We start from the raw sequence: 125,816 nt of genomic DNA, 5'->3' as shown, positions 1-125,816 counted from the left end.
TCATTTTGTCTATCTACAAAAAAAAAATGATAAAAAAAAGAACATCTCCCAGTATTTAAATCTGTCACGATTTCATATAAGGTTATTTGTCATGATGCACGTTTACATTATGGAATGCAAACATTTACGAACTTGCATTCTATAATGTGAACCATATACATGAATCCTACCATTAAAAAAAAAAAAAAAGAATCCTGCCATTTTCTCCCTCATTCTATTAGTTTCTAAAACTCCTAAAAACTTCTTTAAAAAATCCAAAATTTCTAACCATCGTCTGATCCTATTTTTTCTTCAAATTTGTTGTTGAAGTCCCCTCACAAGTGAAGATTAAACTCAACAAACAAGAGGTTAATACAAATTTGCCTTTTTTTTTCTTCTTTTCTTTCTTATGTGCACTAGTTCAGCCACAATCTAGAGTGTGAACCATGTTATGATGTGTTTAAACTCTAGAGTGAGAACGTTGTTGATCCTCTACTTTTGAACATGATAGGAGAGAGCACCATGCTGAATCCTCTTCTCACAGGCTGAACCCTCCCAACGTCAGCCTCATCTTGAGGAGGCAGAGGAGCAACAAGATGTTGAGATGCACGAGGCCCGACCTGAGCCATAGGAGGAGGTTGAGTCATATGAATCTTCAGGAGGTTCGTATGATAAGTTCATATTGTCTCTGTATAGGGTTATATTGTCCGAAAAATCTACATGTGGAATGTATGTTACAAATATCTTTTTTTTTTATTTCGTTTTTTATTGTTTGATACTAAGATTTTTTTTTTTTTTTTTAATGGAGAGCATGGCATCATAGTAATTCATCGACATTCCAACTATGTTGGCACCTCAATGCACTACCACTCCTCTACCATCTCACCAAAAGTATTATTAGAATGAAAAAACAAAAGAAAGGGTGGGGGGCATAAACCAAACCCACCAAAACAAGATTAGCGAAAGCGATAATTAGACAAACCAACTCTATCTCTAAAGAAACTCTCTCTAGAGCAACTTGGTAATTGATCCCACCAGACTAACCCATCAACAAAAAAACCCGCATTAGCTAATCTGTCTGCACAAGTATTTCCTTCTCTATAAATATGAGAAAATCTAAAACGAAAATTTCTAACGATATGAAGACAATTTTTCCATTTAACCTTCAGCTTCCAAGGGACCACATTCACATTAGTGAAAGCTTGAACTAAGAGGATAGAGTCACTTTCAAGCCAAAGACGGGTCCATCCTAGCAGAAGCAAATTTCAGCATAAAGAGAGGTTGCAACACCAATGTTAGCCAAAAATGCACCTAAAAAAGTACCAAGATGGTCTCTAAAGATGCCACCACAAGAAGAAATACCTGGAGAACCTCTAGAGGCTCCATCAGTATTGCACTTCACCCAAAAACTAGGAGGCATGATCCAATTGACTTGTTTAATAGATGGCGGAGGGGGAGGATGACAATCAACACCAAAATGCTTGAGGATAGAAAATTCTTTTATAGATGAGTGCATGTGACCTTTGGAATAATGAGCTGCTTGATGAATAAGACTTTTCACATAGATCAGATCACGAGAAAAATAGGGATAAATATCATTAAATCTGACATTGTTCCTGCATTTCCAGACCTTCCACAAAATATTGACAATGGCTGCAATAATGAGATCATGTAATTGAGGACTCCAACCTTTGTTACATATGCCAAGAAGGGAATCAAAATTTGAGAGATCAAGAGGCATGCCTAGCAAAGAAGATAACCAGTTCCAATACTACATTATAAAGGGGCAGCACAAGAACAAATGAGTAACAGTTTCGTAACTACTTTCACAAAGACTGCAACAAGAAACAATCGTGAGACCTCTTTTGATCAAGTTATCATCAGTGGCAATAACATTATGCATAATTCTCCAAGCAACTAAAGATCTAGAAGGAGGAATAAAAAGTTTCCAGATGAACTTGGTCCAACCTAAACATTGAGGGGGCTGCATACCACAAGAATATGCAAGTTTAAAAGTCAATTCTCCAGAGATAGAATCTTCCCAAACTAATTCGTCTGGTTCTAAGTTGTTTGATACTAATTTCGTTTTTTTATTATTTTGTGTGTAATTTTAACTAAAAAGTCTTGCAAAATCCATCACATGACAAAATTCATCAAAATTTGTAGATTTTTGAATACTAATAAACATTTTAAAAATGATGAGAAATTTCAATTGAAGACCAACAGATTTTGTTGCCTTATTAAAAAAAAATTGATTGTCTTAATTGAATATTCCAATTTCCAAGATTTATTTGACTTTTATAAAAGTCTCAATTGAATACAACAAAACTTTTATATCATACAAAATTTTTTAAAATCCTTTGAAATCTCAATCCAATACTTCTATATGTTATGTTTTGAAAACTTAGTTTTTTCTTTAATAAATTATACTTTTAAATTTGGTCCCCCTAAGTTTAATTCCTGGCTTCTTCCCTGTTCACACTTATTAAGAAAAGTAAAGTATGATAATTTGAAATATGAACTTTTGTGTTTTCCTTGAAATAAGTTTCATGGAAAAATATAATTTTTTTTTATTGGTTATTGATTATGAAAAAAAGAAAAGAGATAGTAAATTAAATATATTTTTTTTTTTAATTTCAGAAAAATAAATAAAAATGAATTGTGAAAATGATAAAAGATAATTTTTATTCCTTATAAATTGAGACACAAAAAATTTACTTTTTTTATTACTCCCTCCTGTCCTTTTTATAATGAAAACTTTGAAAATATTACACAAATCAAGGAAACATATTTTATATAGTTATTTTTATTTAATACTTAACTTAAATGCATTTCATGTATATCCTTATTAAAACGGAGAGAATATTTAGTTTTTTTACTCTTTATAATTTAATTAAATCATTAATTTATACTACTTGTTTAACATGTGTAATATTGCATATGTTAAAGCAACTAAAAATAATAATAATTTTTTTATCACATGTTGAACAAAGACCAGGACTTTTTCTTATAAGTGATTGAAAACGACGAGTGGTACTTTAACTTTAAACTGTCATAGTTGTTGGTCTAGTCATATGCTTTGTTTGGGCCTTGTATAGTTTTTTTTTTATTTTATTTATTTATGGATTTTGTATTTTGACTCTTTTGTAACCTTTCATAGTCTATCTTGGCACGTCTTGTGTTGTTGAGGCTTCTTATTATATATATATATATATATATATATATGGGGTTTTCTAACTTAGACCCTAGTTAGGTCTAAGTTAGCAAGGTGCACCTTTTGAGTTGGACCAAAATACCCATTCTTTTAATTTTTGAAAGAATAGAGCAACAGGGGCATTTCTGTAATTTTACATAAAAAAAAAAAATAACAACACGCGCCCCACCTTCTTAAACAATTAATAGACATGGATCCAGTGTCGCGCGCGTACGGAAGGACCATGGTTACAGACCGTTGATTTCCATCAGACAGCCAAGATGTGATCTCATTAAGACTGTCTGATCAATCAGACAGCCCAGATCATCCTGATCTATCAGATCATCCTGTCTGCGCCACACTAGAATATAAGCTGGAGAGAGAAAATTTTGCTTTTGAAAAAGGCAGCCACGTGTCAGCATATGAATGGGTCTGCGTGATTTTTTTCATTTTATACTTTAAACTCGATTATTTCGTCGTAAATTAATTTTTTATTTTTTATTTTTTATACCAAAATTCATAATTTTTTTTTCTCTACAAATAGAGACTTGGTTCGTTTGATTTGGAAACCGAAAAAAAAAACGCAATTTTTCACTACTTTAAACTCGATTATTTCGTCGTAAATTAATTTTTTATTTTTTATTTTTTATACCAAAATTCATAATTTTTTTTTTCCTACAAATAGAGACTTGGTTCGTTTGATTTGGACACCGAAATCCTTCTGAAACCATTTATATGGTAGAATGGTTTCAGAGAGTTGTAATCTGAAACCATTTTGCTGGTAGAATGGTTTCAGTAAGTTGATTATTAGTTATTTGCTTCTGAAACCATTTAGCTTGTAGAATGGTTGCACATAGTTGTATTCTGAAACCATTTTACTGGTAGAATGGTTTCAGTGAGTAATTTATTAATTGTGTTTGCTTCTGAAACCATTTATCTGGTAGAATGGTTTCAGAGAGTTGTAATCTGAAACCATTTTGCTGGTAGAATGATTTCAGTAAGTTGATTATTAGTTATTTGCTTCTGAAACCATTTAGCTTGTAGAATGATTGCACATAGTTGTATTCTGAAACCATTTTACTGGTAGAATGGTTTCAGTGAGTAATTTATTAATTGTGTTTGCTTCTGAAACCATTTATCTGGTAGAATGGTTTCAGAGAGTTGTAATCTGAAACCATTTTGCTGGTAGAATGGTTTCAGTAAGTTGATTATTAGTTATTTGATGAGATTAAGGTAGTGAAAAATTGGGTTTTTTTTTTCTGTGTCCAAATCAAACGAACCAAGTCTCTATTTGTAGAGAAAAAAAAATTATGAATTTTGGTATAAAAAATAAAAAATAAAAAATTAATTTACGACGAAATAATCGAGTTTAAAGTAGTGAAAAATTGTGTTTTTTTTTCGGTGTCCAAATCAAACGAACCAAGTCTCTATTTGTAGAGAAAAAAAAATTATGAATTTTGGTATAAAAATTAAAAAATAAAAAATTAATTTACGACGAAATAATCGAGTTTAAAGTATAAAATGAAAAAAAATTAACGCAGCCAATCATATGCTGACACGTGGCCTGCCTTTTAAAAAGGCTTTCTCTCTCCGCGTCATCCTCTCCACCACGCGCGCCTGTCGGCGCGTGTGCTGCACGCGCGCGTTTTTTGTCAAATGAGAAGCTGCCACGTGTCTGGGGGGGGAAAAAGAAGTGGGGGGCCCGTGTAAAATTGCAGAAAATTACAGAAATGCCCCTGTTGCTCTATTCTTCCAAAAAATTAAAAAATGGGTATTTTTGTCCAACTCAAAAGGTGCACCTTGCTAATTTAGACCCAACTGGGTCTAAATTAGCAGCCCCCTATATATATATATATATAACCAGAGGAAGTAATATAGATATAGATAACTTTTTTATTGATCCCCGAAAAAAATTCATAGTTCCGCTACTGAGCATATCATTTTTTTATTTTATTTTATATTCTTTCTAAAATTTTTTATTATTTTTTTAGTGAAGAAAATAAAACTTACATCATGATTAAAAATAATAAGAATAAATTATTAACTTTAGTGATAAACGATTTTAATATATTAATGGTAGATTATAGGATTAATCAACACGGCAACACTATTTACCATTTGGCATTGTAGCTGCCAGCGTGGGTCCTCAATTATTCTTGTTAATGAAATTCCGACAAAGATGAGTGGGTGAATTAAAGTTTAAAATACTCTTTTTTATTTTTTTGACATAAAAGTTTAAAATACTTTATCAATATCAATATCAATATCATGGATGTCTTTTTCAAATGTGTACTGAAGACTAATCATGAATGAATTCTTTCAAAAAATAAAATAAAATAAAATCATGATTGAATGAAAATTTCTATCCAAAACATGCGCTGTCAAGTAACTAGAAGAATATCTTTTCAATGATGTCCAGTTTAAAGGGTAATTGTTATTATAATCTAAAAAATTTATGTAGAATTAAATATTTAAAAAATTATTATGTACATATATAGTTAAAATATAAGTGAAATAATTGTATTTTTTATTGTAAATTTATTTATTCAATTTTTTATGTTTCAGTGATAAATAATGGTCCAGTATATATTTTTAATAAAAAAATATAAATTTTATTAGAAATATTTAGGGTAATTTAATAAGTTTGATACTAATTATAACTTTATTATTATTAGTAGTCGGTAGTAAACTTGATAGTAATATTTTTTTTGACTTAACTTGATAGTAATATATATTGTTTATGTTTCTTTTCTTTTTTTTGATGAAAAATAATGTTTATGTTTCTTTTTTTTTTAAGAAAAATATTATTTATGTTTTTTTTTTTAATTTATAAAGTATTGTTTTTTATTAATTATTTCTATATTCTTATTTTTATGCGGATTCTTCTTGTTTTTTCTATATTCTCTCTAAATTTTTTTTATTGACTAAACTTTCTATAATATTTTTATTGTTTTTTTTTTTCTATTTTTATGTGTATAGATTGTTTTGTTTTTAATTTCTATGTATAATTTGTTTTGTTCATATTTTTAAGCATATCTTTTTTTTTTTTGTATTTATCTTATATTTTTTCTATATATTTTTTTAGTGAAATTACAATGAAGGATATAAAACATGCAACGCGATTAAAAGCAATAAGAATAATTTAGGAACTTTGGTGGTAATCGATTTTAATATATTAGTAATAGTAATAGATTAGTACATGATTTTTATACCATTTGTATATTAATAATTATCAACAAATTCTTCGTCAAAAGAATTTATAAATAAATTCTTAATAATATATTTATATATAATTTAAACTTATAAATATTCTTTTTGGGTTAGATCAATCATAAAAATTGAGAAATTATTGTAGATATATAATTTAATTTGCACCGAATAGGTATTAAATTATGAGGCTACATGAAAATTATAAGGATAAAAAGTAAATTAGATTTTAAAATTTCTCTCCTCTCTCTGTGAACCAAACATATATACGATTAAAATCCCTAACCCCATCCCCTTCTCTCTTTTGATTCAAATATATTTGTAATAAAAAATTCCCTCCCCTCCCACTCTATTGAAGAGAAATTAAAAATGAAAGTTGATATATTTAAAAACAATAGAGTTAAATATATTTTTGGTCCCTATAGTTTTTTAGAATTTCATTTTTAGTCTCTGAAGATTTTTTTCGCACTTTTTAGACCCTGAAGTTTTTTCTGTCAGTGTTTTTAGGTCTCTACTTTTCATTCAACTTCAAATTTTGGAAAATTATAAGAACTAAAAACATATTTAATCCAAAATAATATTACTATTATACTTTCTCTAATCCATTATATAAGAAAACTTTTACTTTTTAGATTCATAGAATGATGAATACCAAATAAATCAATCATTCCATTCCATTTTCATGAATCTATAAAAATAGTAAAATTTTACTTATATCAAGTAGTATTACATTATTGTCATTGTCCGTACATCAACTAAATTTATTTATAAATGGGTTACTTGATTTGTATTCCATGTTGGATCTCAAGTTCAGGTTGATATCAGTGAGGCAATAAAATGAAAGACACAAGTGTTGCTTCCGTCGGAATAGTTCCTGAAGTACTGACCTTCGACAACTATGACAGATGGAGTGTTTTTATGAAAAATTATCTGATTGGGAAAGATCTATGGGACGTTGTGACGAGTGGTGATGATGCTGAGCACTTGAACAACACCCCAGATGTCGAGAAAGGTTCGTATATCTCATAATAATCTTAAAGTAGTTATTTCCAAAAATTTAGAGCATTTAATATATGAGAAAAGCTTTTTCTTAAAGAAAATCTAAAGATGTTAGAAGTTCCATGTTTACCAAAAATGACATAAATAACTTTTATAAGGCTAGTATAAATCTCAACTCTCAAGCTAGATTTTGTAGTTGAGCATGAATAAACCTTTTAAATTCTAATAAAAGAGAAAAATTGTAAGAATAAATTTTCATCTTTGTTTATATTCACTACTCCTCATGATTTCGACTAAAAAATAAGATGAAAATGACATCATTGTTTATGATATTTATTCTTTTAAATTATTCGTAACAAATAGTATCTCTCATAATATAGGGTAGTAATTAATGTTTTTAGTTTTTATAAGAGTAAAAATGATAAAATATCATTAATTATAAATTGGTTTTGTAAAAAAACTAAAATTTTAAGACGACTAACAAAAAATATTAGAATGAACACGACATGCTCTTTTATTCCACCAATATATCTCAGCATACGTATGAAAAATATTTGAAAGGTCTCGGCGACTCTTCTGAAGTAAATCAAAGAGCTGAGGTTTCATTGAAGAAGAAGAATGCAAAAGCTTTGCACATTATTCAACTATCATGTGGACGGCAGATTCAGAATGAGCTTTTTGATTTTGAATTAGCCAGAGATGCATGGAATCACTTGTCAACAAGATACGACAAAATTTTAAAAATCATAGTGGATAAAGTGCAGCAAGGTACGTATTGAAATAATATGATGTAATAATGTAATATACTGCTAATTGCTATAATTGCATAGAGAACATAAGGCTGTGAGTTGTTTGAATTTTTCTCCAAAAATATATTTAGAGTTGAATAAGTTTCGCCAAAAATATTTTATAGTAATGTTTTCGTCTTTATTTTTTATTTTTATTCTTTATATTCTAAAATAATGATAACATTGTTATCTTTTTTTACCGAGCAAAATTTAAAAACCCAGAAATGCATTAAAAAAAACCCAAATTTTCAAACCTATAGAAAACCATCTTCTTTTGTTTTTATCAAGTAACCGCACAAAAGTGTAAAGATCACTAAAAGATATCTATTACTTAATATATTAAAATTGATTAATACCAAAGTTACTAACCTATTTTTAACTACGTTGCAAGTTTTATATCATTCATCGTAATTTTACTATAAAAAAATAGAAAGAATATAAGATAAATACAAAAGAAAAAGATGATATACTTAAAAATAGAAACAAAACAGATTATAGATTGGAACAAAATAGAATAGTCTATACTCATAAAAATAGCAACAAAACAGATGAATACAATCAACCCAATAATCTATTAAAAGAAAAAAGAGAATAAAATAATCAATAAAAAAATTATAGAAAAAATAAGATGAATATGCATGAAATTAAAAATATAGAAATAGAAACATAAACAATAATTTTCATAAAAAATATAAACAATATATATACTATTAATAGCTTATGGCGAGCTCGTAATAATATAACGTTTAGAGATGTCATTAACTTGCAATCCTTAGTGGATCAAATTATTTATATCTCCTGGTTTTGGTTTGTTGGTAGAATAACTTCTAAGTCTTCTCTTGTATTTTCAGATTGGTGTAACGATCCATTATCTTGCATTTTTAGCATATAATGGCTTCTTTTATAATTGTAAGGATTGGGTACCCCTTGTACTCCTTATAATTCATTTTTTGCTTATTAAAAAAATTAACTATTATTAATAATAATATAATAATACAATAAAATTAATTACTATCGAATTTACTAAATTATCCTAAAAATTCATAATCAAATTTCTAATTTTTATTAAAAAATATAGGGTTAAATATGTTTTTTGTCCCTATAGTTTCCTAGAATTTTCATTTTAGTCCCTGAAGATTTTTTTCACACTTTTTAGTCCCTGAAAATTTTTCTGTCAATGATTTTAGTCACTACTTTTCACTCAACTCGTGCATACCTTTTTAATTTTTAATTTTTTTTTTCTGCGGATGTTTAGTAAATTATATGAATTTTTTTAACAAAAGTTTAAATTTTTTTAACAAAAGATAAATTAAATATGATTTTTTTTTTTTTGTTTTTTACACATAAAAATTCGTAAATAATTAATCTTATGTTAAAAAATTCTAAATTTTTATCGGAGATGTACTTATAACATTATAAACATGAATACAAAAAATCATTCAAAAATATGAAAGTATACACGAGTTGAATGAAAAATAGGGACTAAAAACATTGACGGAAAAAATATCACGGACTAAAATTAATTTCCTCTTTATTATTCCATAATTTCCATCTAATTTTTTTTCTCTTCTTCCACCATGAAAATTGAAAATACAAAATTAAAGGAATGTGAAAAATTTATAGAAATTAAAAGTAAAATACGATACTATATGTTTAGGGTATTTATGTAAGTTTAAATGTAAATGGCAGATGATGATGGTCTTTGTGTGGAACAAAAAAAGCTATTCAAGATGGTGAAGAGAGGTGATTCTATTGAAGGGATGGAAGTAGATCCGAATGTATATGATGTTACAACCTCTAATTCAGAGAGGACACTGCTCCACATTGCAGTAAATGCTGGAAACCCAAAAAATGTGGAAATATTGGTGACAAAAGGGGGGGACGAGTTTGTAAAAAAGAAAGATAAGCATGGTGATACAGCTCTTGCTCTTGCAGCTTGTTATAATGCAAAAATGAAAATAGTGAAGACCCTCGTAAATAGCAAAATAGGGAAGATGTTGCTGATGGAGCCGAACGAAAAAGGAGAAATCCCCATTCATTTGGCTGCCGGTAAAGGATACAGAAAAATGACTTGTTATCTTTACGAAGAAACTCCCGTTGAAGTGTTCAACAAAGATTCACGAAATCGAGTTTTACTTCTTGACCGATGTATAGAGGCTTATATATTTGGTAAGCATTTATGAGTTTCTCTCAAATTATTATTTGTATTTGTATATGGAGTAATTCTTAGAAATAAAATAATAACTGAAACTGTACCATAAAATAATAATAATAATAATAATAATAATAATAATAATAATAATAATAATAATAGAAACACCACAAACAAACTGTCACGCAGCAAGAAGAAAGTACAGAGGAAGAGAATTTGTTAAACACTATATTCATTTTACAAACTTATGATCCTATAGAAAGTATTAGAGAAATTAAGGATTAAGAGATTTTATTTATTCTCTAATTAATACTGTATCAATTAGTACTAGCTGTCTAATAGATGTTGACTCATGTATAGCTAATTTCTCCTAATTCTTAGGCTAGACTTTATCCTTTGTAACAATAATCTCCTCTATATATTGAGGTTGTAATCTGCACATGAATATATGACAATGATAAATCTTTTAACTCTATTTTTCTACATGGTATCAATAGCAATCGTTCCATTTGCTTAATCTGTTTTTTTTTTTTTTGGTCTTGGTATTGTTCCTTTTGTGCCAAACTATGGAAGAACATCAATCTTCTCCCGGGTCTGTTTCAACCTCTGTAGGGTCCAAAAATTCTACTTTGTCTTCTTCTACAGGGATGGATTTTGAATCCAATCCAAATCAACGTTTGAGCTCTGTTACGTTAAATGAGTTCAATTACCATCCTTGGTCAAGAGCCATAACTCTTGCTCTAGGTGGAAGATCTAAACTCAGTTTTATTGACGAAAATACCTCTTCTCCAGATAAGAGGTCTCCAGATTATGCATCTTGGCTATCTAAAGACCAATTAGTGCGATCATGGATTCTAAATTCCATGGATCAACCTCTTGCTGAGATCTTCAGTTATTCAGATTCCGCTGCACAGCTATGGACCTCGGTTCGTGATATGTATGGTCAACAAAATAATTCCGCTCGCATTTTCGAACTCCAACGAGACATCGTGAACCTGCAACAATCTGGTAAGCCATTTGTTCAATTACTTGGAAATTTGAAAAGGATGTGGAATGAACTTGAGGTGTATCGTCCACACACCATAGATGCCGCCACACTTCGTAAACGAGTTGAAGAGGACAAAGTTTTCCAATTGTTAGCAAGTCTAGGACCTGAATATGAAGATCTTCGCAGTCATATTTTGATGTCCTCAGAACTGCCAACCTTATCCGCTGTTTGTTCCACGATTCAAAGAGAAGAAGTGAGAAAGAAAGTAATGAATGCAGAAAATAAGTCTCCATTATCTGAAGTTGTCTACTCTGCCAAATCTGACTCTCATGCTTTTACTGTCAATCGCCAACCCAAGGCAGAAGGCTCCTATAAAGGCAAAAGACCAGATTTAAAGTGTCAACATTGTCATTACCCCGGGCATGTAATTGAACGATGTTGGGTTCTTCATCCAGGAAACCAAAGTTTACTAAGGACAAGGGACCTTCAAAGCACAAAGCACATGTTGCTGAGACTTTGCAAGGAGACATGGTAAATAATTCTAATCAAATTTCACTCATCAATGAGTTTGCTACATTTCTTAAGCTGAGGGAAGAAAAAGGAGCATCAAGTTCTGCTAATTCTACTGCACTTTTTGGAAATTTTGCTGGCCTCGCGGATAGGTCAGAAAATCCCTTTTATGGAAAAACTGAAGGTATGTCAAATGCACTCTCTACTGCCTTGAATTTAAATACTGTGCATGATTTTTAGATTGTTGATTCTGGTGCCACTGATCACATGACAAATAAATTGACTAATCTAGTAGATTTTGAAAAATTGTCTAGTCCTTCTCATGTGTCTGTTGCCAATGGATATGGTGTTCCTGTTATTGGTAAGGGAAAACTCAAGTTATTCCCTAATAATGAAAATTCTTTAGCCTTGTATGTTCCTTCTTTTCCTGTTCAATTGCTTTCGGTTAGCAAACTCACTCAGGCACTTAATTGTCGTGCTATTTTTCTTCCTCATGTGGTGCTTTTTCAGGACCTTGTCACCAAGAAGACGATTGGTGAAGGATTCTTCTTACAAGGACTCTACTACATCTCAGGAAATTTTTTAAGCACCAAAAATCCAAAAGTTGCTACCCTCTCTTCCTCCTTGACGGACCATATTCTATGGCATCAACGTCTAGCACATCCATCAAATAATGTCCTTACTAGATTACTTCCTCATTTGGACAATAAAATTATTTCTTGTGATACTTGTCATTGTTCTAAGTCTACTAAACTACCTTTTGTTTCTTCTTTATCTAAGAGTAATAAAATGTTTGAGCTTGTACACTCCGATATTTGGGGCCCTACCATTGAATCTTTTGATGGTTTTAAATATTTTATTACATTTATTGATGATTTTTCTCGTGTTACTTGGGTGTACTTTTTGAAATCTAAAAGTGAAGTTATGAATGTTTTTAAGGATTTTCACATGCTTGTCCTTAATCAATTTTCTACCAAAATTCAAACTCTTCGGTCTGATAATGGCACAGAATACATGTCTAAAAACATGACACAATATTTAAATTCTAATGGTATTGTGCACCAAACGAGTTGTGTCGGTACTCCTCAACAAAATGGAGTAGCTGAACGTAAAAATAGAGACTTATTGGAAAAGACTCGTTCTTTGGTGATACAAATGCATGTTCCAAAATTATTTTGGTCTCAAGGGGTATTGGCATCAGTTTATATTATTAATCGGTTACCAAGCCGAGTATTATCTTTTAAATCTCCTCTTGAAGTTTTGCAGGGAAAATCTTTTGATTTGTCTCATTTGAAGGTATTTGGGTGCACATGTTTTGTGCACATACAAAATACTTTTCGTGATAAGTTTGATCCAAGAGCTGTTAAGTGTGTCTTCTTGGGTTACTCATCAACAAAGAAAGGATATAAATGTTATCACCCTGATTCCCAAAAAATGTTTGTTACGAGAGATGTTAAATTTGTAGAAACAACTCCTTTCTATACTAACTCTCAAGACTCTTTGGAGGATATTTTTCCTTTGCCTTGTGCAGGTTATGAATTACCTAGTAACTCAAATTCATCTCCTACTTCAGCTGAAGCTAGTAATGACAGCTCTTCTCCTGTTTCAATAGCAGAAGAAAAAAATACAGTCCATGCTGATTCTCAACCTCCATTAATTGAGTTCTCACAAGAAGAACCATTACAAGTTGAGCCTTTGTCTCCTATATGTGAAGATGTTTCACAACCCCGTCGCTACCCTGTCCGAAATCGTGCTCCACCAACAAAGCACCGAGACTTTGTTACTTATTCAGTTTGTCATCCAATATCCAAGTATGTTACATATCACCGATTTTCCTCAAGGCATGCAGCGTTTCTCTCTGCCATTTCTAGTGTACATGAGCCAAAAAACTTTTATGAAGCAAACAATCAAGAAGTTTGGAAAAAGGCTATGCATGAAGAGCTTCAAGCTCTAGCTGAAAATCAAACTTGGACTATTGTTAAGCTTCCGAATGGAAAAAGACCTGTTGGAAGTCGTTGGGTGTATAAAATAAAGTTTAATTCAGATGGCACGGTCGATAGACATAAAGCTCGGCTTGTAGCCCAAGGGTTTACTCAAACACTTGGTGTGGACTATAAGGAGACTTTTGCTCATGTTGCTAAAATGAACACAGTTCGTGCCTTACTCTCTGTTGCTGTAAACTGTGGGTGGTCAATGAGCCAGATGGATGTAAAGAATGCATTTTTACATGGTGATCTTGAAGAAGAAGTATACATGAAATTACCTCCAGGACATCCACAAAGTTCAGATTCTTCAATGGCCTGCAAACTTCACAAATCTATCTATGGTTTAAAACAATCTCCACGTGCTTGGCATGCAAAATTGAGTTATTCTCTTCAAGAATTGGGTTTCTTAAGAAGTGCAACAGATTCTTCATTATTTGTTCGACATGTCTCAGATGAAACTTTGGTTGTTCTTGTCTATGTCGATGATCTTATTATTGCCGGAAATAGTGATCATGCTATTTCTCAACTCAAGAGCACATTGCAGTCTCGTTTTCCTATCAAAGATCTCGGCCACTTAAACTACTTTCTTGGGATTGAAATGGCAGGTTCTAGTAAAGGTCTATTTCTTAACCAACGAAAGTACATTCTTGACTTACTTGAAGATGTTGAGATGACGAATTGTAAGCCGGCCCTTACTCCATTGGATAGTAAGTTGAATCTTGACACTGCAAGTGCACCTTTAGATGATATTAATGACTATCAGCGATTGGTGGGTAAGCTTATTTATCTTACCATTACTAGACCTGACATAACTTATGCAGTAAGTCTTGTTAGCCAGTTTATGCATTCTCCTACAATCTTTCATTTGGGCATCGTCAAGCGCATCTTGCGTTATCTTAAAGGGTCAATTGGACGTGGGATTGTCCTAGCTAAGAACGGCCACACACAAATAACCGGTTATAGTGATTCTGATTGGGCTGGAAATGCACTTGATCGAAAATCAACTACTGGTTATTGTATGTTTGTTGGTGGTAATGTTGTTTCTTGGCGTAGCAAAAAACAACATGTTGTTGCCCGTTCTAGTGCTGAAGCTGAATATCGTGCCATGGCATCTGCTGCTTGCGAAATGATATGGCTCAAGGGTCTTCTTGCTGATCTTGGTTTTCCAACTAGTCTTCCTATGACTCTTTTCTGTGACAACCAGGCAGCTATGCATATCGCAACGAATCCCGTGTTTCATGAACGAACGAAACATATTGAGGTTGACTGTCACTTTATTCGTCACCAAGTTCAGAATCATGTTATTCAAACTGCCTATACACGAAGTCATGATCAACTTGCTGATGTATTCACTAAGATGTTGCCAAGCACACAGTTCCATCGTCTGCTGTCCAAGCTTGGATCACTCAATCCTCTTGATCCAGCTTGAGGGGGAGTATAGAAAGTATTAGAGAAATTAAGGATTAAGAGATTTTATTTATTCTCTAATTAATACTGTATCAATTAGTACTAGCTGTCTAATAGATGTTGACTCATATATAGCTAATTTCTCATAATTCTTAGGCTAGACTTTATCCTTTGTAACAATAATCTCCTCTATATATTGAGGTTGTAATCTGCACATGAATATATGACAATGATAAATCTTTTAACTCTATTTTTCTACAATCCCAACATAACATACAACCAGGGGCGGAAGTAGGTATGTTTCAAATGGGGCGGTCGCCACCCTTGAACACCAATGATATTATTGTATATCCCTTATATACCTTGTGTTAGCCCCTATCCATATACTGACGAAAATACGTGTTAGTCCTTGCAATAAATTAAGACCATCTCCAATAATGATTCTTATTTTTTTTAAGTACTAGCACCTAATAGGTACTCCCATTGGATTAGTGTAAGTAGTCAATTTTAGTTTGCTTAACCTAAAAGACAAACCACTTGCTCACTTTATTTTGAATTAAAAGATAAAATACATATTTTAGTCCGGTAAAGTTAGTTTAGTTAGTAGAAACATCGTATTATGTAAAAGTTGTGATTTAAAGTTTAAACTCTAAACATCCTAAACACTCAGTTTATTCACCTTAAAAATATGAAATTTTAGCGATTAGATTACTTAACAAAAAAATTAGAGATTAATTTTTATATGCTAGATTGGTATTTTAATTTTTTTTTTAAAAAAAACTTATTTAAAATTATTAATAGTACAAATAAGTGACTGATGATATAATTTATAATGTGTTATATTTCGCCACTCTCGATGAATTTTTCTGGTTCGGTCCCTGCATACAACATGCTTTTACGATAAAGATAAAGATAAGGTGATTAAGAAAGTTGATTGTGATATTAAATTTGTTGATAATTAGTACTCCTTCCGTCCCAAACAATTGTCCCTGTTGACTGTTGACAATTATTTTGACCATATTTTTTTATTAATGTAAAAACAAATATTAGCAACTAAGATCTTGTTTGATTTGTCTCAATGAATATTTTCATAATATTAAATTTTTATAATTTTTCCTAATAAAATCTAAAGATATTAATGATTCAAATTATACATTAGTATGCGTAAGGACAATTATTTTTGGACGGAGGTAGTATTTCTTTTACAATTTTATTATGGGTCAGGATCAAATGACATTTTATTATTTAAGAGAGAATAAATTACTGCTTTTTAGTGTATTTATTAGAGATTATAAAACAAAATATACAAAATAATTAGAAATATGCATTATAGTTATTAGTTTGGATAAATCATAAAACAATTTTGAAAAAATAACAAATAGAATTAATAATAAATATTAAATTGATTAAGTTCCATTTTGACTTTTCAAATGTGTGATTTGATATGCTAGATGTGGCTTTGAGGTTACTCCAACTTTATCCGGATAATCTATTTAATGAAGCCGCATACGGTGAAAGCAACAACGAAGATCTACTTGAAGAATTCAGCAAATTCTCCGCCTTACTTTCATTGGCTAAATTGAACCGTGCCCTCTATCGTCCCACCGTATTTCCATCATTTTTCACCAAATTCATTTATAATAGTAAGTTTCCAAGATTTGCCTTTTATGCATATACTCTATCTGATCCTTTTCCTAAGAAAATAAATGAAATTCTTTTTTGTCTTTTTAATAAGAAATTTTGACCAATTTTTAAATATTTTAAATGTTTAATTTTATTTATGCTTTTATTTAATATGAGATAATATTAAAAATAAGTAGGCTCAGTTGCACTTTTGACCCCCTATTTTAAAATCATACATTCTTACCCCCTATTTTGATTTGTTTTGCACTTTTGGTCCTCCACTATATTTTTTAACTAGTTGGCATGTAAATTACAGATGTGGCAATACCATGAGACAAATTAGGATTACACATCAGCAAATGTAATTTTTCCAATAACAATAATAATTTAAAACAATTAATTAATTAAAAAACAAATAGACTTAAATGCAGTTTTGGCCCCCCAGATTTCATAATTGCTTGATTTTGGTCCCCCACATTTTAATTGCTTGATTTTAACCCCCTAAGTTTCACAATTGCTTGATTTTAGCCCTCCAAGTTTCAATTGCTTGATTTTGGCCCCCCAAGTTTACCCCCTTTTGCATTTGTTAGCCCCCCGTTGGATATTTTGATTAAAAATTGGTTATGTGGCATTTTAAAATTAAATAAGTATTTAAAAATAAATAAATAAATTACAAATTGTTTTTTAAAAACTAAATTATAATTTTTTTTATTATATGTAGTTTGTAAAATAATTTTGTTATATAAAAAAGTAAAAAAAACATTTTATGAATTATTTTTTAAAAACTTTGTAAACTTTTTTTTAAATAAAAAATAATTATTAAACTTTTTATTAAAACAACAATTTTTAATACATTTTTATAAAAGCAAATATTATTATTTTTTAATTAAAACATATTTTTAAATTTTTTTAAAATGTCACATAAATAATTTATAGTCAAAAAAGTCAACGGGGGGCTAACAAATGCAAAATGGGGTAAACTTGGGGGGCCAAAATCGAGCAATTGAAACTTGGAGGACTAAAATCAAGCAATTGTGAAACTTAGAAGGTTAAAATCAAGCAATTGAAATGTGGGGGGTCAAAATCAAGCAATTGTGAAACTTGAGGGGCCAAAACTGCATTTAAGCCAAACAAATAAAATAAACATTTAAATAATTATAAAATCAGATCGGGGATAAATTTGAACATTGAGAAATCGTCATCGTTGTTCCTAATCTTCTCATCACCATCATTCAATTCATCTTCTTCATATAGCCATTGTTCATCATCTTGATCGTTCACCATTGTTGCCATAGTAACATAGAGAAAAGAAGGTACAGAGGAGTAAGTAGGGATGACAATTTGACTCATATTCATTGGCTATCCGCAAAAAAATACTCATAACGGGTGGAATAAAAACCCGCATTTTGGGTATAAACACGGATATGGGTAATTACCCGTAAAAGTGAGCGGGTATGGATGCGAGTACGGGTAACTAAGTACCCACCCTGCCCCATACCCACATAATATATATTTATTTATTTTATTTATATTATTATATAATAATATATGTATATCAATTTAAATAAAATACAACAATATTAAACTATTACACATTTTTAATAAAAAATGTTTATTTATAACATAATGCAAATAAAATGAGAATATGTTATAAAAAAATATGAACTTTACCATGAGGTTAGTAATAATTTTGTTTATAATTTTCATGAGTCAACATTAAAATTTTAATTTTTTTTAATTTCATTAAAATTATATGATATTTTATAATTGATCTACTTACTTTTAGCAAAAGTGCGGGTAACTGGTACGTGTATGAGTACTTAGGTACTCATAGGATATGGGGACGGATATAAAGATTGTTATCGATATCCATGCGGGTGTGGGAATGAGTACAAGTATTTTTTCAAACTGCGAATATGAGGATGAGTACTATAGTACCCTACCTATACCCTATCCATTGCCATCCCTAGGAGGGAGATAGAGACCATGGAAAAAATAGGTAGTAGAAATTCGAGATCCACACATAACAGCAAGAGTGTGGCTTGGTACAACCATGTTTTTGAAGCCTTCACTTCTTCTTTTGAATTTCATTCCAACCTAGATTTAATTGCTATATATGAACCTACAAACCCAAATTTGAGTGTCATGCTCCAACGTAGTCACTTTATTCTTAGCTCATTTCTCATTAAGAGTTATATATTCATTTTGCGTCATGACTTTCACAAACTCTTTAGCCTCATTTGCAACCTTGTTATTCATGGAACCACCCGCAGATACATCAAGTAACATCAGGCACGGATCTACTCAAGTTGAATTGAGGGCAATTGACCCCACGGATCTACTCAAGTTGAATTGAGGGCAATTGACCCCACTCATCTATTTTTTTTTTAACCAATATATGCACATTTTTATGTATTGCCCCCACTTCAAATCTTTCCTTGTCTCCACACAGCTCACTAATATAGTATTTATTGTTAAATTAGTGTGTTGTTTCGTAGTAAAGTGACAACGTGAATATTTAAAATTTTAACAAAAACATACTTAATTGTTTAAAAGTATAAGTTAATAGTTATTTTCATTTTTATGAGTGAAATAATAATTTAATTGATACCGTTTCAATTAAAACAATAAAATATAAATATGTAACTCATTTTTAAGTTAGAAACAAAGATGCAAAATTAATTATACTACATAACAATCAAACATGTCATATAAGGGATGAATTTTAAATAATTGTCTTATCAGATACATAGAAACCAATATATTTGTTAGTGTTAAAAATAAAAAATCTTACGGCACTCAAAATATTAATACACGAGAAATTATGTTTTTTAGATGTTAAATTGTCTTATATTTTTAGATATATGATTCCATAAATTTTGTATTCGATCTTAAAAAATATTTGGTTAAATAAAACAATATCATAATTTTATCGATGTATTTATATATAAAAGATTTTGACCCCACTAGTTAAAATTCGTGGATCCGTCCTTGAGTAACATGCGAGTTTGTGCTCTTAAACCTTGAGTAAAATATTGCATTTGAGCTAAATTATCCACACCATGATCGGGACACTTCTTCAAGAGGAGTTTGAACCTTTCCCATGCGTCATAAAGAGACTCGTAATCTCCTTGTTCGAAGTTTGTGATCTCGACTTTTTTTTCTAGGAACTTGTAAATTGGGAAAAAGCGCTCCGAAAATTTGACTCTTAATTCGTTCCATGTGTTGATAGTCCCATTAGGCAAGGTATCCAGCCAATCTCTAGCTCTTCCGGTAAGAGAAAATTTGAATAGTCTCAACCTTTTTGCACATTCCGAGACACCCGGAGGATCGGTGTAATCACACACGTCTAGGAAGTTACTCAAATGCTGATTTGGACACTCTGAGTCGGCCCCAGAAAATTTGTTTTCCTTTAAAGCTTTTATGACGGAACTTCTGATATCAAAAGCTACCGGGTTTGCCGGTTGAAACCCTCTAAGCTCTTGATCTCCATTTGCTCCTCTACCATAATCTCCCAAGGTTCTCCTTGGTGGTGGCGGTGGTTGCACCTCCGCCATTTCAATTGTACCTAAGCAAACACAAACAAACAAATACCCAAGTAGCAAAACAATATAAAAGAAAAACTAACAAAGCTAATTAATAGAAAGAAAAAAAATTATGTACTAAATTCCTAAGTAAAGCTAATTGCCTTGTTGAAATTAATCAACAATCCCCAGCAACGGCGCCAAAAACTTGATAGAAATTTAGCAAGTGTACTAAATCGCCGTCAAGTAGTATAATAAATCGTTCTTTCCGCAGGGATTGTTGTAATTCAAATGCAAATTGAAGGCATACTTAAGAAAATTGACATAATCGTAACAAAAGGGGGGAGTTTGCTTGGTTCAAAGTTTTGATCATAAACTTAAATAATGACTTAAAATTCAAATTGATAAAGAAAAGCGATTGATCGTTTTGGTTCATCTAATTACCATTTCTCTTGGTAATTTCATGTATGATAACAAATTACTCAAATTAGTTTCATGATTAGATTAAACATGATTGATTATGCCCAATATCTTCGTAACATAATCCTCTCCCTTGATCATTAATCCCTAATTTCTTAGGATGATCGATGTAATAATTAATAATTTAAAGATCGATATATTATATGAAATTAGAACACACTTACTTGGTAATCATAATCACAAACCATCCTTACCGGAAGCGCACCAATATCGAAAATATCGATATATTAGACAAGGTCTTCCTCTGCCTAATCACATGCTCCAATCTTTGAGGTCTGAAAGACAACAAATGAGCGTTCAGCTTATTGCTAGCTTGACAACGTGACAGCAAAGGGGACCTAGCCAATCTTATATAAGATCACAACCCTAGTACCACCCATCATGGACTCTAGAGTTGGGCCTACACTTTGTTTCTACACAAATCAGAATTAGTGTTCAAGCCCATTATTACTGATCACTATTATCGGGCTTAAGCATCATCAAATGGATCACAACAACATCAACCCGTTTTTATTAAAATCTAATGCCACAATTGATTGCAGCCCACAAAATATTAGAAAATATTCTAACATTCTCCCACTTGGGCAAAATCAATTGTGTATATTTAAGTTAAAGAAAACACTTTGAAAACGACTCTCGGGTTGATAACATATTTATTAACGTGGCCACAATGATCCCAAGATGCAACATCTAATTAAGACTCCGTCCAACAAAAGTTAAATGATATTGAATCATAGCGGTAATTATATCATTATCGATACAACACCTTCCATGGTTACAAATACCACCAAACCCCGTCGACTAGTCATCTGTGTAGAGTGTAGCAAGAAAATGATATGTCTGTGATCTCAACCATGCTATCATTTTCTTCGTCAGTCCTCAATTTCTCTCAAATGCATTAAAGCCAGAGAAATTCAATGGTCCATAAGATACCACAAGTCCAAGCTCCCAAATGATGTTGACTACTGCAGTATTTAATGATTTAATCAACATCGAGCTCCAATATTTTAGACATAATTTCTCTCAAATGCATCAAAGCCAGAGAAATTACATGGTTCTTAAGATACCATAATGCCTCAGCTCCAAAATAGTGTTAATCACCGGCTAAGTGATCCCGACAACACTGAGCTTATTTATTTATGTTTTCACATAATGCCTCAGCTCCAAAATAGTGTTGATCACCGGCATAGTGATCCCAACAACACTGAGCTATAATATTTATTTATATAATGCCTCAGCTCCAAAATAGTGTTGATTACCGGCATAGTGATCCCAATAACACTGAGCTCAAATATTTTTATATTTCAAATAATTTCAAATTTATAAAAGGAGTTAATATAAAATTCAAACTCCCACTAATCAAGCATATCAAAAGAATATAAGTTATCTCCCACTAATCAAGTGGTATATTAAAACTCCCACTTATCCAAATGTTCCTTCACAATTTTTTTAAAGAAAACTCCAATACTTGCTTCCATTTCTTATAATTTTTAAGATGTTCAACATTTCAATGGAAACATAACTGTGTGGAGAAATAGTTGATATGATTCAGTAAAAGTTCCTTAAATTGTGAAGAATCACTTGAAAAAATGATCATTGCTTATAGTGAAAATGCAATTTAAAATAACTAGGACAGTGATGGAATAATAGTCAAGTGCCAAGATCCATAGAGAACCAAACACGAAATTGACGATCATCACACACCACAATATGGCTTGCTCCCAAAATCAATAGTGAATCATCACAACATATTTTAACATATCCTTCTACAGGATAACTCCAGCCATGCAATCTGGCAAGAGAATGATCAGCCCTGCTCGAATTTAAAATCTGAAAAGCAGTATTAGCATGCCAATAGATAATTCATTGAATCAATCAAAATCAAATTGAATTAGTATTATCATAACGAGGTCAATATAATAGTACAATCACCTTTGGGCAGAATGCACTCACTAGGGATAAAAACCCTAGTCAAAAACCTCATATGAGTTAATCAATAAGTATACATTGAACTTTGAAATTTGTCACCTTTAGGCAGGCAAATTCCTCCGATCAATACATCCTCCAATAACTTCATCTAAAATTAATTTTTAACTACAACATATAATTATCACCTTTAGGCAGAAAATCACATGTCACAATTAAAAACATTCCTCAAACTACAAAGAAAATCTCATCGATCGATATAAGCAGTCTCACTTTGGTGGTGACGGTTTATACCAACGCACAAAATTTTCTTGCATAGGAATCATTTGCTTTTTTTCAAAATAGGAACAGTAAAAATATGCACTATATAAATGCATCTAGACTGATCATTCATTATTTTAATTCGCATTCCCAACATTTTTTTTTAATGCGAAAATTTGTATTTTAGGGGAGAGATCGTTACTATTAAACAGTCAACTATCATTACTGTGAAACAATCAACTTAATATAATAAATTCATAATTTATGCAGCGGAATAACATGAGACTTCATTTGAAATATTATTGAGGATATATATAAAGCAAATAGTCCCGAACTTTTATAAATAACACAGGACTCCTCAATATAAGTCTCTATAAACATTTATAAATAGTTGACATGTAAAACTCTCCCACTTGATAGAGATTTATAGTTGAATTACCAATCCAAAAATGTTAAAATATTTAAACAAATATTCAACTATTTTCTCTATCACACAATGAACATATCAAACAATGTCACACTAAATTTATATTTTTCCAGAATAGAACTCTAAAAATATTAAACTTGAAATACTCCCACTCAATAGAGTAAAACTTTAAAAATTGGAGTATATAACATGAAATCAATTAATCAGAGTTTCTAATTTTAGAATATTCTGAAAAACAACAAAACTTTAATATATAATTGCACATTTATTATTTCAAAAGGAGTAGACGATATTGAAAACAATTTTCTCCGTATATGCAATTATATAACAAGTCACAAGAGGATAAATAATTACACCACTAACCTCCAAGAGTGTGACTTTTTCATCCTTGTAAATAGAATCAATGAGAATCGAAGACTTCGCGATAAGATATTTGACGGTGTCATCTCAAATAGTCACAAATCAAATGCAAACCGTTATATCATAATAAAATGACTTCAATAATAATAATCGATCCAACTTATATAAATAATAAGTTACAAGGATATTAGTTTTCAATTGTCTTAAATAATTGCTCAAAAACTTTTCTCAGCATGTTTATAGAAATAAGGCAATACATATTTGGTGTCATAATTAACAAAATTGAGGCTAAAGTAACTTCCCAACTTTAACAAAAATGTTTCATATTAGTGTTACCACTTCAAAAGAGATTTTGTTAAATAATATTTTAGGCTCCAATCTCATATGATTCTCACGTTAATCACCAAATATATAGAGATCTTTCAAAATTATCTCATTCCCCAAATCAAGAATGTGATATTAATATCAAATATCAAACAAATATTTCACTGTGTCCAAAAAATTCAAAATTCCAACCAAACCGATTCATGGAATGGAAAGGAAAAATTCATGCTAACTTCGTTGCATGTCCAAATAATAATAAATATCCAAAAGAAGCCATCAAAATAAAAATTGGCTCACATGATTATCATATTAATCATGATGCCATACACATAGTGTGGTGCAAAAAGAAAATAATAATAACCACCGATCCAAAGAATAAAATGAAATATGGATCCTTTGTTATTTGTTAAGGAAACAATTACTCAAGTGAAAGAATTAGCATAATAATAACCACGGATCCAAAATCATGGACACAAACGAACCACTAATGTCAAAATCAAATAATACTATAATAGTAATTGAACGATGTTATCTGGACGTGCCAAATTGAATCCGTAAGTTTAGAGAATAAATAAACTGGCAAACGTATTTGGAGTATCATTTTAATCCCGCAAGAATCATCATGGTAATTGTCAATTTATTGCAAATTTCTTTCATAAAAGATAACTGAGTACATGGATATTTCTCTTGAAAACACAATATTGGAGAGTAATCCCAAATCCCAAATTAACTTAACAATTAGTATACAGGGTTACTTGCTAAAACCCCAAACAAAAGTATCACTATACACTATAGAAGTCGGAATCATATCATATGAACTGAAAGGTTAAAGTAATAATAACATATAACATATTATATAATTCAGTTCAAAAGTGTGGAATGCGATACTATCATTTAAAGAGAACAATCTCAAATAAAATTTATGATTTTGGAGGGGTCGATCGCATCTTAAGGGTTAAATAAAATCCCTAAATGACCTCTTAAGAAATATGGCAGAACGTAGGATCTTGATTTTCAAAGAGAAAATAAGTAAACAAATTTTCAAGTTCCTAACCAAGTTCCACCTTCTAAATAAATTTTTGAGATTATAATAAGACAACACAATCATGGCCATAATTCTCGTATCTTAAACAATTGTTTACAGAACCTACGAAAATTTCATTCATTTGATTCCAGCAAACAAACAAAAAATAACACTACCAACAAAATCGCTGGAAAATTGTTAACATACACGGCAGTTCGATTGCATAAAAGCAACAAACCAAAGTTTGTGAATAGCTAAAATTCGAATAACGTACACAGATCAATTTGAATCCAAAATATACAAAGGTGTCAATCTCGATTTACAAGACCACAAACAAAATCAATGATTTATTTGTACAATCTTGTATAAACAGAAGATAAAGGTGTACAATAGCCAATTTATATACGCATCACACATTTGATTTCAAACTCTTTATACATATATTAGTCAAATTAATCAAATGTCCCATATTATTGATTAGTGAAAAATTCGTGGAGCGAAATCATATATTGTGCGAAATCAGACAATCCCTTCAATTTATCGAATAATAAACAAATACAGCTTACAAACATTCTCAAAAATCAAATATAAATTGGCTATAGCGATTCACGATTAAAAAAATTAGGTTAGGGTTCTAAATCATATAATAACAAGCTCTGATACCACATGTAATAATTAATAATTTAAAGATCGATATATTATATGAAATTAGAACACACTTACTTGGTAATCATAATCACAAACCATCCTTACCGGAAGCGCACCAATATCGAAAATATCGATATATTAGACAAGGTCTTCCTCTGCCTAATCACATGCTCCAATCTTTGAGGTCTGAAAGACAACAAATGAGCGTTCAGCTTATTGCTAGCTTGACAACGTGACAGCAAAGGGGACCTAGCCAATCTTATATAAGATCACAACCCTAGTACCACCCATCATGGACTCTAGAGTTGGGCCTACACTTTGTTTCTACACAAATCAGAATTAGTGTTCAAGCCCATTATTACTGATCACTATTATCGGGCTTAAGCATCATCAAAGGGATCACAACAACATCAACCCGTTTTTATTAAAATCTAATGCCACAATTGATTGCAGCCCACAAAATATTAGAAAATATTCTAACACGATGATCAATTGAGGAATATAAACTTTAATTCTTTAAATCTCAATTAACAATCCAAAATGTTTTAAGTGAAATTCAATTGATCAATTATTCATAGATCGATGATTCATTCCTATTTTCATAGTAAAACAAATAATTGAAATCATCATACAATTGGCCAAATCATATAAAGCATTAAGCATAAGGAATAATCGATAGAAACTAACTTCGTAATTCATTCGTCATATCAAATGACAATCACATTGTTCAAGATCAAAAGTAATTAGAATCCCCTAAGGATCAATCATAAAGATTTAGCCAAACATGTTCAAATAAGAAATTACATTAACATGAGTGAAATAAATTATCATTACAAGAAGGGATTAGATGTGTTTCCACCCTTGAATCGTTGCTTGAATGCCTCTTTGATCCTCTGAAATTGCCGTCAAAAAGCAGTTCTTGATCCAGAATTTCGTAACCCTAAAATGAGAAACTGTTTCCAATTTATAGTGTAGAATTTGTGCCAAGCCAAGCTTGGCTCTGCCCAAGCTGGGCGCATATTGCAAAGAGTGATTCTTTAGTTTTCCAAGCTGGGCTCAGCTGCCCCTAAGTTGGGCACAGGAGGCAACGATTAGGCTATATTTTCATCTTTTCTTGTGATCATGCTATCTCATATTTCATGCAATTTCTTCTTATTTAAGTGTTAAAAACATGATAAAAACCTACTTGTTTGCTTGAATTTGCTTAAAAGAAATAGTAATGACGTAAAGTCATCGAACACCATTGAAGAATGTTCTAACATAGTCCTTTTACAACTACATGACAACTATATGATGAAAGACTGTTGTTACATTCTTATTGGCCTAAGATACATCTCCAGTTGTTCATTGGTAGAGGCTTTGAAACTTTAGGCAACATTCTTTCACGATAAGTTCATGTTGTAACACCCAACTCATTCTACCCTTATTTATCCATTGCTAATATATTAAAATCAATTACCACCAAAGTTTCTAATTTATTCTTATTACTTTTAACCACATTGCATTCATTGTAATTTTACTAAAAAAATATTTAAAATAATATAGAAAGATGATATATGCTTAAAAATAGGAACAAAACATTATAGATAGCAACAAAACAGAACGATCAATAGATAAAAATAGGGGGAAAAACAATAATGGTTTGATTTCTACTAACCAAGACACCGATGAGTTTTCCAATCAAATCCGAATTGAAAAAATCAGACACGTTGGTGAGTTTTGAGGGGTGAAAAGATGGTAATAATGGTTTTATTAATTGAAACAAATTGGGTGTAAAATCTGAATGCAATTTTGAGATACTAAGCGGTGACGGTGATTGTTTTTTGCATCAAAGAAAAGGTATAAGTTTATGACGGTGGCTCTTGGAGTAGAATTGGAAAAAGAGAAATTGGGTGAGGTTAACGGGGAAGAAAGAGTGCTTACAGGAAATTGGGTCCGACCTGGATTAAATATCCCACTTATGATATGTTTATTGGAGAACAGTCTGAACAGCACGTAGAAAACAGTGTCTAAGTTTTCTCCTTTTCATAAAAGAGACGTAAATAATTTTTTTTATAAACGAAAGATAACCAATATTACTACAAAGTTTACTAGTAACCATTAATAATAATATAATAATGTTAATTAATATCAAATTTGTTAAATTACCATAAATATTCCTAATAAAAATTTTAATTTTTGATTAAAAATATACACGAGACCATTATTTATCACTGAAACATCAAAAATTGAATAAACAAGTTTACAAGAAATACTAATTAACACAATAATTCCCGTTATATTTTAATAATATTATATAATGAATTTTTAAATATTTAATTTTAAATAAACAAGTTATCTCTTAAAAACAAATAACAAGTGATCGTGTTGACCAGAATGATGCGACTTCGCCGGCGTTTGCGGTGGTTGAGAGCGTTGAGACCCCTGTTGAAACGGAGGAGGGTTGTGTACCTGCAGACACTCCGACGCTCAAGTCAGTTTGTGTTTTTTGAAGGTTTTCTTAGCTAAATAATGCCTACCTTGCAAATGAAGTGGAGATGCATATATATAGCCCCCAGCGCTGGGCTAAGGCCCTTGATGGCATTAATGGCCATCAAGTGGCTGCCGGAAAACGGCTTGGAGGCCTTGATGCGCAGTAAATGCTCATCATTCCGGTTTACGGCCGTTACAATACGCAAGGGTATTAGACCGTTGGAGTCTTGCTCGGATCGTGTATGTTCGACACCTTCTGATGCTCGAGCTCGATGCTCGGCCCAGAACAACAAGTGAATAGATAGAACATTACGTTAAAATTCTTCCAAAACTAATCATGTGGCATCCACATAATTAAGCATGTAATTATCAAATTGTTAACATCGGAAAATAGAACACAATTATTATCACTTAATTATGCAATACGACTTACAAAACCATATTGTAATTAGTATTATCAACATAAGGCTCACATCATAAGTTTCCCAAGAGATGAGAACAAACATGTTATCAAAATACGGCACAAGGTCCCCGTGTTACAAATATCAGAGCTCTAGACCAGCTCCCTACCACAACAAAGCGAGATTAGCAACTCGTACTCTTCCGCGGCACTAAGATCCACCTGATGATCTGGACCCCCAAAAGTCCAGCATGTGACACAAAATAAAAAGTTAGAAAACATAATCAATAAAATTACAAGTGCAAAAACGTACTTAGCACTCAAGATATTACTACCAACAATCTAACTCATAATCATGCATCATCATCTTAAACCAATTATAAGGTCACATAGTATTTAGCACTCAAGATATTACTACCAACAATCTAACTCATAATCATGCATCATCATCTTAAACCAATTATAAGGTACTTAGCACTCAAGATATTACTACCAATAATCTAACTCATAATCATGCATCATCATCTTAAACCAATTATAAGGTCACATATTATTTAGCACATTGAAGCAACATTTAGAAACAATGTACATCTCAACACTTCAATCAAGTCTTAAAACAAGTATACAATACCTCAAGCAAGTTCCATTAATGTCACATAACATTTATCACATAATATGCACATATCCCTAATACATCTAATGCCACATTCATGCCATATCACCCTATACACAAGTAAATGCATGTGGCACTTTGCCGGCTCTATATTATGGATACATAATCCAATCGTCGACTCTACATTATGGATCATAGTCCAATCTTCATCTCTGCGCTATGGATCATAGTCCAATCTTTGGCTCTAGACTCATTCATGAATGCATAAAGTACATAAATGCTGAACATATAATGTGTACTCATCTCTACTCTTCGGCTCTAAGTAATATATCACACATAAGATTCATTACCATCATCATTCTTCGGCTCTTTTCAATTACATATAGTATATGAAAACAACAACATCATCATCACATTCATTTATACACATAAGATTCCATTTAACTCATGTTATAAACATTCATCATCAGACAAGCATTGAATCAAACCAAAAATAATTCATGCCCTGATACCTCTCGCCTGGCGAGACCCAGCGAGAGTTGGAGATACAAGTCAGAATCAAAACTGAATTTCAGCGAGAGTTGGCGAGGGTCAGCGAGCTCGTCTTGCTAGATGTCGCCATATCTCGCCTAGCGAGATTACCCAGAAAAGGGTACTCTGCCCGCGGTTCACACGAAGAACCATCAAAATTCCATTTTTCCAACTCAAAAACATACAAGTTAGTAGCTTTAAGCATTTGGCATACAACATCAAAGTATGCAAAATCTCAAGATTCTTCACCATCTCATACAACTTTTCAAAAACTCATGAAATCTAACAAACATCTGCACATTCCCATCTTTTAACCCATTAATTCATTCTTTCAACTGAAATAGAGTTTAGTAAGTGATAGGGCTTTTCTGCTATAAACGCTACCATGTAATAAAGTGATAAGTTATCGTCTCCACAAGGATTGTGCAAAATTTACTAGTTTCGCTTAGGAATTTAGAAAGTAAAGGTACTTTGCATTCACTTTGTTGGTTTGAGAGAGTTTGACTGATAAAAGTAAATAACAATTACAGTAAAAGACAGAAAAGTAAAAGACAATTAAATAAAAGGGTGTGTGTGTAGCCACACAGGGTGGTTAAGTGTTTCGAATCCATCCATTATTCCTGCTTGGTAACCGACGTTATACTTTTCTTCATTACTAGTTATAATCTACCGGATTAATATTCATTAAAATAAGCATAGTATTACTATTCTTATTTTTATTGCAATCTGACTTAGGTCTAATTAGTGTTTCGATAGGTTTACCCTTGGTTTTATAGTATCATCACCTTTAACGGGTTCAGCCTCAAAAGAGTGCGTCCTAACCTTTAGAAGTTCAATGTTTGACAAGTTCTCTACTTCCGATTGATTTACCTAATCATTGCAGAATTTAACTATGTGTGATTCTTAATCCTGCCCCCTTCCTCAGATATTGAATTTCATGGTCTCATGTTTGGTAGGATGAATTTTCTTTAGTTTCGGGCATGTAGTCTGTTGTCACGGGATCATCTAGGTCCTATGGGTTTGTTCTATAACGATCAAGATTACGAACAAAGCATTAAATCAAGACAATTGTAGAAAATAACTTAATAACAATTGAATATAAACTTTTTCAAACCATAATTACATGTCTCAAGCATTCATAAGGGAGTTCATCTACTCGACTTAACCTAGGAAAAATAAATTACAAAGACAATAAAAGAAAGGAACCTTATTGCCTCGGAGTTCCTTGGCCCTCCTTTTCCTCCTCCTTAGAGTTCTCCTAACTCTTGAGTATCGCTATTGTTGAGTGATTTCCGAATGAATAATTGTGGAGGAGAGCTCTATTTATAGTTTTTCAGTTGGATTTGGGCTTTTTCCTGCGCTCCACCGTATGCATCGTGGCCACAACGACGTTCAAATTCGCCTCATCGTGGCCACGATGGGTCATATCGTGGTATGATGAAAGATTTAATGCAAATTTTCTAAATTGGTTAACCACCTACATCGTACTACGATCGATCTCATCGTGGGTACGATGGCTTGCACGTTTTCTTCCGTTTTTGCCCTTTTTGATGTTTTTTCCACTTTTCTTGCTTCTTGGCCAAGTAACTTCATTTCTCTCTAGGTATTTGCTTGCTTTTGGTCTTTAATTGCTACTAATACTAATAAAAACTACTCTAAACTAATACTATAAACATCATATAATTGACTATCATTAGGATGATTGGAGAGAGAGAGAGAGAGAGAGAGAGAGAGAGAGAGAGAGATTGGTTGAGGGAGAGAGATTTAATAGCGAGCTCACTAGCGGTCGAGAGAGACAAAGTGATCATGAATTAGTGAAGAGAGAAAAAAAATGAAGAAAAAAAAACAGAAAGAAATCTATAAATAATCGTATATTATCTGTATTGTGTATGAAAAGTTGTTGTAATCATTTATTGAGAACAATTTTGTTCTCAAAATTTTACCCTAGGGAATAGTAATTTTTTAGCACTAGTACATTTATATACTTAAATGCTCTGCTGTTAACAAATCACAAAGTTACACGCAGTTTTAGATCTTATCCGTCCATTTTAGATCGGTCGGTTCATATTGCTTCTTAATTAAATCAGTACAAATCAATCTCAACCATTAATATTAGATCGGACGGTCCTGATTAAAAACAGCGTGAAACCGCGTGAAAAATTGACAGCAGGAAATCTTGTTCCCTTAAATATAATATGACTTTAAGGATTTATATAACATTGCTGTTAATTATGGAAAAGTTAACAGCACGACTTCTCTAAAAAAAATGAATTTGAGATTTGTATGTAAATTATTTATAATATAGATGCATGCTTTATTTAATAAATCTATATTTTTTTTTGTTTAATTCAAAATCGGAGGGAGTGTTAAGTAAAATGTTAATATGTGTCCAAGGATGTAAATGTGGAAGTAATATTTTGGAGGTTTAAATGATTAATTCGTCTTTGTAAGTTCGTGAATTTTTGGTTTTCATTCTTGTATTTTTTTTTTGTTTTAAAATAGTCTCTGAATGTTCAAATCCATTTGGTTTTAGTCCCTGACGTTAAGTGTCGTTACAAAAATGGTGACGTGACAAACATAGGCTGACATGACAATGTGTGACGTGGCAAACAAGGATGATGTGTGAATAATGATGCCCAGTCATTCAATTAGAGGGATCAAATCCAAAAAAAAAATTGCAGTGAGGGACCAAAACCAAAAAAAATAAAATTAAACCCAAAAACATATTTTTCTTCTTTTTTCTCTAAACCAAAAAATGGACTCATATTTCTCTAAATCAAAAAATTTGTATTGAATATACTAAAATGATATTTTCTTCTTCTTTCTTCTTCCCAACCTAAAATTCCATAAAACTTTTTAACCAACAAAAAATTGAGTTTCCTGATATACCATTTATTTTGATTTAATCAAAAGACCATATTAATTTACTAATCACCATCTTCAAAATTTGACATGAATTTTTAATCAAATAATTTTATATATAGTAAAATTTGAGTTCCATTATATCCTCAAATGTCAACCAAAAAATTCACAATCTTATAAGATAAAATGACTCGTTTTTATTCCTTTTTTTCTTTTGAATCTCACAAATCGCATCAATTAAAACATGTTTTGCAATTTATGGGTTCAAAGAAATATGAGTCAATTTCTGAGTTTAGAGAAAAAAGAAGAAAAATATGTTTTTGGGTTTAATTTCGATTTTTTGGTTTTGGTCCCTCTCTGCAATTTTATTTTTGGATTTGGTCCCTCTGATGACTGAGCATCATCATTGACACATCATCCTCGTTTTCCACGTCACACGTTGCCACATCAACCTTCGTTTGCCACACCATCATTTTTGAAACGACACTTAAGGTTAGAGACTAAAACCAAAAAGATTTACACATTCAGGGACTATTTTAAAACAAAAAAAAAAAATACATGAACGAAAACCAAAAATTTGCGAACTTACAGGGACAAATTGATCATTTAAGCCTATTTTGGAACTTATATATTCAACTTTTTAAATATTAAGTTTTTTATATTTAAATAGCTTAACATGTACCCTTATATTATTACGAAAATTTACTTTTACAGGTTTAAGCGTAAAACAGTTTGAAGACAAGTATGGGATTCCCGAAGTCGACATTGTGAAGTTTACGCGGTCGGTTACACTTAGACGTGTTCCCAATAGAAGTCTACGTACGACTTCTTCTGTGAAATGTTGGTCACCACGTCACTTCCTCATGCTACCGGGTATAAGACTCTTTTGCAAAATTTTATCGTCTTTTTTATAAGAGTATCTTAAAAAATTTAAGGTACATTAATAAACTTTTCACAAAAATACATCTAATTAAATGAAGCGGACTAAAAGATCAACTATTTATTTTTCTTAATAATTGTTCTGGACTGGGCCAAGAGCTGGTCCAATTATCCTCATACCCGGAATTTGAGGCACATCCCAATAAGAGGGAACTTCCCCGACACGTCAGCCCATGGCTTGTCTTCCTCGACGTAACGGCTTCGCGACACGATAAACACGTGCTTATCCATCCAACCACGACTCAGCCAAGGAGCTTATCCGTTATCCACTAATAGCGGAACAACTCCAACCAAGATAGGGGCGCATAACCGCCTCCCCTACGATACAGGGACTATCTTGGCAGTTGAGTCTATTAGGCCGGTTCATTCCAGCCCATTAGACCAACCTTTGGCACAACACCGGGGGCAATTATATAAGCTCTCATATACATGAGAGCCAGATATTCAATTCTTTACTCTCTCTCTCTCTCTCTCTCTCTCTCTCTCTTCTCTCTAGTATCTCTTGTACTCTTTGCTGACTTAAGCATCAGAGCACCTGCAGGTACAATCCCCCCTCCGGTGGACGAATTGCTCAACGGATTAGCCATCACTTATTCTGATCAACAGGTTAGATCAATAATTAGAGGATAATTTTGGAAAAAATATTCATTATTGATATATTTTTAGTCCATACATTTTTTCCTATAGTTAAGAATAGTCCCTACAGTTATTTTATGCTAAAAAAAATCCTACAATTTTTTTCATCTTCAAATTTAGTCATCGCCGTCTATTTATTAACCTAACGATGATGTGGCAAAGTGTGGTCCCCATTAGCTTAATGAATTGGAAAATTTCATATTTGTTAATATTTTTTTTAAGCAAACAAACTTAATTCATATCATTAACTAATAAATGTTCAATACATAAAGGAATAATATCAAATCTATGAAAACTAGCCCAGACTTTGGCCGCCAGCAAGAGTATGAGCAACCAAATTCGCCAGTCTCCTAACAAACTTAACCTCAAAGTTTACATTAGAAGATGACATAAGAAGAATAATGTCATTAATATTAAACTCTGAATTGTCTGGTCTTCTCGAATGGATAGCGTCAACCAACAACTTTGAATCGCTTTCAAATTGAACTTGCTCAAATCCACGATGAATAGCCTCTTTCATTGCAGGTAATAGAGTTCATGCTTCACCTTCCACTACCGAGTAAATAGACTGCTGCCATTGAGTCAAACCAGCCACAAATTGCCCGTTGGTATTGCGAAAACAAAGGCCCATAGAAGTCACACTGGATCCACCTACAAATGCTGCATCAACATTACATTTTATCCATCCCACTCCTGGTTTCTCCCACCGAACGGGCATAAGATCCCTAACAGGAACACTATGACACTTCAACTGGTGGACGGTCAACCACTCGTTCCAAACGGCGAACGTCATTCTTCCAACTTGGCTCGGTGTCTGAATATTGTCATTGCAGATCCTGTTGTTTAGATTATGCCAGAAATAAACTATAGATGACCAACCCAACCTTAGCACAACTAGTAACCTTAGCACAATCCCTGTGGAGAACGATAAACTTATCACTTTGGTAGAGATTCTGTGCACTTGCAGAACCACCGTCAATAAGTCCTTCATTTAAAATATTGCTTAAGTAGATTTTCGGACATGATAGATCATGGATGGTTGATTGGTCTGTTGGTCAGCGTATGAGTCCCAAGGTTTCAGTGTTGAGTGGTGGTGAGTTCAAATTTCACCTGTGACAATTTATTATTTTATTTTAAGAGATTAATTCATAATAAATATAGTTAATTTTAATTTAACATTATTTATAGTTTGGCAAATGCTAACATGTGCCCCAAGGGCACATTTTAAGGTGCATTTAATTAATTAACTAGAACTTTGACCCATGCGGTGCATGGGTCTAATTAGGTGTAATATGTAACAATAAAAAATAAAATACAAAAATTTTAAGAGCATTTTCAATAAGAGTAGTATAGAGAATTTCATGGACTAATTATTCTATATTTGTTTATGTGCTTATTTTATATTTTATATATTTTTTAAATAATTTTTGAACCCCATCGTTTTGTTTACTTATTAAAAAAAATTGCTGATAACTAAAGGTTAAAAAATTGATGATAATTAAAGGTTAAAAAAAAAAAATTAAAGACGTAATCAAGAACATAAACTTAAGTAGACATCCATAAATAAATAAAAATTGTGATTAATTCCGCCGTTCAAATTTATTGAAAACAGGGTTAACATATTAGGATTCATAAATTCTTTCATAATTGAAGCACATGTTTTAGCGGTTGAAAGGTTTTATTATAAGTAAGAGATGCAGGTTCGATGACAAATCTGTATATTTTTAATATAAAGCTGCAATAAAAAGAAAGAGAAAATGAGGTGAAAAAAATTTGGTTTAGGGTTAGCTTATGTTAGCAAGCTTATAATATAAGAGATTATCGGTTTTTAATTGTTTAAATTGTGCAATGAAAATTGATGGTGCTTAATTGTCGTATGAAATCTTTCCTATGAAAGTTGATGGAGCTTAACACTTTGTGGACATAATTTAAATCACAATTGGTCTGCTAGTGCATATTATATCAATTATCATCGGTTAATATTAAATCTGCAATATTAAAAACAAAATAATGAATGTGATTAGTGACATGACTATGGTTGTGTTTGGTTGTATTGCAAAAAAAATTGATTTAGTAGAATTGAGTTTGATAATAACTTTTCAAATTACACGTGATAATAACTTTCCAAATCTCACATGATAATTATTCTCTAAATTTATGATCCGGTAGAAAAAAAATCATTGATCAGGAAAGACATAAAAATATTTCGTGATGAATAATATAGTCAACAATAATTTTGATATGATATACTTTTAAAATTGATGGTGCTTATCAATTATTGCACATAATTTTAATCACAATTGGTATACTTGTCATAATGGTTGGAGATATTGCCTTGCATTGAATGGTTGCGGGTTCAAATCCTAGTCAAGACAAAATTGTATTATTTTTTAATAAAAATTGCAAGATAAAATGGAGGGAAAACAGGAAAAACAAATTAGGGTTTAGAGTTTGCTTGTGTATACAAGCTTATAATATAAAAGATATTTCATTTAATTTACTTCAAAAATAGTAATAATCAACTTTATTAATTAAAAGATATGGTCCACTATATTTATTACCTATTTAAAAGAATTGGAAAGACAAAAATATTATATGCTGCTAAATTTGATTTATGAAGACGCGCCTGATTATACGACCATAATTATATGACTCCAATTTTTGTTTTTGTTTGTTAACAATCAACCTTATATTTACTCATGGTAATACTTGATTTATACTAACTTGTGTTTTTTGTTTTTTCTCGGTGAACAAGACCGAATATTATAGTATTATGTTGTAATGGTAAAGATTGTTAGTACTATTTTAGCTTTTGAATTGCTAATATGTTTTAGAATTTTATAATACTTACTAGCATAATTTAATTTTGTTTTCAACTTAAAAAAAAGTTTGACAAAAAAAAAAGCTTTGTAGCAAAAAAAAAAAAGTTAATTATCATATTTGGCAAGTATCATATTTTGCCTATGCAATTTTTTTAAATGGGTAATAAATATAATGAACTATATCTTTTAATTAATAAAGTTGATTATTACTATTTTTGAAGTATATTAAATGAAATATTAGTTAATTAAATACACCTTAAAATGTGCCCTTAGAGCACATGTTAGCAGAACCCTTATAGTTTATAAGGAATATTACACAAATTATTTCAAACATTGTTTCCTTTTATAAAATAATGAGTTTTTTCTATAAATAGAATTACTCTATAGCTTATAAATAAGTTTACTACTACCAAGCCACTAGGTTTGGTTTAATGGTTAGGGGTTTCGGTAGTACGCTATATGTCCTGGATTCAATCCTCAGCTCATTGTAAATAAAAAAAATAAAACTACATTTTGTTATATCTTTGAAAATAAATAAATAATTTCTAAAATTAAGTTGCAATTTTTTTTTTTTTTGACAAAAGTTGCAATTTTTATTAAAAAGTAAAAATACCGTAAGACAATTTTACAAGATTAAAAATACTATCATTTTTTGAATAATATTAGCTTAAAGGTGTATTTTGTTACTATTAATCATAATATGACTATTTTTATAGAGAACTGCTATTGTCAAACTCTCAAACACATACTATCTATCACACTCTATTTGATTGGGCCAACACCACACATGTTCTCTACTTCTACCACTTCTTTCATAAGCACTCAGTCCAATCACCATTCACCACTGTAATGGTCTTCTTCCTATTCCAACCACCACCACCACCACCACCACCTTCATCCACCATTTCCCTAATTTAAAAACTACCATCAACAACTATACTGGTTCTCAAAATTGCAGCCAATCTCCCCCACTTAATAAAACACCACACAACTCACCACTTAATCCACCATAAATCACATCCATTTTTTCCCAAAATATACCCCTACCCCCCTCTTATTTCCCGTAATACCCCCCTCTCAAAATTATTTCCCGTAATACACCTCTCAGGAGACAAAATCTGACGACGCAGCAGGGGGGAAGGGTAGCGCCATTCAGAATGGCTCCATTGCCTTTGGGTAGCGCCATTCTGAATGGCTCCATTGACCAAGGCTAATTTTTTTTGTTTTTTTCCTGTCGGGTCTGCATGCGCATGGCAGGGAGAGAATAACCGGGATAGTAAGCATTTTCTAAATTTTCATTGAAACGTTGAGTTCCCGGTGATTCAAATGGTTGGTCGTCGAAAATGAAAATTCCGCGTAAATGAAAATTTTGCGAAAATGAAAATTCCGCGAAAATGAAAATTCCGCGTAAATGAAAATTCTGCGAAAATGAAAATTCCGCGTAAATGAAAATTCAGCGAAATTTTCAATTTCGCAGAATTTTCATTTACGACGACCAACCATTTGAATCACCGGGAACTCAAAGTTTCAATGAAAATTTAGAGTAAATGAAAATTCCGTGAAAATGAAAATTCCGCGTAAATGAAAATTCCGCGAAATTTTCATTTTCACAGAATTTTCATTTACGACGACCAACCATTTGAATCACCGGGAACTCAACGTTTCAATGAAAATTTAGAAAATGCTTACTATCCCGGTTATTCTCTCCCTCCCATGCGCATGCAGACCCGACAGGAAAAAGACAAAAAAAAATTAGCCTTGGTCAATGGAGCCATTCTGAATGGCGCTACCCTTCCCCCCTGCTGCGTCGTCAGATTTTGTCTCCTGAGAGGTGTATTACGGGAAATAATTTTGAGAGGGGGGTATTACGGGAAATAAGAGGGGGGTAGGAGTATATTTTGGGAAAAAAATCCCATTCATAACCAGATTCGCCATGTACGAGCACCACAATAGTCACTACAATCATTAGATATCACAGTGCCACCATAACCGCTCTACTTTCATTCTCACCTAGGGATAAAATTGACCCATCCCATGACACGAACGCGACCCAAGTTTCATCACCAATATCCGATCTATGTACTGTCTAATCTGGTTCGGGAGTCAGTTCTAGCATCAAGTGGTTCCACCCCCTCCCGACCAAAATTACGAGGGGACGAACCGTGATTCTCCTATCAAATTTAGCACCAATCACCACTTGATCAACTAACAATTGATAAAGAAACATTTATGTTTTTTAAGGAAAGTTTTTAAGTATTCTCATGAAAATAAATGTAAACTACATTTAATTTGCTCTTCTTTTTTTTTAAATTTTTTTTTTCATAATCAATAACTAATAAAAATTACATTTACAACTTCTCGTCAAACAATTTCCCGGAAAATATAAAAAACTTACTTTAAGTTATCATGTTTTTTATATTTTTTAATAAGTTTAATTTTTTTTCTTATAATTTTAGACGGAATGAGTGTATAAATGCAATTGGCACTTTAAAGATGATTTATATATTATTTTCTTTACTTTTTCGAAGATTTGTGTATATTTTTACCGGTCGATTTGTTGATTTGTTCAGGTCAACTACTTCGTGGATTTCGATGCTCGCTGGTTCATTTTTTAAAGGACCGAAATGTTTTGGGTAAGTAAAACCACTCAATATCATGAATCATGTGTATAGAAAAAATTCGATTTGGAGGAGAGAATTCACCTTGTGCCTCTTATAGGTTATTCGACGAAGATTAATCATCATTAATGGTGATGGAAACTTCGTACTAATGTCATGGAAAGAAAAAAAAATCAACAATATATAATATATTTAAGGGTAAATAGATGTTTACCCCCACAAAGTTAGCGCACCCCTACGCAATTTTTTTTCTTTCTATTTACCCACTATAATATGAAGATTCTCTCATTTTGTCTCCTAGGCAGACAAATGAACACTTGGCTGTGCATTTTTTATGATGTGACATGCACACGTGGAAAAAAATTAATTTATATTTATTTTTAATTTCACGCCAGCTAATAATAATTTTTTTTTAATTAAATAAAAAAATATTATTTTAATAATAATTTTATTATTATTGTTTTAAAAAAATGTGTGAAATCATGTTTCAAGGAGTTAGGATCTTAGAACATCTCCCGGAGTATCATAGAGTGTGTTTGTTTCAAGGTTTGTAATGTTATTCCTGGGAATATGAGATCTGGAATGTAACATTACTATGTTTGTTTCAAGTTTTGAAAGTTTGTTCCCAGGAATTTTTTAATCCCAGGAATGTTAATTACACATAACTTCTACACTTGTTATTCCCATGCTAATAGGGTGGGAATATAACATTCCCATGAGAATAAAACTCAACTTCCTATAACTTCTCATAACTTCCCACTACCACTCACATTTATTTGCATTTTTATTTTTTCAATTTTTTATTTTATATAAATTTTAAAAACATTCCCAGGAAATCTAAATTTTAACCAAACACATGAGTAGGAATGTTATTCCTGGAAATAATATTCATAGGAATATCATTCCAAGGAATGCAATTTCATACCTTGAAACAAACACACCCTAGGTTAATGATCCGTACCTTACTTTTTTTTATCATTGAAGTTCCATGATGTGACATAGAGAGTATCAAAATTGATGATATGGTACCTTATTTAGGGTATCGTATCATCAATTTAATATCATTAATTTTAGTTAAAAAAATAAATATAAAAGAGACTACTTGCTAATAATGTATGATACTCAAATGATGGTATCATTGTAGCAAAATATGTATAAGTTACCTAAGGGGGTGTTTGTTTCATGGATTATAAATTTATTCCCAGGAATGTGACTTTGGGAATCTTTAATTCCTATGTTTGTTTCAAGTTTTAAAAAATTATGCCTAGGAACTTTTTATTCCTTGGAATATGAATTACACATGACTTTCCCACTTTTTATTCTCATGTTAAATGGTGGGAATCTTACATTCCCATGGGAATAAGAAGTAACCACCCATAACTCCCCACTCTCCCATTATTTTTAACTCATTTATTTTTTTATTTTAATATTTTAAAATATTAATTGAATTTATTTTAAAAATGTTCCAAGGAACTTTATTTATTTACCAAACATACCCGCACCCGGGCAACATAGGTTTTAACAATATAACTCTATTATTTGATATATATAATTATATTTTTTAAAAAAATTATAGGGACGTACCCGTACCTTAATTTTTCTAAAAATGACGTATCCCATACCGGTACCGTACCCACACCCGGGCAACATAGGTCCTTACTGACTTGCTGATACTCATCTCTTATATATTCTAAGCTTATTCTGATATGCTAACCCTAAACTTAATCTTTTTCCTGCTCATTTTCCCTCTCTTTTTATTGCATATTTATGTTAAAAAAATTTAAATTTGTCTACGATGGGAATCAAACCCGCATCATTTGCTTACAATAAAGTTTTTCAACCACTAAAACATGTGCTTCAATTGTGATTGAAGTTAAAAATCCTAATATGTTAACCTAATATTAAATGCATTTATCATTACCTAATAGGTAACCTGACAAAAAAATTGATAATTACACAATGTTTAATATTACAATTATTAAATACATTTTTTTTACATTATGTTTAATTACATAATTGTGATTAAACTCAACTTTTTTTAAAGAATTTAATTTATATGCGCCGTCGGTGTAAAATTATTTTACCCATGTATCTAATAATATACCGACACATTATGTATGATATTTAAAAACACATGATATATCATATTAATTAAATGATGTGGCAACACATCATTGAATGTATGTATAAATTTTTTTTACACCGACAATGCACAACAATTAAACTCTTAACTTAATCAATGGGGGAGGGGGACTACGCCTTATATAGCTATTACTATCTATATCCATCCATAAACAACACAAGCTACGTCTACAGTGCCTAAAACAACAAACAGGCACAACACACACACGCCTAAAACCAGTTAACTTGATGCATCTAACTCAAAAAAGCCAAATCCAACAAACATATATTTAATCTCAACCTATAAGGTTATCAAAACCGGACCGAACCGGCCGGACCGTGAACCGGTCATGAAAACGATTCGGTTTTGAACAAAAACCGGACAGGAAACCGACCGGCAAAAAAACGTGTGAACCGGGGTCGAACCAGGATGAACCGGCGAACCGACCGGGCGGTTCAAGCGGTTTTGCAAATTTTTTTTTTTTTTTTTAAAAAACAGGGCAAGATGACGTCGTTTTAATTTAATTTTTTTTAAAAAATGAAACAAAACAACAACGTCGTAGGAATAGAAAAAGTTTTTATTTTCCATCTATTTTTCATTTGGTTTGAATTATAAATTTTATTTTATTTTGACTTGTGATATTTTATCTTTTTTTTTTAACCAAACAAGCTTAATGCATTTCATTAATCACCAAAAGTTCAATACATGAAGGAATACTTTTTTTTTTTTGGTACATATGAAGGAATACTTTCAAATCTATGGAAACTAGATCAAGAATTGGCCGCCCTAGCTAACATATGAGCAACCAAATTCACTTATCTCCTAACAAACTTGACTTCATAGTTTACACTAGATAACATAACAAGAATGATATCATTAACGATGATATTTGTCTCTTAACCAATGATATTTAACTTTTTAATGTGTGAAATTATGAAATATTGAGCAATTATTCATATATTTTTATTTATATATTAATTAAAATATATATATATATTTAATTAAAAACGGTTCGACCCCGATTGAACCCGGTCCGACCAATTGAACCTTGAACTGATGAGCTCGTCGGTTCGATGACCGGTCCGGTTCTGACAACCTTGCCTATGATGATGAGTTGTACACAGAATTAATATCCTTATATCTCTCATTTGATCAAACCGAGCAAATCCAAACCTTCTCCCTCCTTTATCTCTTTTCGCCAGAATCACCACTTCAACAACATTTCCATATTTCTGGAAAATGTCGAACATTTCCATAATTCCATATTTCACGCACCAATGTGATACGTTGCCACGATGAGTCTCACTAATCTTCACTTGTTCTATCTCTCTAAATGGAGGAAATCTGAATTCATTAAAAAAAAAGGAAATTAAAGGCAAAGTTAATGCTAATTAAAAAGATAATTTTTTATGTTTTTAAATTATTAAATGCACAAGTTTCAAGATAAAACTTTCATATTATGTGTGCAATGTTGAAGTCGAAGATGATATTCATGTGTTTTTTGGATGCGTAGCAACTCGCGAATGTTGGTCGGTCGCAAGCCTGTCACAGTTGCTGCATAATGCAGCTTACCAGCATGGGACTGTCGTAGACAGGGTATTTCGAATGTGCAGAATCGAGGACAGTGCAATGATAGGACGAGTTGCATCGTTATTTTGGTGCATTTGGAATAATCAAAACGACAAGATCTGGAATGACAATATTCAGTCCTCGAACCAAGTTGGAAGCATGACGTTCGTCATCTGGAATGAGTGGTTTACTGTCCACCAACTGCAGCGTCATAACGTTGTTCTTGTTGAGGATCCTAGGCCGGTTCGGTGGGAGAAACCAGGAGTGGGATGGATAAAATGTAATGTTGATGTTGTGTTTGTAGTTGGATCTGATGTTACTTCTATGAGTCTTTGCTTTCGTGATACCAATAGGCATTTTGTGGCTGACTTGACTCAATGACAGCAGTCTTTTTATTCCATAGTGGAAGGCGAAGCATTGACACTATTACATGCTATGAAAGAGGCTATCCATCGTGGATTTGAGCGAGTTCAATTTGAAAGTGACTCAAAGTTGTTGGTTGACGCTATCCATTCGAAAAGACGGGACAATTCGGAATTTAGTTTAATTGTTAACGACATTATTTTTCTTATGTAAACTTTGAGGTTAAGTTTGTTAGGAGACAAACGAATTTGGTTGCTCATACTCTTGCTAGGGCAGCCAATGTTTGAGCTAGTTTCCATAGATTTGAGATTATTCCCTTATATATTGAACATTTATTAGTTAATGATATGAATTAAGTTTGTTTGGTTCAAAAAAAATAATTAGTGTCCCGGAGCACTGTTTAGCATTTTTCAATAAAAAATTATTTTGAATAAAAAAGCTTGAGTATAAATCAAGGTTATCAAAACCGGACCGGACCGGCCAGTCGGACCGTGAACCGATCATGAAAACGGTTCGGTTATGTGCAAAAACCGGATAGGAACCAGCCGGCAAAAAAACACCTGAACCGGTTTCGAACCGGGTTGAACCGGCCGGCACGGTCCTAGCGGTTTTGCAGATTATTTTTTTTTTAATAAAAAAATAGGGCAAAACGACGTCGTTTTAACTTTTTTTTAAAAAAAAAAACTGAAACAAAACAACACGTCGTAGGAATAGGAAAGATTTGTTTTTCATCGTAGGAATTGATTTTTTTTTTAAGACAGTATGTTGTCAATTGATATTATGGTGCTATTTTGTGTTATTGAATTTAGTTTATTATCTAATTTCTAATTTGGTTTGATTTATAAATTTTATTTTATTTTGACTTGTGATATTTTATCTTTTTAATGTGTGAAATTGTGAAATATTGAGCAATTATTCATATATTTTTATTTATATATTAATTGATGAATAATTTGCAAGTGTACAAATAGCCGTCAAGTAGTATAAAAATCGGTCTTTGCACGGGGATTGTTGTAATTCAAACACAAATTGAATTCATACTTAAACATATAATTTTAAATATAATAAAAAGGGGGGAATTGTTTGGTTCAAGTTTGATCATAAACTGACAAAATAACTTAGGTTTTAAATCAGATGAAGAAAAACGATTGATCTTTTTGGTTCATCTAATTACTACTTCTCTTGGTAATTTCATGTATAATAACGAATTTACTCAATTTAGTTTCACGATTAGATTAAATCAAAAATAATTATGCCCAATGTCTTGGTAACATAATCCTCTCCCTTGATCATCGATCCCTAATGTCTTAGGTAATCTATGATCAATTGAGGTTTACAACCTTTAATCCTTTAATCTCAATTAACGATCCGAAATGTCTTAAGTGAAAGTTAATTGATCAATCGTTCCTAGATCGATCATTCATTCCTATCGTCATAGTAAAACAAATAATTGAAAACATTACACAATTGATCAAGTTATGCAAAGCATTAAGAACAAGGAATGATTGAAGAAACTAACTTCGTAATTCATTAATCATAACATATGATAATCACATAGTTCAAGAGAAATAATAATAAGAATCCCCTAAGGATCAATCATGGTAATTTAGTTACACATAGTGATAAAAGAAATTACAATCAAAGAAATGAAAGAAAGCATGATTACAAGATGATCTTGATGTGTTTCCACCTTCAAATCCTTGTCTCCAAGCTCCTTGATCTTCAAAAGTTCTCAAAATTGATGTTTCCAATGCTATATATTTTTCGATACCCTATCTCAGATCTGTGTTTTCCTTTTATAACCGGGGTCAATAAATGAGAATTTCGCCTCAGGCACAAGCATTTTTGCCCCAGGCTGCAGGATTTTCGCCTGAGGCACAAGATTTTTCGGCTCAGGCGAAAGAACAGACAGAGAGGTACTTTTCAACTGAAATTTTTCGCCTCAGGCACAGGATTTTTCGCCTGGGGCGAAAAAAACAGAATATTAGCTGATTTTTCTTCATTCTTCAGCTACTTTCATCCTTTGCAAATATCTTCAAACTAGTGCATTATTCTTCCATGAAATGAGTTACAATTCTTCTAAAAACACTTGAAATTGGTCTTATTTTCATGTAATGACGCATGTCATCAATAATTAAAATATATATTTAATTAAAAACGGTTCGACCCCGGTGGAACCCGATCCGACCAATTGAACCTTGAGCCGGTGAGCTCGCCGATTCGATGACCGGTCCGGTTCTGACAACTTTGGTATAAATTATAATGCTTTTATAAAATAAATAATTGTTTTTAATTTAAATTTTTTTAATGGAAAATATATATATATATATATATATATATATATATAGAGTCAGGATCCGTTGACACCAACTAGTTTGACACCAAATGTTACACCTCTCAATAACGTTTTAACCGATATAAATTTTATAAAATCCACTGTTGGATTGAAAGTTTACATCATATAGATCATTTGTGTAAAATTTCAAATAAATCCAAAATCATTTGATATGTTATTGAGATACATCAAAATTAACGGTTTTTGTATTTTTTTAAATACCGTTAATCTTTATGTGTCTCAATAGCATATCAAATGATTTTAAATTTGTCTGAAATTTTACACAAATGATCTATATGATGTAAACTTTCAATCCAACGGTGGATTTTATAAAATTTATATCGGTTAAAACGTTATTGAGAGGTGTAACATTTGGTGTCAAACTAGTTGGTGTCAACGGATCCTGACTCATATATATATATATATATATATATATATATATATATATATATATATATATATATATATATATATATATATATATATATATATATATGTTGGTGTAAATTAGCAATGCTCACCTTTTCACTTTGGAAAAAACAACCATTGACATTTAGTTATTTTATACTAGAAAATTGAAGGTTAGTTAGGTAACTTTTATTAAATGTTGTACACCCTTTTACTAATTTACACTCACATAATTATAAATATGTGCAACCTAAATAAACAAATGACAACCTAGAAAATCAAAAAAGGACAACTTGAAAAAACATATACGATTAATCCAAATTCTTTTTCTAATTTTTTTAAACAATTTTATGTATTTTTATTTTTTAAATAAAATTGAATAACAACTATTGTAGACCAGAAAATTCATGTTCCTAATTAAGCTAGTGATTTAAGTGAACATGACTACAGTTTTACTTTTTCATTATTCTATATAACCAATTTTAATTTTAACTTGCATCTTATTTTTTCCAGGTACTATTACAATTCAATTATTTAGTAAAAAAAAATTATTTTAGATATGACTTTGTCTCTAATTCACAATGATAAGTCTTTTTTGTTACGGTGAATATGCTTATCCAGTATTAATTAATTAATAATAATAAATAATTCAATGATAAAATGGTTAGATTGAAAAATGTTTGAGAATTTTAAGAAAAGATAAAACATGTTTGCTGTTTTTTGTTTTAAAAAAACTCCAAAATGCCCTTTATTTTAAACTTATTTAAAATAGTGGAAGAAGGGTATTTTTAGTGTTAATGGAAAAGGTGCGCATTGCTAATTTACACCAACATGTTTTTAGTTGGTTGTAAATTAGTAACCCCATATATATATATATATATGTGTGTGTGTGTGTGAATGTGTGAATAAAGGCAAACAAATTGTAGCGGTGATTCTGTGTTAGCCTCTGCATGCTTAATTTTATTGGGTCATGTTAATATGTGCGACACATATTAAGGATACTTTAAATAGTTTTATTTTTTGAATAAATTAATTGTTGATTTCTAAAGATTGTATGAAATGCACAATTTTTAAGGTAAAATTACTATTTATATTATAGTAACAAGTGCCTTAAAGACACATGTTAGCTGTTTCCAATTTTATTTCATTTTCTGCAATGATTCAATTACTTATAAATCTCTTCCCTTGTGTTTCAGGAATAAGGTCAATATATACTTTAAAATTTATGAATTATGAAGCTCAGGCAATATTGAAATACTTGATCCAAAATATAAAAGGATTTAATGGTTTAGGGCTCAGACAAGCTTCAGCACATGAAGCTATGCTGTATGCAGCTAAGAATGGATCAGTTGAGTTCATAAATGCTATGAGGGAAGTTAATCCTGATCTACTGTCAGTTACCGACAACGGTGGTAGAGGCATATTTTGGCATGCTATTCTCAATCGCAGACAAGATGTGTTCCAACTCGTATATTTTCTCAATGGAATGGAGAAGGATATGATTAGAGATCACTCAGACAATGAATTGTTGCACATGGCAGCAGTACATTTTGTTCCTTCATCTAGTTTCGATAATGACATATTGAGTCCTGTTATGCAAATACAAAGAGAATTACAATGGTTTCAGGTCACTCATCTCATCTCATCTCATCTCATCTCGTCACTATATACATATATATTCGTTTTATTTGACAAACTACATATACTATATTCTTAACCCTCACATAAATTAAGGGCATATGCCATATGCTGATGTGGTCATGTGACACTAATGAAATTCATCTACATGTGTTTAAGTCAAACATGAGTAATTTTTTACCACAAAGTAATTTTGACTACTTTTATTTTTAAATTAATTATATTTTAGGTATTATATTCTATTAATTTACATTTTGGTCCTAATTGCTTATAATTTGTTTGCTTCTTCTTCGAATTGTTTTACGGTCTCAAACAACTTTCTTCTTGGCATAATTTTTTTCTTCTTCTTATCGTCAAAAAACTTTCTTCGTCTTAAAGCTTTTAATCTCCGCCGCAGCCTCCACCATCGGCATGTTAGCATTCTCCGACTCCTCCAATTTTGTGTTATCCGATGTCTGCAGCCTCCGCCACCGATCTAACGGATTTCTTCAAGATTCTAAAACTAGTGATTTTCAATTTCTCAAATGTTATGTTTTTAGCGTATTTTTTCCTTATTTTTTTTCCTTATTTAAAAGTTTGATTCCAGGAAGATTAGGGTTTTAGTGATTTAGGTCTCTGTTGTTTATGTAATTTGAAGAATTAGGAAAGCTATTATTTTCAAACATGTGGGATTTAATTGGGAAAAAGTTGTGGAGGAAACAAAAGTTCTATCTTGGTGGATTCTCAAATCTCGATCTAAGGGGTTTAGTTATGCATAATCTGCTGGCGTGTTTTTGCTCCCTACTTTAGTGTGGTTTGTTTAGTTGTTTGGGGATTTGGTTGCTGTTTTTGTTCTTATCCCTTGTTTTGTGAACTCACCCATGTAATGTTTCTGACCTTCTTAGCACGCCTTGTGCTCTGATGGTCATATATATATATATATATATATATATATATATATATATATATATATATATATATATATATATATATATTTGGCTTTTCAAGAGAAACAGTGGCTGTTAAATCCATTAGCTTGTCTGGGAATGGTAGATGTCGCGAAGTGATTTGGATTCGATTCTAGAACAAATAGAGAATAAAAAATAAAATCAATCTTCCTTCGATTTGATATAAAAATTCTGCGCAAAACAGAACATATATAATGCTGTACTCAATGCTCTACAATATCTTGTCCAGCATCTGGCTAGAGTTGGCTTTTGCAAAATGTAGCCAATATAAAAATCCAACAGGTTTCATAACACTTTAATGAGCAAAGCTAGAATACAATGAATTGTCCTAGGAATATATAATAAAAGCATAAATAGACAAAACTACCCTTAGACCAATTACAACCAAAGGCTCAATTACATAAAACCCAACAACTTATTATCTAACACCTACCCTCATACTCACGATGCAACAACAAGAAGCATCGACAGTTTGTCAAACAAAACGAAAAACATACTTAATAATATAAACTCAAAACATTTTATCTCAATACTACCCTTCAAGCTAAGCTTACTAAGCTTTAAGCTTGTTACAAAATTAACCCAGCAAATAAACTAAATCAACTAATATCATGACCAGTGGAGAGCAGCAACTAGCAACCAAAAGAGAAACCACTAGAACGAGAGGATGACTAAATCAAACCAATCCAATATTCAATCCAAACCAGTCGAAACTGAAACGATAAAAAAATCCAAACTTTACCAAACCAAATTGTTTCAATCCAAACCGAACCAAAATCAAACCAATCCAAACCAGAGAGAATAACTAAACCAAATAGAGAGAGAAGCAACCAAGCAGAAGAACAAATAGAGAGATGAGCAACCAAACAAAAGAACCAAGGGAGAGAAGACCAATCAGACACAAGAAAATCGGTAGGGAGCAGCAATTAGACTTAAGAAAATCAACAGAGAGAAGCAATCATATAAAATTCAGACCAAAGAATCATCAGGAGAAGCAAACAGAAGAAATCATTGGGGGGAAACAATCAGACAAAAGAATCATCAGAGAGAAGTGATCAAATAGAAGAATTGACAGAGAGAGAACCAAACAACCAAACAGAACCAATAGGGAGATAAGCAATCAAAGTGAAGAAACCAATAGGAGGGAGAAGTGCAATCAATCAAAAGAAATCAAGCACTTAACTCACCAAACAACCAAATTGTGAGTACTTGACCCACCAAACAAATTGTGAGCACTATTGTAACTCACCAAACAAACAAATTCATACAAATCTCCGAATGAAACCAAACCAACGAAATCAAATGAAGCTGAAATGAACAAAATTAAACATAAGAGAAGAGGAACCAAACACCAAAACATTGGCATGGAAAAGGTGACAACTAGTCTCACAAAACCACTACTCCACCATGAAAAACAAACAAACCAACAACCATCTCTCTAATGACATAAGCCCCCACGAACCAATAGAAACAATCAAAGAAAACTGTATGTTGCCTTCATAGTTCAATTGCAAATTCAATCCATAAAGACAAGAAATAGTGAAACGACAACCTTCAACAAATAACAACTATCAAATAAAACAATATGTTATCTTCTTAATCTAATTGCAAATTTAATCCATATAAACAAAACCACAACCTTCATATCCAAATTACGTTCCAAAGTAAAATTTTTTCTATGCGGAAGCCACATAGACCAAACCTTATGAAATATGGCACGCAGTAAACACAATGTTATATAAGATGCTACAGCATGTGCTGCAGCAAGATAGGCGCTGAATATAATAAAGCGATAAATAGAAGAATAATAAATAACACAGATCGTTTGTTAACCTAGTTCAGTGCAACGTCACCTACTCTGGTGGATACCAATCCACTATAATAGCTCTAGTTCAAAGCCCTCGACCAACACCCGGTACTTGACTTTCCGCCTAGACACTACCCGTGCAATCCTATCTAGGAACCTCCTAGATAATGAGACCCCGTCCCAAATTCCCTCTAACAACACGTATTGTGCTGCCAATTATAACGATCAAGATGGCACTACAAGAAAAGCGCCTTTTATTGGCGGCCAAAAACCGCCAGAAACAAGGGAAAACCGCCAGAAACAGCTAATTTAGTGGCGGTTTACTGGCGGCCACGATGCGTCAGAAAATAAGGCGACGGTAACATTACTGGCGGCCAAAGCCGTCGAAAACCGAGCTGACGAGACTTACTGGCGGCACAGACCGCCACTAAGTAACAACGGTCAATTCAAAGACCAAAGAAGTTACTGGCGGCCTTGACCGCCGCAAAGTTTAGTGTCAGAAGGTCAGTTTCTTTTGCAGGTTGCGTCAGCCATACTGGCGGCTAGAACCGCCACTAAATTTGCCCAGATTTTGACCATTTAGCGACGGTTTGGACCGCCACTACAGCCTTTTCAAATTTTTTTTAAAAAAACGTTTTTAATTAATTATTTTTTTTAAAAAAAACCGTTTTTTTTAAATATTAATTGCTTTAAAAAAACATTTTAATTTATTTAAATATAAAATTTAATAATTAATTATTTTGTTTTAAAAAAACATTTTTTTTTAAATATTAATTGCTTTAAAAAAACATTTTAATTTATTTAAATATAAAATTTAATATTTTTAATAATTTTATTTATATTTATTTAAAAAAAACTTCTTTTATTTAATATAAAAATAAGACAGAATTATTTAAAATATTTAAAAATAAGACACAATTTATCATATCAATATAAACATCAAATATTAAACTTGCAAGAATATTAGAGAAATACTTACCAAAATGAAGAAAAACAAGAGTGAAATGATAAAAAGTTGGAGAATTTTTAGAGTTAAGAATTTTTAGAGAGATGTTGGAGAAATTTTAGATAGAGAAAGGATTGTAGGAAATGAGAGTTGTGAAGTGAAGGAAGATATATATAGAGGGGGATAAAATTCGTGAAAATCTGTTCTTGGAGCTTATTGGCAGTCAAAGCCGCCACTAAGCCCAACGGTTATATTTTGTTTCAATTTCCAACCACTTTGCGGCGGCCCAGGTCGCCATTAATGTCTGGGCAAGTTTCAAGAACATTACCGGCGGTCAAAACCGCCACTAAGTCCTCCAACAGTTATATTTTTTTTCAATTTCCAACCACTTTGCGGCGGCCCAGGCCGCCATTAATGTCTGGGCAAGTTTCAAGAACATTACCGGCGGTCAAAACCGCCACTAAGTCCTCCAACGGTTATATTTTTTTTCAATTTCCAACCACTTTGCGGCGGCCCAGGCCGCCATTAATGTCTGGGCGTGTTTCAAGAATATTACCGGCGGTCAAAACCGCCACTAAGTCCTCCAACGGCTACTTTTTTAAATTACCAACACTTTGTGGCGGCCTAGGCCGCCAGTAAGGTCTGAGGCGCCATTTTTTTTTTTTTTTAAATAATCTTGGTTAGTTAGTGGCGGCCTGGACCGCCGGTAATGTCCAAGACAATTACTGACGGCCAGGACCGCCAATAAATTCAAATTTTCGTAATTAAATATTATTTGATAAGTTTGTGGCGGTTTTGGTTGATTATTGGGGGCTTAGGCCGCCAGTAAGCTACTGAGGGCCAAAACCGCCAGTAAATTTCGCCGGTAAATGAGTATTTTCTTGTAGTGTGGAGACATCCTCCTAGAAACTAGACCACACTCTCGCTTAAAAGCTCTTGAGTGAATCACACACACTAACTCTGTGCTTCAAAGCTTAGGAGTAGTTTACAATTAACAATCAAAACACAGTCCTAAATTTGCATCAAAGTGACACAAGAAAGGCTCACAAATAACACAAACTCTAAACCCTAAAAACTCACACCTTTGTAAAAACACGGTTTAGAATACATGAGTTGTAAAGGCTTGAGGCTTCACATATTTATAGTCTTCAATTGTCTTAATGTGCAAGCTAGGTCTTCAGACAAACACAGTTGTATGAATTGCGGTCAGCCCTATATTATTTTCAGAAATATAATTTGTTTGTCACACAAAAAATATAATATATTATTTTCAAAAATATAACAAGTTATATTTTTGTTTTAAATAATAATACTCAAACCGCCTTCAGGAAAACTTGGAGAACAAGGCTCTTTTTGGCTTGGCGCATAAGCTTGCATATAAAAACGAATTAAATCTTCCTTCGATTTGAAATAGAAATTCTGCGCAAAAACAGAGCAGACAATGTTGTACGATAATGCTATAGCACCTTTGTCCAACATCTGGCTAGAGTTGGCTTTTGCAAAATGTAGCCAATATAAAAGCCCAACACCTTATATTGTAGAAAAGCAGAGGAAGCTACCATCAAGTCCACAACAAAATCAATCAACGCTCTTTCACACCAGATCAATCACAAAACATTCCCAAAGTTCTGGGAACTTTACAGCACAAACAACGAACAATTCAAGGAGGATCGAACCATGCTCTTGATACCATGTTAAAAATGCTTGGATCTCATCCCAAAAGCTAGCTCAAAGGGTGAGGTTGCCCTAACATATTTATACACTTCACATCCCGGGAACCTAAGCAATGTGGGACTTCAAACAATCTCCAACAACACATTCAACACCCACCCTCACGCCTAGCGTAGTCCTGAGTCAAATATCCACATTGTAGTCCTTAACCCGGCTCTGATACCATGTTAGATTTAGAGATGCAAACTAACAGAATAACAAAGAGATGCTATTAGGGTTTCATAACACTTCAATGAGCAAAGCTAGAATACAATATTGGAATATACAATAAAAGCATAAATAGACAAAATTACTCTTAGCCCAATTACAACCAAAGACCCAATTACATAAAGCCCAACAACTTATTATCTAACATTGGTGGGGTCTCTCTGTTTGTGAGTAGGGTACGGTTATTCTCCGGGTGTGTGAGAGGATCCATATTCTTTACGTTGTTGTTTTCACACGTCCATGGCTAGCATGGAACACTTAAGTCCGAGTGATGACGAAGATGAAGTTTTAACTTTTGAGAGCAACTCTAATGAAGGGGCTCAAGCTGACCCATCCCTGTGCCTGATTGGAAGGTTTTTGACAAACAAACCAATCAAAAACCATGTGATGAAGGAGATTATAGCAATAGTCTGGCAACCAGGGAGGAAAATAGCTATCAAAGAAGTCAATAAGGGTATCTACGTTTTCCAATTCTTTCACAAGATAGATTTGCAGAGAGTGACCATAAATCAGACATTATCTTTATTAGTGAAACTCTCTGCTAATAAGGTCGAAGAAGTGAGAAGTGTTACATAATAACATAATAGACTATGTTATTGAGAATGTTAGTTCAGAGTCTATTATATTTTATATATATTCTCTAGTAACTTTTTGTAATATCAAGCTAATGCAATGATATTCTACTATTGAAACCCTAGCTGTCTCTTTCTCTTTTTGTATTTGTATATCTGATTCTAATATGGTATCAGAGTCGGGTTAAGGACTCCAAATTTAGTGGGCTTTGATTATGTGGAAAGCTAACTCGATTACGTAATTTCGGTACCAGTTTGGTGAATTATAGATCCAAATTGAGTTCTGTGCAAAACTTTGAAGTTGAGACTCAGAAGCAGATTTTGTGCAGAATTTTGGAGAGAGAGCAAAATAAAAAAAAAAATTATAAAATAAGGGGGTTAAAATTCTGGATTTTAAAATACGGTGGTAAAATTCCGATTTAATTAATGATAATCGATTTATTTGCACACCAGCCCTTCTCCCCCACTTAATAATTGATAAAATTGATAAGGGTGGTGTAAATAAAGTGGTTATTGTTAGTGAAAATATTCTGTTTAGATTTTGTGGTTCTTTGATTGATTGAATGACACCTATCAAAATATTGAGATGATGTTTTAAGGTAATAGATTGATTGATTGATTGAGTGACACACCTATCAAAATTATTTTGAAAATGTTCTATTTGTACATAATATTAATTTTATTTTTTTAAGATTAAAATAAAAATGAAGATTGGTTGAAATTAATGAATGCAGGCGGTGGCGGGTGTTGTGCATCCCATCTGCCTGGATGCCAAAAATGAGGATGGTAAGAAGCCTTTTGCTGTATTCTATGAAAGCCACCAGGAGCTACTGAAAGCTGCAGAGCAATGGACAAAAGGCACTGCTGGCACTTATATCACTGTGGCTTCTCTCGTCCTTACTATCATGTTTGCCGCAGCCTTTACTATCCCGGGTGGAAACAATCAACAAACTGGGATGCCCATATTCTTGGATGAAAAGATATTTAACATGTTTCTTATTGCAGATATGGTATCTATCTTTGTTTCCGCTTCTTGTGTCTTGGTTTTCATTGGGATTCTCACATCGCGTTATCAGGCAATGGATTTCTATTATGCTTTGCCTTGGAAGTTAATAATTGGCATTGTGCTCTTTCTTCTATCTATCTGCTCCATGATGGTTGCACTTTATGCTGCGCTTAGTTTAATCTTAAAGGGGAATCACACCGGCTCTAGGGGGTTCATTCTAGGATTCATGTTGTTCCTTGGCGGTGTTCCAGTTATCATTCTCTTAGTATCTCAGCTACGCTTCATCTATAAGTTTATCCGTTCTACAATCAAAAATCCTGTTAGTTCTATTTAGGAAGGGATAATATATACATGCCAGAAAAGATATTTCAACAAAAGAATGTGAGTGATCATTGACAATTTGGCAAACACCATGATGAATTTCTTATTCAAGAATTATTTTGCTGTCCTCTTTAATGATTGTGTTGATACTAAATATATGTACAAAACTCAAGTTTAATGTCTGCGGCACACTAAGTGTGTTGTTCTATTGTTTGTAATTAGACTTATAATTTTGATAAAACTTATATTGTGATTTATCAATTGATTTTGTTCAAAGAGAACATAATATAAATTTTTTTTGTATATTTTATAAGTTGAAATTTTCTTAATAAAGAAAAACCTTATTTGGTTTAAGAGTGATCAAGTATCACTAGTTCCTTCAAATAAAGAACGGTCTTAGTACCATGATCCCTTTGATTTAGTGGTCTTAGTACCATATTAGAATGATTCCAGTGTCATTATATTGATTGATATTGTAGTATCAACACAGTGGTATCGTAGTACCACGTGTAGTATCGTAGTACCGATGATTCATATATTGATGTCGTAGCATAAATTTGAGAGGTATTGTAGTACCACTGAATCACTGATGAATCATAGATTGATGTCGTAACATCAATCGAGTGGTATTGTAGTACCATTCAAGAAGGTGTATTCTTTGACCAATTTCTACCGTGCAGTAGCATATGGTATACAGTTGCAACTGAGTTGTTTTATACTGGGGACGACGTGATTGATAGTTTGCTTGCACAATTTTGGACAGTGCCACGAATTGTCTTAAAGAGAACGACCTAGTCCACGACTCAATCCAATAATCTCTTCAGTGACTGTAAAAATTATTTTTAACGGTTTTTTTAAAAATCCGAAAACAACACCAACATCTAACAAAAAATAAAAAAAATGCACAAATTCGTCACCAAAAAGTTTGGTTATGTTTCTTCACAAATTAATCATTGAAAAGCACTTAAAACTCTTAATATCTCATCCACTTTTGGTTCCAATATTCTGGATCTTAAAGACTAATATAATCCATACTAGTACTTTGCTTTCTTCATCTTTTCAAGACAAGAGGCTTAACAAACAATCAAATTGCAGGTTCTTAAAGGCTAGTACACTTTATAATGTTTAACTGAATTAAGCAGTGCTATATTAAGATTTCACAGAATTAAAATTATGTAAATTTTTATGGATGATCGATCATTGATCAATCATCTTCTTGCACTAGATTTCAAACTCTATTGGAGGCACAAGCACAGGCAAACCAAATCAAACTTATTTTTCCCAGCACAGTAAGTATTTTTCTCAATGAGATTTTTTTTTCCTTTGGTCAACTACCCTAGTGACTAGAAATTTCACTCATAAGGTGGATAAGTGGGATGACCGGGTTCGAACTCCGGCACCTTATATAAGTTAAACTCTCGGAACTTCTCAATAAGATTATTAACTTTGTATCAGTTAATATTATATCACTAATTATATCACTAATCTTTTCAAGTTGATGCTGCAAATTTATTGATCATGGTTTTCAAAAATAAGACATGGCCAACCACTGACCAGCTCCTATTAGAATCTGATTTGTTTAAACAAAATATTGAAGAAACAGGTTGTTTAAGGCTCACTTTAAAATTGGTTAAAAAAAAATAGGCTATAAAAAAAATTAAGTCAAAGACCTATAAAAAAATTTAAGATTGGTACAGTCAACATATTTAATTAAGTCACTGATTATAAATATTTTAAGATTGGTACAGCTAATGCTACTCTTTACTCCGTGTGTTCACACTAATTTAGGATGAAGTTCAGATCCAAATTCATCCGTGGCTCCGTCCCATATCCTAATAATGGATAATAAATAAAAGGTAGTGAGCAACAAGCTGCGTCGCTAAACTTTTTTGGATGACAAAATCAATCCTCCTAAAAACTACATTCATTAAATATGATAATTTGAAAAAAAAGTTTTAATAATCTGATAATTTGAAATATGATTTTTTGTGTTTTTTTTGGAAATAAGTTTCTTAGGAACATGTAAAAAGAATTTTTAGGCAACCCAAAAAAAAAGAATTTTTATTAGTTATTGATTATGGGAAAAATAAGAGAGTACATTAAATTTTATTTTATGAGAATAAGTAAAAGTAAATCTTGAAAATGATAAAAACAACCTTAACTATATATATGATTCATTACAAGAACTAAGTTAGTAAAAATTAATTTCAACCTTAACTTTTATGAGACAAGAGCAACCTAAAAACAACCTACATGTTTAGATTAGTTTTCATAATCTGTTTGTTTTGTATGCGAGCAATTTGTGGCCAATCATCACCTATATCTGGCTGACACCTTGGCAACAACAAAGTGCAGTCCAAAATGATCAAAGTATGCATAGACAACATGTTTATCAATGCTTTTGGAAGAGAAGCCAACATGTCACATTCAGAAATAACCAATTTTTCAAGTGATTTGAGGTTGTCTATGGTTTCAGGCAAAGAAGTCATTCGAGGACAATTGCGAAGTTGAAGAACTTGAAGAGATGTTACTTTGTCAACACCAAATGGAAGAGAGCTGAGTTTTGGATTTTCTGTTATGATGAGAGAACACAAGTTTTTTAGACCCTTCCATTCATTGTATGAGCGGTCAAGATCAAGTTCTTGACAATTTTCAATGTTAAGACTTTGGAGTGAGGCAAGGTTACCAAAACCTTTGGGTAAAGACTGTAAATGCTTCCAATCTTTTATGTCAAGTTTCTCAAGAGAATTAATGTATTTGATCCACCTCTCTGGTGGTGATCCACTCTCCTCGATGCTGGAAATTTTCATGTATTTGAGTTTGGAAAATGGATTATACCTTGTGCTATAAACTATTGAATTTATTAGTGGTTTCACGCTTGAACCCACGAGGACTAGCTCTTCATCAAGACCAGGGAAAAGGGGCATCGAAATTAGTTTCGGACAATAATACACGTGCAATTTCGAAAGGCAAGCAAAAAATGGTAATTGTTTTCCTGTTTTTGCATTTTCCCACCAACCTTTGAGGTTAGGGCAATCTAAGATCGTCAGTTCCTCTAGGGATGGAAAGTAAACCTCAATACCTTGTTTGTCTATGTCATTGTCACCACCATTTTCTTTAACAATGTATTGCAGATTGTCCAACCTTAAAAGTTCGAGAAATCTAAGCTTTGGAAGTTGATCAAGTCGTGGTAGATATATGCAACCGGTACAGTCGCGTAGGCTTAACTTAACAAGGGATTGCATTGAACAAAACCAAGTTGAAAGCGTCTTACCTTTATATCCTACAAGGAAAATTGCTCTCAGTTCAGAGTGAGGCTCAAGACATTCAAGTGTTGTCATGTCTCTAGTACTACTATCTCCCTCCTCGCCATCCTCGTGATCCCATCTCAATGTAAGGTGTTGAAGGTGTTTTTTGCCTTTGAGATAATCATCATTCTTTGAAAGGTTCAAACCAGATATTTCAAGATGGGAAATTTCCAGGTGGTCTCTTAAGTTGTTGAGTTTTGCAAGGTCCCCAAGACCACCCAAGTGGCACCCCTTGCTAACCACAAATGATGTCAGTGTTTGAAGAGAATTATTTAGATTGTGTATTTTTCTAGGCATTTGAGTGAGAGCCAAACATCCATCAATCTCAAGATGATTGAGGTTGGTTAGTTCATCAATATTTGTGGGTAATTCCTTAAGGAGATAACACTGGGATAGTTTCAAAGTTTGCAAATTGGAAAGCTTGGTAATTGAACTAGGAAGTTTCTCTAAACTATTAAAGGAAAGGTTAAGATACCTTAGACTGTTCATTTTCCCAATAGAGGCGGGCAATGTTTTGATTCCCATGTCATGGAGATCTAACATTCGGAGAGTAGACTTGAAGTATTTGATGATTTTATCACAAATTGAAGAGCTCATCTTTACCTCCTTAGCAAGCAACGTTTGTTTCTTCCAGAAGAGAATAGCCTTCAGTTTCTTTGCCTTTTCATACAAAGAAGGTGGAATTCCACGTGAAACATCGAATCTGAAACCAAATGATGCTCGCAAGACTCCTTCGCAAACTTTTTCCCCTTCTGGATCTACCTTAATGTTTTCTTCTTGATCTGATACCAAACATGCTAGATCATGCATTAAAGGTTGCATTCTAAGCTTTCTCACAACACCATACATGTCTTCTTCAATGTATGTGAAAATAGGCTTACGAAGGAAATCGTTGAAATATCTGCTTAAATTTTCTTCCACGGTTGTATTATTTGCATCCATGAGAAATCCTTCTGCTTTCAAAAGATGAATTAATCTTTTGACATCAATCAAATGATCACGAGGAAACAATGAACAAAATGCAAAACACATCTTATGAAGTCTTGTAAGTTTGTCGTAGTATTCAAACTTAAGCTTTTTTAGAAACTCCTCCCTCAAATTGTCTACATCTATAGCAACTCTGCGATTGTTCAGAAACTCTGCTGCAAATTTTATCAACAACGGAATTCCACCACAATCCATCACAATCTTCCATTCTATTTCCCCCATGATATCAATTGAACTTGGTCCACGAATCCTCCAAAAGAGTGACCATGATTCCCTTTCGTCAAGCTCCTGCAAAACATGTGGCCTAAACGAGGTAAAACTAGTGGCAATATTGTTATTGCTACGTAGTATAGCAGTAATATTGTTGGCCACAAGTTTACTACTTGTGGTTACGAGTATTGCACTCTCACCACCAGCTAATATCACTTGCAACATCTTCAGATCTTTCTCACCAATCTCAGTTTCAACATCTTCCATCACAACAAGATAGTGTTTTCCGTTCATAAGTGACTTGTCAGAAACACATTTTTCAAAAGATTTCACATCACGAACTCGAGTTATCAAGCCAAAGTGAGCTTTTACTTCCTTATCCTGGCAAATGAGACGAACGAGTTGTTTCTTCCCTATTCCTGCGAACCCAACAATGGTAACCACAGGAATAGGAACAACATCACTTGCCCCAGTATTTGTGTGGAATGACATAAGTTGATCTATAATTTGCTTCTTTTCCTTTTGTCTTCCAACTGTATCTGGTTCCAACTCTATATCCTGAATCTTCTCATGTGCTTCTTGATATGGTGTGGGCATGAATGTGGTTGTGGTGATCAATTCATCTGTAACTTGTTGGAGGACCTCTATGACATTCTTAATTTTTGTGTTAACGACTTTGAGGCGATCCTTATGAGGATTGATGGTTTTGAAGAAAGAGAGTTTGCTCCGCTGAGGCAAAGCATAATCTGTGGAGAGTTCCTCCAACAAATCAGTTAGATCGTTGATGGCATTCTTAAGGTTCCGTAGCGAGGCAAGAGCCTCCTTGTCTTGGAGGTGTAGGTTCTTGAGCACTGGTTGAATTATTTGAAGAGCTTTTTTGAGCCCTTCAATGTTGGTTTTGGACACCTCAATACTTGAGCTGCTGGTTGTTTCAAGGGAAGGTATATGTTCAAGGATATCATCAATGGTTTCACTGAGAAGAACTAAATCCATCGAATTTGGCTGGTGTATGTATGTATGGGTGGGATAAACTGAGGTTACTATAGAAGGAATGGTTCAAAGGACAAAAGATGATTTTTGTTTGATGAAATAAGAAGAACTCGTTCATTATATAACAAAAATAACTAAACTAAACAAAAGGGTAAGTAATCAGGCTACCTAATTAATTAACTATATATTAATCAATGGGTTAATAGTCAATTAGAGTGACATGTGCCCACCTGCCCATTTGCTTGCTAAAAAAGACTATATAAAAAAGACTTCATTAATCTTTAATATATAAAAAGACTTCATTAAAAAACAGAGTCAATTTTGTAAAAAAAAAATAAAAAATTGTTAACTCGTTGTTTGAATTATATATGAGATGAATTTGTATGTACCCATTTTTTAAACATGCATCTAATTAAATAATATGTAGTTCATACTTTTAGAGATATTTTAAAAACTATTCCTTTTTTTATATATAATTTTAAAAACTATACCAAAACAATAATATGTATAAAATATGATACCAAACAAATATGCTTAATAATGATACCAAAAATTATATGTATAAAATAGTTTAACATTATTAAGGTGTATACTGTTAATTCCAAATGGTGTTCTCTAGTTTATTCATCACATAGGCAATTTCTTATAGAGTTACAAGTCATATGGTCACTACACGTAAGTGCACACACAATGCTTTGCGCACCAAGCCAAGTCTAGGCTAGCAAGCCTGCACACAACACACACAGTCACGGACATAGGCACGCCATGAGCCTACCACAACATACCCAACATATACATATTAAATATTTGTTTGTCTTACATATATTATTTACATTTTTATAATAATGAAAAAAAATTTCTCACTAGCAATCTTGGTAGAGTCATTTCACAATTTTAGCATAACTTTCAACATTGAGATTTTCTCATAACATAATGAGAAATTTTTTGAGAAATTTTCCTATTGTCATTTGCAACTTAAATAGTGGATTGGTCGGTGGTTAAGTCTCCTACACCAGTCAAAGATCTGTCAAATAGTCAATTTCAATTTGTCGCTTGTGCGGCCAAAATTACTATAAATAGGCACCTTCAGAAAATTGAAGGCTCACACACCTCTCCATTCTCTTCTTCTGTTTCTTTTATTTTTTTAGTAATGCTAGCTTGTTTAGTTTTTGTAATTTTGTGTGTAAACGGCGGCAAAGTTCGACGTTGGTTAGACATAACGATCTTTTCGGTCTCCTTTAAATGGGATGTTTGAGATCGTTATACTCATCAAGAAGGGATTTTTGTGTCCAACTTGGATACAAAATGATTAGCTGAAATGTCCCTGCTATTTGACAGAGAAAGTGGCACTGCAGTAACCTTATCTTCTCGGAGAGAGATGCCAATGGCGAGCCCTCCAACATGGAAATTTGCGTCTAAAGATAATGTCGGCATACTAACTACGGAGTTTTATTTATCATTTCATTTTATTTCTTGTAACGTTCTTGTTTAATTGTTAAATATGTTTTTAAGTTTAGTCCTTATTTTGAAAATATTTTCAGTCTCAAATTAATCCCTATAAAAATGTTCAATCTTAAACAAACGCTTATATCGAAAGGGAAATGCTAAGTACAGCGAAACTGCACTCACGAATCCATCGCGAATGACATGGCACATGACTCACTCACATTTATTTAACCCATTTTTCTTTATTTAATTAATTTATTCAATTTCTCTATTCTCTCTCATCCTCTTTCATTTATCTTCCACAGCCAAAACCTTTTTCTTTCTGAAATTTTCTCTAATTCCTCTTTCAAATTAAACTTCTCTGTACCAAATACAGGTCAACACAGGAGTAATGGCTAATTGGTTTTGAACCTGAAGAAAGACAGATCCTCGATCCAGCAGAGAGAAACTCCTATACTGCACTGTTGTTGTTGGAGATCTGTGTTTGCTGCTACTTCCATGACGATGAGATATGGAGTTTGAGAGGTCCCGCTCCGATAATGAATCCATGGTTGCCGCTTTCATAGTTGTCATTGTCACTTGCGATGAGCCTGCAAGTGACATAATCACAGTTATCTGTAGCTACCATGAGCACAAAGGTTGTGATGGATACATTTTAAATTGGCTCTTAATTGAAGATTGATGTTCACTTGTTTCAAATTTTGCAATCAACTCTATCAGGCAGGTAAGTTGTTTGATGAAATGCTTCAAAGAGGGGGATGAAGTCTACTCTCATTACAATTTCACCTCTGGAAGTGAACACCAATTAACCTCAAATTCATCGAAGGGTCTTATCTTTTTCACCACTCCTTCACATTGATAATAGAGTTCATCACTATCATGGAAACAATGTGGATCTCGGCACTGCTTGCGGAAAGTACTACAGAGTGTGCTGTCTAAGCATCATCGATCCTGGTGATTCTGATATCATCAAGAGCATACCTGGCAAGCAGTAGATTTGTTGTATCAAGTTCTCGATTTTGGCCACTTTTTCTATCAAAACTGGTTTTATGTTTGCTTGTTTTTTGCTCATTAAGACATTGTTAGAAGAATATTTATGTAGACTTCTGGATGTATTTCGGTATTTGAGTATTAATCGACTGCAATTTTTTTTTTCTTAAAAAAAAAAAAGATAATAGAGAAAAACTCACTCCTTTAATTCCTTTAATTCAGTTCAGAGTTTAAACTAAACGTTGCTATCTATTTGATATATATTCACAAAGAAACACATTGATGGTATTAAAATCTGATAAGTGAATCAAAAGATCAAAGTCGCGGCAAGAAGATGAAGACCAAACTATACATTGACACTTTCATGTTTAAATGTATCCAAGCCGTGGATTGGAGATGTTATCCATGTTTCTTAGTTGTGTAACACTAAATTCTTGGAAATTCTGCATTTGTGAATGCTTTCTGGAACTGAGACTCAAAACCAAAATGACTTAGACAAGCTATGACTGTATTAAATGAAGCAAAATCAGCTTTGTTTTCCTTTTCAACTTTATCTCTCAATGCATTGTCATATTGTTCAACAAACTGCTTCAATGTTGTCTTTGAAATTACATAGCCATCAAAAAATGAGTTCATACTTTCACTTCTTTGTGTTGTTGACATTCCTGCCCAAAATGTGTCTCTCACGTACACAGGAACCCAACGATTTCTTTCATCAAATATCCCCTTCAACCATTCGTTTTCTTCAAGGTCAAAATCTTCAATCATTTTTTCCCACTTTTCCATGAAATCACTTGTACCCGAAGAATCATATACAGCATCATGCAAAAATGTTTTGATAGACTCATAATTAGAGTGTCTGCCTAACTTTTCTGGAACCTTTTTCATTATATGCCACAAACACCAGCGGTGACGAGCTTTTGGAAAAACAACCTCAATTGCTTTTTTCATGGCTTTGTCTTGATCAGTAATTATGGCATTTGGAGAACATCCATTCATGCATTCTGACCATGTTTTGAACAACCAAGTAAAGGTCTTAGTATCCTCATTCGACAATAAAGCACAACCCAACAACGTAGAATGACCGTGGTGATTTACCCCAACAAAAGGGGCAAAGGGCATGTCGTACTTATTTGTTAAGTAAGTAGTGTCAAATGTTACAACTTCACCAAAATACTCATATGCAGCCCTACATCTCGCATCAGCCCAAAATACATTGCGCAAACGACCGTCATCATCAATGTCTATCACATAATAGAATTCACTATTTTGTTTTTGTATTTTAACAAAATAGTTTTGAATCGCATCAGCGTCTCCTCTCCCAAGTCGCAGTCTCCTTACTTTATCTATATAGTTCCGACAATCCTTTTCACCAAATGTTAGATTCTCATATCCATTTGCTTCAACAACCAAAGATCGGAAATTTCTGCTAACATTTATTCCAGCTTGATCATTGAGTTCTAACCTCTTTTTAAAATGAGGTTCCAAATTCTTACAACTTCTAAAATAGCGTGCTTTGGTAGGGCTTAGGTCATGATTATGCTCAAGAACAATTCTTGAAATAGAAACTGTTCCATCTAAACAAATACATGCATTTAATCTAGCCTTACACTGAGTTTTTGTTATAGGATTTGACTTCAAAAGATTCTTTGATTTACTCACATACTTTGTTCCACGACTACATGCTAGAGTAAAATATTTTTTTCCATCATCTCCATTTTTGCTACTAAGTTTACTAACTCCAAAACCTATAGACTGAGCATAACTCTTATAATACTCTGTAAGTTCATCTTTAGAGCTAAATATCATTCCAACTTGAGGTTTTTCATCTTCATAGACCATATTTGCTTCTAAATTTTTATCACATTTATCATTTTCTTCATTGACTTCCTCTTCATTAGGAGATACAAGTACTTCTTCCACTAATGCAATAAATTGAAATAAAAAACAAATTAATTGACTAAAATATAAGAAACTGATATAGGAAGAACAACATAATAAGCAATTTAAAAGAAAAATTGTGCTAATTATTGATATATGTTTCAATATCAAAGTTCAAAATCACAATTGATTTCAACATGCAAGGTATTTAAATAGTAATTCAAATAACATTAACTACATGCATAAAGGTTGATTGCAGAGTAATGGATGATGAGTGATTGTACACGAGTGATTAGCCAATTTAGGGGAGTAAACTTACTTGCTATATATTTCTTTGTTGAATTTGTTGTACCCCTCTTTGAGTAAAGTTGATTTTTACTATGATACTATCACAACTTCAAGATGGAGTGTTTTGTGCTCTGTTATGACCGATTAAAATACAGAGGTTGCTAAATGGCGGTCTTGGTTAATCCTACATATGTTTTAGGTTAAAGAGGAACAGTTAGCGCTCTTAAGCGGGCAAATCGGCACGCACGACACAACCTTTTCTTTTTTTATTTTATTTTTTATTTTAATATATTAAGAATGGTGGGTCCGCTTTAGTTCGCAAAAATTCACGAAAGAAGCATTCGCTGGAAATAGCAGCGCTGATATCGAAAACAAGCAGAATTCAACATGCAGACTAAGTTTAACATGAAACATAATTCAGAGATATTCCTTCTTTTCATTATTTTCCTGATAAATTATTCATAGAGGAAATCAAATAATATAATGGACAACACCCAGTTTCATTGACTATAATACTTACTAGGGACACTAAGATACAATTCACACACTACATATGATCCATGTTGTTTTGAATGGGTTAAGAGTAAACAAAAGGGTAAGTAATCAGAGTACGTTATTAGTTAATTAATTATATATTAATCAATGGGCTAATTGTCACCTAAAGTAACATGTGCCCCCGGCCAACTAGTCTGTTCTCATGTCCTTATCTTCAATATATAAAATAGACTTCATTAATCATCAATATATAACAAAGACTTCATTAAATAATGGAGTCAATACATTGTCACTTTGCTAATGTATTGTATATTTTAAAGTCTTAAACAAATTTAGTATATATGCTTGGTGGATATTCACATAAATAAATATGATATTGAAACAAGTAATTGAGGATATCTTGTATCTCTATATTACGAGACACGTTATCAATTTTTGTCTCTAGTTTGGGGCATACTTATAATTTTAGTGCAACTCAAGCACATATATGTTTAAGTAAACCAGAAGTTTACAATTTAAATCATATTAAGTTTGTAATTTGCAAGATCGGATGGGTCATCCCGTTATGATGTGAAATATAAAATAATTTTATATGAATTGAAGGGCCTGAAGTTTTTTCAATCTAATAATTTTTATGTGTTACTAGTTCCCGAAGGAAGTTGATAAATTAAGTAAATGAGCATCTTTTATTTTTTAGAATATATATAAGGTGATATTTGTAAATCAATACACCGATCATGTGGACCGATTAGATTCCTAAAATTTTAATTGATGCATCAACTAAATGGTCACATGTATGTTTGTTATAAACTCACAACCAGAAGTTTGTGAGATTATTTTTAAGAGCTCATTTTATATATATTATTATAGAAAGTATTTGATAAGTATCATATGTTAATTGAAATTTATACTGAACATCTTGTAGAATATGCTCATACAAACAAAAAATAATGGACTTGAAGATCCATTCTTTAGACGTCTAAAGTTAATTACACGACCGATACTTATGAGATCGTAACTTTTAAGTTATAGTTGGGAACACTCAAACATGTATGTTGAGATATTGAATAGCATCATGCCAACAAATTATTATATACATAAGCTCTCCCCTAATTTATTTGAATTTCGGTTTATAAACCTAATTTCTCATATAAACATTTTTGGATGTGTTGGGTACGTCTCAGTTGCTCCAATATAATGCATTTAAATGAGTAGTAAAAGAATATTGGGAAAATAATTTTTATATGAATCTCCAAATTGAGCCAATAATTGGAGTTTTTTTTTACAGCCCTGTAGGCTGATTATCAATTGGTGAATTAGTTTTCCCAATATTAGGGGGAGATAATAAGTAGCTGAAAATATGAACTAAAAGTTCAATTGAAATGTTTGAAATAAATTATTAATTGTTATTTTGATCCTCTTAGAAATCAATATGAACCAAAAGTTCAAAAGATATATCATTTGCAAAGTTTATAAAATCAACTACCGGTTGCTAATGCTCCAATCAAAATGGATGTCTCTGTTGGACAATCTTATATTGCAAATGAATTTTAACCACCCTATATAGTGTGGTAGGTCAGTCGGTTCCAAAGATAAAAATCCTCAAATAAGAAAAGGAGCTAAAAAGAATGACCCAAGTGGGGATATGAAAAGATTATTTGACATAATTAATTTTCTAGTTCCAGAAGAACTTATCAGGTACCTAAAATTTATGAAAATAAAGAGATCTCGACGAATTATGTCATGAATGGAATACGATGAAACCGAAACAAAATCAACGTTGACGATGTTTATTTATATAATATAGCGCTATATATGATAAGAAATAATGAGGATCATAAATCAAAGTCTATTAAGGATTATAGACAATGAAATGATTGACTAAATAGATAGACGCAATTGATACAAAATTAAACTAGCTTTGCAAAGCGGAATATTTTTGGACTAGTAGTCCATTCCATCTACAGATGGAAATAATTCGATATGAATAAATTTTCAAGAGAAAAATAATGAAAATAAAATATTTAGAGTTTGAATTGTTATTCAAATATATTGATAAATGTCTATCATTGATTTTCAATAAGCATATTCACCTAAAGTGAATTCCAAAATTTCTTTGTAATTAATTAAGTTGAGTAGCATATGAAATACTCCATTTATGTGAAATATGTGTTTTAACGTATTTGACTGGCTCACTGGATAATGATGATTATATGAAAATCCCAGAAGGATTTAATTTTCGTAAGACACATATATATTGGAGAGATGACTTAATAAACATGAATAAGTCTCCTTATATACTCGAGCAACATCTATATGCATGTTGTATAATATTCCTATTGAATATTTCCAAGTGAGAAATATGAAAATGACAATTTGTTCATTTTAAGAAAATATTTGGCAATGAATTTGATATATTTAAGATTTATGTTGATGATAAAAATATGATCAAGAGACTCCTGAAGAGCTTGAGATATTATAATTTCTTACAAAATAAGTATTTGAAGAATATTTTGTGAATCATGAAGTTTATATATAGAAGGTTCTAATTAAAATGATTCTATATGAAAGATAAAATCAGCTACGTTTTGTAAGATCACCGATGTAAGCAAATGTCATTTTAGAGTTCGAGTAAATGATGAAGAACTAATTGGTCCTGAAGTGACACATTTTGGTTCTAATGGGGACAAATACATTGTTAACCTATTATTTGTTGTCAATATATCATCAAGTATATATTTTTGGTTTAGATATGCAGGTTATTTGTCTAATCCTTATAAGGGTACCGATCATAAACAAGTTGTTTGGTCATTACATGAGGAAGTACAATCACCCATGGAGATATGTGAACCAAACTAAAATAACAATCTCATGAAATAAAATAATGCGGAAAGTTTAGCACTATATGAAATAGATCAAGAATGTGATTTGTTTGAAGTACGCTATTCACCAGATACAAGGGGTTGTGATTTTTCTTACAAAGGGTTTTTGCTACAATTCAACATGAAGATCATATCACAAACACTACTAATTTGAAGAATATAATAACGAAGATATAATATTGTCAACACGTCATCACCAATCGTCAAAGCTTTGGAGCAACTAATATTGAAGATTATTTGACATTTTTCTTCTTAGATATATTTGTATTTATCATGGGGAGATATAAATATGTTCTGCACTCTTTTTCCCTTCACCATGGTTTTATCCCACTGGGTTTTCCTGGTAAGGTTTTTAATGAGACAGTTCACACACAAAAGACTATGTACTCTTTTTCCTTCACTAGTATTTTTTCCCAATAGGTTTTTCTCTAGTAAGGTTTTAATGAGGCATATCATCAATGGACATCTAAGGGGGAGTGTTATGAATATATTAGTAGATGTCCATTAGTCTTGACCCATATTCATTGGCCCATATATTGTCCTATAAATAGAACATATGATACAATGTGATATATACCTTGAATAGAACAAAACAAGAGTCTATTCTCTCTTTCTCTCCTTCATCTCTTCTTCTTTATTCTTATTATTCTTTAGGAATAGTTCATAACAATAGATAATTTAAACTTATAAATATTCTTTTTGGGTTAGTTCAATCATAAAAATGGAGAAATTATTGTAGATATAGAGTTTTATTTTAAAAAGAAAAAAATTGTTGTATAATAATTTTTTTTTTGTTTACAATGAACTGGGGATAAAAAGTAAAAAGAATCCGCATAAAAATAAGACTATAGAAATAATTAATAAAAAACAATACTTTATAAATAAAAAAAACAAAAAAAATATGAGGCTACATGAAAATTATAAGGATAAAAACTAAATTAGATTTTAAAATTTCTCTCTTCTCTCCATGAACCAAACATATATACGATTAAAATCGCTAACCCCCTCCCCTTCTCTCTTTTGAATCAAATATATTTGTAATAAAAAATTCCCTCCCCTCCCACTCTATTGAAGAGAAATTAAAAATGAAAGTTGATATATTTAAAAACAATAGAGTGAAATATGTTTTTGGTCCCTATAGTTTTTTAGAATTTCATTTTTAGTCTCTGAAGATTTTTTTCACACTTTTTAGTCCATGGAGTTTTTTCTGTCAGTGTTTTTAGGTCTCTACTTTTCATTCAACTTGTGCATATCATTCGAAATTTTAAATTTTTTCCTGCGATTATGTTTAGTACATTATATGAATCTCTCTTACAAAAGTTTAATTTTTTTTAACAAGACATGAATTAAATATGAATTTTTTTAGTTTGTTGCACATAAAAATTCATAATATATAAAAAAGACTTCATTAATCTTTAATATATAAAAAGACTTCATTAAAAAACAGAGTCAATTTTGTAAAAAAAATAAAAAATTGTTAACTCGTTGTTTGAATTATATATGAGATGATTTTGTATGTACCCATTTTTTAAACATGCATCTAATTAAATAATATGTAGTTGATAATTTTAGAGATATTTTAAAAGCTATTCCATTTTTAATATATAATTTTTAAAACTATACCAAAACAATAATATGTATAAAATATGATACCAAACAAACATGCTTAATAATGATACCAAAAATTATATGTATAAAATAGTTTAACATTATTAAAGTGTATACTGTTAATTTCAAATGGTGTTCTCTAGTTTATTCATCACATAGGCAATGCCTTATAGAGTTACAAGTCATATGGTCACTACAAGTAAGCACACACATAATGCCTTGCGTGCCAATCCAAGTCTAGGCTAGCAAGCCTGCACACAACACACACAGTCACGGACATAGGCACGCCATGAGCCTACCACAACATACCCAACATATACATATTAAATATTTGTTTGTCTTACATATATTATTTATATTTTTATAATAATGAAATATTTTTTCTCACTAGCAATCTTGGTAGAGTCATTTCACAATTTTAGCATAACTTTCAACATTGAGATTTTCTCATAACATAATGAGAAATTTTTTGAGAAATTTTCCTATTGTCATTTGCAACTTAAATAGTGGATTGGTCGGTGGTTAAGTCTCCTACACCAGTCAAAGATCTGTCAAATAGTCAATTTCAATTTGTCGCTTGTGCGGCCAAAATTACTATAAATAGGCACCTTCAGAAAATTGAAGGCTCACACACCTCTCCATTCTCTTCTTATGTTTCTTTTATTTTTTTAGTAATGCTAGCTTGTTTAGTTTTTGTAATTTTGTGTGTAAACGGCGGCAAAGTTCGACGTTGGTTAGACATAACGATCTTTTCGGTCTCCTTTAAATGGGATGTTTGAGATCGTTATACTCATCAAGAAGGGATTTTTGTGTCCAACTTGGATACAAAATGATTAGCTGAAATGTCCCTGCTATTTGACAGAGAAAGTGGCACTGCAGTAACCTTATCTTCTCGGAGAGAGATGCCAATGGCGAGCCCTCCAACATGGAAATTTGCGTCTAAAGATAATGTCGGCATACTAACTACGGAGTTTTATTTATCATTTCATTTTATTTCTTGTAACGTTCTTGTTTAATTGTTAAATATGTTTTTAAGTTTAGTCCTTATTTTGAAAATATTTTCAGTCTCAAATTAATCCCTATAAAAATGTTCAATCTTAAACAAACGCTTATATCGAAAACAAGCAGAATTCAACATGCAGACTAAGTTTAACATGAAACATAATTCAGAGATATTCCTTCTTTTCATTATTTTCCTGATAAATTATTCATAGAGGAAATCAAATAATATAATGGACAACACCCAGTTTCATTGACTATAATACTTACTAGGGACACTAAGATACAATTCACACACTACATATGATCCATGTTGTTTTGAATGGGTTAAGAGTAAACAAAAGGGTAAGTAATCAGAGTAGGTTATTAGTTAATTAATTATATATTAATCAATGGGCTAATTGTCACCTAAAGTAACATGTGCCCCCGGCCAACTAGTCTGTTCTCATGTCTTTATCTTCAATATATAAAATAGACTTCATTAATCATCAATATATAACAAAGACTTCATTAATTAATGGAGTCAATTGTGTACCCCCAAAAAAAAGTATATTCAAGTCGTCGTTAATGTAATATTCATTATGATTTTTGTTATCAGTATCAGAACGTTACATAATATTAATATGTCATCTGTATTATATTAAGTGTATATTTTGATTGACTTATTTTTAAGCTTATGCGAAATAACTTATGCAAATAAATAAATTTTTATGTATTATTATAAGTTTTTCAAGGTAGTTTATAAGAAAATAATTTATATTGTAAGGGTTTAATGCTATATTGTAAGGGTTGAAGCATCCCTTGTACTTCATCATTCATTAATATATTAATTTCATTTTCTTATCAAAAAAAAAAAGAAAATAATTTATGAAGATACAATTTTTGTTAGCAAAAACTTATGAATTAAATTATCAAAAAAAAAAAAACTTATGAATTAACATAAAAGTTTATTTATTTACATAAGCTATTTTCATAAGCTCAAAAATAAGTTAAATCCAAACAGACCATAAATTTAATGTCATTTAAACCAATCGTTAGTTGGTTCAATGGTGATTGACGCTGAACTTAATAAGGAGGAACACAGTTCAATCCCCTAGAACTGCGATCTGTAGGGGACTAAAATCACATGATGCCAGAAACCCGAAATCTCTTACTTATTCAGCTTAATAGTTCATCATTGAATTATATATGAGAATGCATCGACTTTAGCACGTACATCTAATTAAATCATATTAAATAGATATTTGTAAAGATATTTTATGAATTAACTTAAAATAGTGACATTATAGAGTAATTTGTTTGGATCTATATATAAAATAGTTTTATATTGTTGCATAGAACAAAATATACACACAACACCCTGGAGCATCCAAAATTATGCCACCAAACTTAGAACTCTTAATCATTTGGTCTTGAGTTTAATTCTTGGCCGGTGCGTATGGAGAAGTATTTATTGAGAGAGATCGACCTCTTAAATAGATCTCAGTTATTTTAAGGGGATTAATCTCTACAGTTGTGCGCAGATGATACATTTGATTTACGAAGAAAATAAATTATGCCACCAAACTTGGGCCCTTAACCATTTTGGTCAAGAGTTCGATCCTCAATCGGTGCATATGGAGAAACATTTGTTGGGGGAAGTTTATCACTTAAATGAATCTCAATTACCTTAAAGAAATTAGTCTATGCAGTTACGCGCGGAACTTTTGGTTTATCATAAAAAGAAAAAAAAAATATCATGCCATGTTAAATACAATCTGGTTGAGATGAGTGCAACACACCACACTAACTATACAAAATGGTGATCATGAGCACTTTGGGATGGGACTATGTAAATATGAGAGACAGCCATAACCCTATTCTTTTAGGGACACTAAAATATATCTTTCTAATTTTTGTAAAATTGCATGAAGTATTGAAATTATTTTGCGTTATGATATATTACTTTTCTCAAAGTTACATCTTATTAGCGATTTTTTCTAACATGCACAAGTAACTCATGTGGTGCACAAGTTTTGAATAACATTATAACGAATACGAGTTTTATAAAATCGACCGTTGGATTGAAAGACTATATTATATAGATCATCCATAAAAAAATTTAGAAAAATTGAAAATCATTTGATATGTTATTGAAACCCATCAAAATTAACGGTTTATGAGTTTTTATTAAATACCGTTAATTTTGATGGGTCTCAATAATATATAAAATGATTTTCAATTTTTCTAAAATTTTTTATGGATGATCTATATGATATAATCTTTTAATCCAATGATCAATTTTGTAAAATTCGTATTCGTTATAATGTTATTTAAGACTTGTGTACCATGCACCAGATAAGTCACTTGTGCATGTTAGACTTGACAGTTATCAGCACTCTTCTTTGATTCCAATTCCATGTGTATGTATGAAACAAAACTCTCAAAAAAGGAAAGTGTACGAAACATATATTTCTTCTTTTCATTATTTTCCCGATAAATTATTCATACAGAAATCATATAATATAATGGATAACACCCAGTTTCATTGACTATAATACTTATACTTACTAGGGACACTAAGATACAATTCACACACTATGATCCATGTTGTTTTGAATGGGTTAAGAGTAAAAGCCAAATTAGTAATGAGAGATTTTAAGACTATAAAAGGTCAGCTTTAATACAATTTGAACTACAAGCTATATCCAAAACAAGATCGCGCTCTTGCTATTGAGTTAGGTTATATTTCTGAAATGCAGCATATGATCCTAATGACCACCCTGCACATCCTCTGTTTGACCACTCTGTTGAGTGTCATTACGCACGTGTTGATCGCTTCCAGGTTGTTCCCCGAGTCTCTCCTGTATATTATATCTTTATGTTAGTCAGACTGCATGGTGAGCCTTCACATAAATATTTCACAAAATTAATTTTGATATATTGTGAGTGTAAAAAATTTTACGCTGTCAACAAATCATAATCAATCATATATATGACATCGTAAGTAGTTGTGATTAAATTGAAATATTTTTAATGCTGTGACGATTATGATTGAGATATTTAGCATCACCTTGAGGGCTGCATTCTCGGAAAGTAGCTGCTCATAATCGCTTCTAATGCGACTTACTTCTAGTCGGAGGGAAGCATTTTCTTCTTTCAAAACATCAGCACGCTGAGCTAGCTCATCGCACTCAGCCTGAAAACAACACATGCAAACATGAATAAAAAATGCAACAATTATGATGAAGCAATCACCGAAGGAAATAAGGGTTACAGCCTACAGGGAACTCTACATCACCTGCTTGCGCAGCCTGGATCTCCGAGCAGATTCCCTATTTGACTGTTTCCGCCTTTGTCTTTTAAGCTCTCTTTCATCCTAAAAGTTAACCAGTTTATATTTAAACAAGAGGTGTAAAAAATTATTAATAATGCAACAACACAACTTCAAAATGAGATCTCAGACAAACATTGAAAGCAACCTTGCAAGTTATTGATTAAAAAAAGCTATAAGCTGTTCAAAGCTTATAACAAAATCTCTCTCAAATAACAAGAGGAAATGCTTAATTTACTAATACATAGTCACAGTTTGAAAGGTAATCAGAAAATTGCCAAACATAAAGCATGGTATGTTGAATATAAGCAAGAGAGGACAGAACAATTTGATCTTTTTACATGATGATCTCATTCATTGAACAGACATAATATGTCATCAAGGGAATAAAATAAACATCATTGGTCTGTTTTCAAGATTAACCTGTAGCCAAAGTTGTGATTGGACACTATCCCGTGATCCACCAGTAACCACCCCTCCCGCAACTGTAGTAGACGGAACCTTTCCACGGAGAGCAGGAATGTTGGATGAAGTCGGCGTGCCCCAATAATCCATTCCTATATTTAAGTTTGTTGCGGGACCAGCAACAGCTCCAGGAGCACCACTCGCAGAGATAGGAAGGACAGGCATACTTTGATTAACTACTGTATGAGGTGCATTAAGTCCTCCATTTTGTGAAGTATGCGCTGAACTGCCATTTTGAGACGGTTCACCTGAAATTCGATAGAAAAAGGTGAACTTCAGCTTGTAACACACACACATCATGGGTTTACATATAGCATTAGATAGTGAAAATTAGAAACTATATTGGAACAACAGAAAGTAACAATGCCAAACCTTCAAAAGAATCCCGCCTGTCCCCGGATTTCAATTGAGAGTCCTATAAAAACACAAATACAAAACCTATGATAATTGGATAAACATATTATTTTCACCTTCTTTTATGTATCTTAAAATTTATAATTACTGCAAAAATAAGAGTTTTGTGGAAACATCAACAATAAAGTAGAAAACTAATGACTAACACAGAACTTACATTCTGAGAATTTGCATCACTTCCTTCACTAGTACCTTCAAAACTTCCACTTTCACCACCACTGCAAATCCAAGATTTCCAATCAGCATAAATTGCCAGAATTTGTAAATGGAAAACTAATGTACTAAACAGGCTTGGAAAAATAAATCACTGCGGATACAGCAACAATCTTGATAAAATAAAAAGAAAATCAAGTAACTGTCTAGGGGTCCTCAGGCATTAGAAGATAAATAATAAGTACAGCGTTTTTAATCTGGTTATTATTATAATTAAAATAAGCTCCCATAATGTATTCAAAAATTGCAGCAAATCAGATAAAAATATCAAAAGGATGACACGTAAGAGGAAACGTCAGCTGCAGGAAGTTGACACATATTTTATTCAATTTAATAGAAATTCAGTCTTTGTCCTTCTGTAGGGATACATATATCAATGTAACCACTAATTCACAACATATTGAATCATGGATCAAATTCATTCCTCCAAAACACCAAGAATTTTCTCTTGAACATGTCAGACTGTCACAAGTTTTAATAGGCACATAATATAGTCCTCCGAATAAGTGTGAGCAAGATAGAATAATACTATTTGATGACAAAAGCACTGATGCACCATCTCAGGTAGAGTAAAATTAACACTCCACCATTTACCTCTTTGAATGAATTCCATTAGCAGATGTCCCCGTTGTTTTACCATGTTCATTATTTTTCCCTGTAATCATGTTCAAACTACCCAAACTTCCTTTTGATCTTTTGATTGGCAATTTTTCCTTCACCTCAGGAGGCTTACCATCAGTTTCCATGCTGGCAGGAGTGTTTCCCTGCGTGTAAACTTATGTTACTCAGTGGCGGAGCTAGCATAAAACAAAGGGGAGGGCTGTAAAATAAAATTATAAATTAAATATGCAAATCATATTGTATACCAAAAAATCTTTACCAAAAAAAAATATTGTATACCAAAAAATTAAGTTGTAAATAAGCATAAACTTGATCACCAACAAAATTAAACTACATACGTTAAAAAAAAAAAATTAAACTACATGATTTAAAATACCTTAAATGACACTATTTCGCGTTAAGGACTTGAAATTATCAATAATACCTTAAAATGACACTATTTTGCGTTAGTCAACAAAAGTAAATGTATTTTGTCCAAATTTTGAATCAAATACGTCAAGTTTCTTTAAAACACTTTTGCTTGGGACGGATGGAGTATACTCCGTCCCAAAATATAAGCAAAAAGTGGTCAACCAAAGTGGATGTATTTGGACTAAATTTTTAACCAAATACATCCACTTTAGTTGACCATTTTTTGCTTATATTTTGGGACGGAGGGAGTATATTATTAATAGTTGAGTGGTACATAACAACATATAATTTTTGTACCAAAAAAAAAAAAAATTTATCATATAGTTAAACAAAATATATGGAAATAAATTAAAACATATTATTGGAGTAGCTGGATGTGAACCCATAACATTATGGGCGCTAAAACACACTCAAAAGTTAAAGCCAACCACTAGGCCAACATGTATCATCAATTAATATGAGATGAAACAAAATATATGTACGTAAAAAAAAAATTTATCATATAGTTAAACAAAATATATGGAAATAAATTAAAACATATTATTGGAGTAGCTGGATGTGAACCCATAACATTATGGGCGCTAAAACACACTCAAAAGTTAAAGCCAACCACTAGGCCAACATGTATCATCAATTAATATGAGATGAAACAAAATATATGTACGTATTTTATGACTATAATTTTTTAAAAAAAAAAAAAAACTGGGGCGGGCCGTGGCCCTGCCGAGCCCAAGCCCAGCTCCGCCCCTGGTGTTACTTTTTCCCTACTTATATAAGGACAAGCCCTTCACAAAAAAGGAAAAGGACAGACAAAGAAGAAAAAAAGAACACAAAAATGCAGAAAGGGGGAAAACTCACAGAAGCTTCAGCAACACCGTTTGGAGTAGGCATGGTATAAGGATTGTATGGATAAGATCCCTGTGTATATTTTCCGCTTTCCGCAATTAGCAAACGGTGGGTTGGTGAATTGGTGATTCGATAACAATATTATAACTTAAGAAAAACATAATTTACGATGATTACCGGAGGCATGGATGGATGGGCATATATGCCACCATGGGGATACATTGCAACATAGGGATGTGCTGGAGTACCATAAGGAGGCATAATGTGCTGCAAATAATAATTTCATTAATGAACCAAATAAAACATGGGGAAGAGTTCAAACCAGATATTTTGTAGTGTTGGTAAAGTATAAACTAGCTGCAGACAGAGTAGATAACAATATATAGAACAAATAAAGATAAGTAAAGAAGACCAAAATCTGATTTCGTTTTTACAGAGGTAAGAATAGTGCTTTCACTCATATTTGGAAGGTTAATGCTTATGCTTTTTTTAACACATATCTGTTTCTTGATACAAAATAACTTTAACAAAATATTATATGCCTTAGGCATCTCAGGAATTACAGTCACCTCACCATCAGTGGCGAGTATGCCGCCGGGCATGCCTGGCACGTGCCTGGGCTGCCCAATTTTTTTTTTTTTTTAAATGAAAACAAAAACAGAAAACGAAAGAATATCTGTGAATATTTGCTTTCTCGATCCCTCTCTCTCAAAATCGCTGCTCTCAATTCCTCTCTCACCCGCCGGCCGCCACTCTCAATCCCTCTCTCACTGCTCTCAATCTCTCTCCCTCACCTCGCCGTTCAATCTTCCGCCGCAGCCACACCACTGCTCACCGGGCCGCACCGCTCTCACTCTTTCTCTTCGTCTCGTTTGAGGTAAGCAAACTAACATACTGTAATTAATTTTTAACAACCTAACCTTCTCAATCTAGAATCTTTGTTTGATGATTTGGTGTTGTTTTGAATTTTAAATTTATTAAGCTGTTTTGATTGTTAAGTGATTATATAAATAAGCTGTTTTGGTTATATAAATAAGTAGTGAGAGCGGCGGTTCTGCAATAGATAGTACTTTGGTATGCACAAAGAATTAGTATTCAGTTAGTGAAAATAATTAGTATTCAATAGTGAGAATGAAATATACACCAATTTGTCTCTGTTATTTCTTAATTAGTATTCAGTTTGTGAAAATATATTATACATCGATTTGTCTCTGTTATTTCTTAATTTTGCATAATTTAATTTCAGAGATGAGGAAGTTTTTTGTTCCTAGAGCTATTGAGAATGTGAATATTGTACAATCGGAAGCCGAACCAGAAGAACCACCACCTAATGTGGCCAATGAGTTTAATTCAAATGAGATTGTGCGTGATCCGGGTCTTAGGAAACAAATTCATGAGTATGCTCCGAATATTCAAGATCAAGTGAGGAGGGCATATATATTGAAGGGTCCAACGCAACCAATTTTGAAAAATTATCCTCAAACTCAATTTGGAAGAGAAAAATCAAAAAGAGCATTTTGTAAAACATGGTATGAGAGGTATACATGGATAGAATACAGTGAGTTCAAGGATGCAGTTTATTGTTTCCATTGTTTTCTCTTTAAGCAACCCGGGAGGGCCGAGCACTTTGGTTATGAAGTCTTCATCAAAGGCGGATATAAAAATTGGAAGAGTGCATCTAGTGGCTTGAAAGATCATGTTGGTGGTCATGGTAGTATGCACAACTCATGTATGAAGCACTATGATGATTATAATAATCAAAGACAAAGTATAGCAAATAAGTTTCTTAGAGCAACTAGAGAATCGGAAGAATTGTATAAGATCCGTTTGACTTGTTCCTTAGATTGTTCAAGATATCTCATAGCACAAGGCATGGCTTTCCGTGGCCATGATGAATCTCTTACTTCTCTAAACAAGGGCAATTTTAGAGAGATGGTAGATTGGGTAAAATCTAATAATGAACAAGTGAGAGATGCCTTTGACCGTGGTGCAAAAGATTGCATAATGATTTGTAGTGACATTCAAAAGGACTTTGCAACGTCTTGTGCAAATGAAGTTATCAAGGTGATTATGGAAGAGCTTGGTGATAGACAATTCTCTGTGCTTATTGATGAGTCACGTGATATATCCGTCAAAGAGCAAATGGCGGTGATGTTTAGGTTAGTAGTTGTATTTTTCAATTTCTATTACATATTATTCTTCATGCCTCCATGTAATAATTATGTAACCTTGTTGAATTTGTTTTTTAGGTTTGTGAACGACAAAGGGGAAGTTGTAGAACGATTCCTTGCTCTACATCATGTCAAAGATACTACATCCGAGGCACTAAAGGAAGCTCTTTATAGTATTCTTGATCGTCACATGTTAAATATTTCAAGGTTAAGAGGGCAAGGATATGATGGAGCTTCAAATATGAGAGGTGAATTTAATGGTTTGCAAAGAAAAATTCTAGATGAAAACCCTTATGCTTTATATGTCCATTGTTATGCTCACCGTTTGCAATTGGTGGTTGTGTCCGTTGCTAGTAGTTGCTCATCTATTCATGATTTCTTTGAATACATCTCCTTGATTGTAACCACGACAAGTGCATCTTGCAAGAGAATGGATGCTTTAAGAGAGGCACAACACAATAATATTGTGAATCAACTTGAAACCGGTGAGATATCTAAAGGAAGGGGCATGCACCAACAATCTAGTCTTGCTAAAGCCGGAGATACTAGATGGGGTTCACATTATATTACCTTGGTTCGTTTGGATCAAATGTGGTCCGCCACGTTAGGTGTGCTTAGTACAGTTGATGAAGTTGGACGTGTTCAAAGTCAAGCGGCGGGTTTGATAGAAAAAATGGAGTGTTTTAAATTTGCTTTCATTTTGAAGTTAATGTTAAAGTTGTTTGGTATCACAAATGAGCTTTCAAAAATCTTGCAAAGAAAAGATCTTAATATTGTGCTTGCCATGGAATTAGTTGATGATGTCAAAGCTCGGTTGACCACATTGAGAGAGAGTGGTTGGGATGATTTATTTGTTGATGTCCAAAATTTTTGTATTGCTAAAGGTATTCCGGTGCCAAGTATGGATGCAAAAATACCGGTTCGGGGTCGTTCAAGGCTAGATGGGATGACTGTCACTATTCTTCATCATTACCGTGCTGAGATTTTTTATGTTGCTATTGACAAAATATGTGTGGAGATGGATCACCGCTTTAGTGAAGGAAGTAACATTGTGCTTAATTGTTTTTCATGTCTTGACCCCAAGAATTCTTTCTCCAAGTTTGATGTTGATAAGCTTGCTCGTCTTGCTGATATTTATCATGCAGACTTTTCTGATGTAGACCGTGGAACAATAAGGGAGCAACTTGAGACTTATGTAGTTCACGTGAAATGACATGTTTCATTTTCTACTTGTGTAGATGTTCAAAGTTTGGCTATGAAGATGGTTCAAACTGATAAACATTTCGTATTTCCATTGGTCTACAAACTTATTGAGTTGGCTTTGATATTACCGGTGTCGACAGCATCCGTTGAAAGAGCTTTTTCCGCAATGAAGATTATTAAGACTAAATTGCGCAACAAGATCAACGATGAGTGGTTTAATGACTTGATGATATGTTACACCGAGCGGGAGATATTCAAGTCACTTGATGATGTTGATATTATAAGAACTTTCACCGCAAAGAGGTCTCGGAGGGGGAATTTGCCTCCTAGTTTTATGTAGTGGCTATTGGTATGTTATATTTCATCCCTCTTATTTGACTATGTTTTGATGGTTTTTTCTAGTTTGTGTAGCCTCTTATTTTGTTAGGGATGGCAATTTGACTCATACCCAGAGGGTACCCGCAAAAATTACCCACAACGGGTAGGGTAAAAACCCGCATTTTGGATACGGGCACGGGTATGGGTAATTACCCGCAAAAATGAACGGGTATGGGTGCGGGTACGGGTACCTTAGTACCCACCCCGCCCCCTACCCGCATAATATATATTTATTTATTTTATTTATATTATTATATTATAATATATGTAAATCAATTTAAAACAATACAACTCTACTAAACTATTACATATTTTTAATAAAAATGTTTATTTACAACATAATATAAAAATAATGTGAATGTTTAACATAAATATGAACTTTAACATAAGGTTAGTAATAATTTTGTTTATAATTTTCATTAGTCAATATTAAATTCTTTGAATTTTTTTTAATTCTATTAAAATTATATGATATTTTATAATTGATCAATTTATTTTTAGTAAAAATGCGGGTAACGGGTACGGGTATGGGGACCTAGGTACCCATAGGGTATGGGGACGGGGGCAAAAGTTGTTACCCACACGGGTATGGGGATGGGTACGGGTATTTTTTCAATCTGCGGGTACGGGGATGGGTACTATACCCATACCCTACCCATTGTCATCCCTATATTTTGTTAAGCCTTAATTATGTTGGAAACATAGCTATACTCTTGCTTGTTAAAAAATTCCTTCCAAAATTAAATATTGAAAAATAGGATTTAAATATTTCTATATTCGAAATTTGGGTTGATAAAATTGTCTCCAAAAATTTGCCCAGGCTCTCTAACATTCCTAGAGTCGCCACTGCTCACCATTATTTATAACATAAACATCTCCCATTCACCTAGCATGTGAGAGCGCGTAAAGTCCTCTATACACAGGGTAGTTTTAGTTCTTGATGTGTATAGTTGCTTGCATGGAAATTTTTACTAATGGTCATTCTAGCAAAATCTCTTCTTACTTGGTCGGAGTACAACATTTCTATCCGGCTCCAATCTAAGAATCATTCAACCCATCTTGCTAACTTGGCTTTTCAAAAATATTTATCTCTGATGTTTCTGACATCCCAATGTTACCCCGCCATCCATGTTTCATGTAGTCCAATTTATATGTACTATTCTCTTTTGAAAGTTTCTATGTGTAACAAACTTAATGCTTTGTAAGCTTTAACACACGAAGGAGAGAGATAGAATATATAGAAAATGCCTCTTAAAGTCTTAATATCATTTTCGGATATAATGTTTGAATAAAGAGAAGTGCTAGCAACACACTCTTTAAGAAACACACTCTAACACACTCTCTTTTACTGGTTAAAATTTATATGGGTCCCATAAAAGTTATATGGGTCCACATTTTTTTATGGGACCCATGTGAATTTCAACCAATAAAAGAGAATGTGTTGGAGTGTGTTTGTTAAAGAGTGTGTTGCTAGCATTATTCTTGAATAAATTATATGATCTTGTAGGAGTATTTTTTTTTTTGAAGAAACTGTAGGAGTATTTTTTAGATTTCAATATTTGTTAGGAATTAGTGTCTATAGAAGAAAAAGTAGAGATTAGTGCGTTTTAATTTGCATCATAACAGATTAATAACAATGTCAAACTTGTTATTAGTGTGTTCTCTTTCTTCCTTCTACCCTATCTAAAACCTTATAATTTCAACAAAGATAAAGGTTTGAAAAGGAAAAAAATTAATATCTAAATTATTTTTAACACTAAGGACTCGTTTGGCCCAACTTTTTTTAGAGCTTATGCAAACAGCTTATGCAATTTTTATATATTATTATAAGTTTGTCAAGGTAGTTTATGATAAAATACAAGGTTGTCAGAATCGGGATTTTGCTTTAGTTCCATAGAGGATAGTAAGATCAAAAAAATCGTAAATCACAACCAAAATCCAAGGATTCTACTCAATTAATTTTGTGGAATCAAAAGGGGAAATCAAGATCGCATAATCGAAAATCGCAACCAAAATCGATGGATTCAACACATAATAGTAAATATAAATATATATATATATAATAAAATGCAAGTACTCAAAGTTTGAAATCATAAAACAATCAAGTCTCAAAAAGCATAAAGCAAACATAAAACAACCAAGTCTCAAGTCTTAAATATAAAACAAAATACTTAAAGCCTAGATGCTAAAATAGATCACTAATGCGCCATCTACTTGAATCATTTCCCATAATGTCAAGATTGTCATCTTTACCCATTCCAAAATTACCCAAATTAAAAAGCCCATAATCGGTGGAATCCATACGAAATCGCGGATTTTGTTGCGATTTTCTGCGATTTTGCAAGGATTTTACTATGTTTTTGGATTTTACTTAGGATCCAGATCCTTGAGGGTAAGCAAAGTCGCAAAATCCATGGATTTTACGACTTTGGTCGCGATTCTGCTAACAATGATAAAATAGCTTATAAAATTACAATTTTCACTAGTGTGAACTTATAAAATAGCATAAAACCTAATTTATATTGCATAAGCTGTTTACATAAGCTCTAAAAAAAAGCTGGCCCAAACGGACCCTAAGCATTGGACTGCAGCTCAAGTAAGGAGTATTTTGGTCAAGCTAGGTATTAGATTATTTGACAATTAATGAGCAATAATACAAGGTTAACTTACAATATTCAACACCATAGTATGTATCGGATTGGACATTATAGTATATGTGGAATTACCTGGACACCCCACATATAAGGGTGAGCTTGGGGACTTGATGCCATGAATCCATGTGGAGGCATAGGAGAATATGCCTATACAATGATGAAGCTAGTCGAATCAAAATCTAATACTGACAACAATGTAAAATAATTTGCCGACAAAAATTTCTCGTTAAGAACCTGAAAGCTGGCCCAGTCATTATTAATTGCACCGGTGGTGGTGGTGGTCGAAGGCTGCTCCTGAAAAATCAATAAATGTTTCCATCGTCACACAAAACATTCCAATAACTTTCAATTGTAGATAAAACAAAAGAAACTCAATTAGACCTGTGATATTGGTGGAGGCGTCTTCGACTCCTTCTCTTTGGTGGTTTTATCCATCTCACTGTTGCCCATACTTATATAAATATATATCAGTGAGTTACAAAAGTAAATACTTAACCATTCTGCATCATACACATAACTTATGTTACAAGAGAGTATAAGAGACACGATTCACATTCAAAACTCACAAACAAATTCCAAAATTGTAAAGTTAAGCATACTAGACTAAACAGTTCAAGCACTAGCACATGTTTCAATGTTGCATTAATCTACAAAGTTACAATCTTTATATTGCATGTATAATTTGTATCCATTGACCGCAATAAACCATCATTAAATTTAAAACCCACCACCCTAATTTCCCTCCCAATCAATGCAAACCCAACTTTGATGTTGCTCAATTTTGATGTTGCTCTATGTTATCTCCATTCTCCAAACCCAACTTGGCAAATTCAACTATCAAAGCAACATTTATCAAAGGCAGAAAATCAAGATGTAACCCAAGATAAAGAGTGAAATTGAAATTCATATACATCTAAACCAGCTAGCAAATATGAAATTTTGAATAGCTCAATTCAATTCAATGCTAATAAAGCTGAGAATTATCAAATTACCACTCAAAAAGATATTGGGGATCCTTCAGAGCTGATGAAGAAGCAAAAATCAAAGCTTGATCTGGCGAGTATGATGAAAGAAAACAAGAGAGGCAATAAATATGCAGTTGGGGATCAAAATTGGCAATGAAAATGGAAATTGAGAGAAGGAAGAAGGTTAATTGGGGATTTTAGTTGGGAAATTTTGTAAAAAAATTGGGGACAGATCAAAAAATTAGGGTTTGTGATTTAATGTTAATGTTTGTTTGTTTGGCTTTGGAAGTTGTTGGCGGTGAGGAACTCGTGTGGGTCGTCGTACGGAGTTACTATCCAGTGAGATTTTCGTTCCCAATTTTGCACAGGATGCGAAATCCCTATTTACCCCCTACGCCCACAGTTTTATTTTTTCATCGTATTTATTTGGATCTCGCTAACAAACTATGAAACAAGACTCAAACATACACAACACGACACTCCTAACGTAAAAAAAATAGGACAGTGTGACATCGTTACATATTTGTAAAATATATAAATTGATAATCAAAATATATATATATGTAAAACTAATTTGAGCAAAGTTATTTCTTAAAAAAAATTTTAAAACAATATATCATAGTATTTTACTTTTATTTATTTATCTACTATCGAAAAAACTAAAAATATTGTAATCAAAATGTAATTTCTTTAATCTCTCATTGATCAATATTATTGTTTCGATACATCTTTAACTCTTGTAGGTATGTCTGATATGTGTCTAAGGAGAACATAAGAAAAAATTTGGGACACTTATCCGACACTGGTCGTACAAGTGTCTTACAGATGTCGGACACCAATCAAATGAGTGTCAGAGTAAATTAAAAATTGAGTTTTTTACGACACCACTATGAGCTATTCGACATGTGTCGTACGAGTATCATATGAGTGTCGGGCACCTCGACACGCCTAATCATAGAGGTGTCTGTGCTTCATAGCTAACAAACATTCCATTTAAAAGAAAATTATTCAAAAAATTAAACACAATAATTTTCATTTTTTTTTCTTGAAAAATAAACACAATAATTTTCAATACGTAGACTTTACATTCCAATTATTTAAAGTCTTAAAGAGTGTACCTGGAGCACTCGTTAGCATTTTCATGGGTTTTCAAGAATTTATTTACATGGATAGATTTAAAAGCAAGGTAATCAGAATCGGACCGGACATTGACCCGACGAGCTTACCGGTTCAAGATTCAATTGATCGGACCGTGGTTCAACCGGGTCGGCGGTTTTTAATTAAATATATATTTTAATTAATATATAAATAAAATAATATAAATAAAATTATATAAACAATTACTCAAAAAGGAAAAAAAATAGTTACTAATATTGTAAATAAATAAAAATCATTATGGGTTTCTTCTTTTATAAAACCCAACCCATAAAAAAAAAAAAAAAAACCTAAATTATAACACAAAGTGATGCAGCTGCCTCCTTTTCTAATATTTTCATCTATACATACTCTATCACTCTCATTTTTCATCTCTACGGTATGTCTCTTTCTCACTCTTTGCTTCCATTCTTCTTCCCCATCTTTCTTATTTTCATCTATCACGTCATCTCTCGTTACAAACATCATGACTTTATTCTTTTTATCCTTCTCTATCTAATATCTTGTTCCCTTTCTTATGTTGCATCTATGAAAACAAACTAAATAAATTGTAATCTATTATTTATTTCAACACTGAACAACCATAACAACTTAAACTAAATTTTTTTTGTTTTGTTCCTCTTAGTCTAATTTCAGTTTCACTTTCCCGTGTTTCTGCTTTTTCTTGCGTTTTTTGAGATGTTAAATTAAAATTCTTATTAAAAAAAAAAGACAAAAATGATTTTTTATTCCCGGTTTAAAAAATAAAATCCAAACCGACCAGTTTACCTGCAAATGACGTCGTTGGTGTTTCAAATTTTCAAAAAGAAAAAAAAAAAAACGGTTGAACCGCCCGGCCAGTTCACCGGTTCGTAACCGGTCTGAACGTTTTTTTGTTGGCTTGCTGTCCGTTTTTTTACCTAACCGGACCGTTTTCACTCCCGATTCACGGTCCGACCGGTCCGATTTTGATGACCTTGTTTAAAAGATATGCATGGTTAGATTTACACAGTCATACAATGAATATTCATTAATTTATCATTTTTTTTAATGGTCCACCAGCTGGAGTTTGATGAAGTGGGTTTTTCAAAGTAACTTTGCGTTGGCATCAGAAATGGAACGGAACTTCAAAGTTACTTTGATTAAAATATTGTATTTTTTGAGATTGTTTCATTCTTTTCAATTAATATTATTACCTGGGACGGACATAAGGGGGCAAGTAGGGGCTGAGGCCTCCCCTCTTGTCGTATTTTTTCATATATTTGTTTTTGATACATATGTACACATAAATTGATATTTGAGATATGTGTTTAAAGATTAATAACTATCGTTTGGTGCAAAACATGTACGCGTACAACATAGTAATTCTAACAATTTATTTTAAAATATTTTGATAATATATATTATACACTACTAAAGTCTAAATTCAATTAAGTTAGTTCTGATTGTTTGCTACAACTGTAAGATTGTGAAAAATAGGTTGAGAAACAAGATAGAAAATGAATTTCAAACTAATTATGTGATTACTTATACACCGAGAGAAGAATTGCCAAATTTTTTTATACAAATTCAGTTATTGATGAATTTTATGATATAAAGCAATGTCGTGTACAATTTAGATAAACAATGTGATGTATTTTTTATTTTCTATTGAGTATATTTAAATAATATTATAATTATTATTTATTTAATATTTATTATTTAGTTATTCCAGCCCCCGTTTTATAAATTCCTAGATCCGTCCCTGGTGCTGGTGGAGTGTTGTTGGAGATACTAAGTGGAGATCCAAATATGCCTATATCTGGTGTTCATTGGACAACCCCACTTAGTGGTTATTATAAGCTTAATGTTGATGCATCAGGTCCGATTGAGGGAGGTAAGTAGGGTATTGGTGTTGTGGTGCGAGATGCTAATAGTGTCGTGGTTGCCGCTAGTTGCAGGCAAATCCTTTCATTACCAGACTCAGAAGTAGCAGATGCTTTAGGGTGTGTTTGGTTCGAGGTAAATGGATGTGAGGGGAGGGGAGGTGAGAGAATTTTTTTAATGAAATGTGTTTGGTTCAATTTTTAGGAGGGGAGGGGAGAGGAGGGGAGCAAAATCCCTCCAAAACTCAATTTTTGCTTTCTCCCAAATTGGGAGGATTTGGAGGGGAGGGGAGGAGAGAGAGAATGTGTTATTATAATTCTAATTATATTGACATAATTGTCCTCGTCATTATTTTAAAATGTCAAAACTACCCTATTTTTTTATGTTCCTAACCTGTTTTTCTTTTTCCAAATAATTTTGTACTAATTTTTTATGTACCAAAAGTCCAAAACTATCCTCCGTCTACATATAATTATTTTGCTCTGTTGCAATGCAATGTAAAGTAATTTAGTTTCATTGATAGAAATTTAGCAAGTGTACTAAATCGCCGTCAAGTAGTATAATCAAAGTTCGTATCCACAGGGATTGTTTCAATCTCGACAAAACAATTAAATTAATTTAGGATTAATAATTAAAATGCAAAGGGGGGGAGTTTAACTTGGTTCAAAGTTTTGATCATAAACTTAAGAAATGACTTAAAATTCAAATTGATAAAGAAAAACGATTGATCTTTTTGGTTCATCTAATTACTATTTCTCTTGGTAATTTTCATGTATGATAACAAATTACTCAATTTAGTTTCATGATTAGATTAAACATAATTGATTATGTCCAATGTCTTGGTAACATAATCCTCTCACTTGATCATTAATCCCTAATTTCTTAGGATGATCGATGATCAATTGAGGAATAAAAACTTTAATCCTTTAAATCTCAATTAACAATCCAAAATATCTTAAGTGAAAGTCAATTGATCAATTATTCCTATATCGATGATTCATTCCTATTTTCATAGTAAAACAAATAATTGAAATCATCATACAATTGGTCAAATCATATAAAGCATTAAACATAAGGAATAATCAATAGAAACTAACTTCGTAATTCATTCATCATATCAAATGACAATCACATTTTTCAAGATTAAAAGTAATTAGAATCCCCTAAAGATCAATCATAAAGATTTAGCCAAACATGTTCAAATAAGAAATTACATTAACATGAGTGAAAGAAATCATCATTACAAGAAGGGATTAGATGTGTTTCCACCCTTGAATCCTTGCTTGAATGTCTCTTTGATCCTCTGAAATAGCCGTCAAAAATCAGTTCTCGATCCAATATTTCGTAGCCCTAAAATGAGAAACTGTTTTCAATTTATAGTGCAGAATTCGTGTCAAGCCAGGCTTGGCTCTGCCCAAGCTGGGCGCAGAAGGCAGAGAGCAATTCTTCAATTTTCAAGCTGGGCTCAGCTGCCCCTAAGCTGGGCGCAGAAGGCAGAAGCTAGGCAATTTTTTTATTTTTTCTTGTTATCATGCTATCTCATATTTCATGCAATTTCTTCTTATTTAATTGCTAAAAACATGATAAAAACCTACTTGTTTGCTTGTATTTGCTAAAAAAAACATAGTAATGACATGAAGTCATCACAACCCCAAACTTGAACTTTTCCTTGTCCTCAAGGAATATCTTCATCCATCGGAAAACCTGACACTATCAAACAGTCTAATTCAAAGCCATCAAAGTCAGTCAAGTTAGAACATCACAATTAACATTTCAATGATCATCCCTATCATGAATTTACTTGCACACAGATTAATACCGAAAAATCAAAAACTTTTCACAAATATTGACCAAACCATAATTACTTCACTCCCTCACATTCTCTCCTGTTTAAATTGGTGTATTCACTCAATCAACACAAACATAGTCATTCTACCATAAGCTTGCAAACATTCTAACAATCGATCAACATGCATAAGAATTCACACCTTTTGAGGACTTGAAGGTTATAACGGGGATAAGGTTTTAGGGTGGATATTTTGGATGGTAAGCAGAAAAACTTGGAGTTTTAAAGATCACTCATTTAACAAAGAATTAGATTATTCAAACATCCCCAAAATTCAAACATCATCATACTAGAGAATTTATTTGTCAAACTTTTCTTTCTTTTTCATTTTTTTTTTTTGCGGAGAGATTCATTAGCATTTCTTTATTTGGTGTTTTGTTTTTGTTATTTTTTTTTTTATAAACACCATTTTTTTTCACAAGGTAATGCCTCTCCCTACTGTCTTATATTTCTCTTTTTTTTTTATAAATTCTTTTTTTTTTTTTTTTTTTGATAAATTCTCTAGTACCCCACCCCAAACTTAATCAGTTGCAAATACCAAAAGCAACCCCAAACTTAATGATGAGCAGTATGCTCTAATCATAAGTTAAGTGATCTAACTCCAAGAAAATCATCTTTTTTTTTTAATATGTTTTCAAACTTGGGTTATCAAACAAAGAATATTTTTCTTTCGGCTCAACAGGGTTAACAAAGGATATAAGATAAGGAATGGTGGCTTCAAAAAGGTTCAAGGTACAAACAATATGCCTCAATGTGTAATTCAAAGCAATCAATCAATTAAAAGAACATAAGCAAGTTCTAGAGAATTAGCTAAGTTGTGGAATCTCTCGACAAGAAAATTTATGTGTTTGGGCTCAAAATCTCACGGCTTGGCCGGATTATCGAGTGGTCAATGTTTGAGAAATATCCTCAACTTTTCTAATTATCATCAAATATGACAAGCAATCAAACAAGTGAATCACAAATTCATGTATCATAGATGCTAACATAGATGACTTTTAATGGCATTTAAACAAAACTATTCGAACAATGCACAAGTTTTCAAATAGACAAAAACATTCATAAAAGACAAAATTAAATTCAAGTTCAAGGGAAGTGATACTAACCAACAGTAGAGCAGTCAAAAGTGGGAAGAACCACCCCTTTTTTTTTAACATTGACGCGGGGATCCGTAAGGCTTGAGTTGGGCGCAACACCTAATTTTTTTTTCTCATTTTTTTTTGAAACTCCACTCTACTCCTTTGCTTAACCTGCAAGCACAAACAAATTTAGCAAAAACCAGATGTTAATAAACAAAATCTTAGGTTGCCTCCCAAGCAGCGCTCGTTTAACGTCTTGAGCTTGACGCACCATCATCCAAGTTAGGGAGGATACTTCAAATTTGATTTCCCCCGTCTCCTCTTTTCCTCCCTTTTCAATGGGGTCACATTGCGATCAAAAAGCAACAATTTTTCGATGACCGGATGACTCACAAACTTTATCAACTTGTGCTTCCATTTTTTTCTTTTCTTCTTCTTTAGCCTTTTAGGAGCTTCCTTGGAATCTTCCATACTAACTTCCCTTTTTGGACCCACATGAACCGAATTTACCTGAAAGCTATCGGAAATAATACTCATCAAACCAATTTCAAATATCTTCATCACATCATTCTTCACCAAGTCTTCCAATGTTGTAGTCAGGAGCTCTTGAGATGGGACCACCGAATTGGAATCCTCTTCATTCTTCAGCTTGTGCAAGCAAAAGGCTGGAATTACACCATTCAAATTCCAACCCATGACACCATCATCCTTTTTCAAATATTTCAAAATTTTCTCTTCTTCCAAAGGAGTGAGCAAGCTACTAATGATCACAGGTTGCTTACAACCATCTCCCAAAAATACATATTTCCAATTAGGAGGGAGTGCTTTCAAATCCAGAGAAATTGACTTTGTTGCTTCTTTCTTTGAGTTCCCAATCTCATCTTCAATGACATCCACTTTAAAGCATTGTGGAGTCACATCTTGATTTCTTATACCTTCAAAGATATTGAAGTTAACTTGCTCATCATTGAGCCTCAACATTAAATCATCCATCTCCACATCAATTAGAGCTCTCCCGGTTGCTAGAAAGGGTCTTCCCAATAACAAAGGCATTTCGGCGTTTTCTTCCATATCGAGAATTACAAAATCCGCCGGAAAAACAAATTCGGCCACTCTTACCAAAACATCTTGTAAGATTCCATAGGGGTACGTGATGGACCGATCCGCAAGAGATAACTGCATCCTCGTGGGTTTAGCTACGGCACCCGGTATTTTTTTCATCATAGAGAGGGACATCAAGTTGATGCTTGCTCCTAAGTCACAAAGTGCTCTCCCAACATGTAAATTCCCAATAGAACAAGATATGGTGAAACTACCGGGATCTTTCTTCTTTTGTGGGAGTTTTCTTTGAAGAATTGAACTACACTCTTCCGTCAACAACACAGTTTCATCCTCTTTAGGCTGCCTCTTCTTAGTCAACAACTCCTTCATGAACTTGGCATACATAGGCATTTGCTCCAAAGATTCCATAAACGGAATTGTGACTTGAAGGCTATTAAACATCTCCATGAACTTCTTAAAGTTGATATCTTTTCTCTTACTCTTCTTTTTGTGAGGGTAGGGTAGCTTCTCACGAGGTAGAACTACTTGAGCTTTTTCTCCATCTTTCAAAATTTTACTCTTAATTTTCTTCAAATTTGAGTCGTTATCGACAAACCTTGCATCATCTTTTTTCTTCTCTTCCACCTTTCTCTCATTTTCAACTCCTCCCTCTTTTTCTTTTTCTTTCTCACTTTTTTCTACTTTTTCATTTTCACTCTTCACCTTCTTCTCACTCTCACTAGACACACTACTTTTGTTCTTCCTTATGTGTGGATAAGGTAACTTCACATAATAAGGAATTTTTTGAGGTCCCTCTTTCAAAAGTTGACTTTTTATCTTCCTTAACATTGAATTGGGATCAATAAGTCTTTCTTTCTTACTTTTCTCTTTTTTTTCCTCACTCTCATTTTCGACTTCTTCCTCAAGCTCACCATTTCTCTCATTTTCCACTTCTCCCTCATGATCTTTTTCCTTTCCACTCCTTCCTTCTACCACCTCTTCCTCAACTTCATTTGGCATATTTTCCTTTGTATGTGTTTACACTAAATTTTGGTAAACAACCGCTAGTTTAAATTAATTACTTGAGAGATCAACTAGTAAATCTCGGGACAATTGTTCATGCATTTTGTTAAAGGAAACTTGGAAGTTTATTTTGGAAGACATCCTTATTTTATAAAAGAACAATATGTTTGATTTCTGAAACATATGTTAAATGCAATTAAAGCAAGTTCACTCGAACGAGGGAACTAATAAAAAGCAGAATTTGTAAATGCTTTAAGAAAATAAAGACTTATGAAACATAAATTTGCATTTGGAATGTAAAAGTTACAAAGAAAATGTAAAGGTTCACCGATTCATACATCTTTCTCGAATAACTCGTTTCTCGCCTTAACATGGATACTTTGAGTGTTTGAGATTTTGTGTAAATGAATTGTGACCCCTACTTCGACTACATATACTTCTATTTATAGAAATTTAAGCAACGTCTATCCTAACGTTAAACTACTAAACTTCAGCCACGCGTCCTTTGCATTTGAAATGAACCAAGGCCTGTAAACCGTTGTAACCGTCGAAGTCGAATCACCCTTAAATGATAAAAATGCTCTAAGTCCACAATTCTTGACTACTTCGATTTATTGGCTTCCATCGAAAGATTCTTTCAGTCTCGAGCTATGAAACTTTTCCATTAAGATTCTCTTGTTCTTGAAGACATTAAAGACTAAGGCTACCTAAAGCCATCTCAACAGGTTTTTTTATAGCAATAAATGTCTTTGGAACTGGAGATTATAACATATTTTACCTTGAGCTAAAATATGGGATAACAAATTGCCCCCAAAAATGCCTATTTCGATTTGAATGACTCGAATGAAATAAGAGATTGGCATTTTTTCAAAGTACCTCTTTCCAAATGCCATTCCTTTTCTTTCGATTTGATGATGTCATGGTATTTAAGAAGATAACCGTTTCACTTCTTTCAAAACTGTCACGTTCTGCATCCTTTTGAGTAGTGGGACACGCGTCAGCCTGAGAAGTTGAATCGGAATAGACAAAAAGCGCTTTTTCAGCATTTATCTTTTTAATTAAATTTTGTCTTAATCCAAGATTGCCTATAAATAGAGCTCTGTCACTTCAGTTGAAACCTTCCCAACTTCTTTCAAAGCTTTTCACGCTCCAAAATCTCTCAAAATCTTTCTCCAAATCTTGAAACATCAAAGATTCAAAACAAATTTGAACTTACCGGATCTTTGATCACCTTCTTCAGTTCGCATCTTTCAAGATCTCAGATCTACATCTTTTCCTTCGTTTTCCCAAGAACTTTCATGGCGTCTTCATCTAACAAATTTCAAGTTCCTTTCGCTGGAAAATGGAACGACTTCTCTGTTGCTGATGATGGAATGAAGTATGTTCCAGAACCCAAGGGTAGCAAAGAGCACCGAGAAATTTGGGAAAGTCAGGTAATGATTCCCTTTGCTATTGATAACAATGTTTATGCTTTCGGTGGTCCGATTCCAGATGATATGAATTTGACTAGGGAAGTAGACGAGATATTTCCATGTCTCGAAACCTGCGAGCCTAGAATCTTTGATAGCAAACCCTATAACTTTGAATATATGCTGACAAATTATAAACCCTTTCGATCCCATCCTTATTACGGAAATAGCCTTTACCTTACTTGGCTTGATCGAATGGAACAATCCTTTGGTAAATTCTGGAAAGATTACGGAATCTTTGAGTTAATACAGTTCTCTAGGATAGGACCCAAATACCAACCTGAAATGCTCATTGCTGCGATGCATTTCTTTGAAAAATCTACCAACACCTTTCATTTTAAAAGTGGTATGATGACACCTACCCTGTTCGATGTGTCAGCTATCACAGGGTTAAGACCCACTGGCAAAACTTACAGCCCTGATGATGTTAGTGATAACATCACTTTAAACTACAAAGAAAACGCCTTTTCTGCCTTTATCCTCAAACATTCAGGACCTGAGAATGAAGAAGTCTCAGATGAAGAACATGTGGCCTTTCTCACTCTATGGCTATCCCATTATGTATTTTGCTCTCGATCTCTCCAAATTGCTAGGAAATTTATACCCATGGCTGTGCAAATACATGAAGGATGCCATTTTGCCTTAGGACGCCTTCTGCTGGCAACTCTGTATGAGTCGATTGGGGAAGTTTGTGATAACCTGAAAGGTTTAGTTCCTGCCAAGTCGAAATCGAAGAAAGCTGCGCCAGATGGATGTTTTCAAGCTGCTGGGCCAATGTGGCTATTACAGTTGTGGTTAAATGCCACCTTTGAAAAAGAACTTGGTTTGTTCATTCCCACTGAACATCACGCTTCGATAGCTAAAAGGAAAATCGAAGGTACTCGTTTAATAAGGCTTCAACCTAATCCCCTTGAACAGAACTCTCAACAGCTATTCATGAAGTACATGAAAATTTTCTTAGCCATCGACCAATTCAAGCCTGAACACGCTCCATTTGTGAAGAGAACCATTGGTCCCTCCTGGTTCGTCAAAGAGATACCAGTGTTGAATCCTAACGCTGAGGAGGAAATAAATGAAACTTGGACAGCCTACTTAGATCCTACTATTCTGTCTATTCGAATTGGTACCCTATCTTCTGAATATGCATTAATTGGGTATCAACCGAACTTGGTTTCTAGACAGTTTGGCTTTTCACAGCTTCGACCAAAGAGCATGTATATAAGGAAGAAAAACATCGTGCTTGGGACAACTGTGACTTCCACTTTGTATGAAAGGTACATGAAGATTAGTCGTGACAACGTTTATGGCTTCGAGCCATTTGACTTCAACCTTTCTTACTACTGTACACAAGAGTTTGCCAACTGGTGGAGGCGATATTTCGACAGCAAACACCTAGGAGATGCAGTGCTTATCTCGAGGTTGGAGAGTGGGTTTACTCGACCTCAGATAAAGAGAATCGAACAGCAAGTCAAGACTACAGGTAACTTTGTCTATATATGCACTCTTACCAAATATTCTCATATTGTTTCGATTTAACCTTTTGCTTATGTTTCCTAGTTACCAAAAAACAAGCTGCAGATTCTGCTAAAACAGTTAAAGAGAAAACAACATCAAAGTCAGTTGAGTCTGAAGAGCCTTCTAAGGTACATATTGAATCGAAACTTGTTTTCCTTTGAAACATTCTAAGTTAAATCTTTACTTTTCTAACCCACTTCTTCTAGGCACGTAAAAGACCAACCAACGTCCCTTCCACTGAGACTGGCCCATCGAAGAAGCCAAAACCTAACACAATAGTCGTCAGTGACGAAGAAGAGGTATAAGTTTTTTCTAAATTATTTCCAAAGTTCCTCTCAACTCAAATCCCTTAATTCGAATACTTCTTGTTTCGACTTCTATTTGCAGGAAGAAGAAGAACAAAGTTTCCAGAGAAAGAGGGGCCAGCCTTCTGTGATTATTGAAACAAATATCCCAGAAACTACCTCTGATAATCTTTCTACTGAAGAGAAAGAAAAGAAGATGAAAGAAAAGAGAGAGAAGCAGGAAAGGAAAGCGAAGAGGAAAGAGGAAAAGAAGAAAGAAGGAAAGAAAAGTTCAGAGGATCGAACCCGGGATAAAAAACATAAAAAATCAAAGTCCTCAAGTGATCCTTCTGCAACCAACCTTAAATCTCCTTCGATCTCGAATGAACAACAAGAGCCTATCCCTGACGCTGAAGTTCAAGAAGATGCTGCTATGCCTGATGCTACACTCAAAGAATCGGACAACATGCCCCAGCAAGACAACAATCCAGAGGTACTTGTACTACTTTACTTGCATTTTCTGATTTATAATAAGTAAAGTTATATTCCCTCATATTCGATTCTGTTTTTCAGGATATCCTATCGAACAAGTCTAGTGGTGATACTCTCAAAGATAGTGAGACCACTATTTCTGAAAAAGTCATACCAGAGCCTAGTCAAGATCAATCAGAGCCTCCTATGTCTGCAGAGATTGATAACAAGACTTCTCCTTTCAAGGAATGGAACGAAAATCCAACAGTCGAGGTCGATGCTGATGAATCTTCCTCAGAGGAAGAAGACTTTGATTCTGAAGCCATAAAAGAAGCAGAGGCTGGTGGATCAGAATTGCTACCTGAAACTTCGACATCGAAGCTGTCAGCCAGCCTAGGGCTCGCTGAAGAAGAATTCATTTCTTTGCAAATTCATGATCCTGAAGCTGCTCTAAAACTTCTGATTTCTAAAACCACTACTGATCCTGTGAGTTCGAGTGGACCCAGCAATTCGACTGCTTCAGACTCAGAAATCAATTCTTCTGTTCGACAAGACTCTCTGATTTCAAAGCTATATACGGATTTCATCAATGGAGACATCTTGGCATCAGTTGAGGAACACCCTGCTAATGCTTTCAAGCACAAGTCCTTTTTGAACAAGTTGCACAATCCTCAGACTGACCTCGAAACCTTGAGAAAAGTTATCCAGCTCGAATCGATCTTGGACCAGTTTGCTACCACAGTGCAAAACCTGAAACGCAACTCTCAGAAACTTGTTGGTCAACAAGCTGCTTATGATGCATTATTTGAGAAGGCCATGGCTGCCCAATCAAAAGTTGACCAAATGAAAGCACAAGTTCAGCAACCAGGTCTTGGGATTCAAGAATGTACCAACAATATTTCCAAGTGGGAGGCAGAAATAGATTCTTTTCGAGCTGAGATTGCTGATCGAGAGAAAAAGATTCTTGAAGAGAAAGCAAAGCGTGTAAAGATTGAAGAAGCTGTTGCTGCCACCACTCAAGAATCTATTCGCGAAGCTGCGAAGGAAGGTATTTCCCACTTCAGTGCTGCCACTGTGATCAAAGAAGAGATCAAATCTCTCGAAGACGCAATCAAGATCCAGACTGTCGAAGTTGGCCTTATTAAGGACCATTATGCTGATTTCAAATCTAAGTGTTTGTCTTAGATTTTCTTTTGATGTTTTGTTTTTATTTCTCGAACAATTATCTGGTTTTGTTTTATTTGGTTTGTAACCTTGACAATTGCCTTTTATGGCACTTTTACTTCGTTTATGCCATTTCAATTTCGTTTCGAATATTTATTCTGTGCTAATATTAACTTCTAAAAGTGTTGGTTTATATTTTTTCAAATACTTACCATTTATATTCAAGGTTCGCTTTTCTGAAGTCAATTCTTCTATTTCATATGCACCATTCGAAAATACTTGTATTATTTTAAAAGGTCCTTCCCAATTTGGAGACCATTTGCCTAAAACTCTATCTTTTTTGTCCATAGGCAAAATAACTTTCCAAACTAAATTCCCCACGTCAAAGGTTTTTGATTTAACCTTCTTATTATAGGCCTTTGCTACTCTTTCTTTTTGTCTACTTAATGTATCAAGCGCTCTTAGCCTTTCTTCGTCTAAATCAACCAATTCATCAAACATCATACTCCAATAATGATCAGTTGGTATCTCCATTTGTCTTTGAATTCTGATAGATTGCAAATAAATTTCTACTGGTAACACAGCATCATGACCATACGTTAATCGAAATGGAGTAGAATTTGTTGATTCTTTAGGGGAATTTCTACATGCCCATAAGACTTGATTTAAAGTCTTGTTCCAATTTCTTGGCTTTTGAGCAATATGTTTTCTGATTAATCCAATGATAATTTTATTGGCAGCTTCTACTTGACCATTTGCTTGTGCATAATAAGGTGTCGAAGTCAAAAGTTTAAACCCTGTTTGCCTGGCGAATTCTTGCATCTTTCGACCAGTAAACACTGAACCTTGATCAGTTGTGATGGTTTCAGGGATTCCAAACCTGTAAATAATGTGGTTTTGGATAAAACTTATAACTTCTTCTTGATCAACGTTGGGCAAAGGTATAGCTTCGATCCATTTGGTAAAATAATCAACACCAACTATTATGTACTTTTGATTTTTTGATGATGCTGGTTTTATTTCACCAATTAAATCCAATGCCCAACCTCTAAATGGCCAAGGTTTTATTATCGAATGTAATTCACTTGCAGGTACATGTTGGATTCCTGCATGTTTTTGACAGTCTTGACAACCTTTAGCAAAATCTATGCAATCTTTCAACATAGATGGCCAGTACATGCCTTGTCGAACTAAAAGCCATTTCATCTTATGGCCTGATTGGTGAGAACCACAAGCCCCACTATGAACATCAGATATTGCTATGTAGGCCTCATTCTCACTAAGGCATTTCAATAGTACTCCTTCGAGGGTCTTTTTAAACAATTCATTACCAATGATCACATAATTTGATGCCCTGTATTTGATCTTTCGAGGAGCACTCCCGATTGGATTTTCCAAATATTCTACAATTGGTTTTCTCCAATCACCATCTATTAAATTGTCAATGACCAAAATTTGGAGTTCATCATAATTCATTTCTTTATCAGAATTATTTATGTCATTTGGTGACATCTCTGCCCCCTCAAGTTTTGGTATTGACAATTCCAATTGCATTGGCTCATTAGAAATCAATTTTTCTTTGATTTCTATTAATTGTTCTAGCTTTGCTTTGGACACTTTGTATCCTGAAGCAATCTGGGCTAAGTCATTAGCTTCTTGATTTTCTATTCGAGGGACATGTCCAATATCAATCGAATCGAAACGTTTTAGTAACGCATTTGCTATGACAAAATAACGAATCAAATGCTCTTTGATACATTTGTATTCTTTGGTCAGTTGTTTCAAAACTAGTTCTGAATCACCTTTTATTTTAATGTCTCTTGCCCCCAGGCTTAATAATATTTCTAATCCTGCTATCAAAGCCTCATATTCAGCCTCATTGTTCGAACAAATACCATTAATCCTGTATTTGAACTTAGTAGGAATCTTTTGTGGGGAAATTATCAAAATACCTATCCCAGTACCATGTTGATGTCTAGACCCATCGAAATACAAAGTCCATGGTTCTAGAGCAATGTAATTTTGAGGTGATTCAATTGCTGAATGATCAACAATGAAATCAGCCACTATTTGGCCTTTAATTGCTGTCAAAGGTTTGTATGAAAGTGAATATTCAGAAAGAGCTAAAGCCCATCTCCCAATTCGACTATGTAAAATTGGTTTTAGCAACATATGTTTAATAACATCATAATGAGAATAAACATAAACATCAATAGGCTTTATATAATGCTTCAATTTCATACAAGAAAAGTACAAACAAAGACAAAGCTTTTCAATACTACTATATCTAGTTTCAACATCATTAAGGACTCTACTTAGATAATAAATGGCTTTTTCTTCGCCATTTTCGTCCTCTTGGGCTAACATACTACCTAATGTGGTATCAGATGCTGAAATATACAACTTCATAAACTTATTTCTAATTGGTGGCATCAGAGTTAGAGGATTAGACAAGTATCTTTTGATTGCATCGAATGCTTCTTGCTGATCCTGCCCCCAAGTAAAAACATCCTCTTTCTTGAGTCGAAGCAATGGTGAAAAAGCTTGAGCTTTACCACTTAGATTCGAAATGAATCTTCTCAGAAAGTTGATCTTTCCTAACAAGGATTGAAGTTGCTTTTTGTTTGTTGGAGGGTTAGTCTCCAAAATCGCTTTTGTCTTGTTTTGGTTTATTTCAATGCCTTTTTTATGCACCACAAACCCAAGGAAATCTCCTGCATGCACACAAAAAGCACATTTCAATGGATTCATTTTCAATCCATATTTTCTCATTCTTTCGAATGACTTTTTTAAACAAACCAAATGCTCATTTTGTGATGATGATTTAACAATAATATCATCAATATATACTTGCATAAAAGTATCTATAAAATCATGGAAAATTGAGTTCATTGCTCTTTGGTATGTGGCTCCAGCATTTTTCAATCCAAATGGCATTACGACCCATTCATAGGTACCCAAAGCCCCTGGGCATCGAAAAGCTGTTTTTGCCACATCTTCCTCAGCGATAAAAATTTGGTTATATCCAGAATACCCATCTAACATGCTAAGATATTCGAAGCCTGCTGCTGAATCTATTAACATTTCTGCTACAGGCATCGAATATTCATCTTTGGGGGTAGCATTATTTAAGTCCCTAAAATCTATACATATTCTAAGAGAACCATTTTTCTTAATGACAGGAACTATATTTGCTAACCATTCGACATACCTGGCAGTCCGGATGAACTTGCTTCTCAGCAGCCTTTCGATTTCCTCCTTGATCTTAGATAGGATTTCTGGTGCGAATCTTCTTGGTGATTGTTTAACTGGTTTCTTGTCTGGTCGAATGGGTAATCTATGCTCGACCAAATTTCTGTCTAAACCTGGCATTTCATTGTAATCCCAAGCAAAACAATCCTTGAACTCTTTAAGGAGTTCGACCAGTTTATCACGCAAGTCCTTTGGGATATTGGCACTTATGTATGTTGGCCTTTTGATAGAGCCATCTCCAATATCTATTTCCTCCAAAGGGTCTTGGGCCTGCATCTTTTGATTGGAACTGGAAGGATCCTTTTCAAATCCTAATGGTTCTTCATCATAGACGCAGTCCAATTTTTGAGTTATTGGCAATAAGTTGCCATCTTCACAGTTGTTGGCTTCGACAGCCATATTTTCTTGCAGCATTGTGGCTTCTAACGCCATCTTTATCTTGTTTTCGGCCATATAAGCCGAAATCTTGGCCCAAGCATTGGGCTTAGTCATCGTAGTACTCTTCAAGGTCCCACCCAGTTGGGCGGACTTTGCCTTCATCCACATGTGGACCTTCATCTATCTCCTCTCTTTCCCAAATGAATCCATGAGTTGGATCCAATTTGACAGAATGGTAGACATTATCAGCAGGGGCATAGGCATATCCCTGTTCAGTGCATGGCGATATATTCGCCAATTTCTTATCGAACGAATGCTTGGTTATGTGGTGTGTTTCAGCCCTAAAATAACTTTGATCTGCTTCGATATTTTCTACCACACCATCATCTCTCCAAATACTCACTCTCTGATGGAGAGTCGAAGGCACTGCTCCAACACCATGTATCCACTCCCTTCCTAGAAGCAGATTATAATTGGCTTTCGATGCTACAACCAAAAACAAAGTTGGCCTAACAGTGCTGCCAACTGCCACATCGACTTGAATTGCCCCCAGCGAGAAACCAGTCTCACCTTCGTAATTCGAAAGAACGATGTTGTGAGGGTGCAAGTCAGTAGAGAATTTACCAATCTTGGTAATCATGAATTCTGGCATCAGGTTTACTGCTGCTCCTCCATCAATCAACACTTTGTTGACCCCCACATTGTTTACTTTGGCCTGAATAAAGAGGGGTTTCAAATGATTCTTCATTCCCTCAGTTGGCCTCTCAAAATTGGCCATCTGTTCCTCTAAGCAGCCATTATTCATTACATAATAACACATTGGCTTGTGTAAAGCCAATTCAGACTCATCGAATTCATCCTCCCCTTCAGTCACTTCCGACCACACGTCATACTCAGCAGGGAGGATCGAAACTACATTTACCAGCACATCAAATTCGGGATCTGAATCGAGGAGATCCTCATCTTCCATGTTCTCTCCTTCAAACTCATTCTCAACCTTTTGAACACCCTCTAGTTGAGTCAATCTTTCTTTCATAGGCCTTCTAGCCACTTCGACAACCTGTTTTCCTTTGTTGTCTTCAGTCTTTTGAGCCTCTTGAAGGGAGAGTCTTTGTTGGCGCTGATGCCTACGCCATTGTGTGCGGGTCATGGGATTCTTTCCCTTGTAATTGTTTCTGTAAACATACTTCTTCGAATCGACAGAATGACTCGAACTTCCTTTGTCAACAGAATTTCTGACAAAGTTGGATGCAGGACCATGAACCCATTTGTTCATTGGTGATTTGTTGGATGGCACAAAAGTATTTGGGTTGCCCAACCTTTGATGTATTGGTTTAGCATGCGCCATGTTCTGTTTTTTCATTGGCCTTGAATTTGGCCAATTCTCTTTGTTTCTTCTGAATGGTATAAACTTGTTGAGGCCCTCAGTAGCCTTCTTGTCGAATACAGCACTACACCTTGGGCAAAGCATCACCTCAGACTTGTTAAGCTTACACCTTTGTAGAAAATCAATCAGTTCCTCTTCAGCCCCAGGATATACTACTTTCATTTTCTCATAGTACTCATTCTCTGGAATAGAAACTAATTGAGCGCCTCCTGATAAGTCCATGGCATCGATCATCAAGCATTCGACCGGTTCCACATAGGAAGCATCAGATATTTGTAGTGGATCTTCGTCAATTTTCATCTTGTGTCCGGATTTCTCTCCAAACTTCAGCCTTCCATCTTTCAAAGCCTTTTGAACCAGATCCCTGAAAAGAACACATTGTGAGGTTTTATGACCCAAAAAATTATGAAATTTGCAAAAACCTCTTTTCTTTTGCTGTTCGAGGGGAGGCACTTTCAATCCCTTTGGAACAACAATTTGGCCATCAGTAACCAACAAATCAAATATTTCATCACATTTAGTTATATCAAACGAATAAGTTTTAGCGACAAATTTATCATTCTTGGGTTCGACAGGATTTTTTCCATTCGAAGGTTTTAGTAATTTGCAGACATAGGGAGGGCCAGGTTTTAATTCGGCCACATTAATTTCATTATCTTCTATGTCTCCATAGTTTATCACATATTCCTCATCATCATCATCTAAAGTTTCAACATAAGCAATCTTTTCCCTTTTTTGAAACTTCGATGATCTTGCCTTTTCAGCCTTAAGGCGTTCGACCTGTCTTACCCTATCTGCTAATTGTGCCATGTCTCTTAGATGTTGTGTATCTAATTTCTTTCGAATTGAATAATCTAGGCCTCCAGCAGCCATTTCGACTAACTCATGTTCAGGCACTTGAGTAAAGCATCTAGCCTTAAGTAGCCTAAATCGATTCAAATAGTCATCTATGGACTCTGGTGTCTTTCTCCTGACACTGGCCAATTCCTTCAAACTAATCTTAGATTGGCCCATATAAAACTGTTCATGGAAAGCCCTTTCCAATTGAGTCCAATGCTGAATCGAACGGGGGGGAAGAGTTGTGAACCAAGTGAAAGCATTTTTTGTAAGGGAATTTGGGAAATATTTCAACCTTAAATTTTCATTATCTGCCAAATTTCCTGCTTCGGCAAAAAATCTTGCCACATGTTCCACTGTTGACTCAGTTGTGTCCCCAGCAAACTTTGTGAATTTGGGGATCTTCCATCCCCTTGGCAATTCAGTTTGTAACACGTATTCAGATAATGGGGAAATGAAGTTAGGCCTATGTAGGCCAACATTGAAACCGTTTTGAGTTAAAATAGTTTCGACTAAATTTGCCAAGTTATCTTGTTGCGCAAAATTATTTCTTTGCACATTTCGAACCACTTCGTCAGCATTCTGATTTCGATTAACCAAAATTACTTCAGGCTCTGGCACATGGTGCACCGCTGGAGCCGGTGGTTCCTCTTGTACCACTTGTGGTATTTGATCGTTTGGAACTTCATTGTTCACACGAAACCCTTGGTGCTGAACCTGTGTTTGGTTTCGAATGGGCTGAAGGTTTTGGTTAGGCATTGTAGGAGTGCCAAAGAAATCTGCAATCCGCCCCATCTGATGGGCTAGCAACTGATAATTATTATTTGTATTGTTGATTAAAGGGTTCAAAATAGTCCCCAATTGTGAAGTCAGAGTATTAACCATTTCATGATTACTCTCGTCCATTTGTTGTCGAAAAGACATCATAGTTACATTGGTTAAATTTTGTAAGGCAATATCTCTAGTCCTATTTCCCACAACAGAGGCTGCTGGGGAAGGCATGGTACTCCTGTCAGGATTTGGGTTAGAATTATGTAAGCCTGCCATCAGAGAATCTGGCATTCCTAATCCTGATTGGTTCAACAGAAACGATCGAATGGGGCTCCTTACATCTTCAGCACCAGGCTGACTGCCCCCTATACCATGTGATACTAACGAAGATATCGACCCAGATACAGTCGAACTCGTTGAGGGCATTGTTACCCCTATATTCCCAAAACTGACTGCAGGAACGCTCGAAGCAGATGTTCCAGAGCCTTGGGCCATGACAGTAGCGTTACTAATTGACGCTTGTGTTGGCTGTCCTTCAGGATTTGGGACATTGTTGTTATTGTTTTGATTATTATTTGGCGGTCTAACCATTTTTGATTTAGATTTGACACTAGTTAAATTTGGTAAAGATTTACCACTTCTCAAATGCATACAAAATCAAAACACAAACTATAAACACTAACTGTCTTAATACTTGTAAAAGGATTTTTAGAAAATAAACTTCTTTTAAACAATGTAAATTGCACAAAACAACCCGTCCCACTGGGCGTGCCAATTTGTTTACACTAAATTTTGGTAAACAACCGCTAGTTTAAATTAATTACTTGAGAGATCAACTAGTAAATCTCGGGACAATTGTTCATGCATTTTGTTAAAGGAAACTTGGAAGTTTATTTTGGAAGACATCCTTATTTTATAAAAGAACAATATGTTTGATTTCTGAAACATATGTTAAATGCAATTAAAGCAAGTTCACTCGAACGAGGGAACTAATAAAAAGCAGAATTTGTAAATGCTTTAAGAAAATAAAGACTTATGAAACATAAATTTGCATTTGGAATGTAAAAGTTACAAAGAAAATGTAAAGGTTCACCGATTCATACATCTTTCTCGAATAACTCGTTTCTCGCCTTAACATGGATACTTTGAGTGTTTGAGATTTTGTGTAAATGAATTGTGACCCCTACTTCGACTACATATACTTCTATTTATAGAAATTTAAGCAACGTCTATCCTAACGTTAAACTACTAAACTTCAGCCACGCGTCCTTTGCATTTGAAATGAACCAAGGCCTGTAAACCGTTGTAACCGTCGAAGTCGAATCACCCTTAAATGATAAAAATGCTCTAAGTCCACAATTCTTGACTACTTCGATTTATTGGCTTCCATCGAAAGATTCTTTCAGTCTCGAGCTATGAAACTTTTCCATTAAGATTCTCTTGTTCTTGAAGACATTAAAGACTAAGGCTACCTAAAGCCATCTCAACAGGTTTTTTTATAGCAATAAATGTCTTTGGAACTGGAGATTATAACATATTTTACCTTGAGCTAAAATATGGGATAACAGTATGTCGCTCACTTACTGGTGTAGGAATCACTCTACTTCTCAAGTGAATTGCATTACAAGTCTCCTTTATAGGATTATTGCATGTGTTTCCTTCAAATCTGCCATTAGATAATGACGCATCTTGGCTTGACAATTGTCTCAATTGGGTTTCTAAATTCTTGATGGAGGCTTCATGATTTTTATTTGCTGCTTCTTGACTTGTCTTTATAGCTTCTTGACTTGTCTTCATAGCCTCGAAATTTACTTGTATCATCTTCATGACTTGAGAAAGACTTTCTTCCAATGGTGAAGGTCTACTTGGTGGAAGTTGAACTTGTGATGTTGACACTTGTTGTACTTGAGCATGAACAAGCTTGTTGGTGGTCAAGTGTTTTATAAAAGTCTCCATATGAACATTCATGAGCTTGAAATTTGCTAACAAAGCCCTTTGAGTGTTAAGCTCCAACGTAGTCACTTTATTTTTAGCTCCTTTCTCATTAAGAGCTCTATATTCATTATGCGCCATGGCTTCCACAAGCTCTTTAGCCTCATTTGCAACCTTGTTATTCATGGAACCACCCGCGGATATATCAAGTAACATACGAGTTTGTGCTCTTAAACCTTGAGTAAAATATTGCATTTGAGCCAAATTATCCACACCATGATCGGGACACTTCTTCAAGAGGAGTTTGAACCTTTCCCATGCGTCATAAAGAGACTCAAAATCTCCTTGTTCAAAGTTTGTGATCTTGGCTTTTTTTTCTAGGAACTTGTAAATTGGGAAAAAGCGCTCCGAAAATTTGACTCTCAATTCGTTCCATGTGTTGATAGTCCCGTTAGGCAAGGTATCCAACCAATCTCTAGCTCTTCCGGTAAGAGAAAATTTGAATAGTCTCAACCTTTTTGCACATTCCGAGACACCCGGAGGGTCGGTGTAATCACACACATCTAAGAAGTTACTCAAATGCAGATTTGGACACTCTGAGTCGGCCCCAGAAAATTTGTTCTCCTTTAAAGCTTTTATGACGGAACTTCTGATATCAAAAGCTACAGGGTTTGTCGGTTGAAACCCTCTAAGATCTTGATCTCCATTTGCTCCTCTACCATAATCTCCCAAGGTTCTCCTTGGTGGTGGCGGTGGTTGCACCTCCGCCATTTCAATTGTACCTGAGCAAACACAAACAAACAAATACCCAAGTAGCAAAACAATATAAAAGAAAAACTAATAAAGCTAATTAAAAGAAAGAAAAAAATTATGTACTAAATTCCTAAGTAAAACTAATTGCCTTGTTGAAATTAATCAACAATCCCCGGCAACGGCGCCAAAAACTTGATAGAAATTTAGCAAGTGTACTAAATCGCCGTCAAGTAGTATAATCAAAGTTCGTATCCACAGGGATTGTTTCAATCTCGACAAAACAATTAAATTAATTTAGGATTAATAATTAAAATGCAAAGGGGGGGAGTTTAACTTGGTTCAAAGTTTTGATCATAAACTTAAGAAATGACTTAAAATTCAAATTGATAAAGAAAAACGATTGATCTTTTTGGTTCATCTAATTACTATTTCTCTTGGTAATTTTCATGTATGATAACAAATTACTCAATTTAGTTTCATGATTAGATTAAACATAATTGATTATGTCCAATGTCTTGGTAACATAATCCTCTCACTTGATCATTAATCCCTAATTTCTTAGGATGATCGATGATCAATTGAGGAATAAAAACTTTAATCCTTTAAATCTCAATTAACAATCCAAAATATCTTAAGTGAAAGTCAATTGATCAATTATTCCTAGATCGATGATTCATTCCTATTTTCATAGTAAAACAAATAATTGAAATCATCATACAATTGGCCAAATCATATAAAGCATTAAACATAAGGAATAATCAATAGAAACTAACTTCGTAATTCATTCATCATATCAAATGACAATCACATTTTTCAAGATTAAAAGTAATTAGAATCCCCTAAAGATCAATCATAAAGATTTAGCCAAACATGTTCAAATAAGAAATTACATTAACATGAGTGAAAGAAATCATCATTACAAGAAGGGATTAGATGTGTTTCCACCCTTGAATCCTTGCTTGAATGTCTCTTTGATCCTCTGAAATAGCCGTCAAAAATCAGTTCTCGATCCAATATTTCGTAGCCCTAAAATGAGAAACTGTTTTCAATTTATAGTGCAGAATTCGTGTCAAGCCAGGCTTGGCTCTGCCCAAGCTGGGCGCAGAAGGCAGAGAGCAATTCTTCAATTTTCAAGCTGGGCTTAGCTGCCCCTAAGCTGGGCGCAGAAGGCAGAAGCTAGGCAATTTTTTTTATTTTTTCTTGTTATCATGCTATCTCATATTTCATGCAATTTCTTCTTATTTAATTGCTAAAAACATGATAAAAACCTACTTGTTTGCTTGTATTTGCTAAAAAAAACATAGTAATGACATGAAGTCATCATTCATCATCCCTCTCATCTCCTGTGAACCAAACATATTTGTAATTAAAATTCCTCTCCTTCCCTCTTTTGAACCAGATGCGGAAGAGTTTGGAATTTGCAAAAGATTTGTCTTTTGTGAATCTTATAGCTGAATCAGATGCTTCAAATGTAGTTTTGGCATTGAATAATCGTCGACAATCCCCCCACTATGTTGGTTCTATTATTGAAGATTGTGTAATTTTAATGTTTACTTTCATAGTTTAAATTTTGTTCATATTAGGCGTGAAGCTAATCAAGCTGTCCATTATTTAGTTAAATACGCCATTTACAATTCAAACTACATATGAATTGAAGAGACTCTGCCTTGAATTTCTGCATTCTTGTTGGCTTTTGTGTCTGCTTTTATTAATGAAATTATTTTTAATGTAAAAAGAAAAATCATAAAACAACCCTTACACACAATTTTAAACACAAATAAAATGAGATAGAGAGTAATAATACATGTATAAGAATACGTGAAACATGATTATTATACATACAAACTTTACGAATGGTCATAGAAGGACATATTAAAAAACATTATTCACTTGCCAAAGTGTCAATGATCACTCGATTTTCAATGGGAAAATTCTTGACCAAATTTTACTTACCTCGCGGCCAAATTCTTGATTATCGGACCCCCTTTCCCCGGGAACCAGAGGATTGATACCAAAAAAAGTGTTAATGATCACTCGCGTTCTTTTATTGAAATATCTTTTCTAGCATGTATTATTCCTTTTTAAATAGAACTAATGGGATTTTTTATTGTAGAATGTAAAATCTTGTAGATGAAGCTTAGCTGAGATATTAGAAGAATGATAACTGGAACACTGCCAAGAGACAAGATGGGTCCTAGAACGAACCACCTAGAGCTGCCGGTGTGATTCCCCTTTAAGATCACATTAAGCGCAGCATAAAATGCAACCATCATGGAGCAGACAGAGAGAAGAAGGAGCACAAGGGCGAGTACTAACTTCAAAGGCAAGACCTTGAGGAAATCCTGTTCAGCATAACGCGATGTGACAATCCCAATGAATACCAAGACTGAAGAGGCAGAAGTGAAGATAGCAACTGCATCGGCTATGATAAACATATTAAATATCTTCTCATGCAAGAAAATGGGAGTCCCAGTTTCTTGATTGTTTCCACCCGGGATAGTGAAGGCCGCAGCAAACATGATAGTAAGTATGAGAGAAGCCACCGCTGTATAAGAGCTAGCTATCTCTTTTGTCCATTTCTCCCCAGCTTTCACTAGCTCCTCGTGATTTCCAGTAAATAGCTCATAAGGCTTCTTACCATCTACATTTTTTGCTTCCCTGAACATCGGATGCATAAGCTCCTCCACAGCCTGCATTGATTTCAAGCAATGTATCATGAATCTGTCTATATGGTATATCTATCTTTGACTAAATATATATTGAGATGAGAATGATGACTGACCTTGAACCATTGAATTTCATTTTGCATTTGCAGAGCAGCACCAGATCTGTTATAACTGTCAGATGAAGAGCCTAACTGTGCTGTCGTGTGCAACAAGTTATTGCCAAAAGCGTCTATGCCATTGAGAATCATATCCTTCCGCGATCCATTAAGAGAATATATGAGTCGGAAAACATTTTGTCTGCAATTCACAATTGCGTACCAAAATATGCCTCTATGTCTGTTATCGATGGCTGACAAAAGATCAGGATTAACATCCTTCATTGCATTTATGAACTCAATTATTCCATTTTGTGCTGCATGCAACATGGCTTCATATGTTGAAGCCTCCCTGAGCTCTGAATAATTAAACTCTTTAATAACCGTACACAGTTGACTCAATATAAGTAAAACTTCATAATGGGTATATTTTTGGTCATATATTTTCCTGATACCTGGCACAATATCAAGGGATTTAATCAGTGTTTGAGTTGCTGCAGAAAATAAAATGGAATTAAGCACATGGTAACACATGCTACAGTTAAAAAATTATTATTTATTTAAAAATACGGCAATGATATTTCAACACAAAATATCAACATAAAGACGACAAAAATACGGTTTTGGAATTTTTTTAATGTTTTTCTAACCTCGGTTTGCATGCAACATGTGTTAGCAGGAATGTGTCCATATTTTGTCAGCTCTTTTTTATGTTTAAATAACAGATCTCTTAAAAATAGTACCTCGAGTCCAAACTAAGAAGCTAAATAGAGAAAACAGAAAACAATATCGACAAAAAACAAGAAACCAAAAAAAGCAAGATCCAAAAATTTGAATAGGGCTCCTGAGAACCAAATAGAAACCCCATCACAACCACAGAAGAGAAACAAAAGCATTCTCTACAACAGGGTTATCCAGGCATATCACTGATGTTCAGAGAAAGAAGTTAGATGTTAAAAGCATCAAATGTATTCACTTTGGAGGAAGGCTATGGATCAAGAAATTGAAGCCATAGAAAATAACAAGACATGTGATTTAACTTCATTACCTGATGGTGCTAAAAAAATTGGTGTGAAATGGATACAAAACAAAGTACAATGAGAAGGGTGAAATTGAATAGCATAAGACAATATTAGTGGCCAAGGGATATTCTCAACAATATGGAATCGATTATAATGAGGTCTTTGCACCAGTAGCAAGATGAGATACCATCAGAACAATTTTGTCTCTAGCTGCTAGTCAAAATTGGGAAGTGTATCAACTTGATGTTTAAAAGTGTTTTTGCATGGTGTGCTTGTAGAAGATTGTGTATGTGGAACAACTCCTTGGTTATCATAAAAGAGAGAAAGACAATGCGTATAAGTTGAACAAAGCCGTGTATGACCTCAGACAAGCACCTAGAGCTTGATATAGTAAGATTGAATCCTATTTTGTCAGGAAATCTTTGACAAGTGTCCTCATGATCATACCTTATTTGTCAAACACTGTGAAGGAAAGATAGTCATAATCAGTCTCTATCTTGATGATCTCATTTATAATGGTAATGATGGGAATTTTTTTTGAGAATTTTAAAAATTCCATGAAAAAGAAACTGCCTATGAAATATTTGGGAAAAATGAGATACTTGGTGAAGAAGTTAGTCAGGAAAATCATGGCATTTTCATTCATTAGCAGAAATATGCTAAAGAGATTTTATATAGATTTAGAATGGAATTGTGTAATAAGGTGAGTAGCCCTATTGTACAAGGTAATAGACTCAACAAAGAGGAACTAGTAAGATTGTGGATGCAACTAAGTACAAACAAATGGTGGGATGCTTCATGTACTTGCTTGCAACTAGAGCTGAATTGGCTTTCTATGTGTGCTTAATAGCAAGATACATGGAAAGACCAACTGAGATATATTTTTCTCTTTTAATAGACATTTTGTGTAGTTTTTATTTCGTGAAATTATTGACACATTGTCTAGTGTGTGATGAGGGAGTATATTAATATGATGGGCTGTGTAAAAGAAGAGAAAGACTTTGATCAATGCTGACCCAAGAGATGGGAACAAGGAGCATCTCATTCTCTGGCTATGTGTTCAATGTTCATGCTCTGGTTCTAGTGTAGTGTCTTGGTCTACTAAGAAACAACCAATTGTGACTCTTTCTATTACTTGCTTATAAACACTTGTCAAGGCCATCTTACAATCGATGTGGGACTTCCTAACACACCCTCTCACGCCTAACACTATTGGGTTTGGTGCGTGGATATAAACGGTGGGTGGCCTGATAGCGAAATCCTGATAACAGGTGGCCCAACAGATCGGGGAGAGGCTCTGATACCATCTTAGAAATAGATATTGGGCCTAACTCATCCTTACAAAACCGGCTTGTAAGGTGAGGATTGCCACTTGCTTATAAACACTTGTCAAGACCATCTCACAACCGATGTGCGACTTTTTAACACTTCAATTAAATTGTCAAAGAATCCAATGATACATGATAGGTGCAAACATATTGATGTGAGATATCACTCCCTAATTAGAGATTTAACTAAAGATGGAATTATTGAGCTATGTCACTGCAGGAAAAAAGATGAAATAGCTGATATTATGAAAAACCCACTGAAATTGGAATCCTTCTACAAATTGAGAAAGATGCTTGAGTTTGTGACTTAGAGAATTCGAATAGTTAATATTGTGTTTTTTCTTATATTGCTTTGTAGTTGTTTTGTGTTGTAATTTGAAACTGCTTGTAGTTCAGATTAAGGGGGGTATATGTTAGAAGCAAGTTGAGCTCTTGTGTTAGGTTGAGGAAAGGTGTGCGCTCGTGCTTGTATTCTGGTGTCTGTCATTATAGGCGCATCCCATGCTAACTTGTTACCTTTGGGATTGTATTAGCCTATAAACGAGGCATTAACCATTGTGAAATGCAAGAATAATGATTCTAGGAAGATGAATTGAACATTTTAGAGAAACAGGTGCAGTCACTTTTTATGCCGTAAGCTATAGTCAGCAGCTCTCAATCGTTTGATCAGAATCATGTGGCTCAGATTTTAACACAGTTTTGGTTTTATAAAAAGTAAAATATTTAAGTATAAAATCTTAACCATCTGATTAAGATCGAACGACTGTGATTGCTCCGACTACGTGCAGTCACTGGTGCTTACTGCACTCAATCCACCTCCAACGGTTTAGTTTTACTTACCAAAGATATTTAGATATTTGAAAATATGAACCGACATATATGCCAATAACCAAAGTAGTCGACCTGAAAATCAACAAATTATTTGTAAAATTATATAGAAAAAAAAAATGCTCATTATATAAATGATGTACTTCCCATGTTTTAAACTGAATGTTATTTTAAAATAAATAAATGTCATTTATACTTTTAAGATATGCTAGTTTTTTTTTTATTCCAATTTTGCCACATAATAATTACCGTGTACAATATTTATAAGTATCATTGCATTTTCTTACATGTGTGTAAAATCTTAAATAATACTACTACTCATTTTAAAACGGAATAAACTTACCCAATACGTTTACAGGCAGAAACAAAATATTCAAAACTTGTCTGAAAAAGTAAGATATTGACCAACATTTTGTAGAAGTCTTGGGTAGACTTCTTTCCACATCGCTTGTAACCAACCGTACGAATCTCGCACTATCATGAAACCCATAGTTGTCAGTAATTTCCATTTCTACGCTTAAAACTGCAAGAGAAAACCATTCGTATTAATGGAAAAAAAAAATGTTAATGAGTGTATCCGAACATTATTTAAGAATATTAAATAATAACACTTATAAAAATATGTGAAATTAATGTATTAAAAATGTTAATAAGTGTGCCCGCTGTGTTTAGAGGATGGTGAAGACCCATGGTATAGGACTGTTCATTTAAAACCGTGAATCGAATCAAATCGAGCTGTGAAACCTGTGCTGAACGGAACCACAACTGAACTGTACCATAAGTTTAAGGAGAATGAATCCTCTCAAATTTTTTTCCTTAATTTTCACATCTCAACCATCAATCAACTTCTCTCAATTTCTTTTAGATTTAAATATTGTTTTATATTTATGATCTAATGGCCAATATTCTACATTATTTCCTCAATTTATTTTTCCCACTTGAGAGAATCAATTCTCAAGTTTAAGAGTTGAACCATAAATTTCAGAACAGGACCGGTCCACAAATAATTGAACCGTAAAGTTTAAGAATTGGACCGGTCCATAAAGTTATTTAAAATAATTTTATAAATAATTTTAAAAGAATTAATGTCGTTATTATTATTAGGGTCCGTTTGGTGCGCAGGATAGCATAGTGACAGGATATGATATAAAACAAGATAATGATAGGATAGGATAACAACAGGATAACAGTTATTCTCAGTTATCATATCTTGTGTTTGGTGCACAATAACAAACATGATAACTATTATATTTTGTTTTTAATAGCTCATAATAATATGATAAGATATATAACATATTTAAATGACAAAATTACTCTTGTAAAACAATTGTTATTTTTTTTAAAATTATTTTGTAATACTTTGAATTTTATAAATAAAAAATATAAATAAGTAATCAAATAACTTTATATAATTTCAAATAAAAATCATGAGAAAATAATCAAGTTTAATTTTTTATATGAATCATGATCAAATAAATAACTCAATAATATATACATGTTAGATAAGCCAAATAAATATATGATATATCTCATACGTAAATAATAAAACTACTATTGCAAAAGAATTATATTTAATTTTTTATAAAATTTAAATTAATATCCCTATTTGTCAATTTTTTAATAATCATTTTACTTTAAAATATTGTAATTTTAGTAAAATTTTGATTTTTTAAAATATATAAATTACAAAATTACCCCTGTGAAAAAATCACATATATATTTAAAAATTAATTATTTTATTATTTATATTTTATTAATTTTATTTTATGTATTTTAAAATATATTTTATAAAATAAATCAGTAATTTTTTTTTCTTATCCAATCCTGCTGGTAACCCAGCTCAAATTCAGGATAAGAATTATAACTAGAGAGACAGGATAGGATAAGCTTCAGGATTAACTTATCCTATCCTGCTGTATCACCAAACACTGAATTGCGACAGGATATGATACAGTTATCCTATCATGTTTCTTATCCAGTGAACCAAAGGGACCCTTAATGATTTGTTAAATTGTGTTTTATACTTGGTCAATTTTAAAACTCTTGAGCCAAAATTACATTTAAGCCCAATTAAGAAAAAGAAGAGATTGAAGGCATGAAAACTTACTGTTGTAAATTAATTTTTCTCGAAGTCCGAATTGGCTGCCACTTGGGAATAAGGAAGGCATTTTGGCTAATGCTACTAACGCTGAGAATTTATCAGGGTAGCGTTGCAAGATTAAATCCAGGTCTAAGTTTTGGATAGGTAATGATAATGATTCCCTCAACAACTTTGGGACGGAGAAGTTGTATAATGATAATGATTCCCTGGGTAGCTCTTCGTAACGCTTGAGTAATCTCAAAGCCACATCTGATAGATCAAATCAAACCACACATTTGATGAATAAAAATATATTATATATAATTTGTTCTGTTAATTTGCTTACCAAATATTTCAGCCGTGATACATAGTGAAAAAAGCAAAATACGGTTTTCTGAATAGATTCCATCGAACACTTTAGTCCGGGTTTTGGAGTAAAGATAGGTAGTGAGTTCTTTGTGTCCCTTAGCAGCAGCCATAAGAATAGGGATAATATTTTCCTTGTTCTTCCTTTCTAGAAGGCATTCATGAGGTCCATTTTTTGTTTCTAACAAACACTTTGCCATATTGGTGTTTCCGGTATAACGAGCAACAAGCGAAAGAGCTGTGTCACCATCTTTATCTTGCATGAGTAGTAACCTTTCCTTCCCTTTTTTCATTAATATTTTCACATTCTCCACATTTCCAGCAATTACTGCAACGTGAAGAAGTGTTCTACCTGATGTTGATGAGGTCATAAATAGGTCAGTTGACATCAAATTAATGATGTTTTCAATATAATCACCTCTCTCAACCTTCCTGAATATTTCTCCATTTCGATCACCAAAGCTATTGTCCAATATAACTGTCATTGTACAAAATCCAATTATGATTTATGGTGTAACAATAGTATTGCATGTTTAGAGGTTTGCTATATAATTGCTTATAAAAAAACTCCTAGTGTTTATGTTATTTCTAGATTATACCAATTACCAGGGCTGGCACACAGTATGTGCAACCAATTCTATGGAGTCCGATCTCAAATTTTTTGGAGCATAATAGTCTAATTTGTAGGGCCAAATTTTTAGTAATAGATGTTAAATATTTGATAAAATAAAAATTCCATTGTGAATCAAGTGTCGGAGTAATTTTTTTTTTTTGGAAAAGCAAAGAATTTTATTGCAAAGAAAAAATGCTGAAATATGATGCACATTTCTAGAATCTTCTACAATACTCCCTCCGTCCCAAAATATAAGAGAAAATTGGTCAAAGAAAGTTGATGTATTTGGTTAAAAAATTAGACTAAATACATCAACTTTTGTTGACCAATTTTCTCTTATATTTTGGGACGGAGGGAGTACATGAGTAACTTATAGAAACTAGTTATCAACTGATGATGTTCTTTCTAGAATTTTTGAGCAACTAGTAGAATAAACAATTACTAGATTTCTATTAGGAAAATGTCATGAAAACTCTAGAATGTAGTATCTAGAATATACACTCATACCTATAAATAGGTAAACTATGTACAATTGTACTCAAGCCTTTGAGATGCAATGACAATAACAATAAGGCTTCACCATGCTATCATTACTCTCCTCCTACTACTAATGTGTTAGCTCTTGTTCCATGTTAGCTTTCACACTACTTGCTACTATCCTTCAACTATCAACCAATGTCTTCTACAATATCAAACTAATTTCTAAACTTTCACTACTATCTCAACTACTAACAAAAAAGAGCACAAGAAGTGCTAAGATACAACTCAATGACTCATGAAAGTCTAATAAAAACAGCACGCTAAGATGCATACACCAGGTCACCCAACAGGCCTAAACATGCAATAAGAAAAGAGGAAAAAAAAAGTTGTCCCAAAATTGTCAAAAAAAAAAAAAAATTGTCCAAATAACATTCCTCTAGTTATTTATATAATTATTTAAACAATTTTTTTAATTTTTTTAGAAAAATATTAACGTGTGTCCTTACCTTCATGGCTGAATGTATGTAGTTCACTTGAAATATTGCCGTATCTACTTCGCAAGTGTAACCATGCCATTTTTGCACTTCGGAAATGAAAGAGTTCGTCTTGAATGAGTCGTCCACATGATATTTGAATGATATGCAAAGCTTTTGCATCCTTTATCTTCATTGAATACTCTGTTTTGTCCACCCCGAGACCTTTGAAAAGAAAAAAAAAATCAAATCCATTGCATATGTAACTAAGCCGATATTGGAGGGGAAAAAATGACGTGTGTATATATATATATATATATATATATATATATATATATGAGTTTAATTGTTGTGCACCGTCGGTGTAAATTTTTTTTACACATGCATCCAATAACATGTTGCCACATCATTTAATGAATGTGACACATCATGTGTTTTTAATTACCATACATGATGTGTCGGAATATTATTGGATGCATGTGCAAAATAACTTTACACCGACGGTGCATATAAATTAAATTCTATATATATATATATATATATATATATATATATATATATATATATATATATATATATATATATATATATATATATATATATATATATATATAAGGGTTTTCTAACTTAGACCCTAGTTAGGTCTAAGTTAGCAAGGTTCACCTTTTCAATTGGACCAAAATACCCATTCTTTTTAATTAATTAACCAAAATACCCATTAGTAGACGCAGATCCAGTGTCGCGCGCGTACCGAAGGACCATGGTTACAGACCGTTGATTTCCATCAGACAGCCAAGATCTGATCTCATCAAGACTGTCTGATCAACCAGACAGCCCAGATCATCCTGATCCATCAGATTCCAGCGCCTGCGCCACACTGGATTACAATCTGGAGAGAGAAAAATTTGCTTTTTAAAAGTAGGACACGTGTCACACAATGGTTGGCTGGGCGTGATTTTTGTTCATTTAATACTTTGAACTCAATTATTTCGTTGTAAATTAATTTTTTATTTTTATACCAAAATTCATAATTTTTTTTTGTCTACAAATAGAGACTTGGTTCGTTTGATTTGGACACCGAAAAAAAAACGCAATTTTTCACTACCTTAATCTCATTTTTTGTCTACTAAATACGTTACTTGTGTGTTGTAATTTAACACGCACCACTCAACCAACTCACTGAAACCATTATACCAGGAAAATAGTAGATAATATTCTGGAACTTTTGATATATTTTATGAAATTTTTGGAGACCTGAAACTATTTTTAGTTAATTAAATGAGATAAAACGGTAATTAAAAACTAATGTTTGCTTCTGAAACCATTTTACTGGTAGAATGGTTGCACATAGTTGTATTCTGAAACCATTTTACTGGTAGAATGGTTTCAATGAGTAATTTATTAATTGTGTTTGCTTCTGAAACCATTTATCTGGTACAATGGTTTCAGAGAGTTGTAATCTGATACCATTTTGCTGGTAGAATGGTTTCAGTAAGTTGATTATTAGTTATTTGCTTCTGAAACCATTTAGCTTGTAGAATGGTTGCACATAGTTGTATTCTGAAACTATTTTACTGGTAGAATGGTTTCAGTGAGTAATTTATTAATTGTGTTTGCTTCTGAAACCATTTATCTGGTACAATGGTTTCAGAGAGTTGTAATCTGAAACCATTTTGCTGGTAGAATGGTTTCAGTGAGTTGATGTAAGGTAGTGAAAAATGAGATTAAGGTAGTGAAAAATTGGGTTTTTTTTTCTGTGTCCAAATCAAACGAACCAAGTCTCTATTTGTAGAGAAAAAAAAATTATGAATTTTGGTATAAAAAAAATAAATAAAAAATTAATTTACAACGAAATAATTGAGTTCAAAGTATTAAATGAAAAAAAATCACGCCCAGCCAATCAGACAGCGACACGTGTCCTGCTTTTAAAAAGTAGATTCTTCTCTCTCCAGGGTGTAATCCAGTGTGGTGCACGCGCTGGAATCTGATGGATTCGGATGATCTGAGCTGTCTGATTGATCAGACAGTCTTGATGAGATCAGATCTTGGCTGTCTGATGGAAATCAACGGCCTGTAACCATGGTACTGCGGTACGCGCGCGACACTGGATCCGCGTCCATTGATGGTAATTTGGTTAATTAATTAAAAAGAATGGGTATTTTGGTCCAACTGAAAAGGTGCACCTTACTAACTTAGACCCAACTGGGTCTAAGTTAGCAGCCCCCATATATATATATATATATATATATATATATATATATATATATATATATATATATATATATATATATATATATATATATATATATATATAGAGTCAGGATCCGTTGACACCAACTAGTTTGACACCAAATGTTACACCTCTCAATAACGTTTTAACCGATATAAATTTTATAAAATCCACCGTTGGATTGAAAGTTTACATAATATAGATCATTTGTGTAAAATTTCAGACAAATCCAAAATCATTTGATATGCTATTGAGACACATAAAGATTAACGGCATTTAAAAAAATACAAAAACCGTTAATTTTGATGTATCTCAATAACATATCAAATGATTTTGGATTTATTTGAAATTTTACACAAATGATCTATATGATGTAAACTTTCAATCCAACGGTGGATTTTATAAAATTTATATCGGTTAAAACGTTATTGAGAGGTGTAACATTTGGTGTCAAACTAGTTGGTGTCAACGGATCCTGACTCATATATATATATATATATATATATATATATATATATATATATATATATATATATATATATATATATATGGGGAGGGATCAAATTACACCTGTGTAACATTTGAGTAATGTTACACCGCTCAATAACGCTTTAACGAATACAAATTTTACAAAATCCACCGTTGGATTGAAAGCTTATATCGTATAGATCATCCATATTAATTTTTACAAAAATCTAAAATCGTTTGATATGTTATTGAAACCAATCAAGATTAATGGTTTATGCGTTTTTATTGAATACCATTCATCTTGATCGATCTCAATAACATATCAAACGATTTTAGATTTTTATAAATTCTAACATAAATGATCTATATGATATAAACTTTCAATCAAACGGTGGATTTTGTAAAATTTATATTCGTTAAAGTGTTATTGAGCGGTGTAACATTACTCAAATGTTACACCGGTGTAATTTGATATATATATATATATATATATATATATATATATATATATATATATATATATATATATATATATATATATATTTATTGGTTTACAGACGTGTGTCTATGCTCTATATATGATATTATATATTTATTGTTAACACAGTATATTAAAATTACAAAAAAATTCTCAAATATGTCATAGGTCTATTATTAGTAATTCTTTGAACAAATTGACTAAAATAAAGTATATTTATGGATCAAACTAACAAATAAAAGATACATTTGGGAATAAATATTACTAACATAAAACATGTTTAAGGATTAAAATAATTATGTTTATATTAGCATATTATAAATATATAATATTGCTGCAAAAAAAATATTAATATTATTATAAAAATATACATTAATTTCTTTTACTAATACATTAATTTTGTTATATTCCTAAGTTTCTGCATCCATCCCTGTATATATTACACATGATTGCAAAAGAGAGACTGCAAGTTCACGCTCGCTAAATATCCTAATAAAAGTTCTAGACCTGTATGCTATATTTTTGCTGTAGTTTAACAAATTTTATTTCAAGCTTTGTGGTATAATTTCACTAATAAATTTTTATTTTTTCCACACTTTCGCTATTTCCAATAAACTTAATATGTTATGTATAATTTTATTTTTCGATTTCTCTACCAATATCTAGCTTACTGGACCGTCTAATATAGTTCGGAGGTCTGACAACAAGTGATTTCAGCTCCATCTGATTGCAATTGCGGGAGATCAAATCGTGGTCCTCCTTATTAAGTCAACCGCGAATCACCATTGGACCAAAGATTAATTATGTACAAAAAATTTAAATACAAACGGAAGAAGTATTTTAATTATGTATTTTTTATACCAAAACAAAACTAATTTATATATTTTAACCAAAAAAAACTAATTTATATCATTAAATATTTCTTTTTACTTACCGTCGGTGAATAAATTATATATCTCTCATTTTGGTAAAAAAAAAATAAATCTCTCTTTCAAATTTCAATTATTGTCACAGAGAAAATTATAGTTTATTTGACCGTGGTTATATGTATGGCTAAATTAAAATGATTTTTTGTATCCAAATAAAAATAAATTTTTACTTCGGAGAACCCACTTGGATTAGTCTGGTAGTATTAGTTTGCAACCTGATAATGGTATTGGTTTGTTCCTCCTTAAGATCTTAGGTACTTCGGAGTTAAGCTTAGTAGTGGGTTTGAGTTCGTCCAACCAATCGTCACTTGTGTCTATCTCTCTCTAAATGAAAAACAAATGGAGGAATAATAAATGAGTAAAGATAGACACAAAGGGCCACGGATTAGTGATGGAGAATAGGTAACAAATGGAGAAAATCTAAAACTCTAAACAAAGGGCCGCTGGAGCTTGGGTTGAATTGCTGAAAAATGATACAAGAACACATTTTTTTTCTATTTTTACTAAATGTTTTGTATTATATTCCCAAAACATTAGGATTCGTTTTACCCAACTTTTTTTAGAGCTTATGTAATATAAATTAGGTTTTATGCTATTTTATAAGTTCACATTAGTGAAAATTGTTATTTTATAAGTTATTTTATCATAAACTACCTTGACAAACTTACAATGATATCTAAAAATTGCATAAATTGTTTGCATAAGATCTAAAAAAACTCGGTCAAACGAGCCATAATAATGGTAAAAATGGAGATAAAAAAATGGACAGGATCTTAAGTCATGTAGAACACATTAAAGACACTAGTAAACACAATAAAAAATAAAATTAAGGACATACATATAAGTTTCTGGGACTTAATACTTAGATTAGATACGAACCTTGCTCAATATCACCACCAAGAATTCTGCTCGAGGGCATAAACACATCGTCCCAAAGATCCTGCCCCTTCAGATAATTTTCCATAAAAACACTCCATCTGTCGTAGTTGTCAAAGTTCAGTACTTCAGGAACTATTCCTACGGAGGCAACACTTGTAGATTTCATTTTATTGCCTCCAGCCCCAACTGAAATTGAAATAAACCCACTAGAACTGACCTTTTGCACGTTAAAATCAAATGTAAAGCTCTACACCAACCTCAACGTGAACTTGGGATCCAATAAGGAATACGAATCAAGTAACCTATTTATTTATAATTGGAGGGTCTTATATATATATATATATATATATATATATATATATATATATATATAATAAAATAAAACTCTGCAGGAGACCGGAGTACTAAACAATTACTAGTAGTGTTTACTTTATTGTGATTGGTTTAAACTATATAAACGATCACCAATTGACTCTATATTTTAAGCTTTTATTTATTGAGGTCTTTCTATATTAAAGATATTAAAGATAAAACTAGAGCTTGAAGGTAAAACTAGAGCAAGTGACCATGTGCACTCAAATCAACTAATAGTAATATTAAGCTTGAGAATCGATCGTGTTTGATCAGGTTCGGGCCGAATATCACCAAATCGATATAAACCGCAACCATTTAATTTGGACTCAATTTCGACCGTCTATATATTCAATTTGTTTGAGTGTTGAGTCGTTTAGGTGGTGGGTACGTAGAACAGACCGGTTATTTAGGTGGCTGAAGACGACGAGTATCACATTAGCTTAAAACTACCATAGCTGGTGGTCTGGTCCATTGTTGTGTTTGGGCCTTGTTTTTTATTATGATTGTGATTGTTTTGTATCTCTTTGACTTTTTATATACAGGAGAGAATCGGGGAACAACCTGGGAGCGATCAACACGTGCGTAACGACACTCAACAGAGTGGTCAAACAGAAGATGTGCAGGGTGGTCATTAGGATCATATGCTGCATTTCAGAAATATAACCTAAATTAATAGCAAGAGCGCGATCTTGTTTCGGATATAGCTTGTAGCTCAAATTGTATTACAACTGACCTTTTATAGTCTTAAAAAATTTGTTTTATGTCATATGATCTCTCATTAGTAATTTGGCTTTTACTTTTAACTTAACCCTCATTCAAAACAACATGGATCATATGTAGTGTGTGAATTGTATCTTAGTGTCCCTAGTAAGTATAAGTATTATAGTCAATGAACCTGGGTGTTATCCATTATATTATATGATTTCTGTATGAATAATTTATCGGGAAAATAATGAAAAGAAGAGATATATGTTTCGTACACTTTCTTTTTTTTGAAGTTTTGCTTCATACATACACTTGGATTTGGAATCAAAGAGTGCTGATAAGGGCCAAGTCTAACATGTACAAGTGACACAAGTGACTTATCTGGTGCACGGTATACAAGTCTCAAATAACATTATAACGAATACGAATTTTACAAAAATGATCATTGGATTGAAAGATTATATCATATAGATCATCCATAAAATTTTTTAGAAAAATTGAAAATCATTTCATATGTTATTGAGACCCATCAAAATTAACGGTATTTAATAAAAACTCATAAACCGTTAATTTTGATGGGTCTCAATAACATATCAAATGATTTTTCAATTTTTCTAAATTTTTTTATGGATGATCTATATGATATAATCTTTCAATCCAACAGTCGATTTTATAAAATTCGTATTCGTTATAATGTTATTCGAAACTTGTGCACCATGCACCACATGAGTCACTTGTGCATGTTAGAAAAAATCGCTAATAAGATGTAACTTTGGGAAAAGTAATATATCGTAACGGAAAATAATTTCAATACTTTATCCAATTTTACAAAAATTAGAAAGATATATTTTAGTGTCCCTAAAAGAATAGGGTTATGGCTGTTCTCTCATATTTACATAGTCCCATCCCAAAGTGCTCATGATCACCATTTTGTATAGTTAGTGTGGTGTGTTGCACTCATCTCAACCAAATTGTATTTAACATGGCATAATTTTTTTTTTTCTTTTTATGATAAACCAAAAGTTTTGGGCGTAACTGTATAGACTAATATCTTTGAGATGATTGAGATTCATTTAAGTGATAAACTTCCCCCAACAAATGTTTCTCCATATGCACCGATTGAGGATCAAACTCTTTACCAAAATGGTTAAGGGCCCAAGTTTGGTGGCATAATTTATTTTCTTCGTAAATCAAATGTATCATCTGCGCACAACTGTAGAGATTAATCCCCTTAAAATAACTGAGATCCATTTAAGAGGTCGATCTCTCTCAATAAATACTTCTCCATACGCACCGGCCAAGAATTGAACTCAAGACCAAATGATTAAGAGTTCCAAGTTTGGTGGCATAATTTTGGATGCTCCGGGGTGTTGTGTGTATATTTTGTTCTATGCATCAATATAAAACTATTTTATATATAGATCCAAACAAATTACTCTATAATGTCACTATTTTAAGTTAATTCATAAAATATCTTTACAAATATCTATTTAATATGATTTAATTAGATGTATGTGCTAAAGTCGATGCATTCATTCAATGATGAACTATTAAGGTGAATAAGTAAGAGATTTTGGGTTTCTGGCATCAAATGGTTCTAATCTCCTATAGATCGCAGTTGTAGGGGATCGAACCGTGTTCCTCCCTATCAAGTTCAGCGCCAATCACCGTTGAACCAACTAACGATTTTTTTTTTTTTGATAATTTAATTCATAAGTTTTTGCTAACAAAAATTGTATCTTCATAAATTTTTTCTTATAAACTACCTTCAAAAACTTATAATAATACATAAAAGTTTATTTATTTGCATAAATTATTTCGCATAAGCTTAAAAATAAGTCAATCCAAACATACACTTAATATAATACAGATGATCTTAACTGTTGATCAGAACAGGTAGATGGTCAGTTAGCAGTCCGTTGAGCAGGTGGTTGACGGCGGGTCGAGCAGCTGATCCATGGAGGGGGGGGGGGGGGGGGGGGGGGGGGGGGGGTTGTACTTGCAGGTGCTCCGATGCCAAAGTCAGACAAGGAAAGAGAGCAAGAGAGATACTAGAGAGAGAAAGTAAATGAGAGAATGAATAATGTTACCTAGTTCTCCTGTATAGGAGAGCTTATATAACCCCCAGCTCTGGGCCAAAGGTCCTCTTATTGGGTTGGACTTGCCAAGGCCCAATAAGATGGACTGCCAAGATATCACCCTTAGATAGTGG

At 33.0% G+C, this 125,816-nt stretch overlaps 8 protein-coding genes and 1 pseudogene across 14 annotated transcripts; 3 read left to right on the top strand and 6 right to left on the bottom strand.

Annotated features, from left to right (window-relative positions):
* The first annotated feature begins 7,097 nt into the window (after positions 1-7,097).
* Positions 7,098-56,074, top strand: LOC123907661. Of its 3 annotated transcripts, XM_045958014.1 has the most exons (8): positions 7,099-7,391; positions 7,940-8,146; positions 9,856-10,335; positions 16,660-16,851; positions 33,398-33,556; positions 39,651-39,713; positions 47,692-48,122; positions 55,078-56,074. In XM_045958014.1, exons 1-8 carry the CDS (start codon positions 7,217-7,219, stop codon positions 55,681-55,683), a joined length of 2,313 nt encoding a protein of 770 aa, XP_045813970.1. In that variant the 5' UTR covers positions 7,099-7,216; the 3' UTR covers positions 55,684-56,074. The 3 variants fall into 3 exon arrangements, with proteins under 3 accessions (XP_045813972.1, XP_045813970.1, XP_045813971.1); XM_045958016.1 differs by lacking the exon at positions 16,660-16,851 and having other exon boundaries at positions 7,098-7,391; positions 55,078-55,975; XM_045958015.1 differs by lacking the exon at positions 33,398-33,556 and having other exon boundaries at positions 55,078-56,058.
* A 1,095-nt stretch (positions 56,075-57,169) lies between these two features.
* Positions 57,170-61,390, bottom strand: LOC123907660 (putative disease resistance protein RGA4). The gene has a single exon (XM_045958012.1). It carries the CDS (start codon positions 61,166-61,168, stop codon positions 57,920-57,922), a length of 3,249 nt encoding a protein of 1,082 aa, XP_045813968.1. The 5' UTR covers positions 61,169-61,390; the 3' UTR covers positions 57,170-57,919.
* Positions 61,391-64,027: 2,637 nt separating this feature from the next.
* On the bottom strand, positions 64,028-65,920 carry LOC123904284 (protein FAR-RED IMPAIRED RESPONSE 1-like). Its single transcript, XM_045953966.1, has 2 exons — positions 65,802-65,920; positions 64,028-65,523 (listed from the first exon to the last, which is right to left on the bottom strand). Coding segments are annotated over exons 1-2 (1,497 nt in total). The 5' UTR covers positions 65,803-65,920.
* An 8,256-nt stretch (positions 65,921-74,176) lies between these two features.
* On the bottom strand, positions 74,177-85,832 carry LOC123907659 (bZIP transcription factor 16-like). Of its 4 annotated transcripts, XM_045958008.1 has the most exons (14): positions 85,436-85,784; positions 85,172-85,277; positions 84,825-84,943; positions 84,678-84,737; positions 84,516-84,590; positions 78,215-78,304; positions 78,050-78,109; positions 76,754-76,923; positions 76,104-76,164; positions 75,905-75,947; positions 75,491-75,780; positions 75,035-75,112; positions 74,807-74,932; positions 74,177-74,597 (listed from the first exon to the last, which is right to left on the bottom strand). In XM_045958008.1, exons 3-14 carry the CDS (start codon positions 84,891-84,893, stop codon positions 74,505-74,507), a joined length of 1,215 nt encoding a protein of 404 aa, XP_045813964.1. In that variant the 5' UTR covers positions 84,894-84,943; positions 85,172-85,277; positions 85,436-85,784; the 3' UTR covers positions 74,177-74,504. The 4 variants fall into 4 exon arrangements, with proteins under 4 accessions (XP_045813964.1, XP_045813967.1, XP_045813965.1 ...); XM_045958011.1 differs by lacking the exon at positions 85,172-85,277 and having other exon boundaries at positions 84,825-84,894; positions 85,436-85,832; XM_045958009.1 differs by lacking the exon at positions 85,172-85,277 and having other exon boundaries at positions 85,436-85,800.
* LOC123907658 lies at positions 79,256-81,828 on the top strand (annotated as a pseudogene).
* Positions 85,833-91,615: 5,783 nt separating the features above from the next.
* Positions 91,616-93,394, bottom strand: LOC123904283. Its single transcript, XM_045953964.1, has 2 exons — positions 93,077-93,394; positions 91,616-92,962 (listed from the first exon to the last, which is right to left on the bottom strand). The coding sequence occupies exons 1-2, from the start codon at positions 93,392-93,394 to the stop codon at positions 91,616-91,618; spliced, it is 1,665 nt and encodes a 554-aa protein (XP_045809920.1).
* Positions 93,395-94,695: 1,301 nt separating this feature from the next.
* LOC123904282 lies at positions 94,696-98,321 on the top strand. Its single transcript, XM_045953963.1, has 5 exons — positions 94,696-96,346; positions 96,424-96,509; positions 96,588-96,680; positions 96,769-97,158; positions 97,239-98,321. The coding sequence occupies exons 1-5, from the start codon at positions 94,696-94,698 to the stop codon at positions 98,319-98,321; spliced, it is 3,303 nt and encodes a 1,100-aa protein (XP_045809919.1).
* A 132-nt stretch (positions 98,322-98,453) lies between these two features.
* Positions 98,454-101,984, bottom strand: LOC123904281. Its single transcript, XM_045953962.1, has 2 exons — positions 101,258-101,984; positions 98,454-100,384 (listed from the first exon to the last, which is right to left on the bottom strand). The coding sequence occupies exons 1-2, from the start codon at positions 101,982-101,984 to the stop codon at positions 98,454-98,456; spliced, it is 2,658 nt and encodes an 885-aa protein (XP_045809918.1).
* A 7,293-nt stretch (positions 101,985-109,277) lies between these two features.
* LOC123907657 lies at positions 109,278-122,859 on the bottom strand. 2 transcript variants are annotated; one of them, XM_045958007.1, is made up of 9 exons: positions 122,763-122,826; positions 122,546-122,643; positions 117,595-117,786; positions 115,976-116,473; positions 115,657-115,899; positions 113,893-114,072; positions 113,562-113,624; positions 110,393-110,826; positions 109,381-110,300 (listed from the first exon to the last, which is right to left on the bottom strand). In XM_045958007.1, the coding sequence occupies exons 2-9, from the start codon at positions 122,628-122,630 to the stop codon at positions 109,692-109,694; spliced, it is 2,304 nt and encodes a 767-aa protein (XP_045813963.1). In that variant the 5' UTR covers positions 122,631-122,643; positions 122,763-122,826; the 3' UTR covers positions 109,381-109,691. The 2 variants fall into 2 exon arrangements, with proteins under 2 accessions (XP_045813962.1, XP_045813963.1); XM_045958006.1 differs by having other exon boundaries at positions 109,278-110,300; positions 122,546-122,859.
* Positions 122,860-125,816: the final 2,957 nt, after the last annotated feature.

The sequence above is a fragment of the Trifolium pratense genome, linkage group LG2 (genome assembly GCF_020283565.1).
Source record: "Trifolium pratense cultivar HEN17-A07 linkage group LG2, ARS_RC_1.1, whole genome shotgun sequence".
In the NCBI taxonomy this organism is placed as follows: Eukaryota; Viridiplantae; Streptophyta; class Magnoliopsida; order Fabales; family Fabaceae; genus Trifolium; species Trifolium pratense.
This window is presented reverse-complemented; position numbering and strand designations above follow the sequence as displayed.

Excerpts from the sequence above, each read along its gene's own strand:
- LOC123904282 (XM_045953963.1), top strand. The coding sequence starts at position 94,696 with ATGGCGTCTTCATCTAACAAATTTCAAGTTCCTTTCGCTGGAAAATGG. Across the intron at positions 96,681-96,768 it reads TCGTCAGTGACGAAGAAGAG|GAAGAAGAAGAACAAAGTTT; the intron begins GTATAAGTTTTT and ends TTCTATTTGCAG. Across the intron at positions 97,159-97,238 it reads AGCAAGACAACAATCCAGAG|GATATCCTATCGAACAAGTC; the intron begins GTACTTGTACTA and ends TCTGTTTTTCAG.
- LOC123907661 (XM_045958014.1), top strand. The coding sequence starts at position 7,217 with ATGAAAGACACAAGTGTTGCTTCCGTCGGAATAGTTCCTGAAGTACTG. Across the intron at positions 7,392-7,939 it reads CACCCCAGATGTCGAGAAAG|GTCTCGGCGACTCTTCTGAA; the intron begins GTTCGTATATCT and ends AATATTTGAAAG. Across the intron at positions 10,336-16,659 it reads TATAGAGGCTTATATATTTG|ATGTGGCTTTGAGGTTACTC; the intron begins GTAAGCATTTAT and ends TTGATATGCTAG.
- LOC123904283 (XM_045953964.1), bottom strand. The coding sequence starts at position 93,394 with ATGCCAAATGAAGTTGAGGAAGAGGTGGTAGAAGGAAGGAGTGGAAAG. Across the intron at positions 92,963-93,076 it reads TGAAGAGTGAAAATGAAAAA|AAAATTAAGAGTAAAATTTT; the intron begins GTAGAAAAAAGT and ends TCAAATTTGAAG.
- LOC123907659 (XM_045958011.1), bottom strand. The coding sequence starts at position 84,893 with ATGGGCAACAGTGAGATGGATAAAACCACCAAAGAGAAGGAGTCGAAG. Across the intron at positions 84,591-84,677 it reads ATGACTGGGCCAGCTTTCAG|GCATATTCTCCTATGCCTCC; the intron begins GTTCTTAACGAG and ends ATCATTGTATAG. Across the intron at positions 78,110-78,214 it reads CCCATCCATCCATGCCTCCG|GGATCTTATCCATACAATCC; the intron begins GTAATCATCGTA and ends AAATATACACAG.
- LOC123907657 (XM_045958006.1), bottom strand. The coding sequence starts at position 122,711 with ATGAAATCTACAAGTGTTGCCTCCGTAGGAATAGTTCCTGAAGTACTG. Across the intron at positions 116,474-117,594 it reads ACATACATTCAGCCATGAAG|TTATATTGGACAATAGCTTT; the intron begins GTAAGGACACAC and ends GTACAATGACAG. Across the intron at positions 113,625-113,892 it reads TCTGCCTGTAAACGTATTGG|GTCGACTACTTTGGTTATTG; the intron begins GTAAGTTTATTC and ends GTTGATTTTCAG.
- LOC123907660 (XM_045958012.1), bottom strand. The coding sequence starts at position 61,168 with ATGGATTTAGTTCTTCTCAGTGAAACCATTGATGATATCCTTGAACAT.
- LOC123904281 (XM_045953962.1), bottom strand. The coding sequence starts at position 101,984 with ATGGCGTTAGAAGCCACAATGCTGCAAGAAAATATGGCTGTCGAAGCC. Across the intron at positions 100,385-101,257 it reads TCGATGCCCAGGGGCTTTGG|CAATTAAAGGCCAAATAGTG; the intron begins GTACCTATGAAT and ends AACCTTTGACAG.